Source organism: Canis lupus, chromosome 2, assembly GCF_048164855.1.
Source record: "Canis lupus baileyi chromosome 2, mCanLup2.hap1, whole genome shotgun sequence".
Taxonomy (NCBI): domain Eukaryota; kingdom Metazoa; phylum Chordata; class Mammalia; order Carnivora; family Canidae; genus Canis; species Canis lupus.
This window is the reverse complement of record NC_132839.1, coordinates 2,527,888-2,672,066: the sequence shown is the minus strand read 5'-3', so window position 1 is coordinate 2,672,066 and position 144,179 is coordinate 2,527,888. Positions and strand designations below refer to the sequence as shown.

The window sequence follows — 144,179 nt, the reverse complement described above, 5'->3', positions numbered from 1 at the left end:
GCGCACATGGAACTTTCTCCAGAATAGACCACATACTCGGTCACAAATCAGGTCTCAACCAATACCAAAAGACTGGAATGTCCCCTGCATATTTTCAGACCACAATGATTTGAAACTAGAACTCAATCACTAGAAGAAATTTGGAAGAAACTCAAACACATGGAGGTTAAAGAGCACCCAACTAAAAGATGAATGGGGGCAGCCCGGGTGGCTCAGCGGTTTAGCGCTGCCTTCAGCCCAGGGTGTGATCCTGGAGACCCAGGATTGAGTCCCACCTTGGGCTCCCTGCGTGAAGCCTGCTTCTCACTCTGCCTGTGTCTCTGCCTCTCTCTGTGTGTGTCTCTCATGAATAAATAAATAAAATCTTTAAAAAAATAAAAATAAAATAAAAGATGAATGGGTCAACCAGGAAATTAGAGAATAATTAAAAAGATTCACAGAAACTAATGAAAATGAAGATACAACCATTCAAAATCTTAGAGATACAGCAAAAAAGGTCCTAAGAGGGAAACACATCACAATACAAGCCTCCCTCAAAAAATTGAAAAAACTCAAATACACAAGCTAACCTCACACCTAAAGGAACTAGAGAAAGAATAGCAAATAAAACCTACACCAGGCAGAAGGGGGATAATAAAGATTTGAGCAGAACTCAATGAAATAGAGACCAGAAGAATTGTGGAACAGATCAACAAAACCAGAACCAAAGCTGGTTCTTTGAAAGAATTAATAAGATAGATAAACCACTAGCCAGCCTTAATAAAAAGGGAAAATACTCAAATTAATAAAGTCATGAATGAAGGAGGAGAGATCACAACCATAACCAAGGAAATACAAATGATTTTAAAAACTTATTATGAGCAGCTATATACCAACAAGTTAGGCAATCTAGAAGAAATTGATGCATTTCTGGAAAACCACAAATTACCAAAATTGGAACAGGAAGAAATAGAAGACCTGAACAGGCCAATAACCAGGGATGAAATTGAAGCAGTCATCAAAAACCTCCCATGACACAGAAGTCCAGGGCCAGATGGCTTCCCAGGGGAATTCTATCAAACATTTAAAGAAGAAACCATACCTATTCTAATAAAGCTGATAGAAATGGAGGGAATACTTCCAAACTCATTTTATGAGGCCAGCATCACCTTGATTCCAAAACCAGACAAAGACCCCACCAAAAAGGAGAATTATAGACCAATATTCCTGATGAACACAGATGCAAAAATTCTCAACAAGATACTAGCCAGTAGGATCCAACAATACATTAAGAAGATTTTTCACCACGACCAAGTGGGATTTATCCCCGGGATGCAAGGTTGGTTCAACACTCATAAAGCAATCAATGTGATTGATCATATCAACAAGAGAAAAAACAAGAACCATATGATCAGAGAAAGCATTTAACAAAATACAGCATCCATTCCCAATCAAAACTCTTTGGAGTGTAGGGAGAGAGAGAACATCCCTCAATATCTTAAAAGCCATCTACAAAAAGCCCACAGCAAATATCATTCTCAATGGGGAAGCACTGAGAGCCTTTCCCCTAAAATCAGGAACAAGACAGGGATGCCCACTCCCACCACTGCTATTCAACATAGTACTAGATCCTGGCCTCAGCAATCAGGCAACAAAGAGAAATAAAAGGCATTTAAATTGGCAAAGAAGAAGTCAAACTCTCCCTCTTTGCAGATGACATGAGAATGTACACAGAAAACCCAAAAGCCTCCACCCCAAGATTGCTAGAACTCATACAGCAATTTGGCAGCATGGCAGGATACAAAATCAATGCCCAGAAATCAGTGGCATTTCTATACACTAACAATGAGACTGAAGAAAGAGAAATTAAGGAGTCAATCCCATTTACAATTGCACCCAAAAGCATAAGATACTTAGGAATAAACCTAACCAAAGAGGTAAAGGATCTATACCCTAAAAACTACAGAACATTTCTGAAAGAAATGGAAGAAGACACAGAGATGGAAAAATATTCCATGCTCATGAATTGGCAGAATTAATATTGTGAAAATGTCTATGTTACCCAGGGCAATATACATGTTTAATGCAATCCCTATCAAAATACCATGGCCTCTCTTCAGAGAGTTGGAACAAATTATCTTAAGATTTGTATAGAATCAGGGCAGCCCAGGTGGCTCAGTGGTTTAGCGCCGCCTTCAGTCCAGGGCATGATCCCAGAGACTCGGGATCAAGTCCCACGTTGGGCTCCCTGTATGGAGCCTTTTACTCCCTCTGCCTGTGTCTCTGCCTCTGTCTCTCTCTCTCTCTCTCTCTGAATAAATAAATAAAATCTTAAAAAAAAAAGATTTGTGTGGAATCAGAAAAGACCCTGAATAGCCAGGGGAATATTGAAAAAGAAAACCAGAGCCAGGGGCCTCACAATGCCAGATTTCAAACTGTATTTCAAAGCTATGATCATCAAGAGAGTGTGGTACTGGCACAAAAACAGACACAAAGATCAATGGAACAGAATAGAGAACCCAGAAATGACTCCTCAACTCTATGGTCAACTAATATTCGACAAAGCAGGAAAGACCATCCACTGGAAAGGAAAATCTCTTCAATAAATGGTGCTGGGAACATTGGACAGCCACATGCAGAAGAATGAAACTGGACCATTCTCTTATACCAGACACAAAGATAAACTCAAAATGGATGAAAGATCTAAATGTGAGACAAGAAGCCATCAAACTCCTAGAGGAGAACACAGGCAACACCCTGTTTGAACTCGGCCACAGCAACTTCTTGCAAGATCCAGCTATGAAGGCAAGGGAAACAAAAGCAAAAATGAACTATTCGGACCAAATCAGGATAAAAAGCTTCTGCACAGCACAGGAAACAGTCAACAAAACTAAAAGACAATCTACAGATGGGAGAAGATATTTGCAAATGACCTATCAGATAAAGGGCTAGTTTCCAAGATCTATAAAGAACTTATTAATCTCAACAGCAAAGAAACAAACAATCCAATCATGAAATGGGCAAAAGACGGGAACAGAAATCTCACAGAGGAAGACATACACGTGGCCAAGAAGCACATGAGAAAATGCTCTGCATCACTTGCCATCAGGGAAATACACATCAAAACCACAATGAGATCCCACTTCATACCAGTGAGAATGGGGAAAATTAACATGACGGGAAACAACAGATGTTGGAGAGGATGCAGAGAAAAGGGAACCCTCTTGCATTGTTGGTGGGAATGTGAACTGGTGCAGCCTGATCAAAACTCTTCAGAGTGTAGGGATAGAGGGAACATTCCTCAACATCTAAAAAGCCATCTACGAAAAGCCCACAGCAAATCTCATTCTCAATGGGGAAGCACTGGGAGCCTTTCCCTGAAGATCAGGAACAAGACAGGGGTGTCCACTCTCACCACTGCTATTCAACATAGTACTGGAAGTCCTAGCCTCAGCAATCAGACAACAAAAAGACATTAAAGGCATTCAAATTGGCAAAGAAGAAGTTAAACTCTCCCTCTACGCCGATGACATGATACTCTACATAGAAAACCCAAAAGTCTCCACCCCAAGATTGCTAGAACTCATACAGCAATTCGGTAGCGTGGCAGGATACAAAATCAATGCCCAGAAGTCAGTGGCATTTCTATACACTAACAATGAGGCTGAAGAAAGAGAAATTAAGGAGTCAATCCCATTTACAATTGCACCCAAAAGCATAAGATACCTAGGAATAAACCTAACCAAAGAGGTAAAGGATCTATACCCTCAAAACTATAGAACACTTCTGAAAGAAATTGAGGAAGACACAAAGAGATGGGAAAATATTCCATGCTCATGGATTGGAAGAATTAATATTGTGAAAATGTCAATGTTACCCAGAGCAATATACACATTTAATGCAATCCCTATCAAAATACCATGGACTTTCTTCAGAGAGTTAGAACAAATTATTTTAAGATTTGTGTGGAATCAGAAAAGACCCCGAATAGCCAGGGGAATTTTAAAAAAGAAAACCATACCTGGAGGCCTCATAATGCCAGATTTCAGGTTGTACAACAAAGCTGTGGTCATCAAGACAGTGTGGTCCTGGCACAAAAACAGACACATAGATCAGTGGAACAGAATAGAGAACCCAGAAGTGGACCCTGAACTTTATGGTCAACTAATATTCAATAAAGGAGGAAAGACTATCCATTGGAAGAAAGACAGTTTCTTCAATACATGGTGCTGGGAACATTGGACATCCACATGCAGAAGAATGAAACTAGACCACTCTCTTTCACCATACACAAAGATAAACTCAAAATGGATGAAAGATCTAAATGTGAGACAAGATTCCATCAAAATCCTAGAGAGGAATACAGGCAACACCCTTTTTTAACTCGGCCACAGTAACTTCTTGCAAGATACATCCACGAAGGCAAAAGAAACAAAAGCAAAAATGAACTGTTGGGACTTCATCAAGATAAGAAGCTTTTGCACAGCAAAGGATACAGTAAACAAAACTCAAAGACAACCTACAGAATGGGAGAAGATATTTGCAAATGACCTATCAGATAAAGGGCTAGTTTCCAAGATCTATAAAGAACTTATTAAACTCAACACCAAAGAAACAAACAATCCAATCATGAAATGGGCAAAAGACATGAAGAGAAATCTCACAGAGGAAGACATAGACATGGCCAACATGCACATGAGAAAATGCTCTGCATCACTTGCCATCAGGGAAATACATATCAAAACCACAATGAGATACCACCTCACACCAGTGAGAATGGGGAAAATTAACAAGGCAGGAAACCACAAATGTTGGAGAGGATGTGGAGAAAGGGGAACCCTCTTACACTGTTGGTGGGAATGTGAACTGGTGTAGCCACTATGGGAAACTGTGTGGAGGTTCCTCAAAGAGTTAAAAATAGACCTGCCCTACGACCCAGTAATTGCACTGTTGGGGATTTACCCCAAAGATACAGATGCAATGAAACGCCGGGACACCTGCACCCCGATGTTTGCAGCAGCAATGGCCACAACAGCCACACTGTGGAAGGAGCCTCGGTGTCCATCGACAGACGATGGATAAAGAAGCTGTGGTCTATGTATTCAATGGGATATTCCTCAGCCATTAGAAAGGACGAACACATCGCTTCTCGGCCTTTTGGCTAAGATCAAGTGTAGAAAGGACGAACACCCACCATTTGCTTCGACGTGGATGGAACTGGAGGGTATGATGCTGAGTGAAGTAAGTCAATCGGAGAAGGACAAACATTATATGATTTCACTCATAAGGGGAATATAAGAAATAGTGAAAGGGATTATAAAGGATAGGAGAGAAAATGAGTGGAAAAAATTAGAGAGGGAGACAAACCATTAGAGACTCCTACCTCTGGGAAACGAACAAGGGGTAGTGTAAGGGGAGGCAGGCAGGGGGATGGGGTGACTGGGTGATGGGCACTGAGGGTGGTACTTGACGGGATGAGCACTGGGTGTTATACTATATGTTGGCAAATAGAACTTCAATAAAAATAAATGAATAAAAAATAAAGATCTTATCTCCAAATATGGTTATATTCTAAGCTTCAGAGAATTAGGACTTCAACATATGAATTTGGATGGGGTGTGTAACAGAAGAGTACCATAGTACATTAAAGGAGCACTGTACTTCACTTAGACTTATTACTTGTCATAACTAAGGAATTATTCGAGAACAGGCAGTGTAACATCATGGTTAAAGTCATGGAGTTTTTAAATCACAAATAAGTTCAAATTCTAACTTCCCTTTTACTAGTTGAGAAAGCTGAAACATGTTATTTAAGTTTGTTTCAGTTTCTTGATCTGAAAATAACAAACATTCCTGAAGACTTGATTTTAAAAGTGTTTAAAGCATTTAGAATTTGAATTTAAAAAGACGTGGCTAATAAACCATGGCTATTCTTTTTTTAAAACCAAAAAAAATTAAAAAAGAACATCACCAAGCCTTCACCAGGGAATTGTGTGTAGTAACTATTTCAAGCATAAATCCTTACACATATCTACAAAAAAAAAACTTTTAACAAAAGCTATGCCCATGGGAACAACAAAAACTTTCTCATTAGAAATTTAGAAAGTATTGGGATCCCTGGGTGGTGCAGCGGTTTGGCGCCTGCCTTTGGCCCAGGGCGCGATCCTGGAGACCCGGGATCGAGTCCCACATCAGGCTCCCGGTGCATGGAGCCTGCTTCTCCCTTTGCCTGTGTCTCTGCCTCTCTCTCTCTCTCTGTGACTATAAATAAAAATTTAAAAAAAAATTAAAAAAAAAAAGAAAAAGAAAATTCTCTCTCTTTTCCCTCCACTCTCTCTCTCTCAAATAAATAAATAAATCTTTAAAAAAAGACTGAGCTGGGGGATCCCTGGGTGGCGCAGCGGTTTGGCGCCTGCCTTTGGCCCAGGGCGCGATCCTGGAGACCCGGGATCGAATCCCACGTCGGGCTCCCGGTGCATGGAGCCTGCTTCTCCCTCTGCCTGTGTCTCTGCCTCTCTCTCTCTCTCTCTCTGTGACTATCATAAATAAATTTAAAAAATAAATAAATAAATTATTAAAAAAAAAGAAATTTAGAAAGTATTTATTTGTAGGTTGGAAGCTTTATTCAAATTCAATTATTAATATCTTCCCCATTATGTTATATTTTATTTTTCTCATAAAATAAGGAAAATACAAAGATTATTTTCTCCGTATTCCATATAGGCAATGCTAAACTCCTTCCAGTGTACTTTGTGCAAACATTGTGGAGCCTCACGGATGAGATGGTTCTCAACTAAGTGACTAGAAGAGGAAGAAGGCTGTGTAGAAAGGTCGAAAATTGTAACTATTCGTACTTTGAGAAAAATGCCACAGAGTATTCTAAAATGTCCTCTGCCCTCAAACTGAGAGGAAAGAACCCTCTAAAGTTAGAAATATTATAGTAATAACTGCCATCACCATCATATCATTTTCATTCGCAAGATTAAATAACTAATTTATTGTGATTTTGTATATGGCTTACTACTATCTCCTGCCTTACACGGGCAAGGACCATAAAGGATAAACACATACAATTTGAAATACGACAAAACAACCACCATGACATACTTCTGTGTAATGTCTCGAATCCCTAAGAATTCAACTTAAAATAGTTACTGGACAAGTGCACAGACACATATGATCAAAGTTGCTTGACTACTATATATCAATCAAAAACTATAAAAAAGCCTTAATATCCAATAATAGAAAAATGTTTAAATATAATCATACCCATAACATTAAGAGAGGTTTAGTAGATGTGTTCCAGTTACCTTCTGCTGCTGTGGAAAAAAAAAAAAAATTCCCAAATTTTATGGCTCAAGAGAACAAAACATCTACTTTCCTCATAAATCTGCAATTTGTGCAGGGTTTGGTAGGACTTCTTGTGTCTCTGCTACTCAACGTCAGCTGGGGCAGCTCTAAGGCTGGGGCCTGAATGATCAAGTATCTGGTGACTCACACTGGGACGTCTCTCCCTCCGTCTCTCTCCCCCTCATGTCTATCTGTCTCAGATCCTGCCCCTCTGTTATTCCACATGGTCTCTCTAGTATGAATTTTTCAGGATAGCCAGACTTTTTAACATTTTAGGGCTCCCAAAGGAGGTATATTTTCCAAACCAGAAAGAGCCAAGTAGAAGCCGTAGTCACCTTTTACAATCTATTCCCAGAATAATCATAGTATCCTTCTGCCAACAAGTCACTAAGGCGGTCAGTCATATTCAAAAGGAAGAAGAAGTAAACTCCAACTCTGGATAAGATGGGATGGGAATATTGACAAATTCAAAAATGTGCTTTAAAACATCTACATGATGTATATTTACCGACCTTTTAAAAAATCTTTATATATTATGAGTACAAACGTTATAAAACGTATATATGTGTTAATCACTTGATATGTTTATAGACATATATATAAATGTGAAAGTAAACCAAACATAATCTCAAGGTTATGCACCAAAGTATTAGCAATCTTTTAATGTGGATAAATGAGTCAAGTGGCAAATCCATTTATTTTAGTTGTTCTGTAGTCTTTCAGTAATTTCAGCAAACGTACACTACTGTATGATTTAGAAGCAATACACAAATAATCATTTGTGCTCTGGTGGAGCACTGAGGAGACATTCTTTCTCAGAAAAAGACGTTTTGTACATGAAGAAGGAGGTAAAAGCTTTCGCTAACCACTAACGTGCTTAGCAAGTCTCTGAAAGGTGGGTTCAGAGTTCTTCATTTTTAATGTGGATCTTCTGCTTAACCTTTAACCCCTTAAAAATAAGCCAGCTCTTCTCAATGAATGATCTGCATGACAAATATCCCCCACAGGGCACAGAGCTTCAAGCAACACAGAAAACTTTAAGCAGTGACACATCTTCAATATACTTCAAGAGAAATAGAGAAAAGAAGTAACAAAAGAAACAAGAGTTAAAAATATAATCATTTAAATATAAAAATTTTAAAAGGAGAGAAATAGTTAGATATTCTTATATGATTAACTGGACTCTCTGCTCTTATTTCTTCCAAATTTAATTTCTTGAAGAGCACCAACATTTCTGGTGGAGAAGGGACAAAGCATTACTTATAAGTGATTAGATACCCTTCCAGTAAACATAACACACGGTGATTTTCCCAGTGCCGAGGACGCATGCCATTTCCTTGGGATTTATTCCAGAAGATGAACCTATTCAGAACCAATCTGTGAGCCTCAGGCCAGTCCTAGGCAGAACGGAGCAGTTGGCAACGTTTCTTGTAGGTGTCCTCCACAGCTTCCTTGAGGGTACTTTTTCACCTTGGTCCCTCTTTGTCTGACCCCACAGCCCACCGACCACATGTATCCTTAGAGCCCAGGGTCTTCCTCTGCACTGGATGTTCTTAATCTGTTGGCCCAGAAAAATTCCCTAGTTTGGGATCTTCCCAAACTCAATTCTTCATCCCTATCACCTCCAGCAAGCATTAGTTGTTTTATGAGTCAGTTCCCTCAGGGTCTTTTTCTTTACTTAGTGACATCCAAAGGTAAAAATAAACTCACATCTGTGGTGAATGAGGGGAATTCTTGAACTCTTAACATTTTCATACATTCAACCAGTGTTCAAATCCCACCTACTTTCCATGTTTAGAATTGAAGACACAGAGTTGAAAGAACTTGGCAGGCAAACATAATTACATTGTAATTAAAGTACAATTAAAAGATAATTATTAATATAGATTTATGAGAAAACGGAATGGCTATGCCATTTTAGGAGGGATTTTAAAGGTTTCATGCAGAAAATACTTGAGCTGAGACTGGAAGGATGATTTCTTTTATCTTTTATATTATATTTCAGTAGTTTTGAAATTCCCAAGGAAGAATGAAATGGACAAGGATATTTAAGAGAAACTAGTTATTCATCATGACTGGCAGATGTTTAGCTTGAAATGGAAATGATGTCAAGTCTTAAAGGAAAATTGGATCAGGAGGCCTGGAGGTTCTAAGAACTGAAGAGTTCAATCAGTTTTTATTTAAAACGTATTTATTATTCGCCTAATACACTCTGAGCTTGCACTGCTAAGCACTGGGGAAAAAGTACGGACGCCCAAGGGATTTATAGTCCAGTAGGAGAAATAAACATACAATTCGGTGCCAAGATGAAAATACATTTGAAGTATAAATTGGAGAATAAATAGAGAGTTCTTATTCTACCTAGAGAAGAATGAATAGGATAGTTGTTTAAAGATGGAAAGAAGCCACGATGTCCTTCGACAGATGATGGATAAGGAGATCTGGTCTATAGCTACAATGGAATATTCCTCAGCCATCAGAAAGGATGAACACCCACCATTTACATCGACGTGGTTGGACCTGGAGGGTATGATGCTGAGTGAAGTCAGTCAGTCAGAGAAGGACAATCATCATATGGTCTCACTCATACAGGGAACATAAGAAATAATGAAAGAGATTATAAGGGAAAGGAGGGGAACTGAGTGGAGAAAAAATAGAGAGGAAAACAACCATGAGAGACTCCTAACTTTGGGCAACAAAGGGTTGCAGAAAGAAAGGGTGGAGGCATGGGGTAACAGGGTGATGGGCACTGAGGAGGGCACATGATGGGATAAGCACTGGGTGTCATCCTATAGGTCGGCAAATTGAATTTCAAGAAATAAATTTTAAAATAAAATTAAAATAAAGATGGAAATATCCAAAGGACAGTAGTTTCTATTTGTAAAGTTCGTGTCTCCGCAGGCGGGGATTTTAAGGAGGAAATCTATAGCTGAGATTTCTGGCAGCCTGGTGGGAGAATTATATGAGGTTAGAATCTTTTTACATTGTACCACAAAGATTTAAAGGGTCATTATACTACCTGCCCCTGATGCAGCCACTCTAAAATCTTACTAAAGTATTAAAGGAAAAAGTGTGATAGCTAAAGCTATTAGTATTTACTATGTGGTAGGTAAGATTCAGAAAGCTATACCCTCATAGGACTATTATTATAGTCCTGAGGAACTGAGAGGTTAACTAGTTTGTCCAAGTTCACACAGCTAGTAAGTAGCTGAGCCCGTATTCCATCCCAGACAGTTTGGTCCCAAAACCATGATATAGCGACATTGCCTCCCAACTCATCAGATTGGGACCAGTCAAGGTATTTCCAGATCCAAAGAAGAGTTTCCAGATCCTATAATTTTTATGGGACTGCACTGAAATTGTTTGCTGGTCACCCCTTTGTGAACCTCTGTAGGTAGGCAGGAAAATCCATCACAATCTTCATTAAGGACTTCAACTGAGAAATAATAGGTAATTGCTAATTTGCTTTCCAAAAAAAGGATGATTCCTGTTAACTTCAGTTAACTTTGTTTCAGTGAATGGGGTTTGAGCTTTTAGCCTAGATTGCAAGAGACAGTTGAACTCTAAAAGTCTAGGGCTGCCACTCATAATCTTCCGTTTTCCCTTTTTCCTTAGTTGGCCCTCAGCTTACTAAGTAAATATTGAAGGAGTAGCTTAGTATTATCTGTTTGGTGGGGTGCGAGATAACCAGCCCCCCTGGGAAGACTAGGTATTTCATCTAAGTCCAGCCTCCACCAATGACCACAGCTCATCACTGGACACTGGTTGGCATGGAAATTGAGTGCTTGGTTGACACAGTGACTCAATGAAAGTAAATCCACAACACTGGTCATCAATCCCTGCATCAGAGCTCTGAACCTAGGCTTCTGGCCAAGGGACCCACACCATCTGCCTGAGGCAAACTCAGTTCAGGGAGGGCTCTGAAGCAGAGATACGAGGAGAGACACCTGTTGTGGGCATTCCTACAACCCCCTTCCCCTTCACCTCTCCTTCTGCTCCTGGGAGCAGGGGCGGGCCCTTGACCTCAGCTCTCGGTGAGCACCTACTGCTGGGAAGCACCAAAACCCATGTGTAACTGGAAGAAGTGCACCCCTCTCCTCTCCATTCACCAAAATCCCCAACCCAGGTGCCCCCACGAAACAGCCAGCAAGGCTAAGGGCCGTTACTTGGGTATTTCTGACTACGGGGAGCAGAGAATTCCTCCGACTTCAAGGTTCTCTAACCTTTGCTTTCTTCTCTTGTGATTACAGGAGACGGCATCTGGGGAGCACATGCCCCTTCACGCCACCACTTCTCCAGCTTGAGGGAGAAAGAGGTTTCCTCTCCTCTCCCATATTCCCTCCACTGTCGTACTTCATCTCAAAGCAGGACTACTGAACAGCTGGCTCTTCTATGGAGGTGCTAAATGTAGATCAAGCATGCTTTTTTAATGTTTTCCAGTCAATGAGAAGGTGAAAAGAGGGAAAAAACATTGAAACACAATTCTAAATTGCAGGGATTTTCCTAAGAGCATATAAACAAAATTTATATTCAAAGGTAAAACTTGAACACCTGGATGGCTCAGTGGTTGAGCGCCTGAGCTGAAGCTCAGGACATAATCCTGGGGTCCTGGGATCGAGCCCTGCATCGGGCTCCCTGCATGGAGCCTGCTTCTCCCTCTGCCTGTGTCTCTGCCTCTCTCTCTCTCTTTCTGTGTGTCTATCATAAATAAATAAATGAATAAATCTTTAAAAAAAGATAAAATAAAATTACACAGGCCGTGAGACACCTGGGTGGTTCAATGGTTGAGCATCGGCCTTTGGCTCAGGGCTTGACCCCGGGGTTCCAGGATCGAGTCCCACATCGGGCTCCCGGCATGGAGCCTGCTTCTCCCTCTGCCTGTGTCTCTGCCTCTCTCTGTCTCTCGTGAATAAATAAATAAAATCTTTTAAAAAAGAAAGGTAAAACTATTGACAGAGCCACTATTATCTGTTCTCAGATCACTTAACTTTTTAGACTATTATTTCACTTAAGATGGTAACTTCTTATGATTTTTTTTCCCTAATCTTCCATCCACCCTCAACTTTAGGGCAAGAATTTTGGGCCACACTAATGAGATAGAACTATAAAAGGAATAGTAAAAATTATCACTTTTTTCTTTGGCTTTCTTTCCTGGAAGATTTAAGGAAGTTATTAGCCTGCAAGTTTTCTTAACTTTCCCCTACAAGACTTGCTGCAAATGAGGTAATTATGATGACAAATACCCTTTTTTACTACTGCGGCCTCATTGCAATAAGAAAGATCCCTTGCCTATTTTTCTGAATGGAAAGGAATTTTCTAATTGGCAAAGCTACTATTGGCTGTGGCACTGCTGAGTATGCCAGGGCTAGAGGTAGGCTATGGCTCCTAGCAATGCAACCTGAATAATACAGTGACTGGCTGAAAAGGCATTTTGGCTAAGGCACACCATTGACACTCCCAAATAGCCAAAGGGGCATGATTTTGATGAATAACACAGTTTAAATTTTACTAACTCCTTTGAAAAATCTTTTGGTTTTCTTCATGCGAAATAGAGACTCTAGCTTTCCAATCAGATTGTGGGAAAATCTGATACATGTATCAGTGGAAATTATGAAAATTTGGAGAAGAAACCAAAGGAATTTAATTTAATTTAATTCCATTAAATTCAACCTTTTTTCCTATAAGTTATTTTTTAAAATGAGTAATGCCTTTTTGAAATTCCCAAACTAGAGGGTATATATTTCAGAGAAAGAAAAGGATAAAAATAATGATCTTAGGAATTCTCCCTAAATCAGAAAACTTAAGTCATTATAAACAATGTATGACCACCACTTCAATAGAGTAAAGAATAGAAGAGTATTCTCTCTTTGGACAACATCTTTTTATCTTAGATGAAAAAATCACATATGTGTATTTCCAAGCCGTACACATGGAGGAGCTCCTAAAGTCGTCTACACCACCGCTCTTCTTCAAAGTTCATATAAGAGCCTAATCAAAGTGACCTATCCTTTCTCCACGCACCTGTCCTACACATTTACTCTATTTTCAACTTTTACTAGTCTCCTATTCTCTCACTGTTCTGTTTATATAAACCTAACTTTCACAAAAAATCACAAGCTCTTTCCACTCAGGAATGTAACTTTGAGAATTCTCACAAAACCTACTACTACCTGCACAATAAGCATTTATATTAAATATACTTCATGATTTATTAATCTATTCTTCCCTCTGGTAAAATTCCTTTTTAACAGACTTCATCTCCAAAGTGTTATGATATGATGTGAAGATAAATATGTGGCAAGAAAGTACATTCCCAGTCAGAAGACCCTGGGGATAAAATAGTTGCTAATCATCACTGTAATTATTTAGCAAATGCAAGGAAGTAAATGCCCCTTCATTCACTGATGCATTTAGCATCTGGCTTAATGTCCTCCTCTGACCTCAGATTTTCCAGTAACCTGGCAGGCACCAGTGTCTACATGAATGACCCATCCCAAGCTTAGTAACTTTTTTTAACCTCTCATTTTCCACTCTATTTATTATACATTTGTAAACTACTTCCACGGCCAGGTACTAAAAATTATTATCCCACATAATTGCCCACTCTGGAAACTTCCAATTCTCTGACCATGACCTCAGACCGTGTCTGGTCTGTCACATCTATTTTCCTAATAAAAATTTTTCAATTCTCTGTTTTCTCCCAGTCCTCACTCCTCTCCTCACCTCCTTTTATATAGACCTTTAGTTAAATCACCCACCTGTCTCTTCATCCTCTATCTTGCCAATATTATTGGCTGTCTTGGCCCATTTTTCTTTCTGTCACATCTCTCTGGGAAAAAAAAAAAAATCTGGACCAATGCAAAAGTCCTTCTGCATCAGAGCTGCTGAGCATTGCTGTTGAAAAACCCCATAGAATTGTACTATAGATGACCGCAGAACTAGAAATTCGTGTTCTTTGATTTTAGTCGGGTCCCTACAGTGACCAAAAATTCTCTATTTCGTTTTACCGCTGAATCTCCACAGCAGCAATTATTACAATGTGCTGGGTTTCTGTTATTTTGCTTTTCCAGAATCGTATCTTGTCTTCATCTGAGAAATTCTCCCTCGAACCGGAGACTGCACCTGTGCACAGGTACAACCGCTGTGTGCCGGGTGGTCGGGGTGGGCGCCAGGCCCGGCCTGAGCTGACCTAACTCCCCACTCGCCAGCCATCCTTGATTCATACAGAACAATATTAATATAGTCTTCCTGAAGATACTTTTAACACAAACTGGGGAAGGAGATGAGTAAGAAGGAAAGAGGAGGAGGAAAAATGGAGGAGAACCACAATTACAATTAAAGCAAATAAACACTCAAATTAATAAAATCATGAATGAGAAAGGAGAGATCACTACCAACACCAAGGGAATACAAACGATTTTAAAAACATATTATGAACAGCCATACGCCAATAAATTAGGCAATCTAGGAGAAATGGACGCATTCCTGGAAAGCCACAAACTACCAAAACTGGAACAGGAAGAAATAGAAAACCTGAACAGGCCAATAACCAGGGATGAAATTGAAGCAGTCATCAAAAACCTCCGAAGACACAAGAGTCCAGGGCCAGATGGCTTCCCAGGGGAATTCTATCAAACGTTTAAAGAAGAAACCATACCTATTCTACTAAAGCTGTTTGGAAAGATAGAAAGAGATGGAGTACTTCCAAATTCGTTCTATGAGGCCAGCATCACGTTAATTCCAAAACCAGACAAAGACCCAATCAAAAAGGAGAATTACAGACCAATATCCCTGATGAACATGGATGCAAAAATTCTCAACAAGATCCTGGCCAATAGGATCCAACAGTACATTAAGAAAATTATTTACCATGACCAAGTAGGATTTATCCCCGGGACACAAGGCTGGTTCAACACCTGTAAAACAATCAATGTGATTCATCATATCAGCAAGAGAAAAACCAAGAACCATATGATCCTCTCATTAGATGCAGAGAAAGCATTTGACAAAATACAGCATCCATTCCTGATCAAAACTCTTCAGAGTGTAGGGATAGAGGGAACATTCCTCAACATCTAAAAAGCCATCTACGAAAAGCCCACAGCAAATCTCATTCTCAATGGGGAAGCACTGGGAGCCTTTCCCTGAAGATCAGGAACAAGACAGGGATGTCCACTCTCACCACTGCTATTCAACATAGTACTGGAAGTCCTAGCCTCAGCAATCAGACAACAAAAAGACATTAAAGGCATTCAAATTGGCAAAGAAGAAGTTAAACTCTCCCTCTACGCCGATGACATGATACTCTACATAGAAAACCCAAAAGTCTCCACCCCAAGATTGCTAGAACTCATACAGCAATTCGGTAGCGTGGCAGGATACAAAATCAATGCCCAGAAGTCAGTGGCATTTCTATACACTAACAATGAGGCTGAAGAAAGAGAAATTAAGGAGTCAATCCCATTTACAATTGCACCCAAAAGCATAAGATACCTAGGAATAAACCTAACCAAAGAGGTAAAGGATCTATACCCTCAAAACTATAGAACACTTCTGAAAGAAATTGAGGAAGACACAAAGAGATGGGAAAATATTCCATGCTCATGGATTGGAAGAATTAATATTGTGAAAATGTCAATGTTACCCAGGGCAATATACACATTTAATGCAATCCCTATCAAAATACCATGGACTTTCTTCAGAGAGTTAGAACAAATTATTTTAAGATTTGTGTGGAATCAGAAAAGACCCCGAATAGCCAGGGGAATTTTAAAAAAGAAAACCATACCTGGAGGCCTCATAATGCCAGATTTCAGGTTGTACAACAAAGCTGTGGTCATCAAGACAGTGTGGTCCTGGCACAAAAACAGACACATAGATCAGTGGAACAGAATAGAGAACCCAGAAGTGGACCCTGAACTTTATGGTCAACTAATATTCAATAAAGGAGGAAAGACTATCCATTGGAAGAAAGACAGTTTCTTCAATACATGGTGCTGGGAACATTGGACATCCACATGCAGAAGAATGAAACTAGACCACTCTCTTTCACCATACACAAAGATAAACTCAAAATGGATGAAAGATCTAAATGTGAGACAAGATTCCATCAAAATCCTAGAGAAGAAAAAAAAAAAAATCCTAGAGAGGAATACAGGCAACACCCTTTTTTAACTCGGCCACAGTAACTTCTTGCAAGATACATCCACGAAGGCAAAAGAAACAAAAGCAAAAATGAACTGTTGGGACTTCATCAAGATAAGAAGCTTTTGCACAGCAAAGGATACAGTAAACAAAACTCAAAGACAACCTACAGAATGGGAGAAGATATTTGCAAATGACCTATCAGATAAAGGGCTAGTTTCCAAGATCTATAAAGAACTTATTAAACTCAACACCAAAGAAACAAACAATCCAATCATGAAATGGGCAAAAGACATGAACAGAAATCTCACAGAGGAAGACATAGACATGGCCAACATGCACATGAGAAAATGCTCTGCATCACTTGCCATCAGGGAAATACATATCAAAACCACAATGAGATCCCACCTCACACCAGTGAGAATGGGGAAAATTAACAAGGCAGGAAACCACAAATGTTGGAGAGGATGCGGAGAAAAGGGAACCCTCTTACAATGTTGGTGGGAATGTGAACTGGTGCAGCCACTCTGGAAAACTGTGTGGAGGTTCCTCAAAGAGTTAAAAATAGACCTGCCCTACGACCCAGCAATTGCACTGCTGGGGATTTACCCCAAAGATACAGATGCAATGAAACGCCGGGACACCTGCACCCCGATGTTTATAGCAGCAATGTCCACAATAGCCAAACTGTGGAAGGAACCTCGGTGTCCATCGAAAGATGAATGGATAAAGAAGATGTGGTTTATGTATACAATGGAATATTACTCAGCTTCAACGTGGATGGAACTGGAGGGTATTATATGCTGAGTGAAATGAGTCAATCGGAGAAGGACAAACATTATATGTTCTCATTCATTTGGGGAATATAAATAATAGTGAAAGGGAATATAAGGGAAGGGAGAAGAAATGTGTGGGAAATATCAGAAAGGGAGACAGAACGTAAAGACTGCTAACTCTGGGAAACGAACTAGGGGTGGTAGAAGGGGAGGAGAGTGGGGGGTGGGAGTGACTGGGTGACGGGCACTGGGGGTTATTCTGTATGTTGGTAAATTGAACACCAATAAAAAATAAATTAAAAAAAAAAGGCAAATAAACATTAACCCCCAGAGTTACCCTCCCTCCAGGAGTCAGGGTGGAATTCTCAATGTGAATAGAGCTGAGCCAGAGGCTTTCTTGTGTGTGTGTTTTTCACTGAAGTAGAACTAACATACAAGTTATAGTCGTTTCAGGTATGCGACAACCTGATTCAACAATTCTGTATCACCTCACACCTGTCAGAACGGCTAGGAACAAAATTTAAAAAAAAATAACAAGCGTTGGCAAGGATGCAGAGAAAAAGGCGCCCTGCCACCCGGCTGGTGGAAGGCGAGCTAGTGCAGCCGGTGTGGGGAACAGGGTGGAGGGTCCTCAGAAAGTTAAAAATAGAGCTACCCTGTGATCCAGGAACTCCACGACTGGGCATTTACCTGAAGAACACAAAAGCACCAATTTGAAAAGACATGTGCAACCCCTTCTTTACTGCAGCCTTGTTTACAATAGCCGGGACAGAGAAGTGTCCCTCAGCAAAAAAGATGTGAGAAGATGGGCTGGACCTACGCTGGGCCGGGGGACGTATGCTGGAAAGACTGCCCTCTGAGCACTCGCAGCTCTGCCCACACTCGCACCCATCACCCTTCCCACTCAGAGGATCACCTTCATTCCCACTTTAAAGAGACCATATAAGTCTCAAGAGGGGCAATCCCTCAAATTCCTGCCATCACAACTGTACGTTTTCACATCACACATCCCCCCTTCCTCTCTCTCTCTTGAAAGCACAAAAGAGCATGTGCCCTTCAAAGATTGATGTTCCTAGTCCTCTTGTCCCAGCCCCCCTGGTCAGCACATCCTGCTCCTTTGGGTATTTTTCTTCTCTACTATGTCCCCAGCCTCTTTTCCAAGAGCATTGGACATTTTTTTTTTTGCAAGACTTTTTAAGTCTTGCCATTCTTAAAAATAATAATAGAATAAGTTTCTCCAGCATGTCCCCTCCAAGTACTACCCTACTGTTTTCTTCCCCACATTATGGTCAAATATTTTTCTTCCATTTGACCTCAGGTTCATGAAACTAGATTAATCATAATTGATGATTCATCATGATTAGTAGTCATCACTCCAAGCCTGGTGCCCTACGTTTGATTGATTCCTTACTTTTAACTCCATAGTAAGCTGCTATGGAAGTACCATCCCCGACAAAAGGTAGGTCCTTCAAACAAGCATGCAGCCTTCTCATTCCATCTTCCCATCTTCCTTTTCTTTTATTTTTTCCTTCTGCCTTCCCCTTTTTGAGGTGTCTTCCTCCTTAATCCTACGTTAATCGTTCATGGGCTTTCCTTTTAATATTAATAAAGAAATTCTCTTCTACTTCTAACCTACAATGACTTTTATATACTAATGCGTAATATTATCCAATGTTTCTTCTGGATTTTTGTTTTTGTTTTTGAGCGGTTATATGAATTTTTCCCTTTTTAATCTATTATGGGTTAGTTATATTCATGGATTTTTCTAATATTAAAACTTCCTTATAGTCTGGAATAAAACCAAATTGGCAGTAGTGTAATATCTGTTTTAAACGCAATTGGATTTTATTTGCAAGTATTTTTTAAATTTCTTCATATATAGTAATAAGTGAAAAAGACATTTTTGCCATGTCTTTATCTTATTTTGGTATCAGGACTGTTTAAGCCTCATAAAAGTAGTTTGGAAGTAGTTTCTCTTTGTTATTTTCTGGAAGAGTTTACATGAAATTGGTGAAATTGGGATCATCTGTTCTTTGTTTACTCATATTAATAATGAAGAACACTGGGACACCCGGGTAGCTCAGCGGTTGAGCGTCTGCCTTCAGCCCAGGGCGTGATCCTGGGGTCCCAGGATCGAGTCCCACATCGGGCTCCCGGCATGGAGCCTGCTTCTCCCTCTGCCTGTGTCTCTGCCTCTCTCTCTCTCTCTCTCATGAATAAATAAATAAAATCTTTAAAAAAAAATAAGAACACAATTTGGAAAAGATTTGTTGGATATGCTCCTAAAAGCACAGGCAATAAAAGAAAAAATGGATAAACTGGACTATATCAAAATTAAAAACTCCTTTGCTTCAAAGGACATAATTAAGGGAGTAAAACAGAAACCCACAGAATAAGAGAAAACATTTGCAAATCTGATAAAGGTTTAATATCCAGAACATGAAAATAACTCCTATAATTCAACAACAATAATTAAAAACAAGCTGATTTAAAAATGAGAAAAAGACTTGAATTTTCTAAAGAAAATACATAAATGGCCAATAAGCATATTAAAAGATTCTCAACATCCCTGATCATTAGAAGAATACAAATCAAAACCACAATGAGATACTACCTCAAATCCATTTAGATGGCTACCATCAAAAAATTAGAAAACACCAGGTTGTTAGCAAGGATGTGGAGAAACTGGAACCCTCGTGAACTGTTGGTGTGCATATAAAATGGTGCAGCTATTGTGGAAAACAGTATGGTGGTGGTGGCTCCTAAAAAAAATTTAAAATAAAGATACATATTACTCATCAATTCCACTTCAGAGTATATACCCAAAGAACTGAAAGCAAGATCTCAAGCAGATATCTGTATATCTGTGTTCAGAGTAGCATTACTCAATATAGACAAAATGTAAAAGCAACCAAAGTGTCCATGGACAGATGAATAAACAAAATGTGGTATATACATGAAAGGGAATATATTTCAGCCTTAAAGAGGAAAGAAATCATGACACATGCTACAATATGGGTGAACTTTGAGGACATTGTGCCTAAGTAAAATAAGTCAGTCACAAAAAGACAAATACTGCCTGATTCCACTTACATGAGGTACTTAGAGTGATCAAATTCATAGAAGCAGAATGTAGAGTGGCAGTTGCCAGGGGCTGGGAAGGAGCAGAGAATGGGGAGATACTTTTTAATGGGCTTTACAGTTTTGCAGTCTGAGGAGTTCCCGAGGTGGACGATGGTGATGGTTGCAAACCAATGTGAATGTACTTAATACCACTGAACTATACACTTAAAAATGTTTAAGATGATAAGTTTTATGTTATGTTTATTTTATCACAATTAAACATATTTTTAGTGAAGAATACAGATATTATTCTGTGTAGCTGATGTGGTTTTCCTTTGCTTAAGGAAAGGAAGAAAGACTTTCCGAGTCTTTCTAAGAAAGACTTGGAATTAATTCGTTTAGCTTCTGCCCTACCTCCCACCCATTGCACCCTTAATAGTCACTAATTCTCAGCATGGGTGTTGTGTGACTACCACCAGTACCATCAGCTCCTATCTTCCCAATGCAACTTCCAGGATATATTCTGTGCTGTGGAGCTCTTTGCTATGTTTCATCCATCGATTTGTCTCCAAACACTTCCTTTTATATTTGTTGAAATTTCTTATTCATTGATGTCTTCTGCTCTCATATTTTTTCGCTATACATATTGGAACAGAGGATAGCCAATCCTCATAAGAAATGACTTTACTGCTGCCGACTACTGGAAAGCATCAATCACCAGATTACACCTTACACCAAGCCTTTTAGGATGTGCAATGATTACCTTTAGGTAGTCAAATAAGTAAGTTCAGGCTTCATGTCCTTTTAAATCTAAATCAACTTGAAGGAATCACCAGGAAATTATAATAACTAAAGTTAGCTACTTTGCTATCAATTAATAATGACCATAGAAAGTGTTTTCTAAGTTCTCTTTTGAAAATTTAACTGTGTCTGTGATAAAAATCAGGAAACTATTGGCAGCTACTCTCTAACATACTAGAGTAGACCAAAAAAACTCAGTTTAAGCATTAGCCAATCTCTATGTGGCCTTGGAATGATCATCCACTCAGATATGTATCTTAGAATCATGGGATCCCTGGGTGGCACAGCGGTTTGGCGCCTGCCTTTGGCCCAGGGCGCGATCCTGGAGACCCGGGATCGAATCCCACGTCGGGCTCCCGGTGCATGGAGCCTGCTTCTCCCTCTGCCTGTGTCTCTGCGCCTCTCTCTCTCTCTCTCTCTCTGTGACTATCATAAATAAATAAAAATTAAAAAAAAAATTTAAAAAAAAAAGAATCAGTTAATACACCGCTGGTTTTTGATAAAAGCATATCAACTTTACATTCTCTTCCACTTGATCATATAATCTGTAAGAAAAACCTTAATGTAAATATTTACTATCTGCTTGGTTGCGAGACATAATATTCTTGGATAGCTGCCTAAAATAATGTGCAATTTATACCCTCTTCCAGGTATACTAGATTTTGTCTTGCATCTGGCCATAGCATCAAAGAGGTATACATATAACACATTGCTTTGGCTTCTTAAAAATAATTTTCTGTGTTGTAAGTTCATATCATGATATCTAATTATTTTGTGGAATAATGAAAAGCAACAAAATTCTCTCTATTTACCGTATTATTTAGTTAAGAGTTTGCCCACTACATCACTTAGCACCTAATTGAGGATGACTCATGGTAGAAAGGCCTTCAAGTATGACATTGTCCAAAAGCTTAATTAAGGATCAAATAAAGATGTGCCTTCTCCTCAGCTTATGGTTCTCCCGTGATCACTATGAGCATTGGTAGTGGGCTTGTTTCTCTTTCTGTTTTGTTGGAAGGAAGCTCAGAACCACTTTTGTATCTCACTTCCTACCAAAGATGTAGCATCTTTGTAGTACCAATTTTTAAATTAACTGTATCCCTGGTACATCATAATTTCTTATCCTGCTTTTACTTTCACTCATACTCATTCACCAGCGTTTTTTATCCTACTATAATTTATGTGTATATATATATATATGTGTGTGTGTGTGTGTGTGTGTGTCACCTTTATGCTTTTAGGAGAAAAGGATAATATAACACCAAAAGGATAATAAAACAGGGCAGCCCAGGGGGCTCAGTGGTTTAGCGCTGCCTTCAGCCCAGGGCCTGATCCTGGAGACCCAGAATCGAGTCCCACCTCGGGTTCCCTGCATGGAGCCTGCCTCTCCCTCTGCCTGTGTCTTTGCCTCTCTCTCTCTCTTTCTCTGTGTCTCTCATGAATAAATAAATAAAATCTTTTTAAAAAGAAAGGGATAATAAACAAAACAAAGCAAATCACACCATAGGACAAAATGTAAGCAAACAGCTAAACTACTGCACCACTTGCTCCACTGTCCTCTCTAACCTTGCACTAAGGTGGCTGTTATAAAAACAGAGACCTAAAAAAGCATTTATCGTGTATTTGTTCAACTATTGATTCAGAAACTTTCATGATATGCTTACTATGTGTTAGGTGCCATGATCATTGTTGAGCTTGCAAGATGTACAACTCATGGTCCTTAATACCCAAGAAACTCAATCTTCATTAGGAAAAGCAGATGAGTTCAATAGAGCATAGTAAGTGTAACACTAATAACAGAATTTTTAAAGTGACATTTATCTAGTGATATATAACACAAATATTTATATTACAATTGTCATGTTTTAGTTTGGTAAATTATAAAACTTAAAATGTATCTTAAAGAAAGAAGTAAAGCATGCCTGAAGATGAAGTATAGAAGGACAGTTGAAGCAAAAGAAACCACAAGTAAAAAGACATGGCGCTAAAAGACTATTTGGTATAATCAGGGTTTTATATGGCTGGAAACTCTTGTGTTTGTGTAGGTGTGGGGAACAGGAGCACCATGTGAAGCTGCACAGGTTGTGCATTGTGTAAATCCAGGTAATACCATTTACTTAGGTTGCAATGTGAAAGGTGTCCCAAGGCTGTCTAAAAACTTGCATAACTATATATAATGATAAGAGGTTGGGGATGGGCATGGAAGGAAATATGACATCCATAAAGCCTTGTTACCCACTGTAAGGACACTAAAATCAACTTCATTATAAGCAGTTCATTCTACTGGAGGGTATTATGCTGAGTGAAGTAAGTCAATCAGAGAAGGACAAACATTGTATGTTCTCATTCATTTGGGGAATATAAATAATAGTGAAAGGGAATATAAGGGAAGGGAGAAGAAATGTGTGGGAAATATCAGAAAGGGAGACAGAACATAAAGACTCCTGACTCTGGGAAACGAACTAGGGGTGGTGGAAGGGGAGGAGAGGGGGTGGTGAATGGGTGACGGGCACTGAGGGGGGCACTTGATGGGATGAGCACCGGGTGTTAAACACCAATAAAAAATAAATTTATTATAAAAAAAATAACAGTTCATTCTTTGTAACATTATGCACCTTAATGAAATTTTGTCTACATTTCACTGCTTTGTTCACAGGACAATAATCATATCCATACACAAGCACATGATGTTGATTATATATCATCACCTAATCTGGGTGAGGCTGCAAACTATGGGAGAACTTTTGAACTTTAAAAAACCCTTGAGGGGATCTCTGGGTGGCGCAGCAGTTTGGCGCCTGCCGTTGGCCCAGGGCGCGATCCTGGAGACCCGGGATCGAATCCCACGTTGGGCTCCCCGCATGGAGCCTGCTTCTCCCTCTGCCTGTGTCTCTACCTCTCTCTCTCTGTGTGTGTGTGACTATCATAACTAAATAAAAAAAATAATAATAATAATAATAATAATAATAATAATAATAAAAACCTTGATGTAAATGCTTGCTTAGTCAGGGCCAACTTCCCGAAGGTTACTCCCTAAGAGTAAGTCTCATATAGACAGTGTACAGGTAGGTAGTAATTCTGGCACCATATATATTTACAAAATCATGTAACTGTCAGTCATAACTCTCTAAATTAAGACAAAGGTACCTAAAAACCAAGACTAAAGATATGTATCCCATGAGATAGAAAATATCCATTTAAATGAAAAGGGCAGAGAAGGGGCAAAAATCTATCCTAGATGAAGCCATAAGGCTTTAGCACAAATCTGGAGAGAACTAAAGTGGCAGCCACAGCTCTGAGTTTGTCACTGCTGATAACCCTAGTAGACACACCAAAAAAATTGAACTTAACCCTGTTCAAAAAAGGAGCAACATGACTGGGGCTAAAAGATAGTCTGGCCAAATGCAGACAGGGGCATAATCTCATATGAACATCTCAGGACTAATCTGGATGAACGAGGAGTTTACTGAAGAGTCATGTGGCGTTTCTAGATAAGCAACTAATAAAAGTATTCTTTCATGGTTCCTGCAAGTAATAATTAATCATGAACCACCTTAAAAAACCATGTCAAATATAAATGAGAGATTCTCTGTGAAAAAGTAGGGTTTTTAACTGAGGGGGCTCTAAATTTTTTTTTTTTTTTTTTTTTTTTTAATGATAGTCACAGAGAGAGAGAAAGGCAGAGACACAGGCAGAGGGAGAAGCAGGCTCCATGTACCGGGAGCCCGATGTGGGATTCAGTCCCGGGTCTCCAGGATCGCACCCTGGGCCAAAGGCAGGCGCTAAACTGCTGCGCCACCCAGGGATCCCCCTGAGGGGGGTTTTAAATTTCATCTATTTTAATCCCTTCTTTTACTTATAAGGAATCAGAAAAACAAAGGATAAAGTGGCCTCCCTAACAGCAAAGAGAATTGGTAGGAGAGCAGAGTTAGCACTCTTCAATTTACCATGCTGACCTTGAAACCAATGTCTATAACATTCAACCTTTCTTCCTAAATTTTAAATGCATGCTGAGGTGTAGTTCAAATGACATAGGATCAAATGATCTGACTTCTCTCTTAGCAGTCGAGAATCTAAACATCCAAATGAAGGCCTGCTTTCTTTGGAGTTTCTAGATCCATCCTTACAATGTACTTGACCTGCACAGCTCTCTGCCCCTGAATTTTTGACCCTACTCTTGAAAAACCAAACTTAAACATAGTGACTAATATCACAAGGTTAATTCATTCATTCAACAAATGTTTACTCCCCAGCTTTTCAGAGTTTGTTTCCCAATATCCTTTTTCCTTTCCTAACAACAATGTAAAATTTTTTGAGGAATGACCTCTTTCTTATTTAATGCAACCTTGGTTAGATTTTAGTTAGCAAACTTTCCTCCCTGGGTGGAGGAGCATGAGACCTCAGGTAGTCCATTCAGATGTTCTTTTCCCTCATTTGTATCTTCAGCATCAAGTCTAAGAGATTGAAAGCAGTTGGAGTCCCATCCTGATCAGCAGCAGCAGCATTCTGATCATTGACAGAGGACCACTGGTGGTCTAGCTTCCAACAGCTCCAAGAACTTCCCAAACTCTTGCCACAATTTTGCTTTTACTTACATAAGCCATAGTTGTTTTTATCTTGTTTGAAACCAAAGCAGGGCAAACTATCTCTCATGTATTCACCACTATTTTTGATTCTAAATACTGATAGAAAAAGAATATAAATTAATTAAAAGGCAGAGCCCCATTCCTCCAACAATTTCCTGTATAGCTGAAAAGGCAAGACATGCATATAAGAAACAAATGCATAATGCAATAGGTCACATATTACCAAATTAGTTGTTCCAAACAATAAGAGTTGTAGGAATCAAGAGAAGAAAAAATGAAATCAGAAAAGGTTAGGTCTTAAAAGATGGGTATACATGCAATAGCAGGAAGGAAAGGAAATGACCGCTTAGATGGGGGCAATCAAATAAACCAAAACTTTGAATCCAGAATGAACAAAGTGTACCATAAGAGTAGTAAAAATTGATCTCCAAAAAGATGATAACCTTATTAAAAACCAGGCCACTTTTTTGAAGGCAAGTGAATAGAAAGAATGAGGACAAACAGCTGTTGTGAGCCATGGAATTCACACAGGAAGGTGGTAGTAGGGGAAGCCAGAAAAAAAGAAGCCAAAAAAAAAAAAAAAAAAAAAGTAGAAATGAGAGAACAATGAACAAAGGACATTTGAACTGGAGTTTAAGGCACATCCTGAACTTCCCTGGTCCTCAGTTCCTCATCCTCAGAATAGGGATAATCATGATACCACCCCATAGAGTGTGGTGATGATGAGTTATATATGTAAAACACTTAAAACATAGTTGGACTAGATTAATAAATGATACAAATCCAAGTTTCAAGAGCAGTGTGCTCTCTAACTCAAGTCTCCAAGAAATTCAAACCAAGAACAAATGCCACCAAATTTAGTTTTAGTTCATGGTTGACTATCAAGAAAACAATTCTAAGATAAAAGTGAGATCACAACAATTTAAAGAGAAAATAAATGGTGAAAACATGGAAGATGTGAGCTTTTTATTAAACAACTTGGTAGGGCAGCCCCGGGCTCAGCGGTTTAACACCGCCTTCAGCCCAGGGGGTGATCCTGGAGACCCAGGGTCGAGTCCCACATCGGGCTCCCTGCATGGAGCCTGCTTCTGCCTCTGCCTGTGTCTCTGCCTCTCTCTCCCTCTCTCTTTCTCTGTTTCTCATGAATAAATAAATAAAATATTTTTAAAAAATAAATAATTTGGTAATGAAATGAAAGTGACAGAAAATATTTTTAAGACGTATTTTTTTAGAGAGAGTGTGTGCATGTATGAGTGGGGAAGGGACAGAGGGAGAGAATCTTTAAGCAGACTCCTCACTGAATGAGGAGCCTGATCTGGGGCTCAATCTCAGGGCCCTGAGATCATGACCTGAGCCAAAGCCAAGGGTCAATCAGTCACTTAACCAACTGACCCACCCGAGCACCCTAGAAGACACATACCACAACACTTTGAAGTCAGGGGAGAAGGATCCACAAGGAGGAAGAAGCAAGGAAGAGAATGAGATGAGTCTAGGCCTAAAAGATTTTCACTGGAGTCAAAAGGACTCAGTGAAAAGGACACAGAGCAATTCATCTTAGGAAAGTGAATCCTTCCTCCAATCTAGAAGAAAGATAAGCATACTAAGAGAGAAAATGATACAGTGAAGTAGAAAGTAAGTTCTATGATGAAATTCAGTAAGTTCTATGATGAAATCATAAGTTCTATGATGAAATTCAGGGCCACTGGGCATGACCTTATCAGGAAAGGAGGAAAGACCAAATGAAGTGAAGATGATGAGGTTATGGAGAGATATTATGACAAATCTTTGTACATCTCATTGAGACTCTACAATCTCAAGAAATTTCAATAGGGAAATTATAGAAAAACTATCCCTATAAGATGAAAGCATAAGATAAAAACTTATTTTAAATAGCCTGTTAGGCTGAGTGTTCATAACCAAAAGCCTAATTTATGAGGAGAGAAATGGAAGGGCTCAGAATGGATAAGAGATATCATGTAGCAGATTCCTGCAGTAGAAGGAAAGAAAAGAGAATGTCCAACACCCCATACATTTCTTTGATGTTATGAATCATCAAGATGGAAAATAAGGGGGCGCCTGTGTGGCTCAGTTGGTTGAGTGGCCAACTCACTTCAGCTCAAGTCATGATCTCAGGGTCCTGGGATCAAGCCCTGTGACAGGTTCTGCATTCAGTGGGGAGTCTGCTTGAGGATTCTCTCCCTCTGCTCCTCCTTCCCATTCTCTCTCTCTCTCTCTCTAAAATAAAATAAATAAATCTTGAAGAAGGAGGAGGACAAGCAGGAGGAGAGGAGGATGAATAGAAAATAAAATTTTATATCAGGAATTTTGTATCTAATAGGAACTCCAGGGAGTCAGGGTTTTCTGCATAATGTGTGAATCACAGGAAAAGGAGGCTTGACTTCTAGAAGGATGAACTTTCTTTATTCTCACAGTAATGCTTGCACGTCCCTAGATACCTATTATGTTATTTTCAGCTGACCCACTGAAATGACATAAGGACAGTCTCCAGGATTGGCTAATGGAAAGGAGGCTGCCAAGGGATCTGAATCTTTCTTACAGACTACTCTTTATCTAGGATTCCCTAGTGTAACAGAAATGTTCTAAGTCTCTTATCTCCCACAGCTTCACTTCTCTTTGAAGTTTCTCTTTGAATGTTTCAATCATTTTTTAAAATTTAAATTCAATTAGCCTACATATAGTACATCATTCATTTCTTATTTTGGAATTAGGAGAGCGATGCAAAGATGGTTCCTAATCTTATTTGGGCTGTGGTCCCCAATGAACATTTGATGAAAGCGTTAGAATGACTCCCAAGAAAAATGCACACAAAATATGAATGCAATCTCATTGAGGTCAAGGATTCCCTAAACACTGTCTAGAAATTAAATGAAGAAACACTGTCTATCCAGTAAGACTTGTAAGACCAGATATCCTCCCAAAATGTATATTCTAAAACTGCTTATTTCAAAAGGAATTTTAGTTGTGCATTGGAATTCCAGCACGTGGCATAGCTAATTTACATAAATTCAACCATTAAATCTTCTGCAAAAGTAGTTATTATAATAATAATTTAGGGACGCCTGAGTGGCTCAGTGGTTGAGCGTCTGCCTTTGGCCCAGCTAAGCCTAAGCTAGAGAGTGAGCACTACATGAGAGCCATGAATCTGTTTCCCTCTGTGGGTCCCAACATGTTGCTGACAGCATAGAATTCATGTTTTGCTGAACATCATTCTAGTTCACATAATATAGCCCCTGAACTCTAGCCACTTAGCTGGCACTTAGCTGGAAAAAAACTGATTTTTTTTCTGCTGAACTGGTATATTATATTTGTTGTTTCTTGACTTCCTGGTATCCAATAGCTCTCTGACCCCTTCTTAGTATCTTGATTTCCCTTTTAGGTGGAATTTCCCCATGATTAAGGTTCCCAGGGGAGGACAATTTCTAACCCCTGTCTCTCATGGTACATCCCATTACAAAATCCAAGAGACCTAGAATTTTTTCATTGTCTGACACTCGGTACAGCACATAACTTAAGCTTGACCAGTCAGAACTTTTAATCATAAGAAAAAGGTGCAGAGATGGAATAATGATTTGAAGGCCTAATTAATTGTAGTAAGCCACTGAAGCATGGACCAGACTGTCCCTGCAATCTAGCCTTTTTTAAAGAGCTCTTGATTTTTGCCCATTTGCAAAACCTAGTTACCAATTGATTCCCAATGAAGAATAATTCTCCATAATCTTCTAATAAATAACTCTTGCTTAAAAATGCCAGAGGCAGTTTTTGTTGCCTAAAACCAGAAGATGCTGATACTCCAGAGGAAAAACTAGCCAAGATGGACCAATGGAGAAACACAACATCAGTGTCACTCAATGCGATATTTCAAGTGGAAACTGCTTTAAGAGAATTTCAGATACAATTTTGTCTGAGATTTTTACCTTACATATTGACTAGAGACTAAGTTTTGTGTAATAAGTGACTCTAATATATTGTGCACCACAGTGAGATACTGGAAGCAACCAAAATGTTCTATAATAGGGGAATATTTAAAAATTAAAAATCTATAGTCTATGTATGGATTATTATGCAACCAATAAAATCATGTTATAAGAAAATACAAAATAACACTGAAAAACTGGAAAACACTGCTATATTATTACAAAATAGTTTGGCTAGTATGATTCTATGTTCACTTATTCTTATCCTCAGAAAAATGGCTGAAAATGTTATATATAGTCTGGGTTTATGAGTGATGTTTTTCCTGATGTTTTTATTTATCTTTAAATTTTCTTGAGATTAACATATATTACCTTTGAGATTATATTTTAATACTCTGATAATGTTACTGTAAATAAATAAGAAAAGTCCCTATCCTAGTGCCTAATGCTTTTCTATGATCTGAGATAAACCTTTACTTTCTCAATACAGCAAAAAAGGGTGGAATCATGCTTTTAAAAGAAATTACAGGCCCACCTGGGTGTCTCAGGTGGTTGAGGTCTAACTCTTGATTTCAGCAAGGTCAGGATCTCAGGGTCTTGGGATCCAGACCTATGGTCAAGCCTGGAGTTGGCTCTGCACTCAGTAGGGAGTCTGCTTAAGATTCCTTCTCCCTCGCCTTGTGTCCCTCCCCCTACACACATGCTCTCTTTCTTTTCTCTCTCTCTCTCTCTCTCTCACTCTCTCTCAAATAAAATAAATAAATAAATCTTTTAAAGAAAAGAAATTACAGCTCAAGCTATGGAAGAAATTTATGGAAATAAGTTTATGAAATGTCTCTTACAATTTGTCTTGTTAGTTTGATGTGAATATCTTTCACCAACCCATTGGTTTAAAGCTTTTTATCTTTTAGCTTTATGTTTCAGAAATTAAGACTCAGAAAAATCTCAGATTTAGGATTAAAAATTCCCCTATTGGGTCATTCTTTTTTTTTTTCCTGGATGACAACCCAAATGACACATGTCTTAGCAATCACATGACCTATAGAACTCATTTAGAAAATAAATTAACTGGAACACCTGGGTGGCTCAGTCAGTTAAGCAGCTGCCTTCGGCTCAGGTCATGATCCCGGGTCCTGGAGTCAGGCTCCCTGCTAGGCAGGTAGTCTGCTTCTCCCTCTCATTGTCCCACCCCCTGCTCACATGCTCTCTCTCTCTCTCTCTCTTTCTCTCAATCTCTCCTTCAAATAAATGAATAAAACCTTTTTTTAAGAAAATAAATTAATTAAAAATTAAAGGAAAATAAATTACTTTGAAATGACAATTAGCCACGGCTGGGAAAAATCCTCAATGGGCCCCATCCTCTGTAAATCTCTCATGATCTTACTAGTTAGTTTTAGTTATTGTTTGCAGTGGTGGTTTTGGCATGAGCCATCAATCCAGACGAATATTCACCAGGAGTTCTGACTGCCCCATTTTATCACTGGTTTTAAGTATATAGTAATTATCATCTATTAATTATTTATTTCATAGGGTGTGAGATATAATTGATGCTTCCATCTATTATGAAGAATTTTCTTAGAATCTTCATACAGTGAACACATCATCCCTATTTTACAGATGAGGAAAGAAGATCACAGAGGTCGCAAGGGCTAGTGAGTGAGACAGTGAGATCTGCCTATCAGGGTCTCCACTATAACAATATACTCATTATTTAGGAAAAACACTATGACTATCTAAAATCTAAACACGTTCTAGGAAAATTGAGCATACCAACACTTCAGGATATTAGAAACCATAAAAGCACTAGAATAAAATATAAATTGCTATTTTCTAAGTATTATACCAAAGAAAGAAATTATAAAGTTTAAAACATTTGTAATAAAAAGCACAATATACAAAAGAAAATGAGAAACTGAGCTTCCTCAGTTTGTAGCAAATTGATAGCAAGAGGCCCTACTATCCTTCACATAAGAATACCTATGAAATTATTAAGATTTTCCCAGGTCAAATGAAGTTGTGGGGCACTTTTTACAGACACAGACACAGACACACACACTCTCTTCCTGCTCTAAACATGCAGCAATAATTGATAAAATAATTTTTAAGTATAATTTTTAAAAAGACATAGCCTTACTAATTTTTTTAAAAGGTAAGCTATCACTGTAGTCCAGAAACAGAACAAAATAAGCAGTTAGCCTGGCAGCAGGAGGAGACAGTTGATTTGACCATCTATGGGAAATGAAAACTCAAAGTGGCCCACCTAGTTGGTAAGCTAAGGGACAGCATTAGGCTCATGGCACGGTGACTAGGAAAGGTTAGATCCCTCCTGAGTGCAAAGACAGACTAAGAAAAACAAAAACCTAAAAGATATCATTACACCATGTTGTCTTTTTTTTTTTTTTTTTAGGATTTTATTTATTTGTTTGAGAGAGTGATGGAGGGAGGGAGAACGTGATTGGGGGTGCAGAGAAAGGGACAGACTCCCTCCTGGGTGGGGAGCCGGACACCAGGACCCCGGGATCATGACCCGAGCCGAAGGCAGGTGCTTAACCCGCTGGGCCCCCCACCTGCCCCTGTTGCTCATACACTGCTTTTTAATGAGGGAAATAGAGGAAAGCAGAGACACCTGACAGCCAGGAACAATATAAAACTAGTCTTTGTCTAAACGGAGGCAGAAGCCTCAAACCTTGAATATGTCCTGGTCTGGGAATGAGAGCTTCCCAAAATATTTAAATATAAAGGAGAAATCAAAGGAAATGTCCCGATCACAATTAGCCTGCATATTACCCTTCCACTGCACATGGAGAGAATTCATGAAGACGCACAAGGCCTCGTTCTTCTTATGGCTGAGTCGTAGCCCACTGTGTCCGTGTGGGCCACGCCTTCTCTATCCATTCAGGGGCGCCTGGGCTGCTCCCACAGCTTGGCTGCTGCACATAATGCTGCAATGAACATAGGGGTGCGTACATCTTTCCAAAATAGCGTTCTCCTATTTCTTGGGTAGCTACCCAGTAGTGGAATTACTGTATTATTTGGCAATTCTATGTTTAATTTTTTGAGGACCCTCCATACCTTTTCCACAGTGGCTGCACCAGTTTGTACTCCCACCAACAGTGCAAGAGGGCTCCCCCTTCTCCACGTCCTCGCCAACACTTGTTTCTTGTGTCCTTGGGTTTAGCCATTCTGACCGCTGCGAGGCAATATCTCATTATGACTTTGCTCTGCATTTCCCTGATAATCAGTGATGCTGAGCAACTTTCCATGTGCCCATCAGGCATCTGTATGTCTTCTTTGAAGAAACAGCTATTCATGTCATCTGCCCATTTTTTAATTGGATTGTTTGACTTTGGAGTGCTGAGTTGTATGAGTTCTTCATAATAATTTGGATACTAACTCCTTATCAGATATATCACTTGCAAGTGATTTGCCTTTTCTTTCTTTCTGTTGTCTGACTGCTGATGCTGGGACTTCTAGTACTATGTTAAATAGCAGTGGTGAGAGTGGACATCCCTGTCTTGTTCCTGACCATAGAGGAAAGGCACTCAGTTTTTCCCCGTTGAGGATGATATTAGCTGTGAATTTTTCATACATGACTTTTACTATGTTGAGGTAAACTTACCCCAAGCTTACTGTGTTGAGAGTTTTTAGCATGAATGGACTTTGTACTTTGTAAAGTGCTTTTTCTGCATGTATTGAAATGATCATATGGTTCTTATTCTTTCTTCTATAAATGTGGTGTATCATATTGACTGATTAGTAAATATTGAACCACCCTTGCAATCCAGGAATAAATCCCACTTGATCATAGTTAATGATTTGTTTAATGTGTTGGATTCGGTTTGCTAGCATTTTGTTGAGGATGTTTGCATCTATGTTCATCAGGGATAACATTCAGTATTTTTTTAAAAGATAGATTGATTGATTGAATGATTTGACAGAGAGCGAGAGCAAGAGAGCCCACGCAGGGGAACAGCAGAGGGAGAGGGAGGAGTGGATTCCTTCCCGAGCATAGAGCCTGCATGGAGCCTGACCTGACCACACAGGGCTCGATCCCAGAACCCTAGGATCGTGACCTGAGCCGAAGGCACCTGCTTGACTGATGGAGCTACTTAGGTGCATCCAGTATTGATGCTGTTCCTCCCATATCCAGGATTCGTGGTCCTGGAACTAAGGGATGGAGACGTGAGTAGTGGCATCTCCCACTATTATCCCTAGAGACCCACTAGATAATGGTTTTCCTCCTGTTGCTATAACCCTATGCTTTGCTGGCCTGGACGACTTAAGTACAGAGGTGGGAGTCCTCCCACCAGGAGTCCCGATGACCCCACTCCGCTGGAGCTACTGTGCTGACCAAGGTGCCGAATCTTGACGGCCCAGGACAACTTGGGGGGCCCCTCCACGAAGGCAGCAGGGACGGCCAGACCCAGCCGTGCCTCGGCGGGTCGCACTGCCTCTCCTGAGTCCTAAGTAATTGCATCGCCACCAGGCCAACGCGAGAGCCAGATCTGGAATCAGTACTGACCACTTGACAAATAGTTTTTTATATTAGAATCCCGTGATCCAGAAATCAGAGATCTTACAGAACTAAAGGTCTAATCACAAGCAGCCAGAACCAGTCTCAATGTCACAGGCATAAAACTTACCCAATTTGCTTATTGTCCTTTGTGCCCTTGTTGGTGAGCTGGTGGCTCCTCCACAGGCACCTCCTGTATTGGGGCCACAGTGGCTCAAACTAGGAGGTACAGGAAGCTCATCTAGAAGGCTTTCTAAACGCACCCACATCCTGGGCGCCTGGGCGGCTCAGTCCGTTAAGCACCTGCCTTCAGCTCAGGTCATGACCCTGGGATCGAGTCCCTGTTGGACTCCCCACTCAGTGAGGGGTCTGCTTCTCCCTCTCTCCGCCCCTCCCCCAGCTCGTGCTCCCTCTCCCTCTCAAATGAATAAATAAAATCTTTTAAAAAATACCCAAATCTAGAACCTAATGTTTGAGATTCCAATTTAAATGGCCTTGTGGAGGGAGGGGTGGGCAGGTGTGGGCACTGGTGATTCCACTGTGCTGCCTGAATTGAGAACCATATGCAGTATCCCTTTGACATGACATAAGATGAGAATCATGAACGTTCTCACCAGGTCTTGATGTCAGAGCAGACACACAAACCCTCATCAGACTGAATAAACTCACTACAGCACCTAGATCCCTAGATCCCAGCACCTAGATCTGAGAACATTAAAGGCCTACGTTCTCGGGACTGAGGACCTTAACACTGAGGCCACTGAGTGCCACTTGAGGCACAGTCAGTGGCAATCTCTGCCACAGGCAAGTATTTCCCCATCTTTTTATTTTCTATTTTCTAGCCATGTCTCCATTCCTTCTTTTCTCCTCCCTGGTTTTCTCAGCTCCCAGCCTACATTTTAGCTCATCATATTCAACCGCTTTAGACCTTATCAGAAAATAAACCTTGTTATCCCTATTCCAGAGCCATGCACTTAAGTAGATGGCAGGATTTAGACTTGTCTATGTCAGATTTGTGCTAAATCAGGAAGGGTCTAAACTCATAACCAGTTTGACCGTGACAGGATTCGCCAAACAGGTGAAGAGTCACATCATGATCATTAGGGTTGCTCAGCCTCCGGAAGAGGGTTGTTTTCGAGTTTCAAAGGCACCCATTTATTAGCAGTATTTTCACTTGCTAAATTATTTATAGTTCTGCCCTGTTTATTAAAATATCAAAATAGTCTTCTAAAAATTTAGCTTTACACAAAATCAGATTGATGTTTCCTATCTACTGCTTCAGCATTTGTCTCTTTCTTTGGGTCACTACAACTTCTACAGCTCCCACTTCACACTGTCGCAGGAGGTAAGTCACGGCCACTGTTGAAGACATGTGTGGGCAAGACTGATTCGGTGGTCAAACGAGCTAGGAAATCTAGTTCAAGCACAAATTAAAGAGGTTGTTTGTTTTACAAAATTACTCATACATTTAAAACATTAGTGCGTATCATCATTCTCCAAAGTGTAGATACGTTACCCGTTTTGCAAACTTCATTGACCACAAGGGAAAAAAAGTAAAGGGTTATCCTGAGAAACTAACATTGCACAGAATACACTTAGCAAATGTTGTTGAGAGCTTTACAATTGGTGATGACAAGGGCAATAATCGTGAGTCTAAGAGCTCTCCCGGACTCTCCCATCCCAGAACCCTGCATTTCTGCGATTTGACATCCTGGAAGCAGAGGAAACTGCCTGTGAAGTTCATTCCCCTCCCCTCTCGGGAGCTCCATCCACCTCCCAGGGTAAACTCCACATTTTCTCAATGTGGAGAGACAGGAAAGTGGAGGCCCAAGGTCGTCCTGTAGTTTTCATCTCAGGGAACTGAATATTGCTTCAGGCCCCAAGATCTAGGGAAGAACATTCTGGGGAATGCCAGGCACTAAAGAGAACATATTTATGAGGAGGCAGGGGTGATGAGGGGAGAGGAGAGGTGGTGTTTGATGTGTACGTGCTATTTAAACATATTTATTCATTTTTGAATCTGTTTATACCTGCAAATAGTAATAGACTCAAAATATACATGAGAGTATGGAGTGGAAGGTAGGACTCTTCCTTTCCCATTTCCTAAAGTAACCCTATTTCCTGTCCTGCTTGCAAGAGTCACCTCCATTACTACTTCGTTGTGTATGCTTTCACGTTGTGTATCAGAGTCTCTCTGAAAGGATATTTTAGTAAATGAAAATGAGATAGATGGGGAGGTAGCTAGCTACTAGAATCCAGAAATTTTTCATAATTAAAAAAATTATTTAATGTTATGCATAAGAAAATATAGAAAATAATATGATTCATGTATAACAGAGGTAGTATTTCAAGTTGTGGGAGTAGGTGGGATTATTTATGTAGAGACTATGAAGTCAGTTACACAGCAAACTAGGAAAATAAGCAAATACCAACCCTAAAAAATTTCAAAGTGAAACTAAAGTGCTAGAAAATAATGTGTATATGCATGTACATATGTTTGGCATATACATACAATCTTAGCTAAGGAAGCCCTCCAGCTTTTCTAAGTCATAGAATAATAGGTTGCTCAATTTGAGTATAAAATTTTTTTTAAAAACAATCTCTATAGGGGCACCTGGGTGACTCAGTGGTTGAGAGTCTGCCTTCAGCTCAGGGCGTGATTCCCCAGGTCAAGTCCCACATCCGGCTCCTTGCAGGAGAGCCTGCTTCTCCCTCTGCCTATGTCTCTGGCTCTCTCTCTCTCTCTGTTTCTCATGAATAAATAAATAAAATGTTTTAAAAAGAAAAAACGTCTATAAATTCAATTAACAAATTAAAAAGATACATGGCAAATAAAAATTTTTTTCAACCTGTCAGTAGGAGAAAAGACTAATTCAGTTCAATAAGAAAATCCAAATTTCCAAATCAAAAAGTAGGGGAAAAATATAAATAGGCAGTTCACAAAAAATATAGAGAGAAATAGCCAATATACACATGAAGACCTCACTTACAATTAGAAAAATTGGAATTTAAAAGTGAAGTAGCAGTGTATCAAAGGTCACAAAGAACAGAGTGAAAAGGCAACAAAAGGACTTTTGTGAAAATATTTGCAAATCATATATCTAATAAGAGGTGATTATCCAAAATATATCGTGAACTACAACTCAACAAGAAAAACCCAAATTAACCCCAATAAAAAGTGAGTCTGCTGGAGATTCTCTCCCTCCCCCTCAGCCTCTCCTGCCCATTCTCTCTCTCTAATAAATACACAAATCTTTAAAAATAACTAAATAAAGGCATATGCTCTGTTAGAATTCCTGACAGTGAGGATCACGCAGATCAGGGCATTAATGAAGATTTCAAATGCCATACAGAAACTCAGAGTGAAATGAACTCCTGGAGGCTCGGCCAATCTTTTTCCTCTTTTACTTCCCAGGAGTACTGCCTTGAACCACCCCAGGAAAAATTTAAAGGTGTTTTTCAAAGTGTATTAGTCAGGATAGGCCACACATTTACCAATGAGGTCAAGAGCATCCCTGGGGAGAAAAAAACTGGTTCTTGGTATGGAGGTAGGGAGCAAAGATAGCTTATTCTCTTTAATTAAGCACAGATAGGCACATAGTTCCTAAACAGAACAAAAGTATGCCTGTGGTATTAAAATTTCATGAAGGGGGCAATTATGAAAAAAAGCCTAGTCAGTCTACCTTGAGAAGTGATAAGAGTATGCTAAACTGCTAGGACAAACCCCCCCTCCCCCTCCCCCCCCCAATCTCAGTGGCTTTACCAAACACTTTCTTTGACAATAGGGGCCTGGAGTGTACTTTCTTCCACACAGTCATACAGGAACTCAGTCTCCTTCCATCTGGTGACTCTACTATTCCCCAGAACCCTTGAGAATCTTCCAGAATCCTCTTCATCTGGCAGCCCAATGTGGAAAGAAAGAGCAAGCGGAAGATAATAACAGGGTATTTTAGGGGCTAGGCGTGGCAGGAGGTGTACAATTTTCTCCGACTTTATATTGCCACAAGCTAGTAACATAGTCTCTATCAAATGCAAGACAACTGGGGAATATAGTCTAGCCCTGTGCAAGGAAAAATAGAATAGAAATACTGGAGTGGAAAAAGTTAATCTTTGCCTCATAAGACAGAGATTTTGAGGCTTTACAAGGGTCTCACAATTGATGAAAATTGAATTATATTTAATACTTGCAAAGATAAAATGTACCCAAGGAAAAAAATGGAGAAGGGTTTATTTTAATCCTATTCTTCAGCTTTGAGTTCTCTTCTGATCTTCTGTGAACTTTACTAGCGGTAAACATTTTTAACTGCTTTGATAAACAGAAAAAAAATTTAAAGTTTGTTTCCCAACATACTCCACATATTCAACGTTGGAAAGAATATGGAGAAAAAGGTACAATGACTGTGTAAGTTGTAAACACCTGTGAAGGGCACCTTGGCGATGTCTGTAAAAATTTCGCAGGCACATAACTCATTGACATAGCAACCTCCACGTCTAAACATTTATCCTGAAGATACATGACCTCAAGTAAAAGGAGTTCACCCTTGCGTACTGCTTACCATGTCCCTACTAATAACTGACAAAGTTGGGGTTTGAACCCACGCAGTTCATCTCCAGTCTCTGCTCTTAACCACTATCCCTCCCATGCACACAGACGTGTCAAAGCAAAGACTGAAAACCACCTAAACATTCATTAATAGGAGACTGATTAAGTAAATTATGATAACAGATCACTACAAAGCTATTAAAAGTAATGAGCCACTGGTGTGAAACAATCTACAGAATTTACTACTATTTAGAAAAAAAAAGATTATAGTGGAAAACAATGCATTTGGTAAGATATAATTGTATAAAAAATTTTGAAATGAATTTCTTTGGGGAAAAATTCTCAAGGAAAGAGAGAAATATTGATAGGCCCTTAAGAGAGACACTGAAGATGCCTGAGTGGCTCAGCGGTTGAGCGTCTGCCTTCAGCTCAGGGCGTCACCCTGGGGTCCCGGGATCGAGTCCCACGTCAGGCTCCCCAAAGGGAGCCTGCTTCTCCCTCTGCCTCTCTCTCTCTCTCTCTCTGTCTCTCAAGAATAAATAAATAAAATCTTTTAAAAAAAGAGAGAGAGAGACACTGAAAATCTACTGGGAAACTTCCTCTGAATATCATGTTGTGCTACTGGAATTTTGAAGTAATAGGTGGTAGTTAATTGCTATTTGAAACAATTATGATTTTCACTAATGTGCAAGAATATACAAAGGTGATGGAAATGATGACAATTATATATGCATCCATTTAATCTTTTCTAACTCATAAACTTCCCTTGCCTAATCCAGCTAGAAGTAGAGAGGATCAACTGCTATGCATTACCATCTCTTCCCTCCCATTACCTGTGAAGCAGCAAATCACAGTTCTGTCACTGGGCTCTGATTACGTCAGCACATTACGGAGGTCTGGTCTATTGCCTCAACATATTTCTCATCGCCTTGGCCATCTTTGTCATCCTTGCTACGTGCTAGCTCAGACCGAAATACTAGCTGGATCCTCTCAAAACTCTCAATTCTAGCTCCTGGGATTTCCCAAGGCCTGATTCATGTTCTACCTAATTCAAAAAACTTCTTCCTGTGAGTTCTCTATCAGCATGGGTAGAGGCTTTCCCTGAAGTTAGTAGGATGTGAATCAGAGCTGCGTAAATCCCCTTGGATTAGAGGTAGCTTTTTATTTACACATTTATTTTGAATTTGTTTTAAATTTGTTATTTATTTACATGTTATTTTTTAAACCTCACAGAAAATAGAGAAAATGAAACTTTTAACAGCATTTTCAGGAATGGAGCTTAGGTTTCATAAGGTGGGGATAAAGCAAACAGAAGGTCAACACGAGGGCCAAAAAAATTAAGAAGCCTCATAAGGTTGTCTGTCCAATTGGATAAGACCTTTTACCTCACTTCTCTCTTTCAGTAAAGATCCCAGCATCTGAACTTCCTGAACATGTGGCAAAATTCCTCTTTTCAGTGTCACCTCTCCGGATGCATGAGAATCACCTATATGTGAGAGGACACATTCCTTCCCCCTTCTTGTCCATTTAAGGAAAGTTACATGGCCTTTCCTCACCGCGTGAAAGCTGCCAGCATTTCGTGCTTTTAGAGTTCCTTTGCAGTGCTTATCAAACTGTTTTGTACATTCATGGAGATTCTGTTAAAAATGCAGTTTCTAATTCAGTAGGCTTGCGGGAGGGGAGATGAGATTCCACGTTTCTACTGGGTGGTGCCAACGCTGCTGACCCAGAGAACACACCTCAAGTAGGAAGGCCCCGGAGACACCTTAGTGCTAAGGAGCCACAGCGAGCAGTGCCGTTCTGAGTATGTGCAAAGGTGTCTGTGGCCATAAGGACTAGAACAGGGGGATGCTTAGCCCTATCATGAAAAGTTCCATGGAGCAGCTTATGCAGACGCAGAAGAGCATTTTGTTAAAAGCATGGGACCAGAGTCTGACAAGCTTTATTTCAAGCTACCAGTGTCATCATTCACATCTCCACTCACAATCTTGGAAAAGGAATTTAACCATGCTAAGTCTCTGCTCTCTTAGTAGTTGAGGAGGACGATAATAGGTAGAATTGTATGATATTATCATTTTTCTAAGTCAGAAATGGCCAAATGTGGATACTTTCACATGGTTCAATCTAATGGCATCACTTCCTAGAGCAGTTGTGAATATTTAAACGGATCGTATATGCGATGATCATACCACAGTTCCAGGAACCATAGAATAAGAGCACAATAAATTCTAGTACGTATTACTTTAGTGTCCACATGCACACTTTGAAGCATGAAGATGGGAAGAAATATTTTAGTTCCTTCTCCTTTATCACCTGGAGTCTTCTTGGATTTTTTTCTTTCCTTTTTTTTTCTATCAATATAATATTGTGTTTAAAATCACTAACTCTGGAGCCTGATTAATTGAATACCAATACACCAGGTATAAGCTGTATGAGTTTTAGAAATTTACTTTACCTTCCTATGCCTCAGTGTTCTCACCTGTAAAATGGAGAAATAATAGTATGTACTTCATTAGGATTGTTGTGATACTACATGAGCTAATATTTATAAATTGATTACAGCAGTGTCTGCCACACCCTAAATATTACGTACGTACATAGATAGATAGATAGATAGATAGATAGATAGATATAGATAGATAGATAGATAGATAGATAGAGATAGGTAGAGAGATAGAGAGATAAAGATAGATACATAGAGATAGATAGGTAGAGATAAAGAGAGAGAGATAGAGAGATAGAGATAGAGATAGATAGAGATAGATAGAGATAGAGAGATAGATAAAGATAGATACATAGAGATAGATAGGTAGAGATAGAGAGAGAGACAGAGATAGAGATAGATAGATAGAGATAGGTAGATATATAGAGAGAGATAGAGATAGATAAAGATAGATAGATAGATAGATAGATAGATAGATAGATAGAGTCATACATAATACTTTACCTCTATCTCACTACTCTTCTCAACAGTACCTGTTGATAGTTGGTTAATTCCAATAAAACAATTACTGTTAACGAATAAAACAATTGGTCAGTAACCACTAAAAACAAGCCAATAAAAGTTTAATGTTTTTCCCTTTCCCTTGTTCTATTTGAACACTAGTGTTGAAAAAAACTAGAGCTGCGGAATCTGAAATCTGGAAGATATCTTAGAGGCAATCTATTACATTTATTCATATCACATAGGAAAATGAAATCCCTAAATATGTACCTAACTGACTTAGGGATGGGAGTTGTCCATGAAGTCACCCTAAAGCTTCTTGTCTCTCCTTAGCTACTGCCACCAATTTCCTCCCCAGCAGATCTTTTACCAGGAACTATCAAGCTACAGAATTTCTTGGTCTCATTCTTACTTTTTCCTCTACTTTTATTAATCACTCTGTGGAAATAGCAGAATTACCAGCTGTAGCCTTTGGAATAAATCTCCCAAACTCATATTTCAGTTGGCCATACAATCTGTACTCATGGCCTCAGGAGTGGTTCTTAGATGGGACTGCCTCAGGACCTCAGGGCTCATACAGATTTAAAAAATATACTTCTTTGTTGTTGTCTGCAGCGGCTCCAAAAACAAAACAAAACAACAAAACAGCCTAGACTGGAGCCTACGTTGAAAATACAAGAAAGAGTCTCAATTGTTCAGTACAAGCACAGTTTCAGATATTAATCAGAACTGCTACCCCTTCTGGGGCACCTGGGTGGCTCAGTTGGTTAAGTGTCTGCCTTTGGTTCAGGCCATGATACTGTGGTCCTGGGATCGAGCCCCAAGCTCCACAGTGGGCTCTCTGCTCAGCAGGGAGTCTGTTTCTCCCTCTGCCCCTGCCCCTGCTCCCTCACTCTCTCTCTAAAAAATAAATAAAATCTTAAAAAAAGAACTATTACCCCTTCTTACATATTTCATAATGGACATTGTGGCTCATAGAAAAGCAATAGAAACAAAACCGATAAGCGATAGCTAAAGCCGAGGAGGAAAATTATACCTGGCCCCCCTTGGATATCTGGACTTGACTGAGTTGTATATGGTACCACCCATGATTCAAGTCCATAAGACTTTAAAGAAACAGGCAAAATTAGGTTTAACAATTCTCCAAGCAGAACACATCCCACAAAAACATATCAAAACATATGGCAAGTCTTACTCATCTTGAAGCTAGGTCATTTATTCTAAACTTGTCTTGATAAAATACCACTATGCTAATTGGGGCAGATCATCTATGGGAACAGAGTTCAGTCACTTAAGGAGCAAAGAATTGGATCCCTGGGTGGCTCAGCGGTTTAGCACCTGCCTTTGGCCCAGGGCGTGATCCTGGAGTCCCGGGATCGAGTCCCACTTTGGGCTCCCGGCATGGAGCCTGCTTCTCCCTCCTCCTCTCTCTCTCTCTCTCTCTCTGTGTGACTATCATAAATGAATAAAATTTTTTAAAAAAAGGAGTAAAGAATTTATTTCTCATATAACAAAGTAAAACATGCCTAGCTGCAAGGAGAGCTTGGAAAGAGTCTCTCGCTGGGCAATCACTTGTCAGTCACTATTTTATTAATGCCAAGGAAAAAAGAACAAGTTTTGAACAGCTAGAAGTCTCCACGACATTCATAAACACGATTTAATAAAACAAGACCTTAATGAATCATAGTGAGAATTTTAAAATCATCTGAAAGACAGGTCTCTGTGAAGATCTCTATCTTCTAAGTTTTTGAAGTTTTTGTGAACTAGTTTATGTCAGATTCCGGTATAAGCACTTTATATCCAGTAAAACTAAACCTGCAGTCCTACTATTCCACCACTATCAAAAGTGTCTTTTCTTTTAAAGATTTTATTTATTTGAGAGAGAATGAACAAGCAGGGAGGGGCAGAAGGGGAGAGAATGGAAGAGAGAACCCCAAGCAGTTTCCACACTGAGCATGAGCCCAATGCAGGGCTCAATCTCATGACCCTGAGACCATGACCCCAGCTGAAACCAAGAGTCCTACCTTAACCAACTAAGCCACCCAGTCACCCCAAAAGTGTCGTTTAGTGAAAATTCCAACCCACACTGATCTTCATTTTTCCTCATCTCCTATAATATTTATTCATACTAGTCTCTCCAGTGCTTCGTTATATATCGCTGCCCAATGCACACTTCTAAAAGACCACAACCTTCTTAAAGATTCCTTAATATCAGTAGTATTCAGTAAAATGCAAAACTTAGAAGGTACTTAATAAATACTTAATGATTTGAAGTAAAGGCTTCTGAGGCTGGAATCTGTCTAGTATGAACAAGATGGAATAGTTACTAAGTTTCCAATGGATACCAGCTTAATAATTTACTGACGACAATACTGTACAATTCCTTGTGACTAGAAAAGAGTGAAAGTAAAATGAGTGTGCAAAGTGGACCACAAAGCAAAAGTTTGCTCCTAGGAAAGTAGGAAAAGTCAAGAAAGAAAGAAAGAAAGAAAGAAAGAAAGAAAGAAAGAAAGAAAGAAAGAAAGAAAGAAAGAAAGAAAGAAAGAAAGAAAGAAAGAAAGAAAGAAAGAAAGAAAGAAAGAAAGAAAGAAAGAAAGAAAGAAAGAAAGAAAGAAAGAAAGAAAGAAAAAGGAGGGAGGGAGGGAAGAAAGAAAGAAAGAAAGAAAGAAAGAAAGAAAAAGAAAGAGAAGAAAGAAGAAAGAAAAGAAAGAAAGAAAGAAAGAAAGAAAGAAAGAAAGAAAGAAAGAAAGAAGAAAGAAAGAGAAAGGAGGGAGGGAGGGAAGAAAGAAAGAAAGAAAGAAAGAAAGAAAGAAAGAAAGAAAGAAAGAAAGAAAGAAGAAAGAAAGAAAGAAAGAAAGAAAGAAAGAAAGAAAGAAAGAAAGAAAGAAAGAAAGAAAGAAAGAAAGAAAGAAAAAGGAGAGCGAGCAGAAACAGAGAAGAAAGCAGACATGGAAATGAAATCGTAAAAAGCGGTCAAATCAATCTTAAAGGAAACAAAATTGTAAAAAGACAAAGCACTTCAAGAAAAGAATAGCAGGGGCACCTGGGTGGCTCAGCAGTTGAGTGTCTACCTTTGGCTCAGGGCGTGATCCTGGGGTCCTGGGATCGAGTCCGACGACCGGCTCCCTGCATGGAGCCTGCTTCTCCCTCTGCCTGTGTCTCTGTCTCTCTCACAAATAAAAAAATAAAATCTTAAAAAAAAAAAAAAAAAGGAAAGAAAAGAATAGCAGGCCTTTGGCATCTCTTTAACAAGCTCATTAGTAAAGTCCCAGTTGGGGCTTGTCACCAATGAATGAAGAGCTGGAGGAGAATATGCCTTCCTCAAGATGAATGAAAAAAACAGAGTTTTTTCTAATCATTTATGTGAAATTTGGTCCACTTCCTCATTTGCCAGTCCGTTCTTCTAAAATAAAAACCCCAAATTACCTTTGGTTACCGCATTAACTCCTTTGGTGTAAGAGCTGATGCCTTTGTTTTGCTCCTCAGGTAGATTTCTCGTTATCTCCGCCTATCTTCTGAAACCGTGAATACTTTTTGCGTGAAGATTTAAAGCAGCCAGGGGTCAGGAGAAGCAGCAAGGAATTGAGACTTGCACGTTTTCTTTGAAAAAATAAAAGATGGGGAACATTGTCCAAGAGTCAAGCTAGAAAACCAAAGAAATAAAGAGATGTGGCACCCAGAAAACAAACAAACAAAAAACCCACCAAAAAGCAAAAACTTGTGTTGTGACACATCATAACCAAATATCTTACAACCAATAATGAAGATTTTATTCTTTTGATGCCATTATACATCAGACTGCTTTTAAATTTTTTCTTTCAATTAAAAATAAATTTAAAAAAATAAAATAAAATTTTTCTTTTATTGTTAGAGTACAGAAATGTACCTGATTTTTGCATATTAATTTTATGACCTGCAACTTTGCTGAATTTATTAGTTTTAAGTTTCTTTTTGTGGAGTCTTTTGGATTTTTTTAAATTTTTTATATATAATATCATGTGATCTGCAAATAAGACAATTTTACTTCTTCCTTTCTGATTTGGATGCCTTTTATTTCTTTTCCTTGCCTAACTGAGCTGGATAGGACTTCCAGTACTAAGATGAATATAAGTGGTGAGAGTGGGCATCCTCGTCTCCTTCCTGATCTCTGAGGAAAAATTTTCAGCTTTCAATACTGAGTGTGTTAGCTATGGACTTGTCACATATGGGCTTTATTTGTTGAGTTACATTCCCTCTATACCCATTTTGTTGAGAGTTTTTATCATGAAAGGATATCACATTTTGTCAAATGCTTTTTCTGCATCTATATTGAGATGACCATAAGATTTTTACTATTTGTTTTTGTTAATGTGGTGTGACACATTGATTGATTTGAGATGATGAACCATCCTTGCATCCCTGGAATAAATTCCACTTGATCATGGTGTATAATCCTTTTAATGTAACTGATGAACTCAGTTTATTAATATTTTATTGAAGATTTTTACTCCCATGTTCATCAGGGATACTGGCTTGAAACTTTCCTTTTTTGTTGTGCCTTCATCTGGTGTTGGTATCAGGGTAATGCTGGCCTCATAAAATGATCTTGGGAAGTGCTCCCTTCTTTTCTCTTGTTTGGGAGACTTGGAAAAGGATTGGTATTATTTATTCTCTAAGTGTTTAGTAGAATTCACCAGTGATGCCATCTGGTCTTTGTTAGATTAATTACTGACTCAATCTCCTTACTAGTAATTGATCAGTTTAGATTTTTCATTTCTCCATGATTCATTCTTGGTAGACTGTATATTTCTAGGAATTTATCTACTTCTTTTCAGTTGTACAATTTGTTGGTGTATAATCATTCATGGTCGTCTCTTATGATCCTTTGTATTTGTGTGGAATCATTTGTAATGTCTACTGTCTCATTTGGAATTTTGAGTCTTCCTTTTTCTTGGTCAGTCTGGCTAAGGATCTATCTATTTTGTTTATATTTTCATTAAACTAGCTCTTACTTTTATTGATCTTATCTATTGATAAGATAATATTTACTTAATTGTGTCCACTTTGATCTTTGTTATATCCTTCCTCCTGTTAACTTTGCACTTAGTTTGTTCTTTTTCTTATTCTTTAATGTGCATAGTAAGGTCTTTTACCTGAGATCTTTCTTTTATGTTAATGTAGGCATTTATCACTATAAACTTCCCTCTTAGACTACTTAGACTATTGGACCGCTGCATCCTATAAGTTTTGGTATGTTGTGTTTCCTTTTTCATTCTTCTCAAGATTTTTATTTTTCTCAAGAGTTTTTCAGCTTCTCTGTTTTTTTTTAAAGACTTTATTTATTTATTCATGAGAGACAGAGAGAGAGGCAGAGACATAGACAGAGGGAGAAGCAGGCTCCACGCAGGGAGCCCAATGTGGGACTTGATCCCGGGATTCCAGGATCACGCCCTGGGCCGAAGGCAGGCATTAAACCGCTGAGCCACCCAGGGATCTCCAACTTCTCTGTTTTAACTTTGTCTTTGATTCACTGGTTTTTCAAAGGCATGCTGTTTAGTGCATATATTTATGAATTTATAGTTTAATTGTCATAATTGATTTCTAGTTTCATACTATTATAGTCAAAAAGGATCCTTGACAGGTTTTCATATTCTTGATCTTCATGATGTAACCTGAAGAATGTTTCATATGTACTTGACAAGAATGTGTATTCTGCTACTGTTGGATGGTATATTCTGAAAATATCTAAGTCCATCTGGTCTAATGTGTCATTTAAATACAATATTTCCTGGGGCACCTGGATGGCTCAGTTGTTAAGACTCCAACTCTTTATTTCAGTTCAGGTCATGATCTCAGGGTCGTGGGATTGAGCTTCGCATCAGGCCCCAGGCCAGGCATGGACTCTGCTTAAGATTCTCTCTCCTGGGGTCCCTGGGTGGCGCAGCAGTTTGGCGCCCGCCTTCGGCCCAGGGCGTGATCCTGGAGACTGCGGATCCAGTCCCACATCAGGCTCTCAGCATGGAGCCTGCCTCTCCCTCTGCCTTGTCTCTGCCTCTCTCTCTCTCTCTCTGGCTCTCATAAATAAATAAATAAAAATAAAATCTTAAAAAAAAAGAAAATCTTAAAAGCGGCCAGATGAAAAAGACATCTTATGTTCATTCTTGTATCATAAGAATGACCACAGATTTCCTTTTAAAGATAATGCAAACCATTAGACCTTAGAGGAAATCTTCAAAACAATGAAAGGGAAAACTATCTATTTTCAGGAAAATATCTTTGAAAATTGAAGGCAAAGAAAGCAGAGAGATTCAGATATACAAAGTCTGAAATAGTTAATTACCTGCATATCTGACCTTAAAAAAAAAAATGCTTGGGCAGCCCCGGGTGGCTCAGCGATTTAGCGCCGCCTTCAGCCCAGGGTGTGATCCTGGAATCCCGGGATCTAGTCCCACTGAAGGCTCCCTGCATGGAGCCTGCTTCTCTGTCTGCCTCTCTCTCTCTCTGTGTCTCTCATGAAGAACTAAATAAAAATCTTTTTAAAAAATAATAAAAATAAAAATAAATGCTAAAGAGAGTCCCTTACTGGGGCTCCTGGATGGCTCAGTCAGTTGGGCATCTGCCTTCAGCTCAGGTCATGATCCTAGGTTCCTGGGATCGAGCCCCACATTGGTCTCTCTGTTCATTGGGGAGCCTGCTTCTCCCTCTCCCACTCCCACTGCCTGGGTGCTCTCTCTCTCTCTGTGAAATAAATAAAAAAGAAAGTCCCTTACCAAAGAGAGAAATATGAATATACAATATAAAGAAGGACACAGGAAATAATAACTACATGAGTAAATATATAAGGTAAATCTTTCTTATTTTAAAAACTCTTTGAAAGATAATTGCTTTTTAAACATGATTAATGTGAAATTTAAAAAATATGTAGAAAAAATATGAGTGATTGGATGGAAGGGGGAAACAGAAATATACATTAATAACACATTACTACACATGAAATGGTATATTATATTACTTGAAAGTACACTATGATAATATAAAGATATGTACTATAAATTCGAAGGCAGCCACACACAAAAGAACTAAGCAAATAAGGCAATAAAATGGAATTAAAAATACTGAATTAATTCAAAAGAAGGCAGAGAAAAAGAAAAAAACAAAGGAAACAAAAAATTTTTAAATAATAATATAATTATATGCATGCATATAATTTTCCCTGCAGGAAATGTTCTGTTCCTGCAACTTGTCAGATAGATATATATGGTATGTAATGAATGGCTGTGTCCCCCCAAATTCAAATGTTGAAGCCCTAATCCAAAATGTGAAGGTATTTGGAGATGGAGTATGTTGGAAATCATCAGGTCATGAGTGTGGAGCTCTCATGATGGCATTAGTGGCCTGTTGAATCCTAATTAGTGTCCCAGTAAATGTCCTAAAAAGAGACACCAGAGAGATCACCTCTCTCTCCACCATGTAAGAATAGAGTTGTGTGCAAGCCAGGAAGAGAGCTCTAACCAAAACCCAAAGCAGCCAGCATCTTAGTCATTGACTCCCCAGCCTTTAGAATTGTGAGCAACAAATGTTAACAGTATTTTCTTTGGTAGCAGCTCAAGCAGAGGAAAACATACTTAGCCTCACTCTGCAATTGAAAAATAATGACTCATGAAGACTGTTACTCCGAGACCTTTGCAAAAGGAGATAAAAATGCCCACGGCTGTTCATTACATAACAGCTCCAGAACTGTTTCTCAGGTGCATGTGATGCTACACACTCCCACTGAGACACCTAGTGGTGGGCAGTTTTATCTGAAGACAAGAGGAGACCTGTATGCTCAGTGTTTTACATTTTTACTCATAAAATGCACAGTTGGGGCTTTCCCCAAATACTCAAAGGCTTTTGATATATTAATTTCTCTTTACATCACCCCAGTGAGGCATAAAGAGAAAACAGACGGCTGCCTGGGTGGCTCAGATGGTCAAGCATCTGCCTCAGGCTCAGGTCATGATCCCAGGGTCCTGGGATGGAGCCCTGCATCAGGCTCCCCGCTCAGCATGGAGTCTGCTTCTCCCTCTCCCTTTCCCCACCCCCTGCTCCTGCTTATGCTCGCTCTCTCTCTTTCAAATGAATACATAAAATCTTTTAAAAGGAGAGAGAGAAAAAACAATGTGTAAGCAAACTTCCCTGGGCCAAAGACAGAACTGTATACCTTCATCTCCTGACTCCTATACTAGTTGACTATTCATTAACTCACCACATTTAAATTTTAATTATTAATAATTAAATAATAATTTTAATTATTAACTCTCACATTTTAAAAAATCATGCATTTACAAAATAAAATGCCACATTATCTGAATCTTTGAATTTACTTTTGTGAAACTAATAGTTGCTTAAAAAACATTAACTAGAACTGAATTACATTAATATATAATGAGGCCATGTTCTAGACCCTAAACAGAATATGGATATAAGCATCATATCTGAATTCAAATACATAGGCTTAAAATTATCAAGATTATTCAAAAACTATTGTCCTCTAGAAGAAATCCTTTAAAAAATTAAGTCACCAATTGAAAAGCTCTGACTTTGCAAAAATTCAAGTATACATGGGAAAAGTAACTCAGCTCATTGTATCAGGGAAGTTTGGGGGTTTAGAGAGAATGCAAGTTTTCTTCATTTAATTAAATTACAATAAACTTACATATTGGCACATTCTTGTAATAGGAATAATGCTGACACTAATTTTATAAATTTCTTCTTTCAAATAGGTGAGAGAAGCCTATATCTCTAAGATATAGAGTTATTGAGGTTCATTTCTGGTTTTATATTTTATAAACTAACAAAGTATGAAGTACTTGCCGTAGGTCTTTGTTTTCAAATTCTATCTCCTCTTTTCAAATGCATTTTTGAAAAGAGGCCTGTAAACATTTTCTGTAAAAGGCTAGACACCAAATATTTTAAGCTTTGCAGGCCAGATGGTTTCTGTCTCAACATGCGACTCCGTCCTTGTAGTGCAAAGGGAGCCAGAGACAATGCTGTTAAAAAAAAAGAAAAAAGAAAGAAAGAAAGGGCATGTCTGTATTCCAAAAAGCTTTATTTACCAAACAGGCAGGTGAACAGAATTCAGCCTACAAGCTGTAGTTTGCTTACCTCCTGCTCTAAATTCCCAGCATCTGTTCTAGATGATAGTCCCACCTGAGGACAGGCGCCAGGTCAAACTCTTAGATCCCAAATTTCTTTGCTGTCCACTTATCTTTCTCAATCTTGCACAGTCTCCTCCTTCTTTTCTATTTCTTCCTCTCTTCACCATCACCCTGCATCTGGAATTCCCAGGCAGCCCTTTCTCAGAAACTCTGACTGGCTGTATGGGCTTTAATGAGGCAGTGCCATAAAATGGTTATTAAAGACTTATTACATTTTAGAGAGGAAATACTTAGGGTGATTGTTTAGCCCAGATACATCATTGAAAATAGTGGGATTCAAGATAGGGGAATTACTTGGAGGGCCTCGGACATACCAGATGAGAAATATGCTAGTGGCTACCACCTGACTCACATAAGGATCACTTTTCTTAAAAGCATTTTATACATAAACAATGAGAGCTCAACTATGAAGCAAGTTACACAATAGAGCAAGTAGGTGTGTGTGTAGCTTACTTACAAATCCCAGCTGACGATATTACTAGGAAGAGATGTCATTTGGGGGAAAAAAAAAGGGAAGGAAAATTGCAGAATTTCTTATAACTCATCTTTCACGCTTAAAATGAGTAGTAAATTAGAATTTAATTATATAAGAACCACATTTCCTGTGTAAAAGTTGTAGAACTAGTATGCTGCCACAAGGCAGACACAAAAGGTGATGAAGCTGATAATTTCAAGTGAGTAATATACTGGTGACCATTGTAGGCAACTGTATCAGTAAGGGGGCCCACAGGAAACCAATGGTGCACTCAAGCTGGGTAATTGCAGAAGAGTCTAACAAAAGAATTATTTACAAAGGGCGTAAGTAGAGAAGTCAACAATAATCATGTAATTTATTGTTTAAATTGTGCAACTTTTAAGGGTAAAAAGCTTTATTAATAAATTATGCCAGGACATACATTATGTTCAGCCAAACTGCAACACTCAGCATAGAAGTGTACCCCTAGGCTAGAAAGAGTAAGGGGCCATTATCACCCTCAGGCCTAAAAATACAAAGAAAGGGAATGGTTATCAAACTCTGGAAGGTAGCAGGATGAACAGATCAACCAACAGGAGATAGGGCCCTCAGAAGAGGGAAGCATCAGTCTATGAGGAGCCAACATGAGGGAGTGGGTCAGTTAAGATCCCAACTTCATTGGTCTCCCTGGGTGCCGCCAAAATCTCCCACTGGCTGAACGTCACTTGAAGCTGTAGGTCAAGGGAGCCCATTCATGCAGTCCTTGTGGGCCAGGTTCCCTAGAGTACAAAGCAAGGTAGGGAAGGGTGGACGGTATATCTGAAGAAAACAAGGTATTCGGTAGAGTGAATATCTTTGCAAAGGTATTGAAATTGGAGCTAACCTTCAGCTCTGACCTCTTCTACAGCTCTTTGGAAGCATTCTAAGGAAGCTCAACTGCTACCTTTTCCCTGAACAATCTTCTCCCTGTTCATTGCCTGTTAGATTGCAGAAGGGTAAAAGTAGGCAAGATCTTTTACCTCCAATTGGCTTAGGGTAAGATGGTTTCTTCACACAGAAATGAGTGCAAACCCTAGGTTTTCATGCATCTATTTGGCCTCTTTCATTCCCTAACTCAAAAATATCTGGGAACATTTCTTAGCCATAAGCTGATTATGTAGATATCATCAGCCTTAGAATAGAATAGGATAGGATAGGATAGGATAGGATAGGATAGGATAGGATAGGATAGAATAGAATAGAATAGAATAGAATAGAATAGAATAGAGTAGATCTGTTTGCATTTGTCATAAGAAACTCCCTCACTCCACGTTCTGGTCTAGAAGCGTCTCCAAAAGATCTTAGAGGAAGTATGGAGTTATGGAGTTTGCTAAAACCAATCAACAGTTCCAACCAATAGCAACACTGTTGTACAAATGCTTAATGCAAAATTAATGGGTGAATGGACATGTGCCAGAGTCATCACAAATCATACACTTCACATCACATAAACACTGCACCTGACTGTGACCAATGAAGGGAGAATATAAAGAAAGAATGTTTACTTCTGCAAAGTGTGGTCCTTTCTGCATAAGTGTGTGAGAACCAAGAGTTGGAGTGATTATATGACCAGCACCCTGGAAAATCCATTGAAATCACTTTACTTCCAGACTCAACTACTGGAGAAAGTGCATTTTCACACTTCCTAAAATACTACCAAGCAAAGGTTGGTGTCATCCACTTTTCTTACTCCACAGAAGATCTCTCCCCTTTCATCAGTAACCTATGTGACATCCTTTTCATTTTTTAAGTCCAATGACAACAGGCATTAATAAAGTAAAAAGTTTTAATTTAAAAAAAAAAAAGCACCTCTCTTTCCTGACAGCTTGGATCTATGTCTTCAAACACAGACTGAATTTTGCATGAGGACTAGATTACTTTAAATATTCAGGATTGTTATAAGAAGAGGAGGAAGAAAGTAAGTTTAAAAGGAGGCAGGGAAAGAATAAGAATAAGAGAATGAAAAAGAAAGAGAACTATTATTAAAAACAATAACAAAAATATTAAGAAAAGAAATGAATGACAGATGTTTCTAATGAAGGTAAGAGAAAAGAGCTGTGTAACTGGTCATTTTCTGGCCCAGTTCTTGGGTAATCTGAGTAATCAGAGTGCTGCAAATGAACTTGCTTCTGTTTCCTAATATAAGAAAGTCATCATTCTTGACCTAAGCTAGTATTTCCCTAACTACACATATAGATACTGCTCACACCTTCAGCATGTGAACAAATGGAAAGAGAAAAAAAAAAAACAGAAATTTATTCAGCCCACCAGGAATTTTCAAAGATTCCCTTATCCGAATGGTAGTCCTAGCAAGCCATCAATGGATACTAGCAGGAAGACAGCAAAATGCTAGAAAGATCTCTCTAGAGAGATTCTTTAATATGAAATAATTTGCTTCCTAACAATGACCTTCACAGAAGGGTAATGTACTTTAATTGAGGATTTATTGAGTATCTACTACATGCAGTGCAGAAGACCAACCCCTTTGGTGGCTATGATGACAACCACAGGCATAAGATCAATTGGCTTCCCCAACAAACTTGTAGGCCCTTCCTTCCCATTGTCTCCTTTGCAGTAGTTGCTTGGAAAATTGGAACCATTTTTGAGCTTGTCTTAATTCTCCAGTTTTTTTTGTTTGTTTGTTTTAATTCGAGTATAGCTGACACGTGGTGTTACGTTGGTTTCAGGAGTGCAACATAGTTATTTGAACCTTTGACTATATTCCCTGTGTTGTACCTTTTATTCTCATGACTTATTCATCCATAACTGGACTCCTGTATCTCCCACTCCCCTTCACCTTTAATTCTCTAGTTCATAATAATGTTTTTCTATGGCTTCTTGTACCCAATCCACACTTCCTTTAGTTCTTTTTCTTTCTTTTGCCTTATCTTGATGGTTTCTTACCTTCTGATACCAGTACATGTACTCCAAGTCACTTCAGATGGTTTTGTTAAAGGTAAATGGATGTTGAGAACAAATCATTTATCATAAAACATTTCTTGCTTCTAAAGAACTCAAAGTCTAATAAAAAATTACATCAAAAATATTATTGAAATATTACATCATGAATGGAGATCATAAAAGAGAAGCCCAAAATAAATATGTTGGGGATCCCTGGGTGGCTTAGCGGTTTAGCGCCTGCCTTCGGCCCAGGGCATGGTCCTGGAGACCCGGGATTGAGTCCCACGACTGGCTCCCTGCATGGAACCTGCTTCTCCCTCTGCCTGTGTTTCTGCCTCTGTATGTGTGTGTGTGTCTCCCATGAATAAATAAATAAAATCTTTAAAAAAAAAAAAGTATGTCTTAAAGGGGAGTGACACCACATCCAGGTGGGAGACCACTTTTGGAGATGTCCAGTGAAACCAGCGTCGAATGACAGGAGAATATCAACACCTGAGGGTGTGAGGCTGGGAAGAAGAAAGCTGAGGGTTTATGTGGAGCCTATTGAAGTCGGATACTATTTGGCAGAAGCCTAAGAGAAGGAAGGAGCTAAGGCTGGAAAGACAGCTTGGAGTCCAGCAATTGGAGATGTCAAGGCAACTATCTATCAAGAGTTTGTAAGCAGAAAAGTGATCTGATCAAAGTGATCTGAGAGCTCACATAATTACAGACAAGGAGATTGGGGGTCCTGGGCATAAGGGTTTAGCAGTGTGTGTAACAGGCAAAGAGATGACTTCCAGGATGCCTGAGGAGGAGGCACTCTGCATCATCTCTACAAAGACCCCCATGGATGCAAGGTTGTAAAAGAAGCAGCAAAGGCAGGGAGGCCACTCATTCACACCCTGGAGGAATGCAAGTGGAACCTCCAGGAAGGCTGCTTTCTTCTGCCCCTACTCCCATCCGCATAGCCCAGCCTAGTGAAGAAATCCGTCTGCAGCTCCTGCTTGCTGACCTCTTGCTTGCACCTCTGATGTCACAGCAGATGAATCAAGCTTTGGCATCGTCCCACAACACCCTGGGTGTTGACGGGGGCGAGGGGCAGCCAGATTTCTTTCCCAAAAGATGCTGCCATGACCCCCCAAAAATACAACCTTGGACTTGGAAGATTCCAGAAAAGCCCCTTTGTCAGTCATGGGTGAATGAGTGGCTTACTAGGACCCGGGTTAGAGCCCCGGGCTTTCTCCCGGGGGCCTAACCAGCGACTGGGGCCAGCTGCACCGGTGCAGCTGCTGGGCGCCTGCTGCGGGGAAAGCGCCCTTCTGGCCCGAGTCCCCCCACCCCCACCCCCGCCGCTGTCCCCAAGCACCCCGTGGCCCGTGACCTTTGCCGGGACTCTCGTGGGGGCCCTGCCTCGGCGGCCGGCCGATTCCTAGGAACTTCCCCAGGACCCGGGCTCCGCGGGGGGGGGTGGGGGGGGGGAGGGTGGACATCCCGGAGCCGCTGCACAGGCCCGTCGTTCCGACCCCGCTGGCGGGCTTCTCCGGGCGCCCCCCGACTCCCTCCGCTGGGCTGCAGCTCCCTCGGTCCGCGTAGACCCGCCGCCCCGCGGCCCGCGCGCTGGACAGCACCCTCCCCCGCGCGCCCCGCCTGGAGCGCCCAGGAGTCTCTTGACCCCTGTAGCACGTGCTAGGAGATACCGCAGCCCCCAAGGGACCCCCAGTCACCCAAGAGCAGGCGCGCCTCGCCCCGAGATTGGTAAGGGCGGAGAGAACCAGCTGGACTTGGCCCAGAGAAGTGCTCAGGAGGTACAGCAGGCGCGAGCATCCCTACCTGGCCCCTTGGGGTGTTTTCTAACCACGACAAAGGGGCTTAGCCATGGAAGTGGCCCCGGAGGAGAAAGGACAGGTACCTGTTTCCTAAAGCAGCTTCAGGTACAAGAGAGGGGCTTAGCCATGGAACTGGCCCCGGAGGAAAAGGGATAGGTGCCTGATTCCTAAAGCAGCTTCAGGTACAAGACAGGGGCTTAGCCATGGAAGTGGCCCCGGAGGAGAAAGGACAGGTACCTGTTTCCTAAAGCAGCTTCAGGTACAAGACAGGGGCTTAGCCATGGAACTGGCCCCGGAGGAGAAAGGACAGGTACCTGTTTCCTAAAGTAGCTTCAGTAATAAGAAAGGGGCTTAGCCATGGAACTGGCCCTGTAGGAAAAAGGATAGGTGCCTGATTCCTAAAGCAGCTTCAGGTACAAGACAGGGGCTTAGCCATGAAGTGGCCCCAGAGGAGAAAGATATGGGTATCTGTTTCCTAAAGCACCTCCAGGTACATATCAATGGTTTAGGGCCAAGATAAAAAGAGGAAGGTGAGGGAAATTCCTGATGATTTTACCAATGTGAAAATGCCACAGATTTGGCTAGTTCTATCTTTTCTTTCATGTAATCAATTGAGAATTCTATAAAGAAAGGGAATGACATCAAGGAAAATCATTGGCCTAGAAGAAAAGAGCCCGTAGGCGTTTAGGTGTTATATATGTGGAGCCAGAAAGCTCTGGAGCATCAGGGAGACTCCAACTTAAGGCAACAGCATGGGTAAATATGGGCTTCAGGAGGCAAAGAGTGGTGTCTGGGCACACACCCCTAAGGCAGGCCTCGCACATCTAGGGGTGATGCAGGGCGGTTGGAAAGTTTCATGTGAAACTGGGGTTGAACTGGGTTTCCGAGTGTTTTGCCTGATGCCTTATTATCTGTTCTGTCAGTGTTTTTCAGGAAGATCTTCGTCTTGCAGCTGGTAGGGCTGGTGCTAACCTACAATTTCATTGACTGTGACTTTGAGAAGATTAGACGGAAGTATCAGGAAGTCATTTACCAAGCCCTGGAGAAATACATGGATGGGGTAAGTGAATAAACATTTTTTAAAGATTATATTTATTCATGATAGACGGAGGGAGAGAGAGAGAGAGAGAGAGGCAGAGACACAGGCCGAGGGAGAGGCAGGCTCCACACTGGGAGTCTGATGCGGGACTCATCCTGGGACTCCAGGATCATGCCCTGGGCCAAAGGCAGGCTCTAAACTGCTGAGCCACCCAGGGATCCCTGAATAAACATTTTTTAAAAAACAAATGTGTTTTCATCAAAAGAACGGGTGTACACAAATATAAACTACAATTTAATTTTTAAGGAAAGAAAAATAATCTGGAAAAAGATCGCGGCCCGGCATTTTGTCAAAAATTTTTTTACAAGTGACACTTAAATATATTGGCCTCTCAAAGGACGACCTAGAAATCGGTGCACATGAGGTGTGCAGATATTGATGAGGAGCAATAGTGACAGATAACACATATCCAGGTGTGTTTTCTCTGCCCCAGCGCTGCTCCCCCAGGTGCAGGAGAGAGAAGACCGTGGGTGAGGGCCAGAGAGAAAAGGAAGGGTAAAAAGAGAGGGAATTCTTGTGAGCCAAGCCCTGGCCAGGGATCGCAGCCCTGGGTTTCTAGTGTTCCAGAAGCCTCGGAATGCCGTTATGGGATGGGGTGCGTTTCAGAGTTTTAATAGACAGCAGCGATCATTTCCCCTGATTACTGGTTCTGGATGGGGCACGCATGTGTGAATGCACAGGTGGCCACGAGGCAGAAGGCGGGGCCCTGGGAGCGCGGCCTCCCGGCTCCCTGCTGCAGTCGGACGGCGGCCAGCGTGCCCGGGGCGCTGGGGAGGGCGCTGTGGGGCCGGGCGTCCCGGGCCCTTCCCACGGCCACGCACGGAGGCACCCGCGACGCCGGGAGCCGCGGGCGGGCGCGGGCGGCGGCCTCGCCAGGGACCCGGCGCCTGACCCGCGTGTCGCACACGCTTCTCCTTCCTGCAGACCAGGAGCACGGAGTTCAGCCACCCCGTGTACTGCGCGGACCCGGTGAGCGGGCGGGCGGCACCGGCGGCGGGGGCGGGGGCATCCGCGGGGGCACCGGCGGGGCGGGCCGCGGGGGGGGGGGCGGGGCGGCGCGGGCCTCCGGGCGGGCCTCGGGGCGGTGCCGGCCTGGCCCCGAGACCTGCCGCGGTCGGGGAGGGCGGGCGGAGCGGGCGCCGAGGGCGGGGAGCGGGGAGGGGCGCGGAGCAGGGGGGAGCGGGGAGGGGCGCGGAGCAGGAGGGGAGCGGGGAGGGGCGCGGAGCAGGAGGGGAGCGGGGAGCGGGCGGGCACCAGGGGCCAGGCCCGGAGCCGGGAGGAGCAGGGGGGAGCGAGGAGGGGCGCGGAGCAGGAGGGGAGCCGGGAGCGGGCGGGCACCAGGGGCCAGGCGCGGAGCAGGGAGGGAGCGGGGAGGGGCGCCCAGGGGCGGGGCCGGGGGAGCGGGGAGCGGGCGGGCACCAGGGGCCAGGCGCGGAGCAGGGAGGGAGCGGGGAGGGGCGCCCAGGGGCGGGGCCGGGGGAGCGGGCGCGGAGCAGGGGGCGCCCCTGCGGCGAGAGCGCGGTCTGGGCGCCGCCGGTGGGCTGCGGCGGGGAGCGGGGAGCGGGGAGCGGGAACCGGGAACGGGCGCGGAGCGAGCCCCGCGCCTGCTCCCGCCGCGCCGCCCAAGGACCGGCTCCCTGCCGCTCCGGCCGTGCCCCCCGCGGCCCCCCACTGGTCTCCCGCCGACCGTCGCTCTTTGCCCCCGCCGGTCCCCGCCCCGCCCCGCCCCGCCCCGCCCCCCGCAGCCCGACTGCCTGGCCAGGATCGAGCGGCTCACCCTGCACCGCATCCGCGGCTGCGCGTCGGGCGCCCGGGAGGCCTTCGCCGAGGGGACGGTCGCCGCGCTCGCCGCCGAGTGCCCGGGCTACGCCGCAGCGCCGGTAAGCCGCGGGCCGCGGGTCACGCTGGGGCCTGGGCCGGGGCCGTAGGAGCCCAAAGGCCCCCTGCAGGAGCAGGCCAGCGGGCGACAGCTGGCAACCAGCCCCTCGCTTGTTTCGGGGCTTCCGAGTCTTTGGGCAGAATTAGAATTCTGAACCTCGGGCAGCGTCTCAGGCTGTCCTCAGCGAGCCGCCTACATCTTGGCCGCCCGAGCCGGAGAGGGTGATCGTCCAAAATGCTGCCTCCCAAGGACCCAACCTTGCACGGGCCCCTAATGCCATCCTTATCCGCTACACACCTCGAGCGGCATTGCTTGGGTTTATCACCGATAATGCGTGCTGCTTTCTTACAATGCTAGATGATACATCAAGTCTCTACCCACACCTGCTTACTTGCCGGTACGGCTGGCTCTTTGCACAATGGATTTTTGCACACGCGGTTACCTGCCTCTGAATGGATGTGTAGCTTTAACTAGAAATAGTAGTGCGGAGTTAGGAGCAGGAAGTCTGCAGAAGGTCTGGCCTGACTTTGAATCCTAGCCCCAAAACTTTTTTTTTTTTTTTAAGATTTGATTTATTCATGAGAGACACGGAGAGAGGCAGAGACACAGGCAGAGGGAGAAGCAGGCTCCCTAGGGTCTCCATCCCGGATCCCACTCCGAGCCAAAGGCAGACACTCAACCGCTGAGCCACACCCAGGCATCCCTGGCCCCCAAACTTCTAACTTGACATCTTCAATTTAGAAGATGTTCAATTCAATGTCAATTGAACATTGACATGTTCAATTTCATCTGCAAGACCGAGCAGGAGGCCCTAAATGCCACAAGAGAAACTCCTCTGGGTCTAGTGAAGGCTGGTTGGTACTCATTAATTTCCAAAGTACAAGGTGGGGAAACAGATGGCAGTTTAAGTCCATTAACCCCATTTTACTAGGGTCATATTAGCAAGTCCCATATAGTGTTTATGTGGATTCAATGAGTCAATAGACGTAAAAGTACCTAAGGTAGTGCCTGGCAACATAACAAGTATTCGGTAAATATTTCCATAGGCAAGTAAAATAGGTCATTTATCTCTCTGATGACAAATTTTAAAAAGACAAAAGAGAGACGTGAGGATATGCATGATTACTGCCTATTAACGGGTGACTTTTCTCAGTCACTATTTTAGGGATTGAAGATTGAGCCATATGGCCCATCTGGATAGGGCTTGAGTTAAGCACTCAATACCCGACAGCCATATAAAAAAGCCTGTTTGGATCAATGCCTTCTATCAGAGATCCTGACAAATCTACAAATGGCCATAGTAGCATTAGTCTATGAAAGAAGAGTATAGAAGACAGTCTAGATCAGGTTCTGGACAGCATGTGATAAAGAGAAAGTCTCAGTAATTTATTTCAGCCCTCTCCTGAGCGCAAAGGGAGAGCCTAAGACCAATAATACTTAGGACTCGGCACATTTTAGATTATAAGATTTTTGTTTAGTAACCTGATGAATTTGATTGCTCTGAACACTGTGTTTCTAGAAGGCCTACTCTGTTGCTACCCAAGAGTAATTCAGCTGAAGGAATAGGTAGGAAGATTATCACAATCTTTTCTCTTTTTTTTAAGTTTAGACTCCACCTTAGTCTTGGGCACATGTGGGTGGTAGGCGATGGGAGGGACAGAAAGCAGGAGCACTTGGGATCCAAATTATAGTCTACTGAATTATATCCATGAAGAGGTGTATACACCCTGTTCGGCAAGAACTTACGATCTTGTCAGGGAGATCATGAAACCATTAACTGAGTCATTTATTTAGCCAATCAGTAAATATTCAATGCTTCCCATGTAAAAGACATGCTCAGCACTAACAGGGAATATCCATGATGCAATAGTTAAAAACAGCACGTAAGTGAGAGCCCCCTTAAGTGAAACACACTCTGAAGCACCAGAAGAGTTTCCAAAAGAAAATTCTGAGCAATTAGCAGAGGCCTTGTAACAGAGGTGGAACTTGGCCCTGAAATGAGGTAGATGGGTGGAGAGATGGCAGGGCTTCCTCTGGAGAAAGCACACTGGAGCAGCGGGGGAGCAGGTGTTCAGGGGACATGCTGAGAGATTGATTTGCATAAAGAAGACCCTGCCATTCAAGGGCTTGTTAAAGGTAGTTACAGTCCTGATGATTGATTCTCCTATTCCACAGATAAATAATACCCAGGCAAAGAAGAAAAGAAAAAAAAGAGGAGTCACAACAAATAAATGCCGGGAACAAGTCGCACACTTAATAGGGCTGTGGCGTCGTTTCAGTCGCATTTCATAGAAACAAAATACACCTTCCTTAAGGCTATATTTCACAGCAACAGAATAAATCATCTTTTATTAGGTAGATGTAATGTTAACTCTAACTGTGACACCTAAAAGACCACCGATGTTTATTTTTTCATTGCGGTAGGGTTTCTTAACTTATTTTTGTAAGCTTTTATTGTTTGATGTACACATATAAGGCAGGGGAAATACTATCCCTCAAATGGAGGGGGAGACTCTTATAGGGGTGATGCCTGGGGCACTGTGTGTAGTAATTTTCGGCTGCAACTGCAAAAGCCTTTACTTCAAGGGAAGAACCTAAATGTGTAGTAGGAGGGGAAAGGAGAAGGTCAAGGAAGGAAAAGCTTGTAGACCTCTGTTTATAAAGGCAGGTGCTGCTTCTACATGTACTGATGCTTCTCGTGTTCTCATTCCAAAAGTATACAAAAGAAGAAAATAAAAGCAAAAGGGGTGCACAAAAAAGTTGTATGTTATAATGAAGCAATTTGTAAGAATTTCCAAGCAAAATATTGTGGGCATATTGTAAATCAAGTTCTAAAAATTATCTGACAAGAGTGATATGCAAGTAGATCCTGAAGAAGTGCCTTTGTTAAAGCTAAAATATATATATTTTTAAATTTATGGAATATATTTTTAACTTATTTGTAAGCACTTTTTAAAAATGTACATATTACTTTGTAATTGACACTACATATTTCTTAATAAAACAGTTCTCAAATTAGCTTCTTACAAATGGTCTTTTTGATGTAGTTTGTAGACAGTCTCACACCATTTTCTGAGGGGCATCACTTTTCTTCAGTTCTTTTTTTTGTGGTCTAGCTTTAATTTTTATTTGTTCTAATTAAAAATGTTCTTTATGGAGGTATAATTGACATATAATATTATATCAGTTTCAAGTATAAGCACAGTGAATCTGTATTTGTGTGTACTGCAAAATGATCGCCACACTAAGTCTGGTCACTGTCTGCCAACGTACAGTTAGGGACTTTTTTCTTGCGGTGATTTTTTTTTCTTCAGTTCTTTGCAGCCCCCTGGCTACTCCCCTCTTGCTTTGTGGCTTGGTCCTGCCCTTCGGAGAGAATATTAGGGGATAGGTGGCTTCCAGATGCATCCCAGTGTCCTTTCTCCTAAGTTGTGCCTTTAGTCCTCTCTCCCCCTGTTTAATGTCCCCCACATCTAGAAGAGACAGTGGAGTCTAAGGTCAACAATGCTAAATGCTTTCTCCTATTCTGGAATGCCTGCTGCACCCTATCAATCACCTTCCAGGGGGAGGGGCCGCCCCAGCCCTGAGCCCAGGCCAAAATAGAGCAGAGAGCAGTAGTTATTTGTTGAATTTTTCCTCCGGGGGGGCTGGGGGGGGGGACTTGTCCCTGACCACTGCCGGGAGGGCTGATGCTCACAGAAGAGGAGAGGTTCAAGGTCCCTAAATCCATCTTAACCTGCCAACAGGTAAGAGGAAGCCTACTTACATTAGGTATCCATAATGCATTTACGGAGCACCTACTGTGTGCCATGCCTTCAGCCAAGTACCAGGGATACAAAAGTAGATAGAACACAGCTTTCACCCAGGGAAGCTGAGAGTGTTGCTCAATAGGCAGTTCCCTTGGCCCTGAGGGACTTTTCTTTGCCTTCTTTCCAAAGTCAAGTCCTTCAAAGAAAGACCGAGCAGGAGGCCCTAAATGCCACAAGAGAAACTCCTTTGGGTCTAGTGAAGGCTGGTTGGTACTCATTAATTTCCAAAGTACAAAGTGGGGAAACAGATGGCAGTTTAAGTCCATTAACCCCATTTTACTAGGGGTTAACTGACGAGATTTTAGTAACCCATGGAAAGAAATGCTTTCAGAATTTTTCTCAAGGTTTTTTCCAATCCCCTTATGAACAGAGAGGAATGAAGAACTGAGGATAGATGAGGCCGCTCAGAGTCATCCGATTGAATGCATTTTCTTTGAGTTTTCTGCTTTATCTTTAAAATCCTGGGTGATTTATATATTTTATTTTTCTATGTTTTAATATAAAAATAATCATTTACATTACTATCAATAAAAGTAATGTGCAAGAAGACACGCCACATTAATCTACTAAGAGCTTTTCCAAATATAAAGTGTGGATTATATGTGTCTACTTTTTAATTATTTTTATGTGTCTACTTTTGAAATGCACTGAGGTTTCCCAGGTGGATTCATATACAGTCAGTTTTATTTCCGTGGTCAGTGGAAAGTAGGTTGCAAATTGTGGTTTAAGCATATACCTACTGGGGCTCCTTTGTTAATCAGGCTGTTGACATCATCTGGATCCTCATCTCGTGAGCTGGAAACAAGCATGTCACAGCAATTGCAGGTGGCAGTTACTCTATGATCATCTTTCAGATGAAGCTGTGGATGGCAGAGAAATAAGATGGAAAGGACCTGAGGTTTCAGGTGTACAATTGAATGGGCAGATCAACCAAACTTGAAGTTCACCCTGTTTCTTCATTTGCCATTGTGGGAGCTAGCTGAGTAAAGGTTTTGTTTCCTCTTTGGTTTTGAACCTGTGTGGTTTATTGTTACTTCTTGCTGAAAGATGCAATTTATCCGAATGCGGACAACAGATAAGTGAGGCTTTGGTTTAAGGAATAATTTGAATTGAGGTGGGAGGTAGGAGGTGGTGAGTATCACGGAGGGAGGGGGGGTGCGGGCAAAGCCTCCTCTGTGACCTGGGATGGGAGGGGTGGTATGAGACAAGTTTGCATATGAGAGGATACCTCTCTTTAGCATATTTCATCTTGCTTCCTCTAAACAAGTCTCTTTTTGCCTTGGAGAGCATAGCCAAGCTGCTACTTTTCCAGAATGTGCCCACTGGTGCACTGCTTTTGGGAACCTGTTCCTCCCCTTCTATTCTCCGTTCCACTATTGAAGCTTCTCCTGAAAAGGAGACGGTAAGGGATTTCAGATTGTGTTGAGGATGAATTTAGACTGTTTGGAGCAGATATCTTGGATAGGAAAATTGGTGGAGTCATTGGGAGTAAATAGATCACATGGATGTGGACTTTGAGGAAGACCTGGTGAAATCTTAGGAGTATGGCTCACACTTAATCTTGAAACAATATCTAATACATAGTGGATTCTCAATAAATATGCTGGGTAAATGAATACATGAATTAAATTGAAATTGAAAGTTAAATACCTGTTTCCCAAGAACAAACTGTTCCTTAAAGGCTGTCATGTATCAGAAATGGAATTGGCGGTGGCAGCAGCTATCAGATAGATGAGCTATCTGGTGTCTGCCACTTGCTTTCTCTCCCCACCCCATTACTTCTGTATGTATCTAAAAGATAAAAAGAAAAAAATTATCATATTACAAAATGAATCAATGTTGTTGCAGTCTGCCAGTATTCTCCACAGGCTTTTTTTTTCTTAACAACCCTCCTCTATAAACTTCAAAGGCAAAGTCAGTCGATAGAGGTCTCCCTGGCTTCCCTCGTCAAGAATCACTACTCCACCCACACCAGTGGCACAGACTTGGGCCACACTGTTGTGCTGCTGCAATACATACCTACGTTGAGCACATCTACATTAAATTGATAATTAGTGCCAGTGAATGAAAACTAATATTGCAAGAGAAATTTGGAATTATGAATAATGTTGCCTTAGTAGGTGATGATGCTTGCTCGTACTATGAGTCAGAACACAACATCACATTGTTAAAATAAAGTAGCATTTTATTTTCAACTGTTGAGAACATTCAACTGTTCTTAACCAGTTGGTATGAAAAAACGCCTACTGCAAAAGTATTTTCTCAGTTTTCCATAAATAGTGTTAATTTTAACATTCTTTTAGGGGCGCCTGGGTGGTTCAGTCATTTTGGTGTCTGATTTTGGCTCACGTCGTGACCTCAGGGTCAAAAGATGGAGCCCTGCATCAGGCTCCATGCTCAATGCAGTCTGCTTGAGATTCTCTCTCTCTCTCTCTCTCCCTCTCCCTCTCCCTCTCCCTCTCCGTCTACTTCTCCCCCAGGTCATGCTTGCTTATGCGCTCACACTCTCTCTCTCAAATACATACATACATACATACACACATACATAAAATCTTTTAAAAATATATGATTATTTTTACTAGAAAAAGAGAAATCATATTCAACTCTATTTCTGCAAGTTAAATTGACCTCTACAGCTCATCTCTGTGTTGCTAATGCTAACTAATAAAACCTCAGAGTCTATCCTTAAAATGCAACAATGCAGAATGCATTTTTTTAAAAGATTATTTATTTATTCATGAGAGACACAGAGAGAAAGGCAGAGACACAGGCAGAGGGAGAAGCAGGCCCCATGCAGGGAGCCCAAAGTGGGACTCGATCCTGGGACTCCAGGATCACACCCTGGGCCAAAGGCAGATGTTAAGCCACTGAGTCACCCAGGGATCCCCCAGAATGCTTTTTATATTACAGAAGGAAGCTTAGACAAAGATGAAGGAGCTCTCTCAACCCTGTACCCACAGAGGAGGAGAGATCATTCATTGTCATTAAGTATTCCAAAGAATTTTATTTGAAAGAACATTGTATTATATATTTTTAATCAGAATAATCTGATTTTCCTATGAAATATTTGGATGTAAGTAAATAATCATAAATTTTATCAACGTCTTTTTTTCCCTTGTTACTATCAATCTGGTTTTGGAAGTAGTTTTTGGTTGGAAAGCTCTTGTAAGATTGAAAATTTTAGAAATTGTTGTCAGGATCCCTGGGTGGCTCAGTGGTGGAGTGTCTACCTTCGGCTCAGGGCGTGATCCTGGAGTCCTGGGATCAAGTCCCACGTCGGGCTCCCTGCATGGAGCCTGCTTCTCCTTCTGCCTGTGTCTCTGCCTCTCTGTGTGTGTCTCTCATGAATAAATAAATACAATCTTAAAGAAAAAAAGAAGGGAAAGAGAGTGTGTATTTGTCCCAGAAAACGAGCACTGGAGGAAGTGATACTTGGAAGTTCAGAGAAAGGAGAGCTTCTTACGGACTGAAAAACTCATAGAAGCCTTTGTGGAGGAGGGAGAACTTGAGCTGGGTTTGGAATAAAAGGGAGACTCTTATCCAGAAGGAAGGGGTGAGGACGCTGCGCAGAGAACAGAGCCTAAGCCGCAGCCTGAATGAGGTAACGGGATGTGTCGAGTGTCCCAGGCACCGCCACTGCAGGATAAGCCACTCTGGAACACACACTGTGTCGTGTTATGGCTCCTGTGTGCAGAAAGAGGACAGCAGAGATGCTGTGCCAGCTGAGAGAGCAGAAATCTGGGGGTGGCTCAGCACGCCCCCCCCCCCCCCCGGCCTGAAACAGTCTAGAGGCATCCGAGCTGTTGCGCCTGGTAGTTAGCTCTGGTTGTGAGCTGCAACCACGGCTGGTGACAGGGCGTAGGACCTGTCCACGCTCTCCACAGGGTCTCTCCACGTGAGTTTGGGCTTTCTCTCTGCATGGAGGCTGGCTCTGACAGTGGGCACCGCCAGGGAGCAAGGTGGGAACGCAAGGGGTTTTTATGATCCGATCTTGAAAGTCACATGCTCACCATGCTTCATTATTCAAAGCAGTTAAAAAGATTCACCAGGCTCAAAGGGGAGGAGATAAAGATACCAAGACTGGATAGTAGTAGTGTCAAGATCACATTTTCGTAGGAGTGTAAGGATGGGCAATTGTGTTGCCATCACTTTTGGAATCTCAATCTGCTACAGCATGAAACTTCTTCTAAAGTCTCAAAGCTGGGAACAAGTAACTCTTCTCTCTCCCTGTCTAAGGAAACCTTGCAAGTCATTAATTGAGGACTTGCTTAAGAGATGGCCGGTGACTGTAACCAGATCATGACCCGAGAAAGACAGTTGTAATTAGAGGATTCTTTTAAAGAGAATTTGTAGATGTAGGGAGAGCTGTGGTTTCCCCAGCAATCCTTACCAAGAAGGGGGGACCTGCGTTGCCCAGTGCCTGCAATTCTTAAGCTAAATGATGTGCCCTCTCCAAAAAATTATAGAGATTAAGGGTATGGACAAGCAAGTGAGATTGATGATTTACTCCCGGTCTACTAGGCTGTAGAATTTTGTAGGCTCACCCCAAGCCTACCTAAACGAAACACAAGATGGTACTTGGAAGATCTTGTATTTTGAGGATGAGTCAGAGTACATTAAAAAAAAAAGTTCTCATTGGGAGAATTCTATGGGGGGAAAACTAGTCATAATGGACTACAATGCCTAGGATCTTGAGATAGATCAAGAGTTGGTCAAGATGCATGAGACAGAGGACACTTGACAGTCAAGAGAGTACTACCAAGAGTACCTCGTGAATATGATGTCTGCTTTACATTTTCCTTTTCCTGATCCAAGCGGAGCGGACTCAAAGTCGTGGGGGCAAGGAGAGTAGAAGAAGACGTTAGTAGGAGTGGGTCCAGCTCCTGTCATTTTGAAGTATGGTTCTCTAATTTTTCCTTTGGTTCTGTAAGCATTCTCAGCCCTTAACCCCACCTCATGGATGAGGCACAATCGTTTTGTTTTAAAGTTTTCTTGCTTCTCTATGCTTCTGACCCAGACATTTCTAACCAATACAGATATAAAGGATATTAGGAGGGTGGGGAGAATGTGGGGGTGAAACAAGAGAGTCTTAGGAAAATTAGTTTCTTATTTTTGAAATATTTGGATATATCTCTCCTGTAGCATGAGGTTGCTGTCAAGACGTGTCAACAAGGCAGCTGTCATCTGAAGCCTACAGGCTTGACGGGGGCTGAAGGATGTGGCCTCAGGGTGCTTCTATTCACATATCTAGCAAGGTGTCCTGGTGGGTGGCAGGAGGCTCTCAATGCCTTGCCACGCGGAACCCTCTGTGGGACTCCTTGAGTATCCTCCCAACACGGCTGTTGAGTTCCTTCAGAGCAACTGACCCAAAAGGGAGCAAGTCAACATCTTGAACCGTCTTCATCTGTTGTGCTCAAGATTGCGAATCTGAGACACCACCAAAGAGCCGACACCAATGCAAGTACACGAGGGTTTATTAACAAGCTCGAGCTTGGGTCCAAGTATACCCAACACAGCGGAGCAGGGACTTGGACCCCAAGGTAGGTTACAGCTGGGTTTTTATGGGCTGGTCTAGGGGGTTTTCAGGTGGAGGAATTTTTTTCATTCTGATATGGGGGAAAGGGTGGGGGAGTTTCTTGAGATCTGTTTTCCTTCCAACACAGGACTTTCTGTCTCTTCTTTCTGATATAGGACTCTCTGTCAAGGGCGTTCTGTGGTTTTTCCTGTAAAGTTCAGCTCTTATTCACAGGGGCCTGAGATGGCTGTACTTGTGCTAATGTTAAACTTGAGCTGGAATGGCCTTAATTTTCTCGGCCTCCACATACCTTCATTGTCTTTTACGACCCAGCCTGGTCACACAAACCAACCCTATTTTGTGTGAGAGGGAACGAGGGCGTTGAATACCAGGAGGTAAGAATCATGCAGGGCCATCTTGGAGGCTGGTGGTCGCCATCCATGGAGTCACCCTCAAAAAAAAAAGAAATGGTCTTTGTTATATACCCTACTCAGAAACCGTCCTATTGAACGTTTTTTAAAAAGCTGGAAATGACTACATAGCACAGCTGTAGACTTAACGTACCTAAATATTGTGAAGCCCTAGTGTGTTGAATCAAATAGGAAACGATCATTTGCCAACGGTCTACTATACACACATTTCCTTGTATTCTAACTGGGGGGCGTCTCTAAGCAAAGAGTGAGAGCTGGTCCTTTCTCCCGCTGCACATTCACGCAGGTCACTGGCAGCTGAAGAGCAAGCAACTAAGGGAGCCCACTGATGGGCAGGGGCGACCTGGGGCCCTTGTTGACCCAGTTAACCCCTCAGCCCACCCTCCCCGTAAGAGCTCGCTGCTGTGCTGCATCATCTGTCGCTGTGCCCATGCTCCTGTACATCCCTATACTACTGGATTTTCCAGGATGGCTCTCATTTTTTAGACTTTTGCCTTCCTGTCCAGATGTAGGTTAAAGAACAGGAATGTGATTGTGGGACAGACCCCAGTTCAAACTGCTACACGGCCGTCAAGTAAGCGACCCTCCACAGGTTAGGTAATCGGGCACTCCGGGTTCCTTGTCTTCTTTTCTTTCTTTTCTTTTCTTTCTTTCTTTCTTTCTTTCTTTCTTTCTTTCTTTCTTTCTTTCTTTCTTTCCTTCCTTCCTTCCTTCCTTCCTTCCTTCCTTCCTTCCTTTTCTTCTTCTTCTTCTTCTTCTTCTTCTTCTTCTTTCTTTCTCTCTTTCTTTCTCTCTTTCTTTCTTTCTTTCTTTCTTTCTTTCTTTCTTTCTTTCTTTTCTTTCTCTTTCTTTCTTTCTTTCTTTCTTTCTTTTCTTTCTTTTCTTTCTTTTCTTTCTTTTCTTTCTTTTCTTTCTTTCAAGATTTTATTTATTTATTCCCGAGACCCCCAGAGAGAGGCAGGGTCCCCGCGGGAGCCCGGCGCGGGGCTTGATCCCGCGACCCCGAGGGCGGAGGCTCCGCTGAGCGCCCGCGCCGGCCTCCGTCCCGGTTTTCTGCAGGTGTGACCAGGCCCCTAACGTGGCTGCACGTGTCGGCCCCCCCGCGACCGCCCTCTGCGGGCGCGACCCCTCCCATCGGCGGGGGCGGGGGCACAGCCCTGGGCCGTGGCGCGGAACCCAGGTCGCGCGGCCCTGGGCGCTCGGGGGAGCGGTTTGTCGGGCGCACGGGGCGCCGCCCCCGCGGAGGCCATTGGCCGGGGCCCCGGAAGTGCGGTGTGGCGCGCGAGGCGGGGTCGGGCCGCCGCTTCCGCCGGGCCGGGCGCGGAGGCCGCCATGGAGCGCGGCGCGGGCAGCGCGCTCTTCGCGGGGTTCCGGGCCTTGGGGCTCTTCAGCACCGACGTCGCGCACGTGCTGCGGTTCAGTGCGCTGAAGCGCCGCTTCTTCGTGACCACGTGCGTGGGCAAGAGCTTCCACACCTATGACGTGAGTGGCCTCCCGCGTCGCCCGCTGCCCGCGCCCCCGCGCCCCCGCGCCCCCGCGCCCCCGCGCCCCCGCGCCGTCCAGGCCCGCCCCTCCCCGCTCCCCGCTCCCCCCCACCTGCCCTGGGTCAGCCTGCCCTCCCCGCCTTCTCCCACTGCCCTGGGTCAGCCCCTCCACCCCCCGCCCTGTCGGCCCTCGTGCTGCCGGCCAGGCCCAGGCGGGCCGTGGGGCCGCGGGGGAACCCCGCGGGGACACCCGGTTCCGTGACGTCACGGCTGTTCCCTCACACCTGTGAAGGTGTCCTGAAGGTGTACATGTGAGGCACTCGGATCCTAGGCACACACACACCCCGAGATCTGCGCGAGAAACAGTCGTAAGACGCTTGGCTGTGCAGCTCTGGCCCAGGCTGGATTAGGCCCCCACGGGGGAGAGCGGGAGGGGGAGGCCCTCCTCCCCGAGGCCCCCTGCGTCCGTCCTCCCACGTGCAGTGTCTGGCCCCCAGCCTCCTGGCCTAAGCCGGGCAGCGATTTCTCTCTACCGTGCGGGTGGTCCTTCCGGAGCGCCCTGCTGTAAATCCCGAAACCGTTTCAGAAATCAAGGTACCTGCCCCGGGCCCTCCTGCCTGTGAGTTGAGGGTTTTTCTCCTTTAACTTGTCTCGGTCAGTCGTCCTAATCACCTTTGTTGCTGTTTCCCTTTATCTGCAAATAAATGTGCGGGGCCGACAGCCAGTGTTTTTTTTTTTTTTTTTTCCTCTTTTTTACGATTTCATTTATTTATTCATGAGACGCAGAGATGGAGAGGGAGAGACGCAGGCAGACGGAGGAGCAGGGAGCCGGATGCAGGTCTCCATCCGAGGACCCCGGGTCAGGTCCTGAGCCGAAGGCAGACGCTCCCCGGATGAGCCCCCAGGTGCCCCGAGCCAGTGTCAATTAAGTACTTTTTCTGGAAACCGAGCTGCAACCCTTCTTTGAAGGATTGTGGAAAGCAAAGGGGTTATTAGTAAGAAGAGGTGGTTGCTGGTAGCTGGTTGGGGTAGCGGAAGAGGAAAGTGAGGGCCATGCCCACGGTGCAGGTGGCGCTGGTGACGGCAGCTGAGGTTTATTGGGCATTAGCTATGACTAGCTCCTTTCTAACTGTTCTACTGCTAATCTAATAACCCCATAAGGCAGAAGTCTGTTTTAATTCTTATTTTATAGTTGGGACTTTGAGGAGGGGGCGGGGGGTGGTTGGGGTAACTGTCCAGGTCCTACTGCTGGGTCAGTAACCAAAGATTGGGGTCAACCAACTACAGCCTGCAAGCCAGTGCTGCCCACCATTTGTTTTTGTATACTCCTGACATTTTTATTTATTTTACAGGTATGTTGGTGTTTTTCTAATATAACACTCCCCCAGTAAAATTTGCACACTAGTAGGATGCAGTGTAATTAAGCTTTGTCATGGGATGGAGACTTGCGTCTACTTCCATTTAAAAAATTAAGATATGGGACGCCTGGGTGGCTCAGTGGTTGGGCATCTGCCTTTGGCTCAGGGCATGATCCTGGAGTTCTGGGATCAAGTCCCACGTCGGGCTCCCTGCATGGAGCCTGCTTCTCCCTCTGCCTGTGTCTCTGCCTCTCTCTGTCTCTCGTGAATAAATAAATAAAATCTTAAAAAAATAAAAATAAAAAATAAGGTATTTAATATGACCTCCAAGGGCCTTTTCAATCTTAGGATCCTATCAGATCTGGGATTTGAATTTCCATTTATACCCCTCCGAGCTCTGTGCTTCAGAGATGGGTGGTTTTGACATTTATAAATGCTTGGGAAAAAGTCAGAAAAAAAAAGTCATATGTCATGGCATATACAAGTTACGTGAAAATCAAATTTCTGTATTCATAATTGGAATAGAGCCATACACATTTATTTATAAGTGGTTGTTTTCATGTTTTATTAGCAGTTCAGGAAAGACCAGATAGCCTACGAATCCCTAAATATGTACTGTATGACTCATTATAGAAAACGTTTGCCTATCCCTTCCATTAGTACTCCTGATGAAATAGTTGAAAAAATATGCTTTTCTAATAATGAAAAATTAGGATCAGTAAGTGTCTTTTTGACGAAAGATAGCATAGCAAACTTATGTATGAGATTATATTTCAGTTTTCAGGTGTTCAGTTTTCATTAACAAAAGCAATTACATTCTAATTTTTTTTTTTTTTTTAAACAGGTTCAGAAACTTAGTCTGGTTGCAGTAAGTAAGTGTAAACTCTTTTGAATTTATACGTTTGATGTCTTTTAAAAACCTTAGAAACGTTGACATTAATTTAAGACTTTCAGAGTATATAAGAAATCTAGTATTTAGTTCTGATAAACTTACATAGTGAAAAAAAGAATCCAGGGTAGGATCATATGTTGGATTTAGTTGTCCTGTCTCTTGAGTGTCTTTAAATTTGTGTTTCACAGCATTGACACTTTTAGAATATGGGTTCTTTTTTAGAGTGTCCTTCAATTGGACTTTTTTTTAATGTTTCCTCATGATTAGATTCAGGTTATGCCCTGTGGCAAGAAGAACATAGAAATAATGCAGAATTCTCAGTGAATCGTATCAGCAGGCATATGCTGTTGGTTAGTTCTTTTCCTGGCAGTGATAACTGATCATTTTATTAAGGTGACATTTGTCAGGTGGCTCCATTTTAAAGTTTTAGCTGTTGTAATTAATAAGTATCTTGTGGTAAGATCCACTGATCAATACCCTATTACTCTTCAAAGTTTTACTCATTTAGGGATGGTTCTTGCTGGAACCAGTTATTTTAATGATGATTACCAAATAGTGATTTTCTGATTCCATTCCTTCTACTGTAAGGAAGAGTTTTCCCTTTTCCTCCATTTTGATATTTTTTCCAATAGAAGGAGCATTTATTTTTTTGGAAACTATAGAACAGAATAAAGGGCTTGCTGGGGCTGAGAGAGTAGTTTTACCATCAAATATGATCACTGTAACAGAAACAGGATTTTTAGAAGTCTGATAAACAGAAAATCTAAAAAAGATTATAAAAGGCAAAGAAGGGCACTGTAACTTAAGTTGAATACAAAGTGAATGATAAACTTATAAAAGTAGTATTTGGGAAGTGGAATATGCAGCATGAAAAATACTTGAAACAATCTTTTATCTTTAACTCTCTTCCCAAAACAGGTAATAAAAAGAAAAGGCCAGGGTGACCATGATAGAGAGGAGTGAAAAAATCATATTCTCTGAGAAATGGCTAGAGATGATAGGCATATTTACCTTGGAGACTGAATAGATACCATATTGTTCACTTTAAGGTCAGAAGGTAGAGTATCATAGAGTTTTTCTGAGGTTTTTCCAAAAGATCAAGTTAAATAGGGTTCTAGGTTTTGATTAACTTTAAAAATTTTCTTTGAGTTGTTAGTTTGATATTCCTGAAGGCATTTATATGAAAGGTGGATGACTGTCTGCCAGTTTTTTTATATTAAGTGAGGATATTTTTCCATAAAACCTCAAAAAGCTTCTCATTTCTTTAGGATTGTTTTTATGTCTGTAAGTCCTATACATTAACTCTCTTAGGGAAGGTCAAGATGATTTTATATTCTCAATCTGGTAGTTAATATTAGATGCATAAAATAACATTAAAGTCAAGTTTATCCTGATTCTCAGCTTTTACTTATATATACACACATTTACATTTTTTAAAAATTTTAGACATGAAAAATGTTCTATGTGTATTGAGGTTTCTATTTGTGCCAAGATTTTAAAATTTCATATTTATTTCATATTTCTCTTTACCTAGGTAACTCTCTTCCACAGGATATCTGCTGTATGGCAGCTGATGGGAGGCTAGTCTTTGCTGCTTATGGGAATGTTTTCTCTGCATTTGCCCGTAATAAAGAGGTTTGTATCACTGAACTATTTAAATTGTCCTTTGCAGTCAATAGTTGTCATAAAAGTAGAAGAAACTTTATTGTTGGCATTCTTCATCTGGGACATTCTGGACATGTATTTTTTTAATGTAAACATTTATTTTTCTGGAAGAGGAGAAAGCTGATGTCATCAAATTCTCAAAATTAGTTAAAACTTGTACTTAAGTTCAGTTTTATTTGTCATGGATGAACATCAGAATTATTTGGGCAGCTTCTTCAAACTTTTCTTGCCCAGTTGGGTCCCATCTCTTGAGCTCTCTACTTTGTATATTGGGTTGAAATAGGATTTAGGAAATGCCTTTGAAAATGCTTTCCCTCAAGAGTTTCATATTTATACCACTATTTTATGTGGATTGACTTTTTCATTATAAACAACTCAACCCATGACTTCCTTTTCTAAGAACCAAATGCTTGTTTTCTGTGGAGAGAAAACTAGCTTCTTTCTCGTACCCTGGTCTTTTCTAGTCTTAATCTATCAGCTGGCTTCTAAGTTTGTCCTGGAACAACTGATTTGAGAGATGACCTGGCTCTGGTGGCCCAGAATGAAAGGGAAAGTAGTAGTAGAGCTGCCTAAATAGCCAAGTAATTGAGTCACTGTACTTGTGAAGTCCTGACTTGGACTGACATTTGTTCCCAGAGTCCTCCATCATCACTGTCTGTGGCAGAGGGAGGTGGTTTACCTGTGGAGTGCTTTAATGGGACTTGTTTGGATTTTTAGAGAGTCAGGGAAAATGTCCTCTTGCCCGCCCCCCCCTCCAAATACTCAAGTTTGTAGTTTTCCCTGTCTATATATATAGAGAAGGGGGCGGGGAAATAAGGGTGGCAAGGCATCAGAGACTTAACTGTAGGAATCTAGGGTCAGAAGGACAAGGAGAAGAAATAGTGTTTCTGGACCCTGGTGTGAACTGAATCCATGGTGTGAATTGAATCCATGGTGTGAACTGAATCCATGGCTGTAGTTCTTGAGGGATCTAGCTGCTGTAGAGATAAGGATCTCTGTCTAAACAGAAAGCTATGCAGAAGAAGTGCTTTATCTCCCCCATCATCTGGAAGCCAGCTGGTGATGGAGTCTGTAATGGTCAGCCTTTTAGAACATAACCACTATATTAGGATGCATGGAGTTGTGCTGGTTGGATCAGGTGAAAGACCCAGCTGTGTGGATGCGTCCTCCATAAGCTCAGAGGTCTCATTTCGGTGTTTCTACTCCATGCCTCTTTATTATTGGACTGACTGAGGAAGCAGGTGAAAATGCCTGGTTCCTTGCTATCTGTTAATCTAACCTTGGACAGTCAAAAGTTGGACCTCATTTCTCAGCATAAGCATCTTTAGGATTAGCATGTTTTTGGTTAATATGAATAATATTACATGGTGAATGAGTAATAATATGAAATTCTTTTGAACTTTGACATTGTAGGTAGTACACACCTATAAGGGTCATAAGGCAGAGATCCGTCTTTTGCAACCCTTTGGGGATCATGTTATTTCGGTTGATACCGACAGCGTTCTTATTATTTGGCACATATATTCAGAAGGTAAGAATGAACTAATTTATTGCATTAAATTGGTGGGTAGTATATATATAAGCTAAAATTAAAAACGTATGTAGGGCAGCCCAGGTGGCTCAGTGGTTTAGTGCCACCTTCAGTCCAGGGCCTGATCCTGGAGACCCAGGATCGAGTCCTGCGTTGGGCTCCCTGCATGGAGCCTGCTTCTCCTTCTGTCTGTGTCCCTGCACCCCCCCCTCACTCTGTGTGTGTGTGTGTGTGTGTGTCTCATGAATAAATAAATAAAATCTTAAAAAAAAAAAAAAGGTATGTAAACACAACTTCCATGTCAAAGGTTTCACATGTAATCAGAAAAAAATTTAGACTTTTTAATGTGTATTAGGAAAAAGATTTTAAGTAAAAAAATGGATAAAGTTTTAGTCAGCCAGTGAGCTCACGTTTATAACCTGCTTAATGTGTTTCTCTCAGCTAAAAACATTTTCTATTGCAGTTCTCCAAGTTTAGGGACATGTTAATTATTTTCTTTGTGGAGTGAATTTTGGTATATGTTCTTAGTTCGTATTTTCAACTTTCAGTAAAGGAGATTATAGTAGTAAACTAAGATCCTATAATCTGAAGAAAAGAACCCATCTTTTTTCTGAGAATATGAATCCATGTCCTTTAACTGTGATACTCTTCTACGGTGGCCCTGAGCTATGTCTGTAGGACGGTGTTACCCTCAAAGAATTTATCCCCAGAATATCCACAGTAAAGGACTGTGGCTCTCCCATGAATTCAAGCTTTTATGTTTTTAAAATCTGTTTATATTTTTTAGCTTATATTACCTGTTTAACCCATGGTTCTATGAGGTATATTTTTAGTAAAAATTGCTCTCCTGGGAGTTAATCCATGTTCTTCAAATTAGACCTTCTTTGTTCTGTCTTTGCCCAGGTAAGAGAGCAGAATTCCTGAAGTAGTCCTTGTGCAGATGGATGTTAAGAGGTCTTAATAAAGTCAGAGAATTGGTTTCTTATAGTCCAGGAGGCTTTCTGTTGTTGCTGGTGCTAGCTTTTTATTATTAGAGCAGCTCATTGAACCAGTGTCTTCAGGGAGCTATTTATATTGGTTATAAGTAAAATTGCTTGCAAATAGAGGCAAAGATCTTATAAAGTTTAAATGATTTTCATCATTTTCTTTGCTTTTTAAACTGAAGACAAATGTCTCTGGGAAAGTGAAGCAGTGTGCTAAACTAAAAATTAAATGAAATTTACCTTTGATACTCAAATTTTGGGGAAAATTCAGTGAAAAATAGTTTTCATCATGCATGAACTATGAAGTAGGAATAAAAATTTACATGTAAGAATTTTAAATATAGGTAAGATTTCAAAAAATGACTAGATTTACTATTTTCTACTCCACAAGGCTGTAAGTTTTTTCTCACATCTATTACAGGCTCAATGGAAATGTTTGAAAAGCACTATTCTTAGTTTCACCAGGGTTTGCCTCTTTCTTTTTACATCTTTGAGTGGTCCGTCTTTGAGAGCTCAGTATAAGCACTTCACTTAGAATATTCACTCTGTCTCTTGATCAAATTAGAAATATGGCAAAGCTGATGCCTAAAGTCACTTCTTTTAATCCTTGTTTTTTATTCCTGTAAACCAGTTTAGCAGTGAGTGAAATTTTTAATAGTATTGATATCAGAACTTTTAGAAAAATTTTTGACAGTCTGTTATAGTTACAAGTTGCTCCTCACCATGTTTAATTTTTTCAAGGAATGTGTATAGGTTAGTATATAAGTCTTTGGTTTATATTAGGACATAAATTTTTTATATGGTAGACTTACGTTAAGGATTAAATATACAGGTACATGAAAAATAATTACATGTTATTTGTAACTTTTACTTTTGTAGAGGAATACCTACAATTGACTTTTGATAAATCAGTATTTAAAATTTCTGCAATTTTGCACCCAAGTACCTACTTGAATAAAATACTTCTTGGCAGTGAACAAGGAACCCTACAGCTGTGGAATATAAAATCCAAGTAAGTTATTTAGAATATAACGTGAGTGGTTCCCATCTTATCCTTATCTATTACTCCCTAATGCATACTTAAATCATTCAGTTCTCCCTGACTTTATATGTTTACTTGAAGGGCTTTCAATAAATATATCTGCTTTTGGAGTTGTTACTCATGACATGTGAAAGGTGGCACATGGTCCTGACACAGGGCAGCTTCATAATACCCATTGAAAAGTATATACTTAGAGCCCTAATCTGCTGTAAAGAGTCCGTATAGCTATAGAGAAGACTCTGGCAAGGTAAGTTAAGAAAATAATTATGCTGGACAGCATCTAGTTTTCGATAAACTGAAAAGTTTGAAGAAGCCAAAGTAGGTCAGTGTTAATTTAGTATTAGCATTTAGGAATCATTTTCAGGGTAAAAGTACATTTGTTACCAACCACAAACTTGATGGACATCTATTATATTATTGGTAAAATTAGCTAGAGGGCTAGATAAATGGTTTTGAGTAACCTCTACCTCTTACTTAAACATTTATCTGGAGCAAAAAGTGACAGCTCAGTTTTTGTATAGCATTAAAAAGACAAATATTTACCATCCAAATTGTTCTTTTTAAGGCCCTTATAAATTTGAAAAGGAAAAAAAGATTATTAGAGGTTTATCCTAATTCTTAGATTTTTTAAAAAATTTATTTTTTATTTTTTTTAAAAAAGATTTTATTTATTCATGAGAGACATAGAGAGAGGCAGAGACACAGGCAGAAGGAGAAGCAGGCTCCATGCAGGGAGCCTGATGTGGAACTTGATTCCAGGACTTCAGGATCACGCCCTGAGCTCTAGGCAGGTGCTTAACTGCTGAGCCACCCAGGCATCCCTAATTCTTAGTTTTAAATCCGTGTTTTTAGTTTAACAAATAACATTGGCTATCTACTCTGTGCTCAGCTTAGTGATAATGACTGAGAGATATTTTCTCTGCCCCTAATTTTATCTGTTGAGACTCTTTATGTAATGTTTAGACTATTATGCATTAAGTATCCCTTGGGTAATCATTGAGTAAACTAATTTGTGCCCACTTACTGAATTTACTATGTGATTTAATACTTTATTGAATATTGATATAATTTCAGAATATCTGTTTCTTCAAGGACTTATTTATCATTTGTGGCTTGATTCTGAAATTTAGAGCACCATCACTACTGTCATGCAGCAGTTCTACAACATTATATGATACATTATATCATATATATGATACATTATATTGTATCATAGTTATAATCCTTTCTGTAATATTTTCCTAGAGATCTTTCTACAGAGTATGATGGTTTTTTATGATCTGTAATGCAAAATGGATTTTAGCCTTTTTTTTTTTTTTTTTCCTATTTCCTACAGAGTTGGTATAGTATAATAGTTACTAGCAGCATGGGGCATTGGATCTGGAATTGTCTGTCTGGGCTCTGAATTGTTAGCCATATAACCTTAGCTTGATTGTGTCACATAAATTAAGTTTCTTAGTTTCTGTGTCTGAAAAATGGTGATAGTATCTATCTTGTATTTTTTTTGAGTATTAAATAAGTTAACATGCATACTTAGAATAGTGTGGGGCAGAGTAATAACTTAGATGTCTTCTATTATTTCACTTTTTAATATGTAGTAGATTTTGTTTTCCTAAAATTAAAACCTTTCACCTATTTTCTTCTTGTAGTAAACTACTATATACATTTCAGGGATGGAAGTTTGGAGTAACAGCTCTCCAGCAGGTAAGTATTTTTCTGTTAAGTCAACCATATTTTTAGACCTGAGGACAAAAATAACATACAGAACCAGCTTATTTTTATAAATATTACCCTAAAAATAGTATTTTGGAAATGCAATTGAAAACAAATAATAATGCCTTTGCCTATAAACATTTGTGGAAATCTTTTTGCCTGGAATTAGGCTCTAACCATATAGTTGGTATGGGACTGTGTTTACCAATCATTTTGCAAGCTTGTAGTCCAGGGCCTTGTGTAGAGTAGAGATGATAGAGATGAGTTAGTTGTTCAGTAAAGCAATCTAATGATTAGGTACCTTGAGGACAAGGAGTCATAACTTGTTTTAGAAAACAAAACAAAAACTTGTTTTAGTATCCCCAGGGTCTAGTGCATAATAGTCACTTGATGGTAAATTAATAAAATGTTGAGATTGATTCTCTTCTGTAATAGTGTGGGACATTGATCTTCTGTGCTAAAATAGAGAAATTTTATTATGGAGCCTGTTTGTAAGACCATTGTATAAAACGAAGATTATAGTCATAGAATATTAGAGCTGGAACAGACTAATTGTAAAACTTTTTTGCCTTTTAACGTATTTATAGGCATTTCCTGTTTTCCTTGGATAAATAATTCTCCACTTTCTTTATAGTTGGCCTTTTATGGCATTTATGTTATGTTTTCTAAGAGTTGTCTCTTTTTTTCTGTTTCCATCCAGTTCATGATCTGTAGTGATATATAGGAGATTATTTTTCTTTTATAGTTGTTTTCTGTGTCAACTATGTTTTAGTGGTAAGGAGGTTGATGGTGGCTACCATATTTGAAACTGGAAAGTAACTTCAAAACATCATTCTTTAAAACATGCAAATAGCAATCAAAGTATGCTAGAATGGTAATATTGGTTTTTTGCCATCCTTCGGAGGATATTCCATGATTTGTTTCAATAACACACAAGTAATAACTGTTAACATCAGGATTATTAAAGATGTTTTGATTAAGAAAATAAAAAGCTGGGATCCCTGGGTGGCGCAGCGGTTTGGCGCCTGCCTTTGGCCCAGGGCGTGATCCTGGAGACCCGGGATCGAATCCCACATCGGGCTCCCGGTGCATGGAGCCTGCTTCTCCCTCTGCCTGTGTCTCTGCGCCTCTCTCTCTCTCTGTGACTATCATAAATAAATAAAAATTAAAAAAAAAAAAAAAAAAGAAAAGAAAAAGCTGAGTAATTTAATTTTCAGGCACCAGCTGTGGATGTTGTTGCTGTTGGCCTTACATCAGGTCAGGTTATCATTCACAACATTAAATTTGATGAAACACTAATGAAATTTCGTCAAGACTGGGGACCTATTACTTCGATTTCATTTCGCACAGGTAACTTTTAATTTATTGATAAATATTAACATTTAAAATGCATAACTTCGAGGCTCATGGAAGTTTTCCAAATGGTTGTTTTCTTACAATTTAATATATTTGGAAGAAATTAGTGAAATATTACATCACAAATAGCCAAAGGAATAAGAATAGTTTAATAGTAGGTAGTCTTTTCTAACTCTATGTGTATGGATTAAAAAGGTGGAGAGAAGAATTACTAAGTTTGGTTGTTTTATGGTGCATTTTTTTTTTTTTTAATGTATTTTACTTTTGGTAACAGATGGTCATCCAATAATGGCAGCTGGAAGCCCGTGTGGCCACATTGGACTCTGGGATCTAGAAGACAAAAAATTAATCAATCAAATGAGAAATGCACATTCTACAGCAATTGCCGGGCTGACATTTCTCCATAGAGAGCCACTTCTTGTCACAAATGGTGCTGACAATGCTCTGAGGGTATTATGATTATTATTATCATTTTCTTGGCTTCTATCCTTGGAATTATAATAAGGCTATTGTAGAAGCTTAGAAGATGAAAGGAAAATGGAATAAGATAATGCTATAGATGAAACAGAAAGCATAGCAGGTTACATGATTGTAGTGAAATGAGACAGTTACAGTTTATCTTTTCCCCCTGCCCCCCTCTCCAGAGTCAGAAGCCTGGCAAGCACTACCCAGTGCCAGTTGATATATGTGAAAGTTGATCTCACTGCTTGAAGATCATTTAACACATTGCAAAATAACTCTATCTTTTTATTTCTTGGCAGATATGGATATTTGATGGTCCCACGGGTGAAGGTCGGCTTTTGAGATTCAGAATGGGGCATAGTGCTCCCCTTACCAAAATCAGATATTATGGACAAAACGGACAGCAAATTCTTAGTGCAAGTGAGTTTCTGCTTTGTGCTTTTAATTTATTCAAACAATTATTGAGAATAATTTAATTTGATTAATATTTATTAGGTTTGACATTTATGAATTTTTGAGTTTAGATACTCCTTAGAGTGATTTGGAAATCTGGGGAAATGAGATTTTTTTGGAATACATCAGGAAGCATTGTAAATTATTTATCTTCATTTGGAGTGTTATTTTATTTACCAATTCTCAGAGACAGATGGTCAGATTCTGAAACTGTGGCCCTTCCCTAGTGTAATAATCTGAAAATTATTAGTACCTCATTTTATCCTTTATTCTTACTAAATGGCATTCTGTGCACAGGTGAATATGGTAATGAAGTAGTTGCAATCCAGCTCTCCTTTTAAAGTGTCCCAAACTGTAACTTCAGGTTTTAATAATCTAATTTTATAAGATCTGTCATTCAAATGATCCACTGTTGTGATGAAGTTTGACTAGGTATTTTCTATCTATATCAACAGGTCAAGATGGAACTCTTCAGTCATTTTCCACAATACATGAGAAATTTAACAAGAGTTTGGGACATGGTAGGTCACTTGCTAGGTGAAAATAAAGATGCTGGTCATAAAAGAAACATTTCGATACTGGGAGACAACCAGAGGAAGTTTCATTGATAAATTTCCTCTTTTCTTGGATAAAATTAAAAAACCTCTGTATAGAAGAGTAGTAGTAAGACTCTTAAGATCAGTGTTGCTATAGAAGTGGTTGACGTACTGCTATAAGATTATTGAAAAGAATTAGACTTTTTGGGTGGTAAAAACATACTCCTGCCACCCAGAAGATACCAGTGGTCTCACTGGACCCATGTTTAGAGTGCACAATTTTAAACATGGAAGGGATCTTAGAGAAAGCATCAAAGTAAGCAGTGTCCCATCTTTTTGCAGAAAGGGCTTGCTTTATTCTTTTTTCTCTATCCCTTCCCATTGTTTCCAACATTTGAAAGATTTTGTATATTAAAAATGTTTTTCTGTTTTATTCATAATTAGCCTTCTTTTTAGCTACTATCCTGGCTATTCATGTATATATGTACTTCCAAATGAGTTTCAAAGTCTTTTTTTTTTTTTTTTTTGGATCATTTTTTAATCATCCAAAGTGATACTTGAAATTATGTTGGAGAGATTTGCTATCTTTAAGAATCTTCACATCTAGGGATACAATATATCCTCATTCAAGTTGTGTTTTACATTCCTTAGTGAAGTTCTTTTAGTTTTCCTCTTGTTGGTCCTATGTATTTGAGATAATTCAGTGGTATTTTATGTATTTTACTATAATTTGCTAATTTTCTTTTTTTGCTAGTATTATGGGTGTGATCTTTGCTCATTATATTTCGACCTTGCAGTATTTAATATTTAGTAACTAGTATAGAAGAATACATAGTTTATTGTAATTACAAAATAATAATTATATTAAATACTACTGCATCATAGGGAACTCACTGTTTTTTTATTTCTGTTTGGTTATAAAATGATTATGAAATGATTGTTCCTGTAAATAGTTATTTGATTGTTTATCTTAATTGACATGACTATGTGACCATCTAAAAAATTATTTTTACCTTTGTTTTTCAATTTATATTTTCTTATGCAATTATATACATTAAATTTCATAAATGATTAAATAATAGTGGTAATAACATCTTTATTTGGCTCTTGACTTAAATAGGAATATCTTGAACTTTATAATTCTGTGATAAGGAATAGCTTTCTGTTACGTACATTTTTCATTAGGAAGAGTTCATAGCTATATTCCCTCCTTCAACCCCAGGATTAATAAATAAAAAAAAAGTCAAGCGGAAAGGACTTCAGAATGCCATGTCAGTGAGGCTTCCACCCATCACAAAGTTTGCAGCTGGTAAGTAACTTCTTTGTTTCAAGAAGTTCTGCTTTTCTTATTTCTCCTACTATTTATGTTTAAATTTCCTTCATTTTAAAAAATGTTTTTGCAAGTGTTTGAAAATAATGCTTGCAAGTGCGTGCAAATCCAATGTGAAGACTAAAGTTATTTATTTTTTCTAAAGTTATTTATAATTTGAAATTATTACCTTTTAATTTCAATTTGTTCTTTATAAGACCTATTGATAAACAGTATTTGATATTCCATTTTGTAACCTTTCTTATTGTATTATATGGTTGGTATAATGAAAATGACTAATGTTAAAATGGTAAGAATGGAGAACATGTATCTCTAATCAAAATCAAAATATACTGAGGTCTTAGTATGCTACATCACTTGAGCAATGTTTCATTCAAAGAAGTGATTTTAAGGAAAATGTAGGTAGGTGATGGGATTGTTGAGTGAAAGCTATCATAGATAAAGTTCAAATAAAGTTGAGGTTGTTGTATCAACCACATGATGGTTTTTTCCTTTTTTTAACTTTAGTTTTGACCACCCTCCTGTCTTTTTTTTATCTTAGAGCCTGAGTGATCTTCCTAAAACATCTAAATCCTGTCACTCACCTGCTTAAAAATCTTTTAGACTCCCCTTATTACTTGTAGGATGCATTCTCCTCTCTTTAACATGGCTTTCAAGACAACTTTTGTGATGTGTGGCCCCAGTTGCCTTGCCTGCTACTCATCCTTCTCAGGAAGATGCATCACTTAACTTGCTGGGCTTCATTTTGTTCAAGATACTCTTGGACCTGTTTGTCCCCCTGCTTCCTTGTTAATTGCTGTTGGTTTGACTGCTTCTTTCAGGAAGCCATTTATTACTGTCCTCCTATCTTCTTTTTTTTTTTTTCTCCTATCTTCTTAGTAAACTCTTCCTGAGTGCTTTTATGAGATACTATCATTTTTTTATTATAGTTTTTTCTAATCAGAATCTCTTGTTAGATTGGAAGCTCAGGGCTATCTAAAATTACCTGTAAACCATCAATCATATCTCTAGTGCTTAATGATAACATAAATATTATATGCTTTATAAATAATGAGGGAATGAAAAATAATGTGATTTATGATTTTTATTATGTTTTAGAGGAAGCTCGTGAAAGTGACTGGGATAGTATCATTGCTTGCCATCAAGGTAAATTATCATGTTCAACCTGGAACTATCAGAGATCTACAATAGGCGCTTACTTTCTCAAACCAAAAGAGCTGAAGAAAGATGACATAACTGCAACAGTAAGTGAGCTTGTTGATAAGAGCATTTTCTCCTATAAAACTGTCCAGTAGTAATCTTGTTATACTCAGGTTTATTAATGATAATGTTGGTTGAAAGAACATAGTTTAACATTTTGAAATTATTCCCTAATAATGTTATGTTTTGCAACTATAGAGAGTTACTTTAGGTTTAAGTTAAGCTTTGATTAATCAGATGTAGTATATTATTTTAGTCTTATCATTAATATAGGATTACTCAGAATACCCTTTGAAGATTCGGAGGGAATTCAGCATTTATCAATGAACTTCTTACCTTAATTATGTTAAGTATACAGTACTGTACTCAATGAATGTGTATCTTCAGGTTTTTTTTTTTTCTTGATTTCCTTTGACAATAGGGATTAAGATTTAGCCAACTCTTGAATGAGTTATAGATGTAGAAGTTATTTAAAGCCTTTATGTCTTTTCTTATGTTTGTCTCTTGAAAAGTGCCTTGAAGAGAAATTCTGAGTCCTAAACCTTTCTTAAATATAGCTTTTAAATGCCAGTGTTTACTTAAAAGTTTATTTCCATTAAATTTTGTTTTTGTTTGCTTTTGTTAATACGTATGTCTACTTTTGTTGAGTTCAGATTTTAAGATATAAAGTAGTAGTGTCAAATTTGGTTTGCAGAATTGTTGCTCCTGTTTTTTTATAAAGTTAATTGATATAATTCACATACTAGAAAATTCTCTCATTTAAAGTGTATACAGTTCAGTGATTCTTAGTATGTTTATAGGATTGTGTAGGTCATCACTATAATCAGTCTAATTTTAGAACATTCTTATCACCTCAAAAAGAAACCCCATTCTCTCACTTCCCCTTTCCCATCTCCTTTTTTGTTTTATTATTATTTTAGCTTTTTAAAAATTTTATTTAAATTCAGTTAATTAACATATAATGTATCATTGGTTTCAGAGGTAGAGTTCAGTGATTCATCAGTCTTATATAACCCTGGTGCTCATCACATCACGTGCCCTCCTTAATGTCCATCCCCCAGGTACTCCATCCCCTCACCCCCCTCCCCTCCAGTGATCCTGTTTGTTTCCTATGATTAAGAGTGTCTTAAAAAAAAAAGTCTCTTATGGTTTGTCTCCCTCTGATTTTGTCTTGTTTTATTTTTTTCCTCTCTTCCCCTATCCTCTGTTTTGTTTGTTAAATTCCACTTGAGTAAGATCATATAATTGTCTTTGATTGACTTATTTCACTTAGCATAGTACCCTCTAGTTCCATCCACATCATTGCAAATGGCAAGATTTTGTTTGATGGCTGAGTAGTAGTCCATTATATATGTATACACCACATCTTTATCCATTCATCTGTCAGTGGACATCAGGGCTCTTTCCATAGTTTGACTATTGTGGACATTGCTGCTGTAAACATTAGGGTGCAGGAAACCCTTCACATCACTACATTTGTATCTTTGGGGTAAATATCTAGTAGAGCAATTGCTGGGTCATAGGGTAGCTCTATTCTCAACTCTTTAAGGAACCCCCATACTGTTTTCCAGACTGCACCAGCTTGCATTCCCACCAGCAGTGTAAGAGAATCCTCTTTTCTCTGCCTCCTTGCCAACGTCTGTCATTTTCCTGATTTGTTACTTTTAGCCATTCTGACTGGTGTGAGGTGGTATCTCATTGTGGTTGTGATTAGTATTTCCCTAATGAGAGATGTCGAGCATTTTTTTCATGTTTTGTTGGCCATTTGTATCTTTGGAGAAATGTCTGTTCATGTCTTTTGCCCATTTCTTTTTTTTTTTTTTCTTTTGCCCATTTCTTGACTGGATTATTTGTTCTGTGGGTGTTGAGGTTGAGAAGTTCTTTATAGATTTTAGATACTAGCCCTTTATCTAATACATCATTTGCAAATATCTTCTCCCATTCTGTTGGTTGTCCTTTGGTTTTGTCAACTGTTTTCTTCACTGTGCAAAAGCTTTTTATCCTGATGAAGTGCCAATAGTTCATTTTTGCCTTTGTTTCTGTTGCCTTTGGAAGTGTGTCTAACAAGAAATTGCTGTGGCCAAGGGCAGAGTTTGCTGTTGTGTTCTCCTTTAGGTTTTTGATGGATTCCTGTCCACATTTAGGTCTTTCATCCATTTTGAGTCCGTTTTTGTGTATGGCATAAGAAAGTGGCTCAGTTTCATTCTTCTGCATATGGCTTCCCAACACTATTTGTTGAAGAGATTGTCCTTTTTCCAGTGGATTTTCTTTCCTGCTTTGTTGAAGATTAGTTGACCGTAGAGTTGAGTGCCCATTTCTGGGTTCTCTGTTCTGTTCCACTGATCTATGTGTCTGCTTTTGTGCCAAATACCATACTGTCTTGATGATCACAGCTTTGAAATACAGTTCGAAATCTGGAATTGTGATGCCACCAGTTTTGGTTTACCTTTTCAACATTCCTTTGGCTATTTGGGGTCTTTCCTGGTTCCATACAAATTTTAGGATTATTTGTTCCAACTCTGTGAAATAAGTTGATGGTATTTTGATAGGGATTGCATTGAATGTATAGATCGCTCTAGGTAATATAGACATTTTAACAATATTTGTTCTTCCAATCCATGAGCATGGAACGTTTTTCCATTTCTTTGTGTCTACCTCAATTTCTTCCATGAGTGTTCTATAGTTTTCTGAATATAGATCTTTTGCCTCCTTGGTTAGATTTATTCCTAGATGTCTTAAGGTTTTGACTGCAATTGTAAATAGGAATGACTCCTTAATTTCGCTATATTCTCATTGTTAGTGTTCTGTGCAGTGATTTTATATCCTGCCATTTTTCTGAATTCCTGTATGAGTTCCAGCAATTTTAGGGTGGAGTCTTTTGGGTTTTCCATATAGAGTATCATGTCATCTGTGAAGAATGAGAGTTTAATTTCTTTGCTGATTCGGATGCCCTTTATTTCTTTTTATTGTCTGATGCTGAGGCTAGGACTTCTAGTACTACGTTGTGCAGCAGTGGTGAGAGTGGATGTCCTTGCTGTGTTCTTGACCTTGGGGGATAAGCTCTCAGTTTTTCCCCATTGAGAATGGTATTCACTGTGGGCTTTTTGTATATGGCTCTTATGATATTGTGGTATATTCCTTCTATTCTTACACTGTGAAGAGCTTCAATCAAGAAAGGATACTGTACTTAATCAAATGCATTTTCTGCATCCATTGAGAAGATTGTATAGTTCTTGTCCTTTCTTTTATTAAAGTAGTGTATCACATTGGTTGATTTGCAGATGTTGAACCACATTGCAGCCCAGGAATAAATTCCACTTTGTTGTGGTAAATAATCCTTTTAATGTACTGTAGGATACTATTGGCTAGTATTTTGGTGAGAATTTTGGCATCCACGTTCATCAGAGATACTGGTCTGTGATTCTCCTTTTTTGTGGCATCTTTGTCTAGTTTTGGGATCAGGTAATGCTGGCCCCATAGAGTTTGGAAGTTTTCCTTCCATTTCTGTTTTTTGAAACAGCTTCAGAAGAATAGGTATTAATTGTTTTTTAAATGTTTCGTAGAATTCCCCTGGGAAGCCTTCCAGCCCTGGACTCTTGTTTGTTGGGAGATTTTTGATTATTGCTTCAATATCCTTGCTGGTTATGGGTGTGTTCAGACTTTCTATTTCTTCCTGTTTCAGTTTTGGTAGTTTATATGTATCTAGGAACGCATCCATTTCTTCCAGATTGCCTAATTTGTTGGCTTATAGTTGGTCATAATATGTTCTTATAATTGTATTTATTTGGTGTTGGTTGTGATCTCTCCTCTTTCATTCACGATTATATTTATTTGGGTCCTTTTTCTTTCTTTCTTTCTTTGTTTTTTTTTTTTTTTGATAAGTCCATGGGTTTATCAATCTTATTATTTCTTTCAAAGAACCAGCTCTTAGTTTCAGTGATCTTTTCTACTGTTCTTTTGGTTTCTATTTCATTGATTTCTGTTTTAATCTTTATTACTTCTCTCTCCTGTTAGGTTTATGCTTTATTTGCTGTTCCTCCTCCAGCCCCTTTAGCTATAAAGTTAGGTGTGTATTTGAGACCTTTCTTATTTTTTGAGAAAGGCTTGTATTGCTATGTACTTCCCTCTTAGGACCATTAGGACCACCTTTTGCTGCATCTGAAAGATTTTGAACCATTATGCTTTCATTTTCATTTGTTTCATGGTTGACCCACTCATTCTTTAATAGGATGCTCTTTAGTCTCCATGTACTTGAGTTCTTTCCAAATTTCCTCTTGTGATTGAGTTAAGGTTTTAAAGCATGCGACCCAAAAATACGCAGGGAATGATCCCAGTCTTTTGGTGCCAGTTGAGACTGATTTGTGATCCAGTATGTGATCTATTCTGGAGAATGTGCGATGTGCACTAGAGAAGAATGTGTATTCTGTTGCTGTAGAATGGAATGTTCTGAATATATCCGTGAAGTCCATCTGGTCCTCCATGTCATTCAAAGCCCTTGGTTTCCTTGTTGATTTTCTGCTTAGATGCTTTGTCCATTGATGTTAAAGTCCTCTACTATTACTGTATTATTATCAATGTCTTTCTTTAATTTTATTATTAATTGGCCTGTATAACTGGCTGCTTCCATGTTAGGGGCATAAATATGTACAGTTGTTAGATCTTCTTGTTAGATAGAACCTTTAATTATGATATAGTGTCTTTCCTTGTCTCTTATTACAGTCTTTGGTTTTAAATTTAGTTTGTCTGATAGAAGGTTTACCACGCCCGTTTCCTTTTGATATCCATTATCATGAGAAATGGTTTTCCACCCCCTCACTTTAAATCTGGAGGTGTCTTTGGGTCTGAAATGAGTCTCTTACAGACAGCATATCGATGGGTCTTGCTTTCTTATCCAATCTGATACCCTATGTCTTTTGATTGGGGTATTTGGCCCATTTACGTTCAGAGTAACTATTGAAAGGTATGAATTTAGTGCCTTGTGTTACCTGTAAAGTCACTGTTTCTGTATATTGTCTCTGTTCCTTTCTGGTCTGTGTTACTTTTGAGCTCTCTTCACTTAAAGGATCATTTTTAATATTTATTGTAGGGCTGGTTTAGTGATCACAAATTCTTTTAGTTTGTTTGTCCTGGAAGCTTTTTATCTCTCCTTCTATTTGAATAACATCCTAGCGGGATAAAGTATTCTTGGCTGCATGTTTTTCTCATTTAGCACCCTGAATATATCATGCCAGTCCTTTCTGGCCTGCCAGGTCTCTGTGGAGAGGTCTGCTGCCAGTCTATTGTTTCTACCCTTGTAGGTTATGGACCTCTTGTCCCAAGCTGCTTTCAGGATTTTCTCTTTGACTCTGAGATTTGCAAGTTTCACCATTATATGTCAGGGCGTGGACCTATTTTTATTGATTTTAACGGGGGGTAGGGGGGATTCTCTGTGCCTCCTAGACTCAGATGCCTGTTTCCTTTCCCAGATTAGGGAAGTTCTCTACTATGATTTGCTCCAGTATATCTTCTGCCCCTCTCTCTTTGATTTTCTTCTGGGATCCTAAGTATTGTAATATTGTTTTCTTTTATGTTATCACTTGTCTTTTGGATTCTCCCCTCATCAAGTATTTGTTTCTTTTTCTCAGCTTCTTTATTCTCCATCATTTTGTCTTCTGTATCATTAATTCTCTCTTCTGCCTCATTTATCCTACCTGTTAGAGCCTCCATTTGTTATTGCATCTCATTACTAGCCTTTTTTATTTGACTTGGTTAGTTCTTTTATTTCTCCAGAAAGGGATTCTCTGGTGTCTTTTATGCTTTTTTCAAGCCCTGCTAGTATCTTTATAATTGTGATTCTGAACTCTACTTCTGACATCTACTTATATCCTTACTGATTAGGTCCTTGGCAGTCAGTATTACCTCTTGTTCTCTTTTTTTTTAGATAAAATTTTCCATCTTGTCATCCTGCCCACAGGAGAGTAGATGAAGGAGAGAACAAAATACTAAAATGGCAACAGTGATCCCAGAGAAATATGCACTAAACAAATCAGAAGAGACTTGAAACCGAAAAACAAAAAACAACCAAGAATTTAGTCAGACAGGTGAACAGAATAGTATAATACACTGGATCCAGCATGTATTTTGGTCCATTTGTTAGAAAACTGGATCCCAAAATTGTAATGAGAGAAAAACTTCTATGTACAAAATAAATATAATGAAAGGATAGAATGTAACTGTAAAAATGAAACTTTAAAGACAAAAAAAGAGAGAATATAAACAGACAGATTAATAAAACAGAGCAATACACTATATCCAGAGTATGTTTTGGTTGGTTTTTTAGAAGTGTATCCCAAAATTGTAAAGAAAGAAAACTGTGTGTGTGTGTGTGTGTGTGTGTGTGTGTGTGTGTGTGTGTGTGTTAAAAACAACGAAAGAGTAGAATGTAACCGTAAAAATGGGGGGAAAAGGAAAGAGAACAAAGTAAAAATGGAAGGACTAAACAATCGGGGTGGGGACCCCGTGAATTCTATATGCTCTCTTCCCCCTAGCGCTGGAGTTTTGCAGCTGTCAGTGATCAGTAAACTTGGTCTTGGCTGGATCTTCTTGCAGATCTTCTGGAGGAGGGACCTGTTGTGTTGATTCTCAAGTGTCTGCCCCGGGCAGAACTGCACTGCTCTTGCCAGGGGCCAGGCGAAGTCATCTTCTCTGGAATGCTTAATGTGGCTTGTGTTCCCTGAAAGCTTTCTGTGCCGCTTTAGAGGATGAGAGGAAAATGGGGGCCTCCCAGTCTCTATCCTCAGAGCCAAAGGTCCAGGCCCCACTCTTCAGCATGACCTCAGGAAAAAGCAATCATTCCCATCTTCCTGGTCTCCATCTACACCCTACACTGAGCATTTCTAAGATCTCAGGCACATGACCAGGTTTGGAGTCCCCAAACCATGCAGACTCCTGTCGTGCGCTTCCCTGCCAATCTTCCCTGGGGTCTCGCTGGTTCTGCCACTTGCTGGGCTCCTGTGTGGAGAGTGGTGGTCACCTGACTGTGCTGTGGTTTGTGTTTTATGGCAATGCTGAGCTGAAACCCACCCACCCCCACCCCCACCCCACCCCCCCGCTCGCTGATGGCAGTTCTCAGATTCCTGGGAATCTGCTGCACACAGGCACCCCTGGTCTTCCTGTGACCCTGAGACTACACTCTCCCACCTAGGATTCCCCATCCCCGCTTCGCTGCTTGAGCACCTTTCAGGCAAGTTTGTCCCGGGAGCAGACTTTTAAAAATTCTGATTTGCTCTTTGCTGCTATGTACTTTCCAATGGCCAGCTTACAGAAGCTCCCTACCCCTCCCCCATTTATTTTCCATATATCATTTTGGATTCACTTCTCTGCATCTCCTACCTTGCAGAAAGTGGTCACTTTTCAGTTGGTAGAGTTGGAGCGATTCTCTTCTTAGATCGCCAGTTGAGTTCACAGGTGTTCAGAATGACTCAATAGCCATCCAACCGAATTCCTGGGACCAGATGAAACAAAGGTCTCCTAGTCCTCTGCCATCTTGGACTCTCCCCTGTGTCCCATCTCCTTAACCTAGGCAACCACAACGTGCTTTTTATTTCTATAGATTTCCTCTTTTCAAGGTTTATTCATGTTGTAGTATGTATCAATACTTTGCTCCTTTTATTGCTAAATCATATTCAATTCTGTGAATAAACCACGTTTTATTTAGGCATAGATCAGTTGATGGCATATATGTTGTTTCTATATGCCCAAGTATAATTACATTATGTTTAAGGAAATGAGACAATTCATTTAACATGTTTTTTTTTTAATGAGATAATTAGTAGATAAAAAGATATTTGGAAATCATACAGTACAGTAAAAATGTTGGTTATTTTCTGTATCATTTGTCTTTAAATTTTGTTTTCTAAGGCAGTAGATATAACTTCTTGCGGAAATTTTGCTGTAATTGGTCTCTCATCAGGAACAGTAGATGTATATAACATGCAGTCTGGTATACATCGAGGAAGTTTTGGAGAGGATCAAGGTATTGAATTTATTTCCTTTTTCTTACTTAAAAAATAATAATATGGAAAGAAAGAAAGCTAATGACTGTCTGGCATTTATTAAATTCTTGAGTGAGTGCCAGGCATTTTGCTAAGGTTATAGATGGGTTATTGTCAAACCTACCTGGCAGTTACTGCCATTACACTTACTATAAACCATGTTGAAATACTTAAAGAGAATGAAGCTATTGATAGATTAGGGAAAGCAGATATTATACAGAATTAAAATTTTTGTTTTCTTCCCGTTGCATGAAACAGAAAATCTTAACCTTTGTGGCATCAACCTGATGGGTGTGTTTTCTTTTCTTTTTTTTTTTAAATATTTAAGTTTTTTTTTTTTTTTAATTTTTTATTTATTTATGATAGTCACAGAGAGAGGGAGAGAAAGAGAGACAGGCAGAGGGAGAAGCAGGCTCCATGCACCGGGAGCCCGATGTGGGATTCGATCCCGGGTCTCCAGGATCGCGCCCTGGGCCAAAGGCAGGCGCCAAACTGCTGCGCCACCCAGGGATCCCTGATGGGTGTGTTTTCACTAGAGCAATATAATAACTTTCTCCTTATTCCCTGAAATCCAGCTTAATTTTAAGATTTTAAGGGAACTAAATAGTAGGAACTTATTTAATTGAACGAATCATTCTTTGTGTACTGTTCAGAGAGGCAGTGCCAATTCTTACTTCTTTTTTCTTTTAAACGTATGCTTAAAGCTCATAAAGGATCTGTTAGAGGTGTTGCAGTGGATGGATTAAACCAGTTGATTATTACAGCTGGTAGTGAAGGATTACTCAAGTTCTGGAACTTTAAAAACAAAATTTTAATCCATTCTATGAGCCTCAGTTCATCTCCAAATATGATGCTGCTACATAGAGACAGGTAAAGTTTTTCCTTTAATGATTATGGATTTTCTTCTTGATGTTTTTGGTAAAAGTCTTAATGTGAGTACGTGATTTTCCAAGTGAGAAAATCAGACATTTAATGTAAAAGGACAGAATTTTGCTTAATTTCCCCACAGATATACTTGATTAATAGCAAAATTAAAATGACTATGAGATTTTAGTTAAAAGTTTGTTGGTTTGTTTACTAAAACTAGTATATTTATCTTACTAGTGGCATTCTGGGACTTGCCTTGGATGACTTCTCCATTTGTGTTCTGGACATTGAAACTAGGAAGATTGTCAGAGAGTTTTCTGGACACCAAGGCCAAATAAATGACCTGGTAAAATGAACTTGTGATGTTTAAATAAAACTGGACTAATTTGTTTCTATTTGGGTTAAAAATTTTCAAATTAATGAAATTGTTATCTTTTAGTAGCATTAAATTTATCATGAGGTATTCAAAATAAATAATTCAGAAACTAATTTTTAGAGAATAGATTTTTAAAGAAAATTTAGAAGTTAAAGAAGTTTAATATTTCTCAGGGAGTTAATGCCATCAGGTTAAAGCATAAATCCCAGAATTCATCTTTTTCTGTTAAACTCTAAACACAGCTGAAGTATACTTTGGAGAATGAGGACCTATTGAAACATCAGTATATCATTTTTAACTTAATATTAATCTAGGGTGAAAGAACTCATTTCTGATTTTTTGCATGCATAACAAATTAATACTAGGGAACCTGCAGCATCTGATACCTGTTTTTTTTTACTTTAGTGTAATTTCTAGTTTATATTTAACTGTAAAAGTTTAATCAATAAAAATGTATTTTAGCTTACTATTAGGTACGTAAAGTGGGATGAACAGTATGTATGATATGACATTTTATTCTTATAGTGGGATATGTAATTACATGATACAATATAGTAGGATATGATAGTTGGAAAACTATATATTGAGAACTACATTGAGTATATATTGTAACTTTTTATCAATCACAGTCACTTTGATTTACTTGAAAACAAAAAAGTTAAAATCTGAGCGATTCAGTGGCAATTCCAATAGCTACATTATGTATCTGTTCTCGCATCAAAAATCAGAACTTGCAGTGGTTATCCATTCCCTTAAAAATATGGGGAAAAGGGCAGCCTGGGTGGCTCAGCGGTTTAGTGCTGCCCTCAGCCCAGGGTGTGATCCTGGAGACCCGGGATTGAGTCCCACAAGTCCCACGCCGGGCTCCCTGCAGGGAGCCTGCTTCTCCCTCTGCCTGTCTCTGCCTCTCTCCCTGTGACTCTCATAAATAAATAAATAAAATCTTTAAAGTGGGGGGTGGTCAGGAAATTGTGTTGTTCTGCAGGTGGAGATTGGCAGGACTACCCATTGACAGAATATGTTGTGATAGCCTCTATAGAAATGAAAGCAGGAGTGGAGTAATTTTATTTTATTTTATTATTATTTTTTTATTATAAATTTATTTTTTATTGGTGTTCAATTTGCCAACATATAGAATAACACCCAGTGCTCATCCTGTCAAGTGCCTACCTCAGTGCCCATCACCCAGTCACCCCCCACCCCCTGCCCACCTCCCCTTCCACCACCCCTAGTTCGTTTCCCAGAGTTAGGAGTTTTTTGTGTTCTGTCTGGAGTGGAGTAATTTTGATGAAAATCTTTTTAAAACTTTTCTTTCGTCTTTTTTTTTTTTTTAAGATTTTATTTATTATTCATGGGAGACCCAGAGAGAGAGGAGCAGAGACATAGGCAGAGGGAGAAGCACTCCCCCATGTGGGACTTGATCCTGGGACCCCAGGGTTACGCCCTGAGTTGAAGGCAGACGCTCAACCACTGAGCCACCCAGGTGTCCCTTGATGAAATTTTTTGAGGCATTTTTGAAACCAGTCAGTGTCAGCTTGTTCTTTGTATTTCTTTCCTTTTCAAACCTTACTTTGACCTTGTGTATCTGGAATATCTCCTACTTAATAATAAGTTACTCCTGTTTAATTAAACCTCTGAGCATTTATAACATGACTTTACCTATCAGAGTCATTTTTCCTCTTCCTTTGTTAATGTGCACTATTTTGTAAATTGAGTTCACTGTACCTTAAGATTTGCGTTTCCACAGTATCACTGCAACCCAGTGAACATCTGTTCATCTGTTTAGCCCATTATCATCTGTCAATATTGAAGGTCATAATCCTGGTGGTATTTAGACTCCTGGATAAAAATTAAATAAAATTTTGTTTTGGGTCTTGTTTCACATACGACCTGATCTAAGCTTCACAATACGTTTATGCTACAGGGAAATGAGAGCTGTTTCTCCACTATGTCAATAAAATAGATACAGCTTCTTTAAGGTGACATAAGTAATCTATTATTTAAATTTATTTTGAAATTCTGATTATTACAGGTTTTTTTTTTTTTTTAAGATTTTATCTATTCATGAGAGACACAGAGAGAGGCAGAGACACAGGCAGAGGGAGAAGCAGGCTCCATGTGGAGAATTTGATGGCGGGACTCAATCCCAGGACCTGGGATCACAACCCTGAGCTGAAGGCAGACGCTCAACTACTGAGCCACCCAGAAGTCCCAGATTATTATAGTTTTAAATTTTATTTTGGAAATAAAACATCATTATAAAAGTTTTTTAATTGAAACTACAAGAAAAAGTTACTCATTAGTAACTTTAGTATTTTAAGAGTATTTACATTCTTCAAAATCACTTTGGATTCTTAGAAAGTCAGTCGAAATATATAGACTCTTCAGTAGAACTTTTGTTTCTTTCACATAACTTTATAAATGAAATTAGGCTAACAAAATATTTGTAATGAATGTTCTTGGAATAGCAGTTTTATGCTAAAAATGTTTTGTAGTCAGTTAACTGTCTATAAGTATAGGAGATTATGGAGTAAATTGAAAATTGGATACTGTTAACTTGTAAAACTTCTTGTAATTCATATAAAAGCTTAATTATATTTATCCAACCAATGGTATATAAGAAGTGATACTTTTTTATACAATAAGGTAGTCTAAGTTTTATGCAGGCTTATTTTTAATGAAACCTACATCTTGTTTTCATTTCTTACATTTTTTAAGCTTTAAATATACAGACACAAGCATGTGTATGTAAATACGCACACATGTTGTGTATATATATATTCTTTTTTTTTTTTTTTTAATTTGAAGGCTTTCAGTCCTGATGGTCGTTGGTTAATAAGTGCTTCAATGGATTGTTCTGTTAGAACTTGGGACCTTCCATCTGGGTGGTGAGTTTATTTTTAAATCCCTAACCTCTGTCAGAAGATTTCTCAGTAATTATCTTTACATGTAACTTTTACCTATAGTTCAATAATTGTATGCCTTTTGAATGTAAATATATTTGGGGATTTTTCTGACCTTACTCTATTTTGTCCTTGGAGTGTTTTTGATCTTTTAAACAGCAAGGAGTAGTGCTGTAAAAAATAGTAGTAAGGAAATGCGGTGTCTCTTAGGTTTTCTGTTCCTGCAAAATTGAGATATAGAAGTGAGTTGCATAAACTTTAAGAAAGCTTACTTGACCCTTTTGATACTCCAGATACTGGTAGAGTTCAGATTTTAGAACTGCAAACTTCTGTTGAGTGTGTGTTGTTTATAGTGAATTTAGTTAAAAGGCCAAAAACCCTAACTTTCCTTTGTGTATATTATATCTTTTCTGTCTCTAACAAAATTCTTGAAAAAAGATGTTTGAGAGACCTTAAAGTAACGAAAATGTGTTAAGATTTGGGCAAAACCCCGGGGCAGCCCAGGTGGCTCAGCGGTTTAGCGCCGCCTTCAGGCCAGGGCGTGATCCTGGAGACCCGGGATCAAGGCCCACATCAGACTTTCCTGCACAGAGCCTGCTTCTCCCTCTGCCTGTGTTTCTGCCTCTCTCTCTCTTTCTCTCTCTATGTGTGTGTGTCTCTCATGAATAAATAAATAAAATCTTTAAAAAGAAAAGAAAAAAAGATTTGGGCAAAACCCAGCAGTGTTCAGAAATCTGTTTCACATGAAACTTGTTAGAAAAAGAAGCACTTAAAAAAATTATCTACTTCTGTTACATAATTGGAACAGTGGAGACCTACAGAAAAGAGCAAGGGAGCTAGCTTTGTTGTTAAAAATTATGTAGGAATAGACACAGTTTAAAATCATCTCACTTAACAGAATTGCTTGGATGAATATGAAGATGTTAATGGGAATAGTGAAGTGTCCATTTTAACAGGAACATACTTTAAGGAAATGTGGGGAAAATGAGAAGGAAGATGGCACTTTCTAAGCCTCTGAAATATTCCTAAATTAATCTCTGTCCAAATGTACTTCCTCTTTTCTTAGGAATTGATAAGTTTATACCTGAAAGCAACTTGACCTTTAGAAAGGAAAAACCCTGATGTGCTCATTTCCCTTTAACTTTGATGCAGGAATGAGGCACAGCTACTGTCTAGAACACGTAGAAGATTTGGAATATGCACTTCAACAGTGTCTAATGGGTCCAGCCCTAATAACAGGGACCTTTGTCCACAGGGCTTTTTTTCACTTAAAATACAGTAAAACAAAATATAACTAGTTGGTTGTGTCTTCTGGCTTTAAAAGGTTCACATAAAGTTGGTATTTTCTTATTTTTAAAACCTTTTTTCGAAGGCTACATTAGAAATGCTAGTAGTCCTTTGTTTCTTGGAGTTTCACTGTCTTCTAAAAATGAATTTTATAATTGAATTTCTTTACAGTAGAAAAGTTGTACAAGTAGTAGAGTTAGTATAATTTACCTTTCACTTACCTTTTTCACATTAGATGGGAGAGATGGGTTAATATTTTTAAAGTGGTAAGCTTATATTTGGATCCGAAAGTAGTATTCAGACCCACCAGTCTTTGACTCAACCTTAGCCTTTTTGCTGAATTTCTTCAGTAGAAAGTTGAACACATTTAAATCTGGCAGGTTTTCCACTCTGATATCTTACTTTTAGATGAGCACTGAGATAGTATTAAATGAATACAGAGGGAAGCTAGGAGACACACATGAGCAAGAAATGAGTCACAAAGAGATAGTTAAAAGAAAATGTAATAATTTCTACACCGGTTGATTGAACCAAAATATATTTTAATAAAAACATTAAGTGCTTTTTGGTTCAGCCATGAGGTAGGTCGAATGAGTTTGGAAAGCAGTATCACATAGCTGCTGCTGCCTGATTGCAACTAAGCTGACATTTACCATGAGTGCTAGGCACTTAATATGCTTTTATTTTCATCTTCCTGCATATCCTATTAGCTGTAGATACTACTACTGTTATTAGTTCCATTTTACATATAAGGAAATGGAGGCTCAGAGAGAAGTGATTTTACCCAAGGTAGCATAGTTTGTAAGTGACATTTTGCTATAATAAGCGTAGGAGAAAGAAACAGATTTCCCAATAGTTGGTGATAATCAACTTTGGTTGCATCATGTTCTAAGGATGAATTACTTCTGTTGATGTAGAAGATAATAAGGAAGTGAGGATTAGTATTTCATCATATGACCATAGGTAACTGTTGGGTTTTTTGGTTTCTCCCCCCCTTTTTAAAAACATAATTACTGGAGCAATCCTTGAATACTCCTAGTTCTTTCTTCAGTAAGCAGGTTCATCATTTACGTAACATGTTAAAGAGTGAGTTTACTTATTACATAGTCTGAAAAGTGAAGCCATCTGTGAGCAGACCTTTGAGTGTGGTTACATACAGGTGTATCCATTTGTTGTAATACCTATCTAAAGCAGATTGCATGGATTTTGAACTGTTACCGTAAAATGTTTTTAAGTGCTGAAAATTTTCATGTGTTTGTAGGATTCTCAGAGAAGCAGAGTTGAAATTTTTTATCCCTGAAATTATCTGGCGTCCCCTATCACTACCACCTCTTATTTCTGGTTGTTTTTAACCTATTAAGAAGTTCAAATTTGAACCCCTTTGGAGTGAGAAAAATGTAAAAGGAAATAGTTTAATAGAAATTTACATTTTCTTCTTTTTCACCCTCTGACCCCTGCTTTCAATGGAGCATTACATGAATATAGCTGGAAGAGAACATTGTTTTGTGATTCTCACTGAGGCAAAACCATCCCTTTTGTTCTGTTCATTAAAGATACCAGTGTGAGGGATCCCTGGGTGGCGCAGCGGTTTAGCGCCTGCCTTTGGCCCAGGGCGTGATCCTGGAGACCCGGGATCGAATCCCACGTCGGGTTCCTGGTGCATGGAGCCTGCTTCTCCCTCTGCCCGTGTCTCTGCCTCTCTCTCTCTCTCTCTCTCTCTCTCTCTCTCTCTCTCTCTCTGTGTGACTATCATAAATAAATAAAAATTTAAAAAAAATTAAAAAAAAGATACCAGTGTGAGATAATTCTGATACTTTGGAGATTGAACATCTAGACGCTGTTTACATTAGTTTAGAATATAATAAAAAATTACTTAAGGGTGCCTGGGTGGCACAGTTAGTTAAGCAAAAAGGTTCAGTCCAATGTGAACTTTGTATAATACTGAGTTAATAAGGGTCAAATGAATCTTAAGGTAAATAAAATTGCAAAAAGACAAAAGCACTTTAAGAAAAGAATAGCAGAGTTTGAGTAGATCAGCAATTTTAACAGAAACTTGCCATAAGGGCAGCCTGGGTGGCTCAGTGGTTTAGCGCCTCCTTCAGCCCAGAGCATGATCCTGGAGACCCGGGATCGAGTCCCACATCGGGCTCCCTGCATGGAGCCTGCTTCTCCCTCTACCTGTGTCTCTCCCTCTCTCTCTCTCATGAATAAATTAAAAAAGAGAGAGAGAGAAACTTGCCATAAATACTCCCTTTCCAACCACCACTGATTTTTTTGGCAGCAGAGAGCCATTGGAATCTTACAGCAGTAAATGGATACAGGGAATGGGATGACTGTAGTTAAGTGACCATACATGGGGAGTTCAGGCAGATAAGGCAAAAGGGAAGAGGTAAGGAGTGAAAACCAAACCCAAAGAGATACTCTTCAAACACAAGGCTGTCCTATCATTGTCTGTATAGCACTGAAGCTGTGCTTGCATGTGGTGAAAACAAGCATCAGCTCACATGTGGACCAAAGTGAAGTGAAATAAAGCAAAGCTTTATTTTAAAGAGAACAGAAACATGGGAACAAAACAAATAATGGCTCAACAGTCAGTGTTGGAATGAAAAACAAATTGAACTGGGATAAGAAACTTTTATAACCAAATAATAAAGCAACAGTAAGATCAAATTTCTGATTGCAAGTACAAGCAAAGTTGCAATGACCAAGGCAACATAAAACCAATCCAGGGGCACCTAGGTGATGCAGTCAGTTAAGTGGCAGATCCCAGATTTTGGCTGGGATCAGGATCTGGGGGTCGTGAGATCAAGCCCCATGTGGGACTCCACACTCAGGAGTTTGCTTGAGATTCTCTCTCTCTCTCTCTCTCTCTGCCCCTCCTGCTCAAGCTATCTCTAAAAATAAATAAATCTTAAAAAAAAAATTACTTCCTTAATGTTACTTGTATATGCAATTTTCTGTGCTTAAAAATCTGATCCCTTAGAATGGGAATTTTAATGTTCTCAAAAATATGTATCATTTACCTAGGACATTTCATTTTGTGGGATTAGCAGAAGACTATGTGGTAGTTTGGTGTAGCGTTAAGCCTGTTCACTTAAACTTTATGAACTAATGTGGCAATGTAAAATAAGCTGCGTATGTGGAAATCACCTTTCTCTGTTTGATACTTTTACATAATGTAGAGCCAATCTACCCACACAAAACAGCTGTGGAACCCAGGTTACACAATGAATTTGGTGAAATAATTTCAGTATCAAGTAAAATAAATTTGTTCAAGCATTAGATTCTCTTTTTAACAGATTGTAAATATGTTAGGAAGTTTTAATGTTCACGGAAGTTTTAATGAACAAATATTGATCGAGACACAAGAAATGGTAAGATCTGAAATTGTGTTTAAGTTTGATCTTCATCTGTATACACTGAGGTAATGTTTCTGTTCTGGATTGCTGGGATTAAGTGAATTAGTATAAATAATTTAACTGCTTCTGTTATATAGTAATTGTTTAGCACATGTTTTGTTTTTCCCCAAATCCCCTTGATTTCTAAGAGAAGCCATTCTTATGAGCTTCCAAAGTAGGTTTGAACAGAAATTAGATAGGTTCTTACTTTTTTCCCATAACAATTAAAACATTGTCCTGAGCACACTTTGCTGTGTGTTTGTGTGTGTGTGTGTGTGTGTGTCTTTAGTACTAATTTTAGTCTTATTTTCCTATCTTGCGTTCATTACTGAAAGTTACATTTTTAATCTTAAATTTTTAATTTTAAATTCAGAAAGATTTTGTCATGAAAAAGTCACTTAATATCATCACTGGAGAATCTTTATTTCCATTTGAGCTGTTTAGAGTATGTTCCAGGGATCACCAGTGTAAGGATCCTCTGGGTCTGTATATGCCCTTGAGCTATTTATTGTATCTTTAGTTTTAGTAGTTTTGCTGAGTTTATAGAGATGAAGAGTTCAGCTGCTTGGATGACAGTCCTTAGCTCAGTTGCTTTCTACCTTGAGCAGGTTTTTAAATCTTACTAAACCTCATTTTTCTGATCTATGTAGGACAGATCTGCCTCAGAGAGTTGTGAGGATTAAATTAAGTGGACTCAAGCACTCAGGTTACTTCGTAGCATGGAGCACTAAAAAAGTGTTCACTGCTATTTTTTTTTTTTCTTGAAATAATGTTTTATTTCATGTGGATTTTTTCTTTGTTTTAGAGAGGTGAGGAGAAAAGGGAGGGGTGGGCAGGGGGAGAGACAGAACCTTAAGCAGGTGCCACATTCATCGTGGAGCCTGACACGGGTCTCCATCTCCGGACTCCGAGATCATGACCCGAGCTGAAATCAAGCGTCAGACACTTAGCTGACAGCCACCCAGGCGCCCCTTAATGTGGATTTTAAACTTCAGTCACTTTGCAGAGTTTTCCCATGGATAATGTATTGGCTTCAGTGAATAATGTAGTTTGCTGTGATTAAAACCAGTATGCTTCTCTTAAAATACAAAGTATTCACACTCAGCCAGCGTAAGAAGCCTCCTTTGCAAGATGCCAGTGGGTTAGACTTTTCTTTACTCCTTAGATCCACCTTTTCATTTCCTCCTGCCGCCATTGGTCAGGTGACTACTACCATAATCTCACTGTACTTCCTGTTCAGATGTATTCAACATTTTGATGGCAGATTTTCTTAGGAAGGTGAAGATTACACCACTATCTGCTGAAAAGCCTTTAGTGACTTTTCCATTGATTTAAAGATAAACTCATATGGTTGAATTCAAGATGCTGTACTCAGCCTTATGCTTATGCACCTGTTTATATACCAAACCAATACTCACTTGTACCTATTTGCATTTTCCTTCCCTTTGTGCCCCACATTTTCCTCAGCCAGGAAGTACTTTCTGTATCAACAACATCTGTGGAGACCTTGTTCATATGTAAGGCTCAGTCTCGATCTCTTTGACATTTGCGATGGGCCACTTAATGACTGAGCCACGGTGGGGGCGGGGGGACGATGGGGGACGACTGGCTATCATATTTGGCTTTTATTTGCAGAATAGCTCAGTGAATTTTACAATGTTAGGGAAAAGGAGTCTCTAGCCAGGCCCTGGCCTTCAAGCCATAGCCCAGGACTACTTTATGACTTTGGCCAACTTTTCAACTCCTCTTTGTTCTTTGAAAATCCTCTTTTGGGGATCCCTGGGTGGCTCAGCGGTTTGGCGCCTGCCTTCGGCCCAGGGCCCAATCCTGGAGTCCTGGGATCGAGTCCCGCGTCAGGCTCCCAGCATGGAGCCTGCTTCTCCCTCTGCCTATGTCTCTGCCTCTCTCTCTCTCTCTCTCTCTCTCATAAATAAAAAATTAAAAAATCTTAAAAAAAGAAAATCCTCTTTTGTGTCTCCTACAGAGGTGTGATCACTCCCTTTTCCTCCCCAATTTTTAACTCTTCCAGCATTTTAAAGTTGTGAGACTGGCTTCCATAAGCTGTTCTGCGGTTATGCTCTGCAGACCGAATTTTCATGTTTCGCATATAGTACAGTTACCTATTTGAAAAATAGTTAGAATTACTCAAAGTTTTTTCCATTATTATTTTCTTATTCTTACAGCTATTTTATTACTTCCTTATGTTGACTAAGCCTTTTTAAAATTTCAATGGAATAACAAATATATAGGAGAATACTAGTAATCAGATTTATTTTAAATGTGTTACATCTTCAGAATTTGTCTCCAATTCAGTCTACCAAAATGGTATTCCAGAAAAATAGAGCATTTCCTTTAGTACACAGTAGGGAATATTGTTCAAACTTTCTTCAGTTAATTGGTCTGTTTAGTGTTCTTGGTCTTACTCATTAAGAGAAATGATTATTACATATTAACTTAATAAAGCTCTTTGTTAGTGATGGCTTTCTGGTATTCATTTGTGAATGTCAAAAATGAGTTTTCTTCATCTCTGATCCCTTGTTCTTTTACAAAGATATATTTTGTGAGTTATTTCCTTTTTTGGTACAGTTCAAATACTTTATAATTTTTTTTTTTTTTTTTATAGCCTTATAGATAGCTTTTTGGTGGACTCTGCTCCTCTCAATGTTACCATGTCCCCTACTGGAGACTTTCTGGCCACTTCCCATGTGGACCACCTTGGAATTTATCTCTGGTAAGTTATTTCATACATTTTTGTTCTAGGTAAGGACGACAACGATATTGTCAGAAAGTCATGTTGCTAACATTGTCATTTAGTTTTGGTTTTTTTAATTTATAAAATAGAAATTTCACATAGAGTTAACTGGCCATAAGTTTGTGACTGATTCAGCATCTGCTTGATAATTTAGGTATCTTTGCCTGTGTGTGAAATTCTGAACCATATGACTGATTTTTATTTATCACGTTTGTTTGTTTGTTTTAAGATTTGTCAGTCTCAGAGCTGACTCCCTGCTGAGTGTAGAGCTCCATCCATGGCTCAATCCCAGGATTCCAAGACTTGAAGCAAAATCAAGAGTCAGCCACTTACCGACTGAGCCACGGGGCATGGGGGGGACAATGGGGGATCACTGGTTATCATATTTGGCTTTTATTTGCAGAATAGCTCAAGTGAATTTTACAATGTTAGGGAAAGGGAGTCCCTAGCCAGGCCCTGGCCTTCTGCCACAGCCCAGGACTACTTTATGACTTTGGCCAACTTTTCAACTCAGCCTTCTTTATCTACAATGTAAGCTATAAGTATGGGCAAAATGCTTTCTAACATTCATTCATTCTAGTTACATAACTCTTCATAACCATGTAAAGATATTTATGGTGGTGATGATGAACATGTAAGAGTTCAAGATAAGTGGTCCATTATCTGAGTCTAGAAAAATTTTACCTATTTTCTGAATTCACGTCTAATTCCTTTAATTCTTATTAAAGAGAAAAAAGTGGATTCCTTTAAAACTTTATAGATTTTTAGGATGTGAAAATAAATATATAATAGAAATAGCTGGCCACTCTAATATACAAAATAGAGTATCTGCTAGAATCTAAGAAGCTTGAACAGTCAAGACAAGAGAAGAATAGTAGAGTACCTGTGGGACCTCAGCAAGAGTATATAGTGCCACTATTAATGAAACTCAGGATCTGATACTCCCAATTGTTATTTTATATTCCAGATTTATAATGTATGGGAAAGAGAATCTGATTAGCCCACTTTGGGAGAGTTCTCTACATCTTGATTAGTCATCCAAGGCCATGGTGTACAGGGTTAAGTAACAGACACATGACCACTTTAGAGGATCATTCTAAAGAAGGGAAAGTCCGTAACTTCAGCAACGCAAAGTATCTAATCAGCATAGTCTCTCTCTGACTTAATTCTCTGAGTCCATCTTTCCTTCAGTAATGATTTCCCTAAATGGACGTGTTGCCATTTGTCAAAACAATACAGATATATGTTATCTTGTAAAATTTTATCTACTACTGATCTCTCAAAAAAATACTTTTTTGTATTACATTGAAAATAAAGACTCTGGGGATCCCCTGGGTGGCGCAGCGGTTTAGCGCCTGCCTTTGGCCCAGGGCGTGATCCTAGAGACCCGGGATCAAATCTCACGTCAGGCTCCCAGTGCATGGAGCCTGCTTCTCCCTCTGCCTGTGTCTCTGCCTCTCTCTCTCTGTCTCTGTGTGACTATCATAAATAAATGAATAAATAAGACTGTTTATAATGTTTATGCACAGCTTTCTTGTGATGACATCTGTGACACAAATTGAGGCATTTTCAAAATAATACTTTGAGTTTTTTTTGTTTTTTTTTTACTTCAAAATGATGGAATCTGATGCTGAGCGCAGGATAGTAGAGATTATTGCCAGTTACTGAAGTTTCTCAGAAAAATCTATTTTTATAAGTTTTTAAAATTGTTTATATGTTTATTTCTCAGGTCCAATATTTCCCTGTATTCAGTTGTTTCACTACGGCCACTTCCCACAGATTATGTTCCTTTAGTAGTGATGCTTCCTGGTACTTGTCAAAACGAAGGTAATCACAAAATAGTAGTTTTGAAGTATAATATCATAAACCTAACATGAGGGATATTACTACTGAAGGCAAAGTTTAATGCATTCCTTCAAAGTATTTTCTAACTGGTAGGCAATATTTTGAATGACTTCATGAATTAATTGCAAAAATATAATTGATACAGTATTGATAAGAAATTAAATAGTATACCAGTGGATAAGTGTTTTGGAACTGGTCATGGGAGTTGTAGACAATATGAGAAGGTCAGGAAATGAAGTCAGTAGAGTTTATAAGGCTATGCTCAGTTAACATGGTATGAAATACTAATGGATTTAGAATAAATAAGTTGCTTTTTATCTGACAGAAATCTCATTCTGCATTAATTTGTTTCACCTGAAAATGTTTTGTTTTAAGATGTGGAATTTTCAGAAGAAACCATAAAACCAAGTGATGAAATGATAGAGTATGATTCCCCAGAACAGTTGAATGAGCAGTTGGTGACACTATCACTCCTCCCTGAATCACGGTGGAAAAATCTTCTTAATCTTGATGTTATTAAGGTAATGCTTAGAACGCTTAATATTGGCTCCTAAAGACACATTCCAGGAGCATTTTCTTTAGTAGAGATAGCTCCTCTATTTGGAGAGTTTCAGAAGGAACAGTTAATGCCTAAGGTAGTAGAAAATACTAGTTGAATACTGTTTGATCCAATATTATTCTTACAGGATTCTTTCCCTATAGAAATTGACTTTGAGGGCCCTGAGCAAAAGTACAGCCTACAACTAGAGAAAACTGGGTGTTTTAAATTTAATAAACTTTTTTTGACTTTTTTTAAATTTTTTTAATGGCTGCTATGATGTGTGATATTTCTATTGCTAGGTACTTGGGAATGAAAAGAAGACTTTTGCTGGTCTTTTAATTAAGCTTCATTTACTATTCCATATCTTACTGTCAACTCCAAGAATATTTTTATAGCTTGCTGTGTTGAGTCCAGGCACATAAATTAATATGAACTAAGTACTGGGTAATGTCCTGAGGACAACAGCAGTGAAAAAAATCCTAGTTCCTTTGTCCTTGAGGAATTTATAGTTTTACATGAGAAATGGAAAATTATGGCATAAGTTAGTATTTTCCAAAGCATATTTTATGACTCCACATTTGTGAGTAGCAAATATAATTTAATAGAATAGAAAACTTCAAAGATTATCCTGATAGTAAGGATAAATGATGTTTTATGAAACTTGATTGTTTAGATATACATCTCCACATGCATTAGAGGTTATGTGTATACTAAGTGACATGGTGGGCCGGGCATAAAATAGTGTGAGAACTGACATAGATAACTATGACAAGATAGGATGTTTTTGTAATTGATTACTTAGCACCAAAAAAGATAGGTGTGTCTTGGATAAGAAGAGTTTTCATGTGTTAATTTTCCTCTCAGAAGTTAAATATTCTTGTTTCTACTTGCTCACTTTGTGAGAGATTGGGCATTAGCTTTAGCGTGCATTGTGTCGGAACATAGTTATGAAATCTGTCCATCATGTTGCCCAGGGTGTCAGCTGTAAAGGGAATACTTTATGGGATAGCTTTAAAAGCAATGCGTTAAGAAGTCCCAAGTAGACTAGTGTGAAGGGAGCAATCAGAATAATGCCCAATTCATTGAGCTAAGGTGTTGAACAGCTCTGTTCTAGGCTCAGATACAGTTTTGTTCTGCATAAAAACTTACCTAGAAACCTGAGTGAAGGGGGACCCCTGGGGAGCTCAGTGGTTGAGTGTCTGCCTTTGGCCTGGGACATGATCCGGGGTCATGGGATCGAGTCCTGCATCAGGCTCCCTGCATGGAGCCTACTTCTCCCTCTGCCTTGTGTCTCTGCCTCTCTCTCTCTGTCTCTCATGAATAAATAAACTCTTCAAAAAAACAAAACAAAACAACAACAACAAAAACCCCTGAGTGAATGATCTTTATGGGAGAAATATGCTAAAAACCCCAATATTTTTATTTCTTATTGAATGAAAGAAGTTAGAATTTTTACATTTGCTCTGTGGTAACTTTTCTCCTTTTGGTTTTCCTTGTGAGGTTAGATAATTTCCAGAGCCCTATGGAGCACCTGCAGAAGCCTTTTGTTCTTATTTACATCTCGGTGTCTCTCCCTTCTAACTCAGTGTGACTGTGACCCTTATTGCAGTCTCCACCGTCATCAGGAAGGGCTGTGCTTACGCTGCAGGCAGTAGTACCTTGTCCTGCTTGCGTGCAGGAACTTTCTTTTATGGTATGCCTCCACAAGGACACCAGTATCCCTGGTGATAGCCCTGGTGGAATCAGGGCTATTCTTCACACACACAAAAAATTTCACCAAATTATTTCTAGTGGCAAAGTCTACCCCTGGTTCCAAATTTCTTTTGGAGAAAAAAAAAATTTGAGAAACTGTTGAGCACTTATCTAAGTTTTGCTTTCTAGCCCATTTTGCGAAAAAGGTCGTATAAGTTCAAAATTACTTGTTACTTGTTTACCAAAATATTCATATAAATATGTTTGAGGAAAATGAGAACTCTCAGAGCTTCTCCAGAACCCTGTCATTCTTCTTCTCCCTCAGCAAGGGAGCAAGAGGTCTGCCTTGAGAAGCCTAGTTTATTTTTTTACTTATTTTTTATTTATTTTTTAAAAGATTTTATTTATTTATTAATGAGACATAGAGAAAGAGGCAGAGACAGAGAGAGAAGCAGGCTCCACACAGGAAGCCTGACGCGGAACCCGATCCCATGTGCCCAGGATCACACCCTGGGCCGAAGGCAGCACCAAACCGCTGAGCCACCTGGGCTGCCCGAGAAGCCCAGTTTAATCTGTAATCTTGGTCAGTTGGGACTTTATTTTGGCATTCAAATTTGAGAAAGTTCATTCCTTCCGTTTACTTTTTGCACTTTGTTTTAAAATTGATTTGGAATTAAATATTAGAAACTGTTGGCAAGGTAATTACTAATTAGTCCTTTTTCCCGTTCTCATTTCCTTTTAATCAGAAAAAGAATAAACCAAAGGAACCACCCAAAGTACCCAAATCAGCACCATTTTTTATTCCAACAGTTCCTGGCCTTGTACCCAGATATGCTGTACCTGAGCAAAATAATGATCCCCATCAGGTAAAAACCAAATTGAAGCATTCTATGTTCTACATTTATAGTTCTTTATCAAGACCTAGTTTTACAGATATAAAGCAAAATGTATGACAGCTTTTAATTATAAGCTATAATTTTTTTGTTACACTTGTATTCTTGGAATAATGTATTTTTGTTTTTGTTTAAGTCTAAAGTGGTAAATCTTGGAGTTTTAGCTCAAAATTCAGATTTCTGCTTGAAACTTGAAGAAGGACTGGTAAATAATAAATGTAAGTTAAATTATGAAATCTTTCACCAAATACCATCAATGTATTATATAATACATCTTATGAAGAGAAATTGAGTGAAACATTAGCAAGTTTTCCAGTAGTTGAAAAAAGATAGTAAAAATTTGAAAGGAGTGAAATTTTGATTTTAATGTGAAATAATTTTAGCTTTTGTATTGTTAATGTTACACAAGTGACACTAAACGCAAATGAGTATCAATATTATAATAACTTTTTGAGAACCTTTCACATTTTCCATACGGAAAATTAGTGGGTTTTTTCTTCCTGTCTTTTTTGTTGTTATTTACAAATACAGTTTATAATACAGAGACTTTGATCTTAGGTGATTTTTAGATAGTCCCAAGTTACCCCATTAAGACAGTTTTTAAAATTTATTATGATAATAGATTCAAATTTTGAAAGCTAGAGTTTGTAGCTAATAGTGATCAACAATATGAACTATAAGCAATTAACAAAATCACGGTCATTCTCCTTTTCGATTTATCCTCTTGTTTTTTTGGATCCAAATGCTTTTGTTTTCATACTGGCATTACTTCAGTCCACCTTGGCAAAAGTCAAATAATGGTACTGATGGGCTATTATATAGATGACTAAAGAATAGCAGAATCATTAAGGAGTAACTTGTTATATTTCTGAAGGGACAAAGAAGAAAAGCACTATTATTTAGTATAGACTGAAGGACAGAAAATAAAATTTATTAGATTTTTGTCATTGGTGTTATTCCTTTTCTAAAAGCTAAAAGCATAGTTATTGCCATTATAATATCAAATGCCTGTTTTAAAAATAGTTGTAAGTGTATAGAATATGTACTTGTAGGATGCATATAAAACAAGAGTGCTTCTTTCTGGAAAAAAGGAGTAAATTTAGGTGGGTAAGAATAAGGTGTAGAGTCTTCCCCCTCTTAGATATTTCTGTATTGTTAGTGTTTCTTAATGATCATGTGCTTTAAAAAATTTTTTAGCAATAAAAGGAAAGAAAAATAAATACCCTCACCTCATTCTATTCTCCATGCAACTACTGTTAATTTGGTGTGTACCTTACAGCCTTCTTATATTTGGGTTTGTTCTGATTGATATGTGACCATCTGATTGATGTAAGACCATCTTGAAGTGTCTGTTGCTAGGCATTAATTAGATTTTAACAGCTTGAACAGCAGGGGAAAAAAACTTAGAATGCAAAAACTTTAGTGCTTTTAGTACTTTTTATTGTATTTCTCTCATCATTTGTATTGATTGGTACTTAATTTGGGGTTCATTCTACTACTTAAGAGGAAAAAATAAAGTCATGGGAAGACTTTCCTGTGTAATTTAAATAGATGTTGCTTGGGCATGAAATGAAACTACAGTTTTTTAAGTGAAGTGATTGTAGGTAATAACTGGATTCTTCTTCAAACTTAATGCAGATGAAGCTGCCCTTAACCTTCTGAAAGAATTAGGCCCATCAGGAATTGAAACAGAGCTGCGAAGCCTATCTCCTGATTGTGGTGGGTCTGTAGACATTATGCAGAGCTTCTTAAAGATGATCGGGATAATGTTGGACAAGAAGCGTGACTTTGAATTAGCCCAGGCTTATCTTGCATTGTTTCTAAAGGTAAGTCCAACGTAAGGCAGGAATCCTCAGCTTGCCTTCCTCTAGGGTGATGTCGTCTGATGGAATTGTCTGCAAGGATGGCAGTGTTCTCTGTCTGCTCTGTCCAGCATGTCAGCCCCTCGACACATTTCACTACCGAGCTACGGTAGTAGCACTACGCCAGTTACACTGAGAAATGTAGCTAATGTGACTGAGAAACTGGATTGCTTATTTTACAGAAATTTAATTAAATAGCCATCTTTACCTAGTGATTATTGTATTGGACAGCTGAACAGCACAGCTTTGTAGTCTTTTCCTTTACTCAACACAATTTTGATACATTCCCCTGACTTTTCTGTGTCATCCATTTGATTCAATATACTAAACTATTAACTTTTTAAAGTCATTATATTTTGGCACTCTATTATCATGAAGAGAAAATTAGGTTTCCTGTTTACTTTTTGTTTTTTTCTGCTGCTGAAATCAAGTACATCTATCCTGGTTGAAGGGGTTTCAAGTCTTTTGGCAAGAACAGTGGGTTTTATGACTAACGTAATGGAGAAATCATGTTTATTTCAATAGTATATTGTATTGAAGAAAGTAGATGATGTGACTTAGTGTTAACAGATGATATACTCCATCTATCCTATTAATATATATAAAATCAGTTTTCACTTGATCTAATTATTTAAAATTATTTTAAAAGTAAATATGCAGATGATACCATGTAGGTTGAGAAAACAAATGCTACAAATTTTTTCTATATCCCTTCCCAAATTTACCAACTATAGTTCCTGAATATAAATTTACTTTAATCTTTAGAAGATAAAGCCAAAGGCCATCAGTCATTCATTACCAGTGAGTTCCAGTGAAAGGAGAAACCTAAAGATACAGAAATATGGAGTTAAGTGTTAGAACTAGGACTTTGTTTCTCTATTTGTATCAGGGCGTTCCTTAGGTGGAGGAGAGTGATGACAACTTCAGTTCTCATAAGGGAGAGACAGTACCAGAAACAAACTCATAAGAAGGTTTGATAGAGGGGCTCCTGGGTGGCTCAGTGGTTGAGCATCTGCCTTCTGCTCAGGTCATGATCCTGGGGGGGTCCTGGGATCGAGTCCTGCATCGGCCTCCTCCAGGGAGCTTGCTTCTCCCTCTGCCTGTGTCTCTCATGAATAAATAAATAAAATCTTAAAAAAAAATATATAGTATCTTGCAATGTTCCTTGGTAAGAAGGTTGAATCTAGAATAAACAAAAATTTAATTTTAAATGTTCTATTTTTCTTTTCAGTTACACCTTAAAATGCTTCCTTCAGAGCCAGTACTTCTAGAAGAAATAACAAAGTTATCATCACAGGTGGAAGAAAATTGGATCCATTTACAGTCACTCTTCAATCAAAGCATGTGTATTTTAAATTATATAAAAAGTGCTTTGTTATAAAAATAAAATTATGTGAGTAAATAAAGACTTTTATATTAAATGAGTTCAGTTTAACTCCTGTCTTGTTTTCTAAGTTTCACCATGAAAAGAAAATTGCTAAAACTACTAACTAGTTGTCACTTTTCACTTTAAATGCTAAACAGTTTCTTGAAATAAAATGATCCCCGCCTTTTGTCTTAAATACTTACAGAATCTACTCAAAATACTTATTTTCTGAGTCTCTTCACATTAGTTACTTGTGTATGACTTCTTTGAACTGTCGTCATCGGCTCCTGTTTTTTGACTATGTGTAACGTAAGAGGTGTTAGGTGTTTCATGTAAAATATTGCTGAATGAAGATAAAACTGGTGTTAATAGAGTTGTAAAAGTGCCTTCATGATATGAAGTAAAAAGGCCTGTTTCCTTGGTGGCCTGTGGTGAAGACAGTTTGGATCGTGGAGTCTTAGAGTTTAGGTCACTGACTCAGACCTTAATGCAGCCAGAGCTCTTGGAAGGCAGGAGGGGAAGTTCCCTGGTGGTTGTGGGATCTCAGCAGCAGAGCAGGTTTATGACCCTGCCCCAGGCTCTCCCACTGGAGCCCTTTGTCACAGGGACTTGTTCTAAGGAAGGTGAGAGGCACTTTCCCAAGGCAAACCCTTTGCCTCCGTAGGAGAGCGCTGACTGGGTACTTAGGGTGGGGCAGGGAAATTCTGAATTTCACTGGAGAGGTGGTTCTTCCTCACCCGTGACCTCTTCATTTGGGAGAAACTACTGCCCATACGCTTTCTCTCCTAACCGTTGTGAAACCAGATTGTTCTGGCAGGGTCTCTTACCTTTATTTTCGTGAGTTAAGACTTCAGCAATACACAAATTCAAAGTCAGCAATTCCTCTGCCCGGAAAAGTGCCAGAGGTCATCACGGCACCTGCTTGGGCCTGCTGTGTGTGTCTCCTTTCCCTGCTGCCAAAGAAGTCTTCCAAGGGTGCAGCTAAGGTCACCAATGAGTGAACGAGCTGCCAGTCTTTGCATCTATTAACTGAAGCTCCCTCAGAATGAGAGGTTGATAGAGGACTTTATGGTGGGATTGTGCTGTCCCAAACGTAGACACTTTCCTAATTAGCAGAAAAAGGCGGGGACAAGTTACGCCAGTTACACTGCAGGTCTTCAAGATACAATAGGACTGCTGTGGTGGTGTCTATACTCGGTCCCTATTGCTACAGGCAATTTATTTAATAATTGGAAACCATATCGATAATGGATGTATTAATCTGAAAACAATTTTTAGTTTATACATTCAAGCGTAGTGTTATTCATAAAATGCAGCTTGTACTCGAATGCCAGTGTCATTCTCATTAGAATAAGGTTTTACAGAATAATCTCCAGAAAGAACAATGCTCACAAGGAGTTGATCAGTTGGTGACTTTAAATATCAAAGGATTTTTGTTTAAATGGTTGAGGTGGAATTAGTAAACTGCTAAAGAAATAGGCCAATCTGGATTTCAGAGATGTGTATAAATTTAATAAAAAACTACTGACTGGGATCCCTGGATGGCGCAGCGGTTTGGCGCCTGCCTTTGGCCCAGGGCGCGATCCTGGAGACCCGGGATCGAATCCCACGTCGGGCTCCCGGTGCATGGAGCCTGCTTCTCCCTCTGCCTGTGTCTCTGCCTCTCTCTCTCTCTGTGACTATCACAAATAAATAAATAAATACCTTAAAAAAAATAAAAATAAAAACTACTGACTGAAATGCTCATGACTTCAGTTTAGCCTTAAAAATTGTATTTCCCTCTGCCCCAAATACTGCCTTCTAAAGATAAGCAGAATTTCAGTGTACAATCATGTACCATGTGGATGTCAGAAGTCACTAAAAATAATAGGAGCTCTAAACAGATCCTGTATTGCTTTTACAAATCTTGAACTGAATTTTCCTTTCTTTCAAATGAGAATATAGGAGTTGAGTGTATCATTTCTACTGGAGATATCTTTGTACAGAATTAGCATCATTGTGGCAGGTAATCTCCCAGAACCTCACCTGTATGTTTACATCAAGGAAGGAAAGGAGGAAGAAATACAAATAATTTTGTGTATTTGTTTCTTAAAATGCATGTTTGTGCATACTGCTTTTTCTTTACCTTTGAGATTACAAATGTAGTATATGACTACACTTTACTAGTAAAAACATCAGAGATAAATCTATTTTCGGCCATCACCTTCAATCCTAATGCCTTCCCTGTAAGTACCAGTCGTTAACTTTCTACCTAGACCTTTGTCCATGGATGTACATACATGTTCTATGTAAGCACAGGAAATAAAATATATAGTTTCCATTTTTGCATAAATGTATGCTTTTTGTTCTGCAACTTTTCTACTTGGCTTATTTCAGTATAATCACACCTAATCTCTTTACTTTTATAAAATTAAGTTGTTCCGTAATCTAGTCTAAAATGGACGCTTAAGAGAGTTTCCCCATTTTTGTCCCGAATTACAAATGATGCTGAAAGAACACAGCACATCATCCTGTATGGCTCTTCAGTGCATATAAGGATCTCTCTGCAGGAGATAGTTTTAGAATTGTTGGACCAGAGTTAGGCAGTTTTAAAGAGATACTTCAGTTGGCTCCCAGAATGGCTTGTCAATTTATGGTTTATCTGCAGTGAGTGAGTACCCGTTCCCCATATTACTAAGCACATTTGATACCAGATTTCTTAATTTTTTATTTAATGAGTGAAAAAATATTTTTATTTTAATTACAAACTGGCACTAGTAGGGATGGGCATCTTTTCATGTTTATTTTAGACCATTTTTATGTTAGGTGAAGTGCCTTTTCTAACATGACCCATTTTTCTGTTGAATGATTGTCTTTCTCTTTTTTGTTGTTTTTTTCATATAGTGTAGAGATTAGTCTTTTATGTTACCCATGTTTACTGATTGGTCACTTGTATTTGACTTATGTGGTCTTTTATTAATAGATGTTTTATATTTCTGTGTATTCAGATTGATATATTTTTTACTAATTTCAAAATATGAAGTATATTCTCTAAGACATCATGTATGCATCGAGCTAGATCTTTATCAATAATTGATTTTTTTTTAAGATTTTAAAATTTTATTTATTCATGACGGGGGGGGGGGGGGACAGAGACACAGGCAGAGGCAAAGGGAGAGGGAGAGAAGCAGGCTCCATGCAGGGAGCCTGACGTGGGACTCGATCCCGGGCCTCCAGGATCACACCCTGAGCTGAAGGCAGCGCTAAACTGCTGGGCTACTGGGGCTGCCCAAGAATGGATTTTTTGAAGAGTAAGGTATAGAGCTACTTTTATTCAAAAGTTCAGAATCCAATTATTGAAGTCCACTCTTCTGATTTGAAATGCTAGTATGTACTAAATTCTTTGAGGTATTTGATATCCCAAATAAAATAATTGCTTTGATTCTGGTTTTCTGGTGTATTGTCAGATTTGATGGAGATAACACCCTACTAACGTATTTCGCAAAAATTTTCTTGACTATTGGTGAACATATCTTGGAAGTTTTTGGTTGTGCTAATAAATTCATGGGATTTGGAGAGATTTACAATCGTATTTCTCTTGAAGAACAACATACGTTTTCATTAAACCAGAGCTTTTTGTAGGCTTGGTTTTGTAAGATTTCTTACATTTTGTAACATTTTCTGGGCATTTAATTTTTGTTGCTGTACTGAAATATACCTTTTTCCTAATATATCTTATAACTGGCCATTGCTGTCATGGTAAAAGCAGTTTGGTTTTTATGCTAATCCGTTAAACTGCAGAACTCTTGTGAACATACTCTTACCTAGAAAATCCAAAAGAATCCCATCTTTCGCAATTGATGAAACTTTATTTCCTATATGATATTTAAGTGTTCTTAGGATTGCTTTAGCTATGGTCTAGCACAGATAACTGGATACTAGCAGTGTGTAACAAATACTTGCTTTGCTACAGACTTCAGTGGAAATGCTTTTAATGTTCCACCATTAACGATAATAAATGCTCTGAATTTCTTGCCGATACCCTTTCGTTAAATTCTATTAATTCCTACTTTAAAAAATTTAAACTAGAAAGAATAAAATTTATCAGGTTATTTTTCAGCATATATGGGAGGATCGGTATCTGCCTTAACTGGTGTAATTTGGTGAATTTTATTCACATATTCTTAAAAAATTATTTGAGAAAGAGCACAAGCTGGGAGGAAGGGCAGAGGAAGAGAGCAGCTCTCCCCGCTGAGCAGGGAGCCTGATCCAGGGCCAAAGCCAGACTCTGGGGTCATGGCCGGAGCAGAAGGTAGCTGCCTACCTGACTGAGCACCCCCGCGCTCCTAGTCAAAGACTTACTCTTCACTTTTATTCTTGGGATAGAATTTGTAAGTAAGGTGAAACTGGTGGATTTTTCTGTTCCATAGAGTCATCCTTGATTTTTCTTTTTTTTAAGTAATCTTTACACCCATCGTGGGTGGGGCTTGGACTCCTTACCCTGAGGTCACGCGTGGCGTGCTGTACTGAGCCAGCCAGGTGCCCCTGACCTTGATAGGTCTTTAAAACTTGTTTAATCAAAGGGAAAAAGTCTTGCACAAAGTCTTTATTGAGATTTTTGCCTAGTTTTTTTTCCTATGGTTACTGAACGGGGTTTTCTGTCTCTTAGCCCATATGGGTAAATTACATTCTCCTTACACGTCAGGACTTTATTATTTTTAAAAATATTTTATTTATTTATTAATGACAGACACAGAGAAAGAGAGAGAGAGAGGCAGAGACCCAGGCAGAGGGAGGAGCAGGCCCCACGCAGGGAGCCCGACGCGGGCCTCCATCCCGGACCCCGGGGTCACGCCCTGGGCCAAGGGCGGCACTGAACCGCTCGGCCACCGGGGCTGCCCCACGTCAGGAGTTTAGACTGAGTTTGAAATTTACTCGTGTAGGTTCTGTGAGGATCATGCTTTCTATTTTATTTTACTTTAATTTTTTAATTTTTATTTATTTATGATAGTCACAGAGAGAGAGAGGCAGAGACACAGGCAGAGGGAGAAGCAGGCTCCATGCACCAGGAGCCCGACGTGGGACTCGATCCCCAGTCTCCAGGATCGCGCCCCGGGCCAAAGGCAGGCGCCAAACCGCTGCGCCACCCAGGGATCCCCGGATCATGCTTTTTAATCAATCACCGGGTTGCGACTGCCCGGAACCGCAGGCCTGCGTGGGCGCCCCCAAGCCCGGGGCTAACGCCGGCCTCCCCTGCTCTTCTAGCGCGTTCCTCGGGATCCCCACGTCCCGCCTGGCCCAGGAACGCTCCCGCTCCTCCCCGGAGGCCGGAGGATGCGCTGCGGCCGCGGCTCCGAGTCTACCCGTCCTCTCCTTACCTCACTACAAGCGGTTCCCTTCAGACGCACCCGGGTAGGCCCCGCCTTGAGCTTGCCCCGCGGCGGCGGAGGGAGCGGCTTGTGAGGGGCGGCGGCCGCGACCCGGTGACCCCCGGAGGGCGCGGCGGGTCCCACGTGCGGCCCGACGGGAGGCCGGGGCGGCGGCCGGCGGGCACGGGGGCACCGGCGGGGTGAAGCAGGCCCGGGTGCAGGCGGCTGCCCCGCCCCCCCGCCAGGCCCTCCGGGAAGGAGCCCGAGCGCCTGCGCTGAGCAGACGTCCCAACCGGAACGTCACCTTGCCCTGCTCAGGCCCAGGCCGGCGTGGGGGGCCGCGTGCATGACGGGCGTGCGTGGGGGCGCGTGCGAGGGCGCGTTTATGGCAGCCCCGTGTGAGGACGTGTGTGTGACTGATGCGCGTGAGGGCGAGGGTGCGTGCGTGCACGCATGCGTGAGGGGCGTGCGTGGGGGCGCGGGGTAGCGCGTGCGTGACTGACGTGCGTGAGGGCGAGGGCGCATGCGTGCGCACATGCGTGAGGGACGTGCGTGAGGCGTGCGGACAGGCGCTGTCGGGCGGCCTGGGAGCGTCGGCGTGCGGTCGGCGGCGCGAGGCCCGGGTGCGGCGGGTCGGGGCCGCGTGCGTGCTGCTGGCGGCCGCTGTCGTTCTGCCCGGGGAGTCCTGAGCAGGAGCCAAGCGTCCGAAGAGACGACGTGCGGTCGCGGAAGGCCTCGCGTGGCTGCCGCCGGAGTCCCCGGGCGGAGTCCCCGGGGCCGAGCGCCCTTGCTCTCGGGTGATGGAGGCGCGGCCCGCGGGCGTGTGGAAGCGGCGGGAGGCCGGGAGCCGGGCGGGCCCGGAAGGTTGCGGAGAAGACGGCGGCTGCCGCGGGCCCGGGGGAAAGGTGGGTGCGGGACGAGAGGCGGGCGGGCGGGAAAGCGGGCGGCTGACCACGTGCTCGTCCTTACCTGTCGGGGCGCGAGCCCGAGGCCCCGCAGTCTCCATCGCGGGATTCAGGGAAAATCAGACAAAACAGGAAATGACGTGAACCGCAGACTCTGGGCTTTCTAATATTTCCGTTTCAGAATTCTCCGGCGGTTTTAAGTTTTTATGTAATTTTTCTCATGAAACGTGCACACACCCGTCCGTCCACCCGTCCGCCCGCCCGCGCTCGCATCCTGGCACGTGCGTACATCCCGCGGCTCCGGCGGCGCTGCTCCTTCTGGAAGGCGACCCCTGCGCAGACCCGCAGGTACCCCGGCCTGAACCAGGGCGGCCCCTGCACGCAGTCTCGGCCCCCCGGGCGCCCGGCGCCGTCCTCGGCGTTTCGATGGAGCGCGTGGTGCCCAGGCCCCCTCCTCGCCCCCTCGCCTCCTGTCTCCTCGCCTGGCGGACGCGAGCTGCAGCTTAGAAGGCGCCCCGACGACCAGACAACGACGAGACGACGACGACGGGGACGACGACGACGCACCCTGAGTCACCGGGAGCCGGACCGAGCCTGGAGCTCCTCCAGGAGGCGGTGGGAAGGGCAGCTCTTGGCAGAAGCGATCCTCACCTGCATGGCGGGGTTTCCCAAGAAGCGGGAGGAATATTGAGGTGGAGAGTTTCACTTTCCTTCAGCGATAAACAGAAATAATCCGCTTGATTGCAGAGGAGTTAAATGTCAAAGGGAGACTTAATCCCAATTAGCTTATCTCCTTACCCTTTACCAGAGTGCAAAGCAGGAAATTACCATTTCCCTTCCTGCTGGGAAATGACAGTCACCTAACAGATACACCACACCTTTGTATCACTGGAAACCAATTTCGTCTTTAAAAAATGACTAATCTGTAAGAAAAATGTTGACTTTTTTTTTTAAACCAAAGTATCTTTTTTTTAAAAAAAGTTATTATATGCAAAATCCCTAGACAAATAGCACTGCCTGGAGGCACTTGAGATAAATTTAGATCAGACACGAAAGTATCTCTATTTTTTTTTTCTCCTCTTCACAGTGGCTGGTTTCCTCCACTACTGCCAGCGTGGCAGCCACATTCTCACGCCTCTCCTTCGCATGAGCTGCACATTTGCTAGAGGCCGTTTCGATGTAGGGCAAACAACAGATGTTCAATAAATACCTAATTCCGTGGTTTTTGTACAGTGAGCCAGTGTTCCCTGGGGGTTCTCGAAATTCTTTCAGAGGATCAGTAAAAGTATTATGAAAAAGTTTCATAAGAGAGTAAAGTATTATGAAAACGTTTCATGAGTTTTTTGACTCTCTGTGATCTCATGATCTCAGTATTTCAAATATAGGAAATATCAGTAGATATAATCTGTATAACCAAAGCTTGGTGAAGTCCTTAGTAACTTTTAAGACTGAAGGGATGCTGAGACCAAAAATATTGAAAATTACTGCCCTAAATGATTGGTGAATGAAACATACAACTTGACCAAGATGTGCTAATATATATGTAATATAAGCTACGCGATACCTAATGCCCATCTATGAGAATGCCTTAAACCCCGATGTTCTGAGATACAGAATATGAATCAGTGTTACTCTCAGACCCTGAGAGGGCTAGTGGGGCCAGGGCAGCTCTCTGGTTTTGCGATCCAATTCACTTGCAGATCCATTGGGATCAGTGGTTTGTTGAGTTCAGTTAGTACTAGATAGATGGCTGACTTTGGGCTAGGACAAATGATAAATCAAGAATGTTTAAATTGTTAATATGAGATCCATCAGTCTGGGTGTTTAGAATCAGTTTTAGCTATTTTCAGCTGTATGCAGATTTATTAGAGAACATTAGTAATCTTTCCAAAATTTTTCTTTGTGGCTGAGAACAGTGTCTGGATCATCTCAAGGCACTTGTATGGCAGCACTGGCCCCGGGTTGCTGGGTATCCCTGGTACCTCTGAAGGCTGGTCGTCTTGGCCACTACCTCCCTGGAACAGATTACACACAGTGCCTCCTCCATACCAACGGCTTATAATTCATATTGTCCTGAGGGTACATCCAGTTGGGAACAGGCTAAGGATCACTCCTATACCCAAGTCACAAAGGAAGCCAAGAGAGTGAGGTTCTGAGTTCTATGTTGGGGATGCAGGAATTTTAAGTGGGAAATTCTCCAAACATAGAGTGTTCACAAGGTATTTGGTATCAAAAAGTAGGTCTTCCCATAATCTTCCGCTTGGCTGTCCAACACATACCATTAGTCTATACGTTAAATATCAACAATAATACAATATTAACCTTCATACAAATAAAAGCATATATACCCTCCCCATAGGAGAAACAGTTCTCTATCAGTTAAAAAATGATATCAGGATTAAGTAACAGAAAACCCCAATAACCATGGTCTTAACAGATGGAGGAGCCTTATTTTTTTTTTTAATACATTAAGAAGTCTAGACGTAGGCAGTTTTTCACATTGGTTCAGTTTTTCAGTAATATTGTAAAGGACATAGGGTTTTCTTCTAGTTTCCTTTTTCATTTTTATGAGATTTTGTAAAAGATATTAAAGTTAGTTCCTCATATCTTATTTTGTGGTCAGGATGGTTACCAACAGCTGTAGACATCACACCTCATCAGACCTTTCCAAGAAGGAAAAAAATGGAAAGAGAAAATTATTTCTCCATATGAACTTTGTTCTTTTAACTGGAAAAACCCCCAACTACCAGCCAAGTATCCCTGGGCAGACCTGGCTCACATTGCTACCATTTGGCAAGTCACTGATAAAGAGGAATGATTAACTTAGATCAAACATGGTGTAGCCCCTAGGGCTAGGGAAAGAGCAATGGACACAATCTAAACATGAAGCTGGGATGCTGTTAGAAGGAAAGAAATGGCAGGCATTGCTGTTACAGTGGCAGTGGACACTGTCTTTTGGTTCATAATACCAAAAAAAAAAAAAAAAAAAAACCTCTTACACTATTCATCGTTTACTGGAGATTATTTTTACTGAGTTATTGGTTAAATATTATTTAAACAAAATATATTTGTTTTGTGTATAATTTAGCAGTTGGTCAGATATTTTAGTATGATATGAAAGTGCATAGATGCTGAGGAATTAAAATTGTCCAAATAGTCCAGTTTTTTTCTGCCTTGTGAGCCTGTCTCACCATCTCTGAGTAGCTATGAGTGGTAAACACAATACTTCTTGAGTTGGTAGCAGTACAGCTCTTAGAAAAGAATCTAGAAGGGAAGATTTAAAGCTATAGATGACATTTATGACAAAGTCTCTTGTATGAATGTGACCTTGCTGTTTTATATAAATTTGCTCTTTTTAGAAACTACGCTCCATGCCAAGCATGGAGCCCAATGCTGCGCTTGAACTCATGACCCTGAGATCAGAAGTCAGATGCTTTATCGACTGAACCACTCAGCTGCTCCTATAACCTTCTTTTTAGTAGCCTCCTAAATTATAGGCTTTCTCCAGTTTAAGTGCTGGTGTCACATGATTTCATTGCTCTCAGTTGCCCTATTCCCCTCAGGTCCTTACTCAACTGATTAAGTCAGTATGAAAATAGTAGCTTCTTGGATAATTGGAGTTTCTTTTTAAAATTTTTTTTTAAGGTTTGTTTTTATTTATGATAAACATAGAGAGAGGCAGAGACACAGGCAGAGGGAGAAGCCAGGATCCACGCCAGGAGCCCGACGCGCGAAACCGCTGAGCCACCCAGGGATCCCCTGGAGTTTCTTTTTTCTTTTTTTTTTAATTTTATTTTATTTTTAATTTTTATTTATTTATGATAGTCACAGAGAGAGAGAGAGGCGCAGAGACACAGGCAGAGGGAGAAGCAGGCTCCATGCACCGGGAACCTGATGTGGGATTCGATCCCGGGTCTCCAGGATCGTGCCCTGGGCCAAAGGCAGGCGCCAAACCGCTGCGCCACCCAGGGATCCCTGGAGTTTCTTTTTTAAAGCTTTGTCAATGTATAATTGCACACATGTAGTATATATAGCTTGATGAGTTTGAACATGTGCCATGATACCCAGGATAGCATCGCCACAACCATGGCGGGGTCAGAGTGCCCTCTGCTGATCCCTGGAGTCCCATGCTCATTCAGCACAGGAAAGTAAAGTCACTCAGATCTAGTCCGGGTGTGTGGGCAAAGTGCTGAGGAGTCCCTCTTTTCAGCACCTCATCTGTCAATAGCAACACCCTGTGAAAGTTCAAGATTCAAAGGGTGTTTCAGTCAAGTGATGGTACGCACAGTTAGGTACATCTCTCTTTCTCATCTAAAAATATTAAATGATCTAATGTTAGAAAAAAGGTGTTAGGGAAGGCTTAGAATATTTTCAAGGAGTTTATATCGAATTAAAAGCTATCTCACAGTACACCTGGGTGGCTCTGTGGTTGAGCGTCTGCTTTCGGCTCAAGAGTGTGATGCCGGGGTCCTGGGATCAAGTCCCTCATCGGGCTCCCTGTGAGGAGCCTGCTTCTCCCTCTGCCTGTGTCTGCCTCTCTGTGTCTCAGGAATAAATAAAATCTTAAAAAAAATAATAAAATAATATCTCAAATTGATCATCTATGTGAAAACATACTACATTTAGAAAAAAGTTTTACCTTTAAAAATAAAGACATATCTATAAATTTTAATTTCCATTAAAGATATGACAGACCAGGAAATGCTATGTTTTAAGGAGAGAAAACATGTGGCATCACTTTCTAGCAACAATGCTGCATTTTTAAATGAATCCTGAAGAAATCAAATGTAAATAACAATGTAGAGTACTTTGTACTTTTTTTTTTATTAAACTACAGCAACTTAAAAATACAAGTCTTCCTTCTTCCTCCTTAAAAAACAATAACCGCCAAACTGCCTCCTTAAAAACTATCATTTGGCACCTTTTCAGTGACAAAGTAATTGTGGAAAACTGAATTGCTAGTTAGAGTCCTGTAAAAGGTCTGTACTCCACACTTTTCTCAAGTTTAAGGCTTCAGTCTGCTCCCCAGCCAAGGGTTTGTGCTCCGCAGGAATGAGTGGTGGTGGCCACTGCAAATCTGATGTCCTGACTAGCCTCCCTGACCGTTTATTCTACAAGGTGCCTCTGAGGTGACGAAGTGAAGGGATATCGGGAAAGCAGGGAGAGGAAGAGACCATGGGTCAAGAGACTGCATACAGAGGGGTCCCCCTCCTCACTGCTCCGGCTGCACAGCCCTGCCCCTTGGGTGTGCATGTATCTGTATTCCCTGACTCTGTGTGGTCCACTTCCCAGCGCCATGGTTGCCCCGTTTGCCACTCGCGTCCAGAGTTCAGCACAATCCTGGCCTGTCCTCTGCCTTCTACAGTCCAGCCGCGCTCAGCCAGTTCCTCTCCTCAACACGTGCTGATCTACAGACACTTGCACTGCTTGCTGGAAATTTCCAGCTCTTCCTGTGGCTTTCCCATGCCCATGCTTTAGCTTGTGTTCACAATGTCCTCTCTGCCAGTTTCCAAGTATGAAAGGAGAAGATTTTGCTTCTGGAATGAGCCTCACCTGACAGCAGGCCTGATGGAAGCTCCAGAGTCTTTGCAGCTTTGAAGTGAGGGTTTAAAAAATGGGGATCCCTGGGTGGCGCAGCAGTTTAGCGCCTGCCTTTGGCCCAGGGCACGATCCTGGAGACCCGGGATCGAGTCCCACGTCGGGCTCCCGGTGCATGGAGCCTGCTTCTCCCTCTGCCTGTGTCTCTGCCTCTCTCTCTCTCTCTCTCTCTCTCTCTCTCACTGTGTGCCTATCATAAATAAAAATAAAAAATAAAAAATAAATTTAAAAAAATGCACTGCTCCCCAGGATTCTTGGAAAATGCCACATCCACCACAGAGCCTTTTTCATCATCCACGTGGGAGTGCATATCTCGTGGGCACCCTGTGTGCTATATATATGTCCGAGGGGGTTTGTTTGACTCTCGTTCTTAGATGGTGTCCTGCTGAAGTATCCCCAGGGTTAAGAATAAATCTGTATCCTGGGGGTCATATGTCTGAAAAAATTTGGCCTAGCTTTTTGGAAATTGCATTTTTTACACTTCATAGTATATGTGTGTGTTTTCATGTAAAATAATGCATAGGTTTTCAACTTCTGTGTGCCAAGACCCACTGGTAATTCAGCAAATGGTCTCTGAGTATGTGCTGGGATCTGGAATGCCCCTAGGCACATCTCCTCCAACTTTAAGTGGACCTGTCACTATACGTGACATGAGTGTGCTGCATGTATATTGGCACTTTGCCAGTGTGTGACAGACATTGAAAAACACTGCATAGTTGGTTTCTTGAACATGTCCTGTCTCCTGCAGTCTCGCATGGGAGAAGTGTGTCCCTGCCAGGTCACTGGGGGGACAGACAGAGCTGGGCTCTTACTCATCTGTAAATCCCCAGTACTGATGGGCAAGATGGCTTGGGTACCTCCTCAGTGAGTGTCTCCTCCAGGTAATTGAGTTGAATGTCAGAGAGAGGAAAGTGAATTCCCAAAGCAGACCAAATCAGACCTGCCATTGCAAAGCTGCAAGGATCCCAGAGCTTTCATTAGGCCTGCCAGAGTCTTAGGCTCGCTCTAGAAGCAGTGGCCTCTCTTTTACCTCATCTTCCTCCTTTCTCCCGATGGGCTATGGCCTCCGTACCAAACTCTTAGATCAATATTAATATAAGCCAAGGAGAAATTATGAAAGTAAAAGTAATAAAAAATACACTATCCCAGGAAGCAGAGAAGAGAGGCAGGCTTCCTGGCCAAATGCTGCTATTGCCGCATGAGTCTGGAATTCAGAACCTTGAGGATAGTGGTGCTGCCTGGCTGGTACCTGTGCCTTAGGAACTTGGAGGAGGTGCCACGCTGAGATGGAACCGCCTCTCAGATCAGCCATTGGTAGCATTGGCCAACTGGTGCTGGTGCCTCTGAGTGAATGCTATGAGGTCCTAGTCTAGAAGATATGCAAACAAGAACCAACCATTGCCTATGGAATGAATTACTGGTCTGGATTAAAGAAGTGCAGCTGAGGGACTGCTGGCTGGAACAGGAAGCAAACAAGAAAGGAATGTCTTAGGACGCCTGGGTGGCTCATTGGGTGAAGTGTCTGCCTTCGGCTCAGGTCATGATCTCCGGGTCCTGGGATGGAGCCCCACATCATCATCGGATGCCCTGCTCCACAGGGAGCCTGCTTCTCCCTCTCCCTCTCCTTTTGCCCCTCCCCCTCTGCTTGTGCTCTCTCTCAAATAAAAATCTAAAATAAAAAAGAGGGGGAGTGTCTTCTTCCCACACTAGCTTTGCAGCCTCCCTTCAGCAACCTCTTATCACTGAAGACTGACAGGACACTGGAGAGAATGCCAGCCTTCCTACCCCCAGGGAAATAGCAACACTTTCCCCGTGGTCATCAGGAGAAGTCACCTAGACAGTAGAGCATCTTCTTTTTCTCCCTTTGTCTATTTGTTCAGTGGTGCAAGGAGCCCAAAAGATAAATGGAATCTCCACTCCCAAGTCATGGAACCTTTGATTTGTTCTCTGACAAAGATACTATTTCTCCATTAGGAACCAAGAACAGCTCACACCAGAGGGGAAGGGAAGCAGGAATGCTGAGAAGGTTATTAAATGTCCTAGATTAGTCACACCTGCTCTACCACTTAGTTTTCAGATTCAAACATTCTAGCTATGGGAGAAACAGCACCATGTGTTGGGTTTGAATCAAGACATATACTGTCTTCTATAAGGTATTACCTATCCTTTCAGGATATTGTTTCTCAGCTGGCATCATAACTGAGACTTCAGTAAGCTGCTCTGTCGGTCTATCAAGTCCCTTTTCTCCCTGTAGTTTCAGGGTCATGTAAGACCAGTGAATTCCATAAGCATGAGCCCATTAATGCACCTTGATCACCATGACATGAGTTTCTTGATCCAAAATCGTATTCTGGCAATACCATGGTGGTGAATATGACATCCATAGGTCCATACGGGTGGTGCTGGCAGAGATTTTAAAGGCAGGGAGCACAAGTGCATATTCAGAATATCAGTCTACCCTGTGGAGGACAAAATGCTGTGTCCTCTATGATGGAAGAGGTCGGGTGTAATCCCTCTGTCCCCAGGTGTCTGCTGTTCTCCCAGGAAGTGCTGGCATACAGGCACCCAGCAGGAGTCTTCTTGTGTGCAAGCAGAGCACTCAGCAGTAACAGTACACAGATCGGCCTGTGTATTTTTTAAGCCTATATACTGCCTCTCTTCATGCTACCATGATCCCTTTGTACACGGGGCGCTTTAAAGAAACACCCGTGTGATGGAGGCAGGAGTCGGATTGACATCCACAGAATGTATCTTCTTGTCCATCTAATTATTGAAAGCTGCCTCTGCCATGGATGCTTTTAAGTGACACTCACATGAGACACAAATACTTCTATCTTTATTTTCTTTTTTTTTATCTTTATTTTCTTAAAGATTTTACTTATTTATATGACTGAGAGAGCACAAGCAGGGGGATTGACAGGCAGAGGGAGAGGGAAGCAGGCTCCCTGTCGAGCAGGACTCGATCCCAGGATTCTAGAATCATGACCTGAGCTGAAGGCAGACACTTAACCAAATGAGCCACCCAAGCACCCTATTTCCATCTTTATCCATTCTAAGAATCATTGCTCTTGAGTGGTGAAACTAATTAAAATTGATATATGTTGTCTGGGTAAAATGCTTAGCATACTAATTAGCCAAGATAGATTAAGCCCAAGGGAATTCCTGTCTGGGTGTAGATGCAGTAGCCCCTGAGCATTTCTTTAGCTATTTAATTCATCCAGAGTGATGTATACATAATGTTCGTGGCTTTGATTGATACCAGAGTGGAGGCTCATCATGTTCAGAGACCTCAAGCTCTTCTGTGTATAAAAGCTCAGACAGGAGCTAGTAGTTAATTCAGTCTAGGAATTTATCATTTGATTTGATTTGATTTGATTTACTAATTCATGAGACACACACACACACACACACACACACACACAGAGGCAGGCAGACAGACACACAGGTAGAGGGAGAAGCAGGCTCCATGCAGGGAGCCCAGTGTGGGACTCGATCCCAGGACTCCAGGATCATGCCCTGGGCCGAAGGCGGCGCTAAACTGCTGAGCCACCCGGGCTGCCCGGAATCTATCATTTTAAAAGTGTCTCAAATCTGCTACCATGTCCCATTTTCTCCTCTGACAGTCCCCTTACATATTTCTCTGCCCTTGCTGTAGCACCAGGGACACACTGGGTAAGCAGTTCCAACCCTCCCCTTCTCCCCTTCTGTGCTTCAGAAGGGCCATATTCAATCAAGAGTCATAACGTTCTAAAGTTAAAAGGGGAGAAAAAAAACGCTAAGTAATTAAGAATCATCCAAATGATTGGCTCTCTTTCCTAATGCTTACAAATATTTTGACATTTTCTGTAGTAATTATGATAGCACAGAAGCAAGTAGCCTGATGGAATTGTGGGATCACTTACTGAAGACTCATTTATGTGTCAGTGTTTTCTTCAAAAGTATATGAAAGCCATTTTTCCACATACGTGTCTGGTATGCAGATTTCTGAGAAAGAGAGTGTCATCCAGGATTTATACTTATTAACATCCCTTGATGATCTCAAATCATTGTACTTAATTTTCCCTTTACCTCTGAGAAGTGAAGTCATTTGAGGAAGTTTGGCAAAGATCACTCTTTAGTTGGTGGTAGACAGTCTTTGTCTCCAAAGCCTATTCTACTTAAGGAAACTGGCACAGTGTCATTAATATTAAACAGGAATATTTTTGTACATCCCATAAATTCTGGGGTGTCCTGGCTGGGATTAATTAGTTACTAGAAAGCTCCTTTTCTCCACCTTGGGAATTGATCTGTACTTGCACAAATAAAAAAAAAGTAACCTATTAATTTTCTTATCAACTGGAGAATCTTCTCACTGATCTGGTACCTTGATAGGAATAGCTGTGAAAAGTTCATATCCAATTGCCCTCCAGACCAGTTTGGGAAGTAGATCTGAAAAACAACCTGGCTAATTAATCAAGGGCACATCTCATTAATCACTGGTTTTGATTTTCTTCAGAGCCCAGCATACTTAGGAGTATGGAATTATTTGGAAACTGACTTCCTGACTCACCTACTCTTCTGGTGAACCTCACTACTTCCAGAGGAGAAAAACTGTAGCCAGCCAGAAACTGATTATTTAGCTATAATCTCAGATTTCAAGAAGTCAATTGAAACTTCAGGGTCCTTGATTGATGGAAAGTGCTAGCAAGGCTGTTGGTAATATCTGATAGCCCTTTCTCTACTAAGTTTTCTTCTTGGAATTTAATTTGCATATATGTAAATGTACAGATATTAAATGCTCAGTTCAGGTGTACATCATGAATCTATTAAAACAAGATGTAAGAGGTGCCTGGGTGGCTCAGTCGGCTAACTGTCTGCCTTCAGCTCAGGTCATGATGGTCCTCGGATAGATGCTTCTCCCTCTCTGTCTGCCACTGCCCCGCTTTGTGTTCTCTATCAAATAAAAGAATAAAATCTTAAAAAAAATAAATAAAACAGTTCTATCACCCAGAATGCTCCCTCTTGTCCCTTGCCAGTCAGTTCCCCTTTCTTCCACACACAGATCTCAGAAACAACTGCTGTTTTGATTTTTGTAACCGCAGAGTAGTGTTGCCTGTTCTTGGATTTCATATATATGGAACCATACATTGTTTAATTTGTGTCCGGCTTCTTTCACTCAACATAGTGTCTTGAGGTTCATCCATGTTTTTGTATATATCACACAATTTTTTATTGCTATTTAGTCTTCCTTTATATGAATTTACTATAATTTATTTCTTTGTTTATAGACATTTTGGTTGTTTCTAAGTTTTGGATTGTTTAAATTTCCTTTTCTTTCTTTTTTTTTTTTTTTTAGATTCAGATTTTTTTTTTAAGATTCTATTTATTTGAGAAAGCATGAGCAGGGGGAGGGGCAGAGGGTGAAGCCGACCCTCTGCTGAGCAGGGAGCCTGAAGACCTGGGCCTCCATACCAGGACCCTGGGATCATGACCTGAGCTGAAGGCAGATGCTTAACTGGGCCACCCAGGTACATCAGAGATTCAGATTCTCTAATTGGAGTAGACTTCATGTAAAATTATGAACGGAGAATATATATTTTGCAAAGAGGAAGCTTCCTTAACTAAAATTTATTTCTTTATTGAACAGAAAGTAGGACTGGATTTGTTTTTGGAGCAAAGGGGATTTCAAATAGACTCCCCCAAAATTTCAGCTGTAAGGTTTGAGGGACCTGGAATTCTTTTCCAAGGGAACATGTGGCATCTCCTTTATTAAAGGACCTTAAGTGATATTTGTTCTGATTGATTTGGTATAATTTGGGTGAAATTCAGAAGCAAAAGGAAGAGCCAAATCCATATCCTCCAGATGTTATTTTTAATCCTAAACTGATAGAGACACCATTCTTTCAAGAAACGACTTCATTAGCTACCCTGGTACAGAGACGTGCGAGACTCTGATTAAACTCTCTGCTTTGCTTGTTCAAAAAATTCAGCTTCCTTTCTCTAATAATGCTGGAAGTATATCCTATGCTTAATTCTTGTGTTCATTCAGTCATTTATTCATTTGACATGTTTGAGTATCGTCTCTGAGTTTTAACAGAGGTTACTGTTGAATAAAATGTACTTCTTTTGACATTATATAAATTGATTGAGGCCTCTTGTGAGGATAAATGGATTATATATATTATATATATATTATATATATATTATATATATTATATTATATTTATTATATAAATGGTTTCCATGTTATTGTTTGGTATTTGTTGAAGATACTAAATGTATAGGTAACAATCATTACATCTATTATGGCAAAAACCAAGCTTGTGCTTTTCTTCAGACTGGAAGGTGACTCCATGTATACCTGGGAGTAGGATGATCAGATCTGCTGAACTGTGGCAGCAGTGACCTGACACTTAATCTTCATTCCTGGCCTTTCTCCTCCAACTCACTAACTCCTGTCCAGGGAGAAAGAATTTTGCAAAGCTTAGTGCAGCCTGCCTCTGGAGAGTGGAGGTAGTGGAAGGGCTGAAGCTGTCTGTTCTGCTAGGAATTGGTGAGCAAGTGAGTTTTTTTTTTTTTTTTTAAAGATTTCACTTATTCATTCATGAGAGACAGAGAGACAGAGAAAGAGAGAGGCAGAGACACAGGCAGAGGGAGAAGCAGGCTCCACGCAGGGAGCCTGACGTGGGACTCGATCCCAAGTCTCTAGGATCAGGCCCTGGGCTGAAGGCGGCGTCCAACCACTGAGCCACCCGGGCTGCCCAGCAAGTTAGTTTAATTCAAGGGAAAAATATTGGCAGGACCGTTTGGTTCCAGTTCTAATGCCATATTCTCCAGTCAATTTTTCCTGTGAAGAAAGTAGGTATATTGAATATATTATCTTGAGGTATACGACTATCTTTCCTAAAATGTTATCTTTTTCCTAATTTAACTTGCATTAGGGTGGGAAAGTGGAGTATGATAAAGTATAATTTTAAAACATTGAAAGTATAGCTCATAAAAATATGTGATGAGCACATATAAGAGATATGTTATTCACTCATTAATAATGGAATTATCAGGAAGGTAAAGCTGGTTCAAAGAGAATATAAGAGATTGAAAGAAAGTAAAAGAAAGACTGCTAAAATCAATTCCTAAGTTAGATATAAAACTAGTTAATGTTTTACAGAGCACTTAACTTCAAACTCTGGGGTATCTTTTTTTTTCTTCTTAAAGAAATTACTTTCATCTCTACTGGACAAAAAAAGTTACTACTTATCTATCTTATTAAAGTCAACAATTTTACAGAATTGAGGCCTTAATCAAAAGTCAAAATATTTTCCCTTATGTCATCAGATGACCATTGTTGACAGTGTAGCTTCTTTAGACAATGACTTAGTATGACTTTAAAAAGAGATGAAGTAATCTTATTGCCTTATTTCCAAGTCTGGATACTTTTTCTTCTTTAACAGTTATTCTTTATCAAGATACCACAAATCCGGGGATCCCTGGGTGGCTCAGCGGTTCGGCGCCTGCCTTTGGCCCAGGGCATGATCCTGGAGTCCCGGGATCGAGTCCCATGTCGGGCTCCCGGCATGGAGCCTGCTTTTCTCTCTGCCTGTGTCTCTGCCTCTCTCTCTCTCTCTCTCTCTCTATCATTAATAAATAAATAAAATCTTAAAAAAAAAGATACCACAAATCCTAAAAGACAGGTATTCTTTCTATAAATAAAAAATAGGAGAAAACACTCTGGCCTGGAATGTGGCCCACTGAAGGCAGTTGTCACTAACTGGGCACCTTTCCTTCCACAAACACATTACTAAAACTTGTTCATATTCTACAGCATTTGTTATAGACTGAATGTTTTTGTGTTTCCCTGAATTCATGCATTAAAATCCTGACACCTCCCCTGCCCCCCAGTGTGATAGTATTAGGAAGTGGAGTCTTTGGGAGACAATTAGGTCTGAAGAATGGATCCCTTCTTAGAAAGACAGGAGAGCTTGCTTCCCCCTTTCTCTGCTCTCTGCTCTTCGAGGATAAAAGAAAACAACCATTTGCAAAAGAAGAGGTCCTTCACCAAATACCAGATCTGCTGTAGCCTTGATCTTGGACTTCCCCACCTCCAGAACGATGAGAAATGAGTATCTGTTGTTTAAGTCACCCAGCTGTGGTATTCTTTTATAGAATTGACTAAGACAGCATCTGTATAGTGGTTGATTTTTGACAGAAATCTTTACCTTTTAGATGAGTAAGTCGCAAAATGTGCCTTCAGATTGTTAAATTGATTGACCTGTTTTATGAAGCTACTGCCTGGACCATCGTGTGTGTTTATGTAGGTGTTAGGTTCTGCTTTTATGGCCCACATGAATAGTAAGAAGCATGTGATATAGATTATGGTTTTATTGTCAATCATTAATATTTAACTCTTCTAACAAAAATTGTTCTGTTTCTTCTTGAAACTACACTGCGTTTCTATGCCATCAACATAGAACAGAGCGTTTGTCTATCTCTTAGCCATGGCTGGAAGCCATGGAGCTCTTCATCTAAAAATGTATCTAGTCACTTTGACTAAAGATAGGTGGAACTGGGACACAAAACCATTTTATGCCATTTTGTAATGGAACTTGTTCTGTCAACTGCCTATTCCTAGTACTCAGAGAATCACAATTATTTTTAGGAAAAAGATTCTGAGGGAACAGTAATAGCCTGGTATCTATTTAAAGATGAAATAGCTTGGCTCTTTGACTGTTTCTGGTTATAGTATCAGGAATTGATAGCAAGAATATAATCAGAAATTGTATTATGATTCAAAACAGTAAAGGAAGTCCTAGATAGCTTTGCAATTTACTACATTGTAATAGTTCAATAATATGATATTTTGTCCAATATCTTTTTGTACTTTCATAGAATATTCAGTTGGAAAAGTTGGACTAGTATGTTATGTATAAAATTGGTATAGACTTACAAGGAAATTCTTAAAGAAATTCAGTGATGTGCTTTTACAGTAAGGGAATGATTGCATGGTGAAATATGTCGGAAAAGCCAACTTAAGGTATAGATAGATATTGATATGTAGCTTGTGTGCTTGGCTTGGGTTAAAATAGTTTTATATACTTATTTTACTGAGATGCATTAAGCTGAATTCAAAGCTTAACATTTCCCTTGTTCTTATATAAGACTATTTCGAAAGGAGCATTGTGAAAGTGAAAGATGCCAGGTGTAATGTGAATTTTCCTCTTTATTTCAGGATGCTAAATTTTGCCAGAGAGCGTGAGATAAAAAACAAACGGACAGAACACACTTAGCTCTGTTAAGAGATAAGTAAATTGGTAACCCATGAGATATATGGCACAAATAAAGCAAGTAGAGAATATGTGTGTGGATACAGATGGAGAGTGATGGAGGAAACAAGTAGACACTAAGTATTTAATATACACTACCTATCTATGAGACACACAGTATTTGTGAGATCTTAAATCAGCCACCCATTAGGGACACCCATTCTGGCCCTGTCTATTCTCTGCCTGAGTAAAAACCGTAACTGCTCATCAGACCGATTGGTGAGCTACACTGTGGCCCCAGGCATTTGCCCCCAGAATAGCTTGCCTGATGATGTACTTACAGGCAACCATTGCAGCAAGGTGATTCCCTACATGACATCAGGAATTGAGAAAGGATGTTTCAAAATATCCTCAGGCAACGAGTTTTAGGTTTTTATACTTTTTATAGTTTCTCCCGTGTTTTTTATACTTTTTATAGTTTCTCCCGTGTTTTATCAGTCTTTCCCTCTAAGCCGCATTGCTAATTCTTACAGTGAGTCACTGATGGTAATGGCATTTATCATCCCCGTCAAGGGTTGGATTTGCAAGGTTCCCCGTCACCTAATAGTGTGTTTTATGCACCCCTTCTCTCTTCTTTCTTCCTTCCTCACTTCTTCCCTTCTTTCTGTCCCATTTCTTTTTTTCTTTCTCCTCCCCTCTCTTTTTCTAGTTTTCTCTCTTCCTCTCTGTTACTTTTGACCCTCCTTGCTGCTGCTTCTGCATGGTTTGTTTTAGAGATGTCTTAAGGTTGTTTAATGTTTAATAAGTGCAGCAAAATAGTACTTGTGAAAATAGGTGAAAAAGAAGCATGAAAATCTTGGGTGGAGATACAATATGAAGCTACCACAGAAACTTCCTTGTACAAGATGCGCCACAAAGTTGGTTCTAAGCCTTCTGAAATTTAATGTAAAAAGAAGAAATTGATCAGGAACTGCATTTCCAACTCTGGGACACAATGCTGGCTTGAACAAAATTTGATGCTGTTAGTAAGGAATAAAAGATCATTGAGCAGAAAACTAGAAGTATCTACCACTTTCTACTCCTTTGGCTTTGTAACATTCACGTACACCCTTTCTCCTATAAATTGAATACCTTCCCAGGCCGTTCCCAAGTTAAATCAGTCATGCATTGTGTGATATGTCTTGAGAAATACAGTTCCCTCTAAAATTGAGTAAGACTTTTAGTCTTTTCCAGTTAATTTCTGTTTGTGAACAACCACTGCCTAAGGTCTTACAAGATACAGTGTTAAGGCTTGAGAAATATTGGTTCCTAGTGACAGGTTTTTATTTTCCATACATCCTTTCCTTTATTTTCCTTTCCTCCTTTCCTCTTCTCTCCTCTTCTCTCCTCTCCTTTCCTCTTTTCTCCTTCCCTTTTTTTCTTTCTTTCTTTTAAAGATTTTATAAATTTGACTGAGAGAGACTAAAAGAACACAAGCAGGGAGAATGGCAGAGGGAGTCTTCTTCTCCTTTTCACTTAATTGCTATTAACAATATGAAATAATAAGTTTGGAGGTAAAGAAACACCTTTTATATCTCTTTTTACCAGCAGGTTTACCTCCTTTGTCCAGCAGAGGACATGAAACAAGAACTGGGAGCCCAATACTAGCCTCTGGTAAGGCTGCTGCTTCAGCTCTGGTAGAAAAGTAGTATTTGTTCCTCTTACAGTGGGAAGACTCCCATTATGGGCTTCACAGACAACTTAGATTGCAGTCTGCATGCAGAGACCTGCTCTCTTAGCTGTAAGACTAATCAACTCTCATCTGAATTCATTTTTCTCAGGTAGGACTTTGCAAAAATCATCAATAACGCACACATTTTGTATTTTCTTTTTTTAAAAAAATATTTTATTTATTCACTCATGAGAGACACAGAGAGAGAAAGAGAGGCAGAGACACAGGCAGAGGGAGAAGCAGGCTCCACGCAGGGAACCCGATGCAGGACTTGATCCTGGGACTCCAGGATCATGCCCTGGGCTGAAGGCAGGTGCTAAACTGCTGAGCCACCCAGGGATCCCCACACATTTTGTATTTTCATATCACTTTCTTCTAATACTAGAGCTGCAGTAGTAAACTCAAAGTCTGTGCATGAAATCACGTTTCATACTGCATAAGAAAGAATCTTCAAATTTCCAGACTGAAATAGGAGAGACCTAGTTGTCTGTCTCTCTGCCTTCTTTACTTGGAAAATTCACATTTTTGTTTCTTCTCTGTGCAGCATTCCACTGCTAGGTCCTACACTTTGCATCAATGTAGAATGCAAGTAACAGAAAATTTAATAAAATGGCCTAATCAGATGGGTGTTTGTATGAGTAGGCTTAGATTGCCATAACAAAAATATCACCGACTAGGTCAGTTAAACAATGGACATTTTTTCCTCAGTTCTGGAGGCTGGCAAGTGTGAGGTTAAGGTGCTACTTGATGAGGTTTCTGGTAAGAGTTCTCTTCCTGGCTTGTTGATGGCTGCCTTCTCACTCTGTCTTCACCTGGAGGGGTAGGGAGATCTCTTTCTCTGTAAGTTCAATTAAATATTTGATTTAATGTGTGGAGAAAGATCTGGCTTTCTCTTCTAAGGTAACACTAATCCTATCTGGTTAGGGACCCACCCTTATAATCTCAGTGAATAGTAATTATCTCCAAAAAGCTCCATTTCCAAATACTCTCATAGTAGAGATTAGGGCTTCAACATAGGAATTCAGTCCATAGTTAGATCCCCCCCCCCCCCCAAATCCACTTTTTTCCTGTAAAATTCTAGAAGAAAGGATTTCAGGACTGGCATAGTAGCTCCATGATGTCACCATTGCCTCAGGCTCCATCTGTTTCCCTACTTTAGCTTGTGGCTTCTGTTCCAGCCTACTTTACATCTGCTCACCTGGCTGGCAGGATGAAAGATTGTATGTTCATCAGAAAGCAGTTTTTTTTTTTTTTTCTCCAGCAGAGTCTTACATCGTAGAGAGACCCCTAACTGAGGGGGTGGAGTGCTAAACATCGAGTTTTGTAGCTTGGGATAATTTTGCTTGGAATTGTGTTAGAGAGGAAGAAGTGGTGAATGGATATGGAGAAAGTGACTCTCTCCAGACAGGCTGCAAAAATACCCAGAGCATAGTCAGTTAAAAAAAAAAAATCAGGAGATGCTCCTCACGTAACATATTCTAGATATATAACCTTTGATGTTTTTATTTAATCCACAGAAATACTGTAAATTTTTCTCTGTAAATATCCTTACAAATCTTTTTTGTGTATTAAAGCACAATGTGATCTACCACTGCTCTCATATTTAGGCCCAGCATCAGACTATTTGCTAGTATTAGTCTATACTGAAAAGGACCAAGACTGCTTGGAGGGTGGTTGAATCTATGTACTTGGGGCCAGGAAAAAACTGGTCTTCTCCAAAGTACATCACAATTCCCTTCAGAGAGGCGGCTTCTCTCCATTGCCCCTGTGAGTGTCCCCTCCAGATGCAGGGATGGGCTGTGGTATCACATTTAGCCAGTAGGTGGAAACACTGTCTAACACATGAAGATTGCTGACCGGCAGCCACACGCAGGAGGCTGAGCGCTGTCATTATTTGTGTGTACAGCTCTCCTTTTCTCTCCAAGACTCCAGCAGAATTGGATTAGCTTCCTGAGTGAAATGATAATGTGTTGATGCAGTAAGCTAAACACAGGGACAAACACAACACCTCTCCTAGGTGAGGGAGTTTTAACAAGAGATCTCAACACGCGATGCTTTGCTTCCCCCCAAAGTAACCAAAGAAAGGCCTAGAAGGATGTGGAAGATGATGTGGGGGGAAGGTTGCTTAAAAGTCTGTTTTGGGGATTTCCCCCTGGAATGCCGAATAGGACATCTGTAGCAGCCCACTACACCTACACTTAGGCTCTACACGAATACAGTTGCCTCGTAAGTTTTTCCAGAGGAAGGGATGTGTGTGGTTCATTTTGGAAAGGAGGGAATAGAAAGGAAAAATTAGAAGTTTTGAAGCTTCTTATCCTTTACTCTGAAAATATTTGAGTAAAAACTTGGCCATTACATTGTTAAGAAAATAGGAAACAGAACCTTGATTTCTGTAACTGTAATGGACATCTATGTAGCACCTACTATAAACTAGATGCTTCACACACAGCCTGCTTATAAATCCAGATTTGTAATTCACATCCTATGGTAAGGAGTCAGTGGCTCACGGGACTTAAGTGACTTGGAACTCTGTATTCTAAGCTTACCCTGAGCTCCAGATTTTCTTATCTCTTTACCTAATCTCAATAAAATGTTGCTTGATGGTAAGATATCAACACTGTCTAAAGGGTATCATCAGAGGAATTGGTAAGTGAAGACTGGAATCAAGTAACAGCCCTGCCACTGTCCAACTAAATAGGATGATTTTGGGGAAATTGCTCAATCTGTAAGAGACTTTATAGTTTTTTACATTTGAAAACCTATGAAATAGCTATTTTTATAGATAAATAGATCAGAAGTCGACAGTTTAATGACACTGTTGAATCAGTAGGACCACATGACACATCATTGCTATCATTTCGCATAATTATAATTGGATAACCACCATGATCTCCATGGTAAAAGTTCAACCATGATCAGTAGTGATGAAGCTGCAAGATCAGAAAAGTCAGTTGAATCCCTTAGAAGCTACATTACTTACTATTTATGTAGGATGATTCCACCCAACCATGATAAGAGGATTTCCTGTTGTTTCTGTGTGCTAGGTCAGAGCCTTTACACTTGTATACCAAAAGCAAGGAGGCAGTGAATCTTAGAATAGCTTACTGAAGTCTGGACATGTGACAAATTTAAAGTATAAGGCAGAGAACCCAAGGGAATTGATCTGAATTTTATTTTCCTCTTGCCATGTATCCCAATTATAATACCATTTCTAAGAGTGGCTGTCTCATGGCAAGCCCACAGATCTCTTTGTTGTAATCAGGACAGGAAGGATTCTGTAATTATCTTTCCATCAGCATTTTCCCTGGGGACTGGCTGCAGTATTCAGAAAACTCTCCTGAAGGAAATGGAGTTGTTCTGATTTAAAAGTCATGGTTTCTGCTGGAACTTGTGTGGTCCTAGCTTCAGGAGTTTAGGCCAAGAATCAAGGGGAAGGATCAAGTGGGACTTCTAGCCTCCAGAGTTGTGGGAAAATCAAGTTCTGTTCTTTAAGCCACCCAGTGTGTGGTTCTTTGTTATGGTAGCCTAAGCCGACTAATAAAGCAATGAATTCACATCAAGAGAGAAAAAATGAGAGCCTAGACAGAGGTAGTAGCTTTGGGTTTAGAGAAAGAGCTAGATTAATGAAATACAGAAAACAGGATATAGTGATCTATTGCATTTGGGGAGTAAGAATGAGGGGTCTAGGCCAACCACAAGATTTCTCACATTGGTACTAGGGTAGCAACTTGGTACTGATTTCATTGAAAGAACTGGTGAACTTATGAGTGTGTGTGCATGTATACGTGTGTGTGTGTGTTTGTGTGTATTAGCATAAGGCTGAGAAGCTAAAAAAAAGTCGCCCAATAATTATTCTTTTGCTTACAAATATAGACCTCTACTTGTCTCTCATATATTAGTACAAGAGCCACATTCCTGGTTAATGGGTACTTCTGCTTCTCAGCGACCCAGGTTTCTAGGTTGCTTCTTCATTCCCCAAAGCTTTGTCCTTATACTTGTGGTCGAGGTGGGGTTGCCACAGGTTCCAGCTGTTGAAAATGGCAGAGAAAATGAAATATGGAGGAAACAGATCTGGACATCCTAAATCTTAGAGCTGGAATTGGCAGACATCACATCTGTTTACATTGTTTGAAGAGAAATTAGCCATGTGGTCACAACTAACTTCAAGAAAAGCTGGGAAATTTTGTATGTCTGGGAAGTTCTGTGCCAAGCTAAGATTCTATTTCTATTAAAAGAAAAGGTAATGGATTTTGGTGGAAAGTGAACAGTGTCTGCTATAGTAAGGACATGAAGTGGCTAAAGGTGTTTATTTAGGAACCACAGAACTATGAAAATGGAGATGTCTAAAGAGTGTGTGCAGATGAGGGATTCATGCACAGAAGGGAACACCAGAATTTGGAAGAGGAGCCCATGAAGGAGATCAAGAAGAACTGGACACACCCTTATCTTTTTACGTAGGTATTTATCATTCTTTTAGTCTACCCAGCATCTAAGCCCTCTTCATATGTTTGAGGAAGTTCTTACCTCGCAAATTTTGATAGGAGAACCACCTCCAGAATACAGAAGTATGACGATGCCAGACACTTCTCTCCTAGATGGCCCTGTATCAGGTTTGTGAGCATGTGACCTAGCCCTGCCAACCAGATGCTTCTGATCAATCTCTAAGTTACAAGCTAGTAAGATAGAGCATGGACAGAGGAGTCCTCTGGCAGCAATAGTGGTGGCAGTGGGATGGAGTGTCCAGGGCAGCGCCATGGTGGTACCAGGGCAGTGTCTACATCCAGTGCTGGAGATGTTGGAACTGCTTGGTGCTTGTGGCAGTAATAATAGTAGTGGTGTCTCAAGCAGGTTACTTCTGCTGAATTATGTTAAGTATTGCTCCTGTCTGCCAAGCCTATGAGCCACCTTCTCCTCCTCTGAGATCCATTAGATTGATGCAGTAGCATTATAGTAAATTACTCCCTTTTTTCCTTAGAAAAAAAGAATCTCTTCTCTTTCTTCAAATGCAAATTTGTGGTTTGTCCTTTCAATTTTTGGAAGTCTAGTGAGTATGTTTCAGAATATTATCTAAGAAGGAAAGCATTTTCCCCAGAAACGTTTGAAGAACTAAATATGTCAAAAATAATAGGTATGTGCATAATGTAGGTCATGAGATGGATGTTGGAGGTGGTTACAAAAACCTTGCCATGTTCAAGCATGGTTTTGTTTTTAGTAATACAGGCTAGTGGTTTTGTTAAATTGCATGAACATTAATTTAGATAACAAGAGAAGCTGGGCCTGTACTTGTGGTTAAGTAATGGGAAGTCCAGAAGAGATACTAAGCTGCTAATGATGCAATTTACTTAATGATGCAAATTTCAAATATGATTTAAAATTTATTTTCCCAGTCAGTTGATGATTTCATAAGTTAACCTGTTCCCATGGGAATAAGAACATATTTTATAACTGCAGTTTTAGTATTTCTTTATCCATTTCTGGGCTTAGCTGTTAGGATAAATTATTTTTTATTTAAAGGACACATAATTAAATATAGAACATAGCTGATTATTCCATCAAAACCAGAATTCTTATGGCTTAATTATGGCATTATGATTACTTCTTAAAAATTTATTGTTTATGCTTCCTACTCTTTACCTTCTTCTCTTTTTTTCTACCTTCTTTCTAAATGGATACCAACTTCTCTATTTCTCATTCTCATCATTAGTTCTTTGTAAATTATCCAGCCATCCTCTTCATTTGTCACTTGAGGAAACAGAATAATTTTTGGAGTTTATGTGTATGTGATATCCTGTCACATAGCTTTTGATGCTCTCCACCTCCATCCTACCCCACCCCAATAGTTTTGTTTTCTAAGCCTTGGAGTAGAGTGAGAACAAGTGTCAGCCTTCCTGGATGGCACCTAGATCATTATCGCTCTTTTGATGCTCTCCAGTGCACACTTCAGTTCTCTGATTTGTCCAAATACTTCTGTGTTTTGAGGCTTTACTGAAAAATTGTTTCCTTTACTGGACTATCTCTAAAATTCCATTGGATTCCCAGTTTTTTCTAATGTTTATTTTTATTATCTAGAGACAGTTAGAAGGGTTTTTAAAAATAGGAACAGGCTCCCAGCAATTTGTTTCCATCCTGCTAAAGACCTAAGTTTATTGGGACACCTGGGTGGCTCAGCAGTTGAGCGTCTGCCTGTGGTTCAGGACATGATCCTGGAGACCCAGGAACGAGTCCCACATTGGGCTTCCTGCAGGGAACCTGCTTCTCCCTCTGCCTATGTCTTTGCCTTTCTCTCTGTCTCTCATGAATAAATAAATTAAAAAATCTTAAAAAAAAAAAAGACCTTAAGTTTACCTACTAAATTTGCTGGCAAAAATGAGTGCATAGACTCTGTGAAACTTACTACCACAATCTTATAATCTTATAATAATGCAAACCTTTTAACACTGGTAGATAACTTCAGGAGATAAATTGATATCAACAGGGACTTTAAGCCTTCCTCCTGCCTCAGTGCTAGAATCTTGAAAAATCTGGGGTATTTTGCTCTTGATTGGGTCATCGCAGATGATATTGCTGCTGACATTCAGGATCATAACGCAGTGTTATTGAAACACCATACAGTGTAATTATTTTTCATAAGAATTAAGGAGAGAAAGATAAATAAAAGGAAGGAAAAGATGAAGAAAAAGGAGAGAGGCTGGGAAGAGGAAAGGTACCGAGAAGGAAGGAGATCTGGGAGAAGGACGCAGGAGCAGAGGGCAGGAGATGGGGAAGCCGGAGAAGGAAACATGTTGGAAACTGTGTTCTCAGGGAGTCCCAGGTGCAGATTTACGTTCTCATCAGCCTGGGCAGCCTCGCATTAGCTCCACCACAGAAAGAACTGGCCTCTCTCATGATACAGTCTCAGCTTGCCTTTTTGGCCTGAAACATGTGGGGGAAATGAGCACAAGATTTTAGGGTCTTTGTCGTTCCTCATAGGAGAAGCTGCCTTGCAGGCTTGTTGGGCTCTAAACCGCTACTTCAGATAAAAGTAATTTGATGTCTGAACTTTTGGTTGAATAGTGTGTCAGAACAGGTTTGGGTCACATATCTGATTAATTGGGATGATCTGCCTCATTCAGACAACAGGATCTGCCTCTCCTGTACATTAGACTGTTGTTTTCAGTGTGGTTTTTTGAAAAATATATTGAACTTACTAAGAGTCAGGAAATAGGGCTTATACTCTCAAACCTCAGGCTTAGTAACTCCTAGCAACTTGGTTTTGGGCAATTCACCTAACCTGCCTGGTTCAGGTGAGCCTCCATATCATGATCAAGCTGAATGAGTTCTCTTCATTTGGAACATTACACAATTATTTTAGACATTTGTTGAGATTCCCTGCATGTCTACTTTGAGGAGACAGCGGTCTCGTAGAAATGAACACAGCAGCCATACAGTGTCCTGGACAGTGTAGTGGTGAAGAGCACGGTCGCTCCAAGGCCTAATATAAATCCCAGCACTGTCCGTTAAACACAGGCATCCTTAATCCTTATTCCAACATTAATCTTTGTGTAGTAGGAGAAAAAAAATGATTATGTAACTAATCCTAGTTCAAGATTAGTCATTAAAAGAGTCAGAATAACGTGGCTCTCCCCTGACCTGTGTCCAGTCCAATAAAGAGTATGCACCCCCTCTCCACTGTTTTCGTCCAGCTTCCCTGTAACAGACACTCCTCCTCCCCTATGCAGGGTCGCTGGCTGCCCTCCCCAAAGACATCCTTTATTTTGGTATCGTGAAATTCAGGACACTTTTTCTCTCCTCATCTGATTTTGTTTTTGTAGCATGTGCTACAGTCAGCTACTTCCTCTTTCTTGAAAATATTCTCTTGATTTCTGAGACACCACTCTTCCCAGGTTGTCTCCAACCTCTTTGTCGTTTCTTCCCTCTGTGTCTTAGTCTCTTTTCTGTAACTTTCCCCATTAAATGTTGGTGTCCTTTCCAGTTCTTTTCCTAGAAACTCTTAATTACTCTCTGTATGCTCCTTAGAAGATGTCATTTGGCCTAAGACTCTAACAACTACATCTCCTAAAGAATCCTGTATTTTATCCTTTTTTTTTCCCTCTCCCCCCCGCCCTTTTTTTAAAGCAACCCTTGTGTCCAAGGCTGACTTTCAATAGATTACAGTGAGGGGCTGCTCTGCTACTGATGAAATTGCAATCTTTTTTTTTAATGTTTATTTCTTTTTCATGGAACTTCCCACAAACTTATTTATTATTTTAATTTTTTAAAAAATTTCATCAAGGTTATTCAACTCTGTTGGTGTCCTCATGTAGTTCTGACTCCATACCTGCAACTGATGAGTTTTTACTGCTTATACTGCTATTTCTTAATTTTTCAGTCTTCTTTCTGTGGAAATTAAGAATTTAATGCTTTTTCCCACTTCCTCCACAGCCCACCAAATGAACACACACACACACACACACACACACGCACACACACACACACACACAGATCTTCCACAATCCTCTTGATGTAGTTGAACACAGTGGTGCTGTATGGCTCATAGCTGAGGAATGTAATATGTTATTATTTCATTTATTTTCTTATATAACTTTTTTATTAAAGATTTTAAAAATATTTTTTTTGGAAATTTATTTATTCATGAGAGACACAGAGAGAGAGGCAGAGACACAGGCAGAGGGAGAAACAGGCTCCCTGCAGGGAGCCCCTTATGAGACTGGATCCCAGGACCCCAGGGTCACACCCTGAGCCAAAGGCGCAGGTGCTCAACTGCTGAGCCCCCCAGGGGTCCTCTTTTCTTATGTAACTTTTTGTTTCCCTTG

The 144,179-nt window shown here is 40.1% G+C and overlaps 2 protein-coding genes and 2 long non-coding RNA genes across 8 annotated transcripts; 3 read left to right on the top strand and 1 right to left on the bottom strand.

The window, feature by feature from the left end:
- Nucleotides 1–66,606: 66,606 nt before the first annotated feature.
- LOC140611252 (uncharacterized) lies at nt 66,607–118,163 on the bottom strand. 3 transcript variants are annotated; one of them, XR_012012535.1, is made up of 5 exons: nt 117,923–118,163; nt 113,393–113,670; nt 98,438–98,663; nt 95,752–95,865; nt 66,607–68,765 (listed from the first exon to the last, which is right to left on the bottom strand). It is a non-coding gene; the product is annotated as an uncharacterized lncRNA (long non-coding RNA). The 3 variants fall into 3 exon arrangements; XR_012012538.1 differs by lacking the exon at nt 66,607–68,765 and adding an exon at nt 91,730–92,790; XR_012012543.1 differs by lacking the exon at nt 66,607–68,765 and adding an exon at nt 92,107–92,233.
- WDR36 (WD repeat domain 36) lies at nt 69,899–112,623 on the top strand. The gene is made up of 23 exons (XM_072788102.1): nt 69,899–70,227; nt 72,432–72,459; nt 74,014–74,114; nt 75,558–75,675; nt 77,538–77,670; nt 79,350–79,404; nt 80,631–80,763; nt 81,044–81,219; nt 81,531–81,651; nt 82,140–82,205; nt 83,443–83,529; nt 84,649–84,794; nt 92,650–92,764; nt 93,488–93,653; nt 93,888–93,996; nt 96,835–96,914; nt 104,238–104,345; nt 106,096–106,193; nt 106,587–106,732; nt 109,191–109,310; nt 109,474–109,555; nt 110,976–111,163; nt 112,431–112,623. Exons 1-23 carry the CDS (start codon nt 70,078–70,080, stop codon nt 112,578–112,580), a joined length of 2,676 nt encoding a protein of 891 aa, XP_072644203.1. The 5' UTR covers nt 69,899–70,077; the 3' UTR covers nt 112,581–112,623.
- Nucleotides 84,812–91,038, top strand: LOC140611267 (uncharacterized). Its single transcript, XR_012012549.1, has 2 exons — nt 84,812–85,811; nt 90,671–91,038. It is a non-coding gene; the product is annotated as an uncharacterized lncRNA (long non-coding RNA).
- Nucleotides 118,164–118,488: 325 nt separating the features above from the next.
- Nucleotides 118,489–124,456, top strand: LOC140611176 (uncharacterized). Of its 3 annotated transcripts, none has more exons than XM_072788059.1 (3): nt 118,489–118,818; nt 119,000–119,510; nt 122,178–124,456. In XM_072788059.1, exons 1-2 carry the CDS (start codon nt 118,714–118,716, stop codon nt 119,507–119,509), a joined length of 615 nt encoding a protein of 204 aa, XP_072644160.1. In that variant the 5' UTR covers nt 118,489–118,713; the 3' UTR covers nt 119,510; nt 122,178–124,456. The 3 variants fall into 3 exon arrangements, with proteins under 3 accessions (XP_072644160.1, XP_072644154.1, XP_072644146.1); XM_072788053.1 differs by lacking the exon at nt 122,178–124,456 and adding an exon at nt 119,906–121,850 and having other exon boundaries at nt 118,491–118,818; XM_072788045.1 differs by lacking the exon at nt 122,178–124,456 and having other exon boundaries at nt 118,499–118,818; nt 119,000–121,850.
- The last annotated feature ends 19,723 nt before the right edge of the window (nt 124,457–144,179 follow it).

Bases quoted from the DNA above. Each gene is read 5' to 3' on its own strand.
- LOC140611176 (XM_072788059.1), top strand. From the start codon at position 118,714: ATGGAGGCGCGGCCCGCGGGCGTGTGGAAGCGGCGGGAGGCCGGGAGC. The intron at 118,819-118,999 runs GTGGGTGCGGGA...TTTCCGTTTCAG, and splicing joins GCCGCGGGCCCGGGGGAAAG to AATTCTCCGGCGGTTTTAAG.
- WDR36 (XM_072788102.1), top strand. From the start codon at position 70,078: ATGGAGCGCGGCGCGGGCAGCGCGCTCTTCGCGGGGTTCCGGGCCTTG. The intron at 82,206-83,442 runs GTAGGTCACTTG...CTTCAACCCCAG, and splicing joins TAACAAGAGTTTGGGACATG to GATTAATAAATAAAAAAAAA. The intron at 83,530-84,648 runs GTAAGTAACTTC...ATTATGTTTTAG, and splicing joins CATCACAAAGTTTGCAGCTG to AGGAAGCTCGTGAAAGTGAC.